The sequence below is a fragment of the Phycodurus eques genome, chromosome 9 (assembly GCF_024500275.1).
Source record: "Phycodurus eques isolate BA_2022a chromosome 9, UOR_Pequ_1.1, whole genome shotgun sequence".
In the NCBI taxonomy this organism is placed as follows: Eukaryota; Metazoa; Chordata; class Actinopteri; order Syngnathiformes; family Syngnathidae; genus Phycodurus; species Phycodurus eques.
The window spans coordinates 27,181,863-27,326,041 of record NC_084533.1 but is presented as its reverse complement, the minus strand read 5'-3'; the positions used below and the strand labels follow the sequence as shown (position 1 = coordinate 27,326,041).

Here is a 144,179-nt window from a genome sequence, read left to right as displayed (position 1 = left end):
CTTTGCTGATTTTTCTGCGTCTGACATAAAATAAACATGACATGAAATAAAACAATCCAGATGGAATACCGGCCCGTGCCCCTCTGTACCTGCCCCTTCGAACATTTGAACCGCAAACCTTTTTTTAAGATCCTCTCCGTCTTGTCCCTCCATCTTTAGGCGGTTACAAACATCTTTCGCATTCTATCCACTGTATCACTAATTAGGACGTTTGCCTCTCCAAATTCCGATTTGGCAATGTTTGAAATTCACGCAAATGCCACAACTTCACACATTTTTCGCGTGTGCTTTTATGATAAACATGTCCAAAAATGAACAAGCGGCATTAATCTTTCCTTTTGACTGCTAACGGCCGCTGGGAATCGAGGATTCTAGTTTTCCAAATAGAGCGTGCGCTCCTTCCTCCTCCCCCTCGTCTTCCTCTTCCTCGTCCTCCTTTTAAACAAGCTTCCCCTTATTTATCGGTGTCGTTTCATTTCCTCATTTCGGATGATGACAACATTACAGTGTATATGTAAAGGAGTAAAAATCCGCTTTGGTTCGATGGGAACTGAACTGTAAGCACAACACGTGCCCATATATGGAGTTGCCAAGGAAGTGGAACAACAAGGAAGCAAGTTCGATTATTTCAAAATAGTAAAAGTGGCTCACGGTGAGAGCTGTTCCTAATTTTTGGGCGACCTTATGTGGCCTGTGAGTGCAGTTTATGGTCACCTCTGATTTTTATATGGACTCAGACTCAAGTTTAGTCTGAAGGTGAATGCGGACAGCTGTCTAATATTCCAATTTTCATCGTATGATAATATCCTCGAGAGACCAGAAATCACCTTGAATGACCTCCGCCAGGGAGGACCTGTGTTGATCCAAATTCAGAATGTTTGGCCTAAAAGGAAAAAGCCATGACATTTGTATGCAGATCCAGGATTCTTTTATTTTTGTTTTGCTTGAATATGAATAACGACATTCAGACACGTACTGTACGTGTTGAAGTTTACAATCTGTTGTGAAATTTGTGCCTTGGCTCAAGGACGATTTTAACGCAGTAGGAAATCCTCATACTGGAATTTCATCTATGTTTGCAAATGTGGATCAAAACTGGATCGGAATCGGCTTCCTGCCATTGCGAGCGCAGTTTAAAAGGACAGACCGAATCCACCCTCGTAGCTGGCAAGCTTTTCACAATACACATTCTTAGTTCCATATTTCTATTACTAATTTATTAGTGTTCGCATGTTGTGTTGACACAGTCAAGCGGTATCGTCTGTATTTTGCCATTGCACCTTGTACGCGCGGCAGGCGGGGCTAGCCGTAATGTGAGCGAGCGAAGTCCAGTCGACGCGTTTGAGGTCCTCGAGACACCCGCGCCGCATCGGTCAGCATTTGTGCGCGTTTCAAAAGATGCGTTTGAAAATCCCTTGCCAAGTCAGTCTGGCACTGTCATTCAAAATAAAGAATAAAAAAAAACAACAACACAAAAATCGGCGTTCATTGTACAGGCAGAGATTGAAAATATTGCTAGCGGTTTGAAAACTTGTATAATGTACTTTTCATTTTGACCCATATTGAATAATAAAACCAATCGTCCTTTATGGCACATAACGTTTTTCAAATGAACTTTATATACAAGTGTAACAAGAAGTAAACCACTTTTTGTAAAACTCATATACAGTAAAAAAAAATGTTTGTTTTTTTGCCTGTCATGAGCCTCAAACGCATTCAACCAATTTTAATCGGAAACGGTCAAAACCACAAGTTTGTGGGAAACAAAACAGTTCAAATGTGAATGTAAAATAGATTTTAAAAAAATACAAATAATCATTCATTCATTCATCATTCATTCACTCTCATTGTTTAAAATTTCTCATTTGTAACTTATATACTGATCTTAATATAATGATCGCACCAATTATTTAATACAATCAATGTAAAAAATGGTCAAAGCGGATGTGAAAATAATGTATTTGACTTATTTCTATCAATTATTCAATACAATAAATGAAAAAATATTAAAAGTATATGTGAAAATAAAGCAATTCCTCAATTCTTTCATGAGATAAAGGGGAGGGGATCAATAAAAACATGAGTACAGTTTAATGAACCAATGTTTGGGAGGAAAGAGCCAAATGAAAGCAACCAATATTAACGTTTGATAAGTTAACACCCAACCCCGTTAAAAAATCAACAAATAGAAAAAGCAAATCTTTTGATGCCGACTGAACTGAGCTTGTATCGGGTGTCCACGCGTACCTAATGTTGTGTCCCAGCTAGCTGCAGAGTACGGAGTGGTCTAGAAGCTTTACAGCTGGGAAAGCCGCTGATGGTTAAAGTGCAGCACATGCGTGCGTGTGCTGCATGGGAGCGGCCGCGTCTCCCGCGGGCAATAAATCACAAAGCACTTTCTCCGGTTTTATGGACTTAAAAGCGTCTCGTGTATGCGCTCTGGACGAGTCCACGTTGTTTTGCCTTCTTCAAACTCTTGTCTCTCGCGTTCCTCGCTGCACTGCGCTTGTCCGCGTACGCCAGATTGCTTGCGTGCGTACGGGGTCTCCAGTCTTTGGGGTCTACCGGCCTTTGTCTCAGGGAGTTACCAGGTTTGAAGTGCACCGGAATGTCGTGTTGGTTGAAACCAAGGAATACGCCGATAGAGTACGTACATTGGGGAAAGCAAGTAACCACATGTCACAGCACAGACAGGCAAACTCCTCAGGTGAAGACTCAGCTGTCCACCTGCACCTCCAAGAGAAACATGGACTAACCTTGTCTACTGTGGACAGGGAAGACCGATGGTTTGAAAGAGGACTGAGAGAGCCCATCTACGTGAAGGTGGAACGTTCATCGCTTAAAGGAGTACCTCCCACGTACAATGCCATCCTTTCGTCCAGAAATCCTAACGACTGTCCTTTTTTCAATTCCAAAAGAATGATACCATACATGGTTTTGGGGGGGCGTGCCGCGAACTTGGGGCATAAATAGTTGATTTTTTTCCACGCCAGTTGAGGCTAGTGAGTCTAAATGAAAGCCTTGTTTTGCGAGAACTCGTGAAGCCTGCTCGGACGTAGAGGCCAAATGTCTTCCGAGACAACCAGAAACGGTCCAGTTGCAATCGGTCCAATGCCCTGAGAAGAATAAATGTAAATTATGATTCAGTGATTTTCAGCATCTTTCCCAATCAGCGTGGTACTTGCACTGACGAAAATCTGAAAATAACCACCCCATCCCCCGTAGAAGTTCAATAGGAAGAAAAATATTGTTTGCAGTGTGCTAGCGAATTTGAACTCAGCCACTCCAAGCATTCTGAGTGTTATGCTATTTAAAATCGCTGGGATTATTGCCTGAAAAACAAAACAATTTTAAAACTGTATCCTAGTTCTCATTGTAACATTTAAATCAATAGAACAAAGTGCGACTGGCTGATGATCAGCTCGGCAGTCCAAACTTTGATGGCGTTTTTTTTTTTTCTCTCTCTCTCTCTCTCTCTCTCTCTCTGGTATCTTTTTAATTGAGTCGAGCAACAGGGGAACATTTTTATGGCTTTATGGTTCCAAGTTTCCAGCTCTCAGCGCAATCCAACGACATCCATATATGACAATGCAAGATATCGAGATGTCTTGCAGATAACGCCGTGCTTTATCATGCTGTGAAGGGAGTGGACTCTCAGGTCAACGTGTTTTTTTGTTGTTGTTTTTATCTATTTGAGCTGCCGTTGCGACATGTAGTGACACGTGCATACACACACACACACACACACACACACACACACTCTAGACCCGACCATAGACATGATCATAGAATTGAATTGATTTGTGAAAGACATATAACAAAACGTAGCCCTGATGAAAGGTACACTCAGGGACGTGGCCAAAGATGGGATCATAGACGTGATCTAGTACATGATCAAATGTCCAGAAATATGTATAAAGACATCATCGTGGACGTGAGATAAATATGATTGAAGACGTGCTCGTAGACATGCCCAAAACACGAACGAAGAAAGTGGCTCGGCGGTGCCAAATTCAGCCGGCGTCACTTAGCAGCATGGCATTTGCTATGCACGTCGATCATGAGTCCACCCGCAAAAAGTCCCGAAAACACTCGAGAAGTCAGCCATTTAGCTTTGTCTTGTGGAGTCTTCCGTCTGAGGACCCGTGCCACGCCTCCCGCTGTTTTACTTGTTGCTTTTTGCTCTTCCCAGCTGGCAGCAACGAGCTCAGCCTATTTTGCTTCCAGGCCAGCAGGGGGGGTCAGCTCAGATGCGGACTTGGCGATTGGAAACGTTCTCGCTCCGATACACTCGGTACTCTTTTTCTCCCGCCAGGAGGTTCACGCTCCATCCCTTGTCACTTCATTCCACCCAATTAGCCACCTGCTCCCGTTTTTTTTCCCGTGGGCCGGCAGCTCCCACCGAAGCCATCTTTATTCCCGACTTTTGCGCTTTTCCGTCCCCTATTCTAAGGGCTGTTTAGCAGAGGTATTAGAAGTACTAAAACTTTGTACTCAAGTCCTTCACTTACGTAAAAGAGTGCAGACGCTGAAATGAAGAAACAAAGTAAAAAAAAATTTTTTTTACTGTCAATTATATAAAATACCCGTTTAACCTGCATTGTGCTCATCGTAGCAAATGAAAACTGGGAAAAAAAACATTTGACATGGATGCGATTTTCCAGATTTGACTGAGAATTTTTGAATGACAAGCTGGTGAGTTTTAGGCTGGTATAACCACAAATCATTCTTGCGGCTAAAATTCTCTTGGAGGCCCTTAAAAGGGAGAAGAAATCCATCTTCTTCGAGATTGAACACACTATAGATCAGCTTGTTAACGAAGCCTGGGGTCATCGCGAGGTTTTCCATGCCATGACGGGAGGCGCTAGCCACCAGCTAGCTCACGAGCGAACTCCAGTTTTTACATGGTGAGGGAGGGGCAACTCATACCGGACTGCAAAGTGCGTCACGTGGCGCCGTTTTAGCCACGGCCCAAAAATCAGGAAAACTAAAATGGCGGAAAACAGTTTCATCGCGACGTCTCCAAAATTCAGTACGACACAGTTCTGTCTTTGCACGTTTTCAGCAATGCTCTCGAAAGCTGTATAGTATAGAAACATCCCTGAATTCAGCTTAGAGGGTCTATAAGTCCAAGTCACCAAGTATTTGTACACTACAGCGGTTGAGTTCCGCCCCGTCGAGGGAAAGGACACAGATGAGTGTTTGCTTGGTTTGACAGCTGCAATCAAAAGTGCTTGCCATATGGCCACTTGGCCAGCGGGCGACGCAGCTGACAGATTTGCCAGCCAGCGGACGGAGGCCTCCTTGTTCTTGTTTGTCCAGTCCACAGAGGACACTAACACGGGAGCAAGAGCCCTCCTTGATGAAGTCTCCATTTTAATTTGCATGCTAATTGCTACTCGATGACCTCCTCGGGGGTTCTGCTCGAGACCACGGACGACGGCGTCTATTCGTGGGACTGGACTGGACTCATTTGGACTCAATCCTACCAGGACCACCTCTGCACTTTCCAATAATGCAGTTAACCAAAGTGCTCAGGGATCGGTTACCAATTGTAATTAGGACTCGAGTCGGTCATGTGACTCATTAGAACGAATCCAAGAGAGATGAAGTGTCTGGCCTGTCAGGTGGTGAGAGGGAGTCTGAAATGAGCTTGCAAGGCGGGTGCGTGATTCAACTTTCAGAACCAGAAGTGGGTGTTCGTACTGGAACGGGTTCGTTTCAGTCGTACGAATTAGCAGTGGTCATAATTGCGGTACTCCCCCTCCCTCTTTGCTTCTTCCTTCCTAACCCCCCCCCCCCCCCGCTCCCCCCCAATTACATGCCCACCTCCTACTAAATTAATTCAGAAAAATAGATTTTGAATACTTTCATGAAATTTATAAACAATTGGGTCCATCTTAGCTTCTTCTCTGGGTGGACATTCGATTTAAACAAGATAAAAGAATGTTAGGGCATGATCTAGATATTTTATAGTTTCTTTTACAGCTACTGTATCCCCCACCCCACCCCACCCTCTTTGCATACACAAAAAAAATATATATATATTTTTTTTTTACTTAAAAATTGTCCATATGTACAGAAGCTTAGATTTAAAAAAATAATAATTTTGCCTGAGTAATTTTTCTGAGGGCTTTGTTTTTTTTAATTATTTGTTTCTGTTTTTCTGAGTATTTTATTTTCTGTTTTTCGTACAAATTCTTTTTCTCAGTTTTTCTGTCAATTCCCCCCCCCCCCCTTTTATGACTATTCCCCCCCCCCCCCCCCTACTTTTCTGAGTAATTTTATTCCTATTTTTCCTGATCATTTCTTTTTTATTGTTATTACTCATTACAAGTGTGCCATTCTTGTTTATAGCGGGCACTCTTGGTTCAAACAGAGTTAAGATTTTGTCCTCCACTAGACGGATGGGAAGCACTAAATCGCTGACGTTTCATCATTGCTTCTGGGCATGACAACAAAGGTTGAAACGGAAACTTTAGAGGATGTCAGTGATGACTTTGCAGGGACTATCAATTGTCTTCCGAGTCAAACATGCAATTGTCTTTGAGAGAAACAAACAAGCATTTGTGCTCCGTCATTGTCATCATCATCCTCCTCCTCCTACAGCCCACTTGAGTGTCTGCCCCCTACAAAAAAGAAGTTTGACATTTGGACGCGCAGCGTGGTAACGTCTAAGGTTATGTCTATTTTCTTTCACCAACTTTCACAATTTTTTTCTCGCCGTTGGTGTGGAGTGGCTGTGAAGCACCGATTCACCCCTCATGATTGTTAGAGACTTTAACAAAGCTAAACTCAACTACAAACTCTCTAAATACATACTCCGATACTACGCAGAATTACGCATACCGTGCTATACCTCGTGCAGCTCTGGGCTCGTCGGATCACTGCTTAATTCACTTAATACCAACGTACAGGCAAAAACTGAAACGTGCGAAGCTGGTGGCGAAAACGGTGAAGATGTGGACCAATGAAGCAGAAATAGAACTTCAAGGCTGTTGAGACTGCATAGACTGGAGTGTCTTTGAAACTTCAACTGGCAGCCTGGATGAATATACAGACAGTGTCACATCCTATATCCGTTTCTGTGAAGAGGTGTGTGTACCAACAAAAACATTTTGCATGTTCAATAACAACAAGCCGTGGTTCACTGCCAAACATCTGCAGCGTCGTCAGGCTTAAGAGGACGCCTATCAAAGTGGGGACAGAGCCCTGTATAATCCCACTAGAAATCAGGTGACAAAAGAAATCGACATCTCAAAGAGAAATTATGCAGAAAAGATGGAAAAAACGTTTACGGCCAATGATTAAATCAGTCTGGTGAGGATTAAAATCGCTAACCAACCACAAGTGACAATCCCCCCCAAGCGCAGAACAAAAGAGGACGAGCTGATGACTTAAACAGCTTGCAGATTTGAAAAGGACACTTTCACACCCCACACCCACCCAACCGCACCACCGACAACCATCACACATCTGACTTCTGCGTTATCCATCCATAAACAGGATGTGAGACGCATCTTCAAACTACAAAAGATGAACAAAGCGGCAGGCCTTGAGACCTTGTGTCCCCATCCTCCCTGAAAGTCTGCGCGCACCAGCTCGCTCCAGTCTTCACACAGATCTTCAATAGATCCCTGGAATTGTGCAAAGTACCATCCTGTTTCAAACGCTCCACCATCATCCCAGTCCCCAAGAAAACTACAATCTCAGGTCTGAATGACTACAGGCCTGTCGCATTGACATCTGTGGTCATGAAGTCCATTGAACGTCTCGTGCTGGACCACCTCAAGAGCGTCACAGGTCCCCTGCTGGACCCTGCGGATGATGCAGTCAACATGGGACTGCACTTCATCCTTGAACACCTCGACGGCGCGGGGACCTACGCGAGGATCCTGTTCGTGGACTTCAGCTCAGCGTTCAACACCATCATACCTGAACTCCTTTCCTACAAGCTTCTCCTACTCAGCGTCTCGCCTGCCATCTGCCAGTGGATTTGCAGCTTCCTGACGGGCAGGACACAGCAGGTCAGGCTGGGGGAGGCCACCTCATCTACACGCACCACCAGCACTGGGGCTCCCCAAGGTTGTGTCTTCTCTCCGCTGCTCTTCTCTCTCGACACAAACGAATGCACCTCAACGCACCCGGCTATCAAAGTCCTGAAGTTTGCAGACGACACCACAGTCATCGGCCTCATCAAAGACGGTGACGAGTCTTCATATCGACAGGAAGCGGAGCAGCTGGAGCTGTGGTGCAGCCGACACGATCTGGAGCTGAACACGCTCAAGACTGTAGAGATGATGGTGGACTTCAGGAGGCATCCCTCACCACAGCTGCCCCTCACGCTGTACCACTGCCCCGTGTCGACCGTCGACCCCTTCGAGTTCCTGGGAATTACAGTCTCCCAAGACCTGACGTGGGAGACCAACGTCAACTCCATCCTCAAAAAGGCCCAACAGAGGATGTACTTCTTGCGGCTTCTGAGGAAGCAGGGCCTGCCACGGGAGTTGTTGAGGCAGTACGACACAGCGGTCATCGAATCAGTCCTGTGTTCTTCCATCACAGTCTGGTTTGGCGCTGCCACAAAAAAAGGACAAACGAATGCAACGGACAATCAGAACTGCCGGAAAAATCGTCGGGACCCCACTACCCACCCTTGAGGACTTGCACGCTGCCAGAACAAAAGACATTCCAACTGCTTCTTCCCTCTTGCCATTAAATTACTAGAGCCTAAGTCACTCTCTGTAGTGTGTTTTTATGTTTTCACGTCTCAAAAGTATTTTTTGTCAAAATGGCTGTCTATTGTTGTACTCGAGCGGCTCCAACTACTGGAGACAAATTCCTTATGTGTTCTTGGCAAATAAAGGGGATTCTGATTGATTCTGAAGATGAATAACACAGATAAAGAAATAAAGCAATTTCATATGCAAGCACTGACAAAAACTCAAATGTTTTGCAATTCAGCGTAATCTATCTGTCATGTACATTAGGTTCAAATCTGGGAGCAATTGGACAAATCTTTCAAATGGACATGCATGACCCAAAGCAAAATGGAAGACTTGCTGTGTGTTTTCAGGTCAAACTGGTTGAATTTTCAAAAAACTGTTGGACGTCTGACAAGAGTCATCAAACTTCATTGCCATGCTCAAGCCACACACACTAATGAGACCAATGGTATCATGTGAAAACTTAATGAACTTGACTGCTGGATATATTGAGGTGCAGTTGTTCGTTTAGAGCTGATGGGGCAGGTGGCTTCCCATAGCCTCACCTGCTGTGTCCTGCCTGTCAGGAGGCTGGCCACGCACATCAATGAGAACACAAATGTTGCACAACTTGGTGTTGCCCGTCCGCTAGTGTAGGATGTTCAAATTTGGCAGCGATGGGGAAAGAATTTGCCTTAGAAGGACCAATGGAAACCTGCCTCAAACCAAAATGGCAGACTTCTTGTGTCTTCTCAGGCATGGCTCTTGAGACTTTTTGTGCGACTACTCATGATAAACATGTCTACCAAGTTTCATGTTGCTAAGTGAAAGTGGCTGTGGGGGGCTAAATTGTTTACTGGAAGCTGTTGGGTCCCACTGAGCCAATCGAGCCTAAAATGGCCTTTTCAAACCAATATGGCAGACTTCCTGTGTCTTTTCAGGCATGGCTTCCTGAGACTTTTCTGTGCAACTACTCATGATGAACATGCCTACCAAATTTCATGTTGCTAAACAAAACTGGCTGTGGGGGCTGAATTCTTTTCTAAATCCTGTTGGGTGCCACTGAGCCAATCGAGCCTGAAATGGCTTTTTTAAACCAATATGGCAGACTTGTGTCTTTTCAGGCATGGCTTCTTGAGACTTTTTTGCACGACGACTCATGATAAACATGCCTACCAAATTCCGTGTTGCTAATTAAAACTGGTTTCGGTGGCTGAATGTTTGTATCATTCTGTTGGGTACCACTGAGCCAACTGAGTTTAAAATGGCCACTTCAAACCAAATGTCAGACTTCTTGTGTCTTATCAGGTCATTTTTAGACTTTTTGTGTGTGTCTACTCATGATAAACATCCCTATCAAATTTCACATTACCAAATGAAACATTCGTAAGCTTGTGGAGTTATTAGAGTTATTTTGTGACTCATTAAACTTCGCCACCATGCCCCCCCCCCCCCACACACACACACGCAATGCCGAACATTTAAATGTTTCACAATTTTGCATCACCCATCTGTCTAATATACATGGTTGGTAAATTGGTAGCAATCGACATTCTACTTCACTGAAGCAACAGTAGTCGCCGATCATATAAAGATGAATTACATGTGACGTGAGGAGACAGTGTGTCCAAACAGAGCTGAAGTCTGTTTATTCTCTCCGCCTGTCATTAAAGCGCATTTAAAGTCAAATGTCTGCCAGTGAGCAGAAAGAGTCTCATAAAGTAATCATTTCAACAGCATTTGGCCGCCAGCTGGCCTTGGCTTTTACTGTAGGACTCGTGCGCTTCTATTGCATTCTGGGAACACATTAAGAGCTAATTGGTTGCAAATGTGTGAAGTGGATCCCTGAACTGATGACCCAAACACAATGACCGTCTCATTGCCTTTTTTCGATGAACTAAACTATACTACTGTAAACAACCCCTCCCCGTGCCCCGCAAAAGTATATTCAAACGCACGTATTGCCATGTAGCTCTTATTTAATCAATCAATCAATCAATCAATCAACCAACCATAAGTTATCGCTGAGTTGCTTGACCTTGACGGAGCTCCTTTTTTTTTTTTTTTTGTTTGTTTCCAGTGCACAAAAACCAAGGTCCATAAATTTGATGTGGAATAATTTGACAAGAATTCCGGCAAAATTGTGTCGGTTCCGCCCCTAGGAATTCGACGAAAATTCTGCCAGTTTCCCTTAGCGACAAGTAATTTGATCGGCATGTCTGTCATGAGAAGACCCACGAATAGAACTCAAGAAGCCATGCCTGAAAAGTCACAGAAAATCTGCCATTTTGTTTTGCGTCGGCCATATTAGACATTTTTGGGAAAGTTCAAGCCCTGAAGCCAACTTCCCCTTAGCAACATGACATTCGGCAGGCATGTCTGTCACGGATAGGTCCACCAAAAAGTTTCAAGAAGCCGTGCCTGAAAAGAAACCAAAAGTCTGCCATTTTGGTTGGGAGCAGCCTTTTTTGAGGGCGTTGCCAGGGATCGTTGCCCCAAAGAATTCGTCGCGCGGGTCCTCGTCGCGCGGGTCCTGAACGTTGAAAAGGACAATTGAGCACTGTGTGAACTGTTTTGTGACGTCTGGACATGAAGAATTTCATTTGCCCCCAGGCCCCGACTCGTCTTTTTTCAGATATACTTTGTTGTGACTGGCTCCTTAAGTCTGAGTCCATTTGATCAAAATCGGTCCGTATTGCATCCTGACCTGGAAACAATGAATAAACGTGCGTCTCTGTGTGAGAAGACAAAATGTTCCACATTTGCTTTATAGAGAGCGTCACTTCATTAACCGTGCCAGTTACGGTAAGAAAATATATAAATAATAAATTTTAAAAGAAAACAACAGCAACAAAAAACCAGCAACAGCTAATTTGTGGTGACTTAATTACCCGTGTAATCCGGCACCATCAGCCGAGCGCCGCATCCATTGTTAAATGTCATATTTGTCTTTGTTGTTCTGTCATTGGGTGGGGGGGGGGGGTGGAATTGGGTGTAATTGAGCTAATGATGGCGATGATGACGAAGTGGTTCACGGGGTTGTCGTGTCTACAGGGCTTCTCTGCATTTATGGTCACATGAGCATCAGCCCCGCAGGCCGCGTGCCGCTGATGGAGGAGCTTGTCACTGACAGGTGAGTACACAAATATAATATGTCCATCCATCCATCCATTTTCTACCGCTTATCCGGGTCGGGTCGCGGGGGCAGTAGCTTTAGCAGGGACGCCCAGACTTCCCTCTCCCCAGCCACTTCATCCAGCTCTTCCGGAGGGATCCCGAGGCGTTCCCAGGCCAGCCGAAGGACGTAGTCTCTCCGGCGTGTCCTGGGTCGTCCCCGGGGTCTCCTCCCGGTGGGACGTGCCCGGAACACCTCACCGTGGACCAAAATTTCCTCGAAGCCGTCCGGAAGTCTTTCTCCATGGCCTCACCGAACTCCTCCCATACCCGAGTTTTTGCTTCAGCGACCACCAGAGCTGCATTCCGCTTGGCCACCCGGTACCCATCAGCTGCCTCAGGAGTCCCACAGGCCAAAAAGGCCCAATAGGACTCCTTCTTCAGCTTGACGGCATCCCTCACCGTTGGTGTCCACCAACGGGTTCGGGGATTGCCGCCACCACAGGCACCGACCACCTTACGGCCACAGCTCCGGTCGGCCGCCTCAGCAATGGAGGCGTGGAACGTGGTCCACTCGGACTCGATGTCCCCAGCCTCCCCCGGAACATGAGCAAAGTTCTGTCGGAGGTGGGAGTTGAAACTCCCAGCAGACCCTCACAATACGTTTGGGCCTGCCACGTCGGACCGGCATCTTCCCCCACCGTCGGAGCCAACTCACCACCAGGTGGTGATCAGTTGACAGCTCCGCCCCTCTCTTCACCCGAGTGTCCAAGACATGCGGCCGCAAGTCCGATGACACGACCACAAAGTCGATCATCGAACTGCGACCTAGGGTGTCCTGGTGCCAAGTGCACGTGTGGACACCCTTATGCTTGAATATGGTGTTCGTTACGGACAATCCGTGACGAGCACAGAAGTCCAATAACAGAACACCGCTCGGGTTCTGATCGGGGGGGGGGGGGCGTTCCTCCCAATCGCGCCCTTCCAGGTCTCACTGTCATTGCCCACGTGAGCATTGAAGTCCCCCAACAGAACAATGGAGTCCCCAGCGGGGGCGCTCTCCAGCACCCCCTCCAAGGACTCCAAAAAGGGTGGGTACTCTGAACTGCTGTTTGGTGCATAGGCACAAACAACAGTCAGGACCCGTCCGCCCCCACCCGAAGGCGGAGGGAGGCTACCCTCTCGTCCACCGGGGTGAACCCCAACGTACAGGTGCCGAGCCGGGGGGCAATAAGTATACCCACACCTGCTCGGCGCAGGTGTGGGTATGGTGTGGAGGCGAGTCCGACTATATCTAGTCGGAACTTCTCGACCTCACACACCAGCTCGGGCTCCTTCCCTGCCAGAGAGGTGACATTCCACGTCCCTAGAGCCAGCTTCTGTAGCCGGGGATCGGATCGCCAAGGTCCCCGCCTTCGGCCACCGCCCCCACTCGCACTGCACCCGACCCCTGTGGCCCCTCCCACAGGTGGTGAGCCCATGGGAAGGGGGACCCCCGTTACCCTTTCGGGCTGTGCCCGGCCACCGGGCGCTCGCCTTCGAGCCCCACCACCAGGCCTGGCTCCAGCGGAGGGCCCCGGTGACCCGCGTCCGGGCAAGGGAAAACGAAGTCCATTGGTTGTCGTCATCATTAGGGGCCTTTGAGCCGTGCTTTGTCTGGTCCCTCGCCTAGGACCTGTTTGTCATGGGTGACCCTGCCAGGGGCAGAAAGCCCCAGACAACTTAGCTCCTAGGATCACTGGGACACACAAACCCCTCCACCACGACAAGGTGACGGCTCAAGGAGGGGTATAATATGTACAGTATGTTATTTGAATGATGTCATAAGATTTAAATATGAATCTCACGTGGGTTAACGAAACTAATAGTCTTCCACTGTGTAGCGTCGATATAGCTGTGTTTAGGAATTCTTTCGGTCGGTAGTGACTTCAGCAGCTTCTATCATGACGTCGAGCCAGTGGGCCATCGACCCGATGTGGGCCGGGCCGGGCCACTGCCTTTTTCAACAAATCATTATTTTGACAAAATTGGTCCTTCCATCTAACTCAACTTTGGCTACAGATGGCTCACAGTACGAAGAAGCAGTAGACGTTCGACGACTTTTGAGATTTTCTTTTTTTTTTTTTAACGGACATTTTAGTTAAATTCCTAATTGTACAAGCTCGCTTATAGCTTTCGCCGTAAATGCAAAAATATTTTCAGTGGCCTACAGGACAGTTTTGACTTACCTATGTATCCTGCCTAGCAACAAGTGAGCAGAAAGCAGCCAGAGCAATTCTGTGCCCGGAGAGAACATGCAAACTCCACACAGGCGGGGCCGGGGATTGAACCCCGCATCCTAAAAACTGTGAGGCGACGCTCTAACCAGTCGTCCACCGTGCCGCGCAGATCATCCAATCTAAATGTTTTCCATTACAAAAAGAATCCCAGTGAATGAATTCTGTGCTTGCGATGGTTTCATGTTTGCGCTGCTGTCGTGGTGGCCTCAGGCTGTCCGCTCTAATGGAGAACAAGCACGTATTCTTTTCCTTCCTTTCTTTCTTTTCGTACACTTTGCAAAACCTCTTTCAGCCTGGAGCCTGTTTCGCTTAAAAGACTGCCGCAATCATGGCCCACTATTTATTTATTTCAGTTCAGCATGATGATAAGTGTGTGTGTGTGGGGGGGGGGGCGCGATAAAGACATGTCGGTCTTCAAAGAAATCAAAGCACGGATGGCACGTTTCACTGGGTCAATGTTTGATCTTTTTTGCTTTTCATTCTTTGTAATGGGTACAAATAATTGCGCACAACTTGAACTTGTTCGTTCGGATCAGGCGACAAAAGTAGTGAGACAAGAAAAGAGAAGAAATTCCAACCATGAAGTGAAAACCTCCAACAGAACCGCAACTGTAGTCTGAAACCGACTTGGCGACTTTAACTTGCGACCTTGACCCTGAATTGAAATCCAAATTTGCAACCCACAGCCTTGATTGAAACCCTAAACAGGGCTCGATATCCTAGTCCGAAACCTTAACCCTTGTTTGAAACTCCGACCGTGGCTTGAAAGCCAAATTGGAAAGCCTAGCCCTCGTTTGAAACCTTACCTGTGGTTTGAAAACCCTACTTTGGCCTCAGAGACGATGCGTCCAGTGGGATTTGGAAATATTCTAAACCAAAATCGCAATAAGAAAGATTGTCCTGAATTCATTCACCGACGTATCAGCACTTTCTCCTCCTCTACCGGCGTCGTCTTTCCACCTTTTTCGCCACGTTTCCCTTCTCCTTGCGCTCCTGCCGCGGGCGCCCTGTCTTTTCCGAACGATTGGTCCCGACGGGGAAGGTCGCGTGTTAACGCAGACAGAAGCTTCCTCGTTTATCATCCCGGCACCTGTGAGTTTTTTTCCCCCCCCGAAAAAAAATCAGCCCCCAAAGCAAAAGAAAAAGAAGAAAGAAGAAAGGAACCCAAACACAGTTTAGAAACCTCACCTTAAAACTTGAGCCCACGCTTAAAACTCTATTTTGAAACGCTAATTCTGTCTTGAAACCTAAACCTTCCACGAAACCTCCCTGAAAGCCCAATTTGGAACCTTAAACCCTTGTTTAAAACCGTAACCCTGTCCGCAAACCCCAGTTAAAACCCTACTTTAATGAAACCCTGATCCTGTTTCGAAATCTAACTTTAACAAAACCGTAAGACTGGGTTTAACCATAACCAGTGGTAATACCGTAAGTGACCCGAACAAGGAAAATGTTTGTACATTTACCAGCCTTTATAATATCATATCTAATACGCGTCGCTTAAATCAGTGGGTAAATAGTCATCATTGATTGTCGGTGTCGCAAGATTTCCTGCCTGTAAAGTTTTTGTGGCGTTTTCCGCACGAAAGTGCGGGAGTAAAGTTCGGCCGCCTCGTTCCGTTACGGCCGTGCCGTAGTCGCGTCTGATCTGCTTGATTGTGGGTGATTGTGTGGCGCGAGCACTTCCAGAGCGCCTTTCATTTCCGTTTTATGAAGTGGCTTTGGGTTGCCACGACAACGGAGCCACAACATTGTCACACCTTATTGAAAAAAAGAAAATCCAAAATTGCTCACTTGAGAGCAACTTTTAGCCCTTTTTAATTCTACTTTTGGAGTTTTGGGTCACAAATGAGGGCGCCCCAAGAATGATTTACAATGTTTTTTTTTAAAGTGCATACCCAAATAAAGAGTCAAGGAATCGTAGCCTTCTTGCTGCAAATACGTCGTCGGCAGGGGAACATTCATGTTTCCGTATAGCTGCAAATGGAAAATGTGTCCTGCGCTCTTCTGCTGTAGCAAACAGTTCACATGAGACAACGATGTCAAAAAAATCATTCGGCTAACGCTTGCTGACAAGCTGCTTCGGGCAAAACACCGCCTGGAGTTCCTCTCTCTTGGTGGAATTGAGATTCGGCGCCAGTGTGTTTATCATCTCATTGACACGGCTAGCGTTAGCCAACTTGCTCGCCGGTGAGCTTTTCATGAATGGGAAAGGGAGGAAGATGCTCGACGGCGTGGAACGCGACCGGAGGCGAACGTGAACGCTTCCTGACGCGCGAGGTTCGCTCGTCGCATCTCAGAGTGGAGTCGCGCTGTGCGTGCAAAACATTACGTTTCGGCGTTTGGAGCGGACATTTGCGAAATAAATGTACTGTGATTGCGTCTTGACGCCACAAAAAGATGACTTATGTTTGAACGAAGCTCCTCAACTCACTTCACAAACAAAGAAACACTCACACCCACGGGCAATTTCGACTTGTCAATTAACCTACCAAGCATGTTTTTTGGGATGTGGGAGGAAACCGGAGTGCCCGGAGAAAACCCACGCAGGCACGGGGAGGACATGCAAACTCCACACAGGCGGGACCGGGGATTGAACCCCGGACCTCAGAACTGTGAGGCACACGCTCTAACCGGTCGCCCACCGTGCCGCCTGGACTGGTCAAGGATGTTTATTTACACAGTAGATATACATTGATACCTTGTAAACATAAATATCATATAGTGGTCCTTTTGCATTGGCAGGAAGGTGGGGAGGGGGTTCCTACTGGAGTAGGGTTTTGTTTTCCTGGGTTTTTGACTATCTTTTCCTGACATCTCTCCCTATCCTTTTTTATTGTAAAAATGTGGGGCAATGTTATTGTAATGTAACAATAACATTGCCCCACATTTACAAATTTATTGTAATGTGGGGCAATGGTGTGAGGGGCCGTTAGGGACATTATTCAGGATTCGATCTCACCCTTACTATTCAAATGCTTTAAAAACCAAATCCCGGTTTCCACCTTGATTTGCAAGTCTAACCTTCCCTAAAAATCCTGTTTAAAGCCCTAATATTGGCTTGAAGCCCTCATTTAAAACCATAAACATTGCTCAAAACCCCTTCTACACTCCAATTATGATGCAATACAGGTCACTGTAATTATGATAGGATCCACTCCAGTTTTTGAAATGGAGCCATCACATGATAATTATGCGTATCTGATTTTTTTCTCCTGTATAACACGCACCCTCAGAGTTGACCCCAAAAGTCTGGAAAACCCTTCTACCTATGTATAATGCGCACCATTGATTTGCTGCTACCCATATGATCAAAACATTGCGTATTATCTGTATTTTATTTGTTTTTTCAAATAATTATTCCGCTTTGTGCATGTGCTAGCGTAATTCAATAATTTTATATATATATATTCATAAGCACACAAAACTCTTCTTTTTTTCTCTCTCGCTCTCTCATTTACTCATGAGGCGAAACGAAAAGGTGTGCACTGTGGAGCAGAAAGTAGTGCCTAAAATATAATGCCAACCGCTGAATGCAGCAGAAGTGAAGCGGCGTTGCTAGCGGTCAGTTGTGGAGATTTAAAAAAAAAAAAAAAAAAAAAAAAAAAAAGTGCGGAGACCTTTGCGGGCATGACGAAAGAGTCGGCGCCAAAAGTGCGTTCCACCAATTAGCAAGTACAGTACAAATTGTGAGTGGCTAGGTGTGAATATAATTTCCATACCACTGAACGTGTTTATTGAGGTTTCACCATTAAAATGTCATCTATTGTGTCGGCTCTGTGATAAAGCTCTCTTTTCAAAATTCAGAGCACAGCATATGAAACATAATCTTGAATTTAATGACAATTGTCTGTTGTCTAGAGTCAGTGCTTCTGAATAAATAAACAAACCCGACCGAGTGATTTAATTAAAGTAGAAGACACAGGAGGAATGCAGACTCGACTTGCTCCACTTTTGTAATTTATTTATTCCAGTGACTTGAGACTTGCTTGTAATTTGCACATATGTGAGTTACTCCCACCTCTGGTTAACGCTCATCTGTTCATCAAACAAAATAACGCAGCTATGCTTACCTTTCATCTTTGAAGTGACAGTTTTACACGCAGCGTAGCACTTTAAATGTCGTATTTTAGAGATGCGGCTCATGGCTTGAGGGGGGAAATAATCATCGTTGCGATGGTAGTAATAACTTGTTCCTATCGCGGTATGAAAACGATCCGATGTTAATCTCACACAAATTGTGCGAGATTAACATCGGATCGTGTGGAGGCACAGCCTATTTTCACAGCTGTCAATCACTCTTTTACTGTTTAGACTGAGGTTCGTTACAGATCCTGCAACAGATCCACATGGAGGCTTCAAGATTATTATAATTGTTTGAATAGTGTTCATTGGCCTGCGGCGGCGATGAGCTGCGCAATTATGACAAAGATGATAATAACAGCCATTTTCGTGTAGTTATTTCTGCCAGAGACGGGGGGGTGACGTCAACTCTGAAAGAGCCTCATATTATTCCAAGGAATTTAATTATTTCTAATCTTTTTAGTTGAAATTAAAGCAATGTCGCATATCAGACATAGACTGTCATCAGAAGTCATGTTATTTTAGGGTCTTATACATGATGATGGACTGCGTTTCAAACTGTAAAGGCCTTTTTCGCATTGGTTTTTTTTCGCACAGCGCCGTCAACCAACCCATTCATTGTCTAAGTGCTGCCGCGACGTTCTGCAGACAGAGGGCGGAAGAGTCGCCGAGAATTGCAGTGAGGAGCCAGAAGAAATTGTTTACACACATCAAACAGCACAATAGGCCGGGCAAAACAAGTAGTTGTTAATAATTATATCATTTGATTACGGGTGGATTTAGCCACGGTTGTCAGCAAATCTGAAAACCGTTTCATTAGTACTCAAATATAATTTGAGTTCTGCCAACTTACATCTTTATCTCCATTGCAGCGCTGTGCATATGTTGCGGATTGCTTTTCTCCTGGCGTCTTTTGAATGCGCGCAACCCTTTCTACAGCGAGGAGCAGAAAACGTAAACACCACTTTACATTTTGCAAACGCAGACCACGTGGCTTGAAACCCTTCTTTAAAACCCTAAACATTGTTTAATACTCTCATTTAAAACCCTAACACTTGTTCAGACCTTACTTTTAAATTCTCAGCATTGCTTCAAACCCTAAATTAGAAACCCTAACGCTTGTTAACCCTGACGTGAAACCCTAATATAAAACTGTGCCTAGAATCCCGACATAGAAATCCCCGAACCTTGTTTGAGACCGTAGACTGTCTTTCAAAATCCTAACTTTGACTTGAAACCCAACTGTAAAACCTTGAACCTAGTTGAAACCACTATTTTGAACCCTAAAACGTGGTCAAAACCTACTTTGAAACCTTCACCGTTCCTTGAAACAATGATTTCAAACCCTAACCCTTTTTAACCCTTACGTTAAAGCCTAAATAACTGTGAAATCCAAACAGAGCCTAAAAACTGTACTTTTGAACCCTGGAAATTGTTTGAGACTCCTAATTGAAACTGTAAAACTCGTTGACCCTACATTTAAACCCTAACCCTGGCTTGAAACCCAAATTTGAAACTCTAACCCTCTTTTAAAACCCAAACCCTGACATGAAACCCAACTTTGAAAGCCTAAAGCCTGAAGCTGGCTGCAAACCCTCATTTCAAACCCTACCTTGCAACCGTCACAGCGCATATCGATTCCTGTCGGCTCTCCGTGTCCTTTCTTTGCTGCGTGCCCCCGAGTTACCATGGAAATGACACATTTTCTAGTCCCAATTTGTTTACTGGGCTTTTGGAAATTCCCGCCTAGCAACAAGTGACACCTGTGTGACGTGACCAAATCAAACGAGTTATCTTTCATGCTAACACGGCCTAGCTCCGGGGCCGTCGTCCCTGCTTTTTTTTAATTCTCGCATCTGAAAGCGTCGCTCAACGCACCATTTGCGTTCATTGTGATTATTGGGCCACGACGGGCATCGTGACCCCGCCGCGCACCCTGACACATCGGCTCAGCGAAAGTCTCGCGGCGCTCTCACGAGGCGTGCGCTTTGATCAGCGGCAGAAAACCTACCAAACGCCATTACTTTGATCTTCACTTTGGTGCCTAGCGACACTTTCGCGTGCTCGTTAGCGCCGCATGTGAAGTGTCTTGCGAAGTCTGTTTTCAATCCACGTTTAACACCCTACTTTGAATTTCAAACCCCAGTTTTCAAACCTAATTTGGAACCCTAACCCAGACATGAAACCCTAACTTGAAACCCTAATCCCTGTTTAAAACCCCATTTCTGTCTCGAAACCTTAATCTGAAAAGCGAACCCTCGATGAAGTCCACATTTTGAAACCCTGCTTTAAAAACCGTCATTTCAAACCCTAACTTGATACCTTAACTTCTAATTGAAAACGACCCTACTTTTCAACTTCAACATCCCTAAAAACCCAACTTTGAATCCTTAACCGTCTTTGATGTGCTCGTTAACGCAGCCGCGTGCGAGAGCCTTAAGTCTATTTTCAAACCCAGTTTCGAAGCGGTTTCATCGGTTAGCGCAGTGATTGGCAGAAAAAGAAGGGGTGGGGAAGAGAGTTGTTGCTGACCTGTTTGTGTGGTTGTTTCCATAGCAACAGCATGCCAAAGCGGATGGCCCTCATCTGCTTCCTGTCTCTGGTCATGGCGATGAGCATCCTGGGAAACCTGCTGGTCATGGTGGCTGTCTGCAAGGACAGACAACTCAGGTAGCACGCCTTTTGACTCTACAAGCTTCTATTTGTTTGTTTTTTGTTTGTTTGTTTGTTTGTCTGTCTGTCTGTCTTACCCGCGCACCTACAGTGAAGCGTGGCGGTGGCAGCAACAAGCTCTGGAGAAGTTTGACTTCTGCTGGAACTGGGTCTTAGCCAAGGTGGAGGGAATTATGAACAGTTCCAAATGGCGGTCAATGTTAGCCCAAAAAACGTCTGCAAGAAAGCAAAAAAATGTAAGGAAAAGCCGACCAGAACATCTGAACTTTGCTTATATACGGTATAATTAGGACGCTATACAACTCAGGCTCCAATTAACCACCGACGGTCATTTGAGTATCTTTAAATTAACTGTGTGTGTGTGTGCGTGCGTGCGTGTGTGTAGATTTAACAAGATGAGTAGTCATTGTGAGGTCACATGGTCCTGTGGGAGAAAGCTGTCACATCAATTGTCACTTCGTTCTTCTCTTCACCTCCATTTTCTCTTGGCGTGTCATTTCCTGTTAAGATGGCGGTCACTTCGTGTCCTTGTGTGTGTGTGTGTGTGTGTGTGTGTGTGTTTGTGCCACCTTTGATTTTGGGTTGGAAACATGACGTTTAAAAGAGGCGTAGTGGGGCGAACATGGCGGCAGGTGCGTGTCACACGTGCGGATGAAAGTGGCGTGCGCGCTGTGTACGCACAGGGAAAGTGTGCTGCGGCGTCTGGCCTCCCCCAGGGGGAGAACAATGACACACCATCTTGGTGTTGTCTTGCCTCGTTGCCTCTCAGTCCACCAGAAAACATACACACACACACACACACACACACACTCATGCAATGCGTGTGTTTTATATGACAGTGTTTGTTTGTTTTTTCATAAAAAAATAATATTTTTTTTAAATATTAGTCAATTATGAAGAGGCATCAGGGGACATTTTATTTCATTTTATAAGTTTGATTCGTGTATTGATTTAAAATACAGAAGATCATTTTTTTAAAAATCGAATTGTTAACTGTTACTGTTTTTATTGAATTTAATGAGATGTGAGGTGAGGTGTAGTGTATTCACTTGGGATGAAAATGCATTAGAAAATGAAAATGTAGCAATGTATTAGAATTTTGTATTAGAAATTTGACTTACATGATTACATTCATAAAATAAAATAAAAATGCATTCTGGTTTTTTTTTTAATTCAAATTTTAATGTAGCTTGAGGTGAGTCACTGACGGCGAAGGGCTACACTCGCCTGACTTTGATGCGGGCAGCGCGGGTTCAGTTCCCACTCGGTGACGGTGTGAATGTGAGCGCGAATGGTTGTCCGTGTCTATATGTGTCCTCCGACTGACCGGCGACCAGTTCAGGGTGTCGTCCGCCTGTCGGCCGGGATGGGCTCCAGCGACCCTCACCAGGATAAGCGGTGTTGAAAATGGATGGATGGATGTAATTTGAGGCTATTTTTTTACAGATGGTTTGAATTCATTTAAAAAGATGTTCTCTTGTTTTTTTTTTTGTATATGTAGCAGCTCTTAGTTTGTCCATCCTGCAGTGAGGGGGAATTTTATTTTATGCTTTTTATTTTAAAAAACAAAACAAAAACGTCTAACATTCAAATATACTTTCATTCTGCTGCCTTCATAAAAAGCTGCAGCATTTGAGTAAGAAGCAAAAAGCTTGGCGTGGGCGTGCATTTTGTTAATAGCAGCCTCGCATTGCACGTGACTCAGCATTTCGGCCTACGTGAGTCAGGGTTGCGTCACTGGAGGGCTCGTTTGCGCCAAGACCCCCGCGAGCCGCTCTGTATTGTTAACACTGACCAAAGAGTGACAATAAACGCACACCGAAAAGCACGTGACATCATTTGCGCGCGTCCTCGGCAGGAAAATCAAGACCAACTACTTCATCGTGTCGCTGGCCTTCGCCGACCTGCTGGTGTCGCTGCTGGTGATGCCGTTCGGCGCCATCGACCTGGTGCACCAGCAGTGGATCTACGGCGAGACCTTCTGCCTGGTGCGCACCTCGCTGGATGTGCTGCTCACCACCGCCTCCATCATGCACCTGTGCTGCATCGCCCTCGACAGGTCAGCACTCGGCGGCTCAACGCTCGTCTCGTCTTCTCTCTCTGTTTTATGCCCAAATAAATCAAAAGCATTTTATGTCCAAAAAATGGTGGGAGGGGGGGGGGGGGGGCAGCAAATATAGGCAGGAATTTATCAGAAACAAAGAAATAAGAGTGCAATTATGCCTCAAGAAATCCAAAGTCAAAAGCAAGTGCTTTTGAAAAGAGAGAAAGAAAATACACATTTATGCTCGAGGAAATCTAAACTAAATTGATGCAATACCATTCAAGAACGGCAAAAGTAATAAATGAGCATTTATTCTGAATAACTGCTAAATCAAATTCCTGATGTCTTTTCATTTCCAAGGCTGTCCCCGTTGTGCTCCCGACTTACGTCTGCTCTTGGATTGTACAAACGATCTGTTAGCAATTATAGTCTCAGATCTCGAGAGGCGATGCCCTCTGTTCCGATTTCAAGAGTTGAACTTGAGGGGATTAAAAAAAAAAAAAAAAAAAGGCTTTCTCATGCTTTGCTTCACTTTCCTGGAAAAGCCTTTAAAAAAAGGCCCAAATTAAAGAACTTGTTTCCTCACCTGCTTTATAAAACCATCATTGAAGTTTTATTTGATATACTTGCTGATTAAAAATCAATTAAATTTGGCAGTGTCGTTGAAACTTTTTTCTCTTGGTGTGTCAGATTGATGAGACATTTTTATTGTGACTTTGCAGGGACTTTATTGTGATAGTCTGAAATTGCATGCCGCTATCTTGGCAAAAGAGATTGCTGATTTGAATGAGAACCCTGATTAAAGAAATAAATGCACATAAAGATCACGAGCAGTCATGTGCAGTGAAATAAAAACACTGATTTATAGTCAAACAAATCACAAGATGATTTTTCTCCTAAGAAATTAAAACGGGATTCATGTTAACAAAAAAAAAAAAAAAAAAAAAAAAAAAAAAAGAAATTGAAGAGCAGATTCATTCCCAAAGAAATCAACCGGATTCACCGATTTTCAAAGATCATTCACAGGTCAAGCCCTCCAAAATCGAGAGGATTCATCCTCAAAGAAATCAACGAGTATATGACAAACACAAAAGCCGATTTATGCCCCAAGAAATCAAGAGGAAATGTATGCCCAAAGAAATAAAAACTGATTCATTCTTAAAGAAATCAAAAGTGGATTTATGACCTAAGAAATTCAAAACAGGCTTCATGCAAAATAAATCAATAAATAAATGTATCAATCAAGAGCGGATGTACTGTAGTGCCAAAGAAATCAAGTTGATTTATGCTCGAAATCAAAAGAGGATTTATGTTGAGAGGGCTCGACGCTGGCCTGTACATCGCGCGGCCGCCTCCGCGTCCCCGGAACCTTCTGTCGGCAATTCATTGTGAGGTAATCGCTTTTGGTTGGCCCCCGCAGGACCCCCCGCGCTGGTCATCGTCACAACGTGTCTCCTCCCCTCTCTCGCCGGCTTTTTCTTCATTATACTTCCATGTGTTTCTCGCCGGTTAGTCACGCTAACCGCCACCTCGCGCGGCACATGTATGCGCGATGTCGACGTCGTGCGATTAATGCGATCTCTCCTCTCACCGGCTGGTCGCGCTAATAACTATCGCGTTGGAAGGAACGCGGAAGTGAAGACTCGGGCTGCGGTTAGGCCATTTTGCAGCGGTGGGATTTTTGCGGTGCACTCAAAATTTCCCGTTAGCTTCTCCTGCTAGCGTAGCTCACGTTTGTGTCCCTCATTTGAGAGTTGCGCCCGCTTTACATTGGCAAACTTCTCTGCTGCGGTGGGTTTTATTTAGGTGACCTTGATGTGCGTGCTAAAACATTAATGAAGCGTTGATGCTGCCCCCCAGGTCAAATCCGTTTACAGGACAGTAATTAGCGCTGCCTAGCGAATGGCCTCAGGTTGTATCGGGGCACCTTGGAGAGATGAACCAAAGTTGTGTCTCTCTCAGTGGGCGTCCATGTCGTTTTGATCCGCATTTGTCTCCTTGCGAGCGCCTTTGAAGGCAACATGCAGACGCCTTTGTGGATCGTTGATGTGGGACTTACGCATGCAGGGCTTGAAGTGTCCTTTTTTGGCTCACCAGCCACTGTGGCTCGTGGTTTCCCAGAGTTACTAGCCACTCAGCATTTCTACCCACCAGAATTGTGTTGTTGGATAGTCAGGGCTCTTTGCGACCAACTTTATAGTTCATGTGATACAGATGTCATCTTCAGAGTCCAGGTGTGCTCCAAATATGATACACATATAGTCCAATACTTGGTCCAGATTTGATCTTTATAGATTTGATCGACTTGATTTGATCGAAATGCAGTCTACACGTCGCCCTGTGTTCAACATCCGCGTTTGTTGAGCACTCGCTCTCGGTCACGGCTTTGTCCCGTCGTAGCGCACGGAGCGCTTTGTTGTATGAAGACGAGGAGACGCGCCAAGTCCGCTGTTTGCGTCGCAGCCTTCACAATCAAACAGAAAGAGCGCCGCGTGTCGCCCGCGGCGGCGAGAAGATAACAGGATGGGAAACACAGAAGAAACCAAAAAAAATGGGAGAAGTCAAGTGAGCAGCTGCGCCACAAAACGTCTCCTTCCTTCCAAAAAACAGCAACGGAGGAATGAGGGAATGAAGACGGACGTCGAGCTGCAAAAGAGCAGAACGAAGACACGCCGCGTGCTCCAATATCATAAAACATTTGGAGCTTTTTTTTTTTCTTCCTGTTTGTTTGTTTTTTTTAGTTGCGCTACTACTGCAATTTATGGAGTCTTGACATGCGTGCTGTCTCACAGAAGAAACTTACACGAGCGCGTACACTGTAGGAATTAGTATGATATCGTTCGTATGGCAACAACGACACAGATGAATAATGCTGTTAAATGACATGCAGTATATCCGCATATTCTAACATCTTCATGTAGTCCAGATGTGGTCGTCATATCATCTACGTATGTAGAGATCCAGATCGATCCACATACGGTATAGTCCATATGCGATCCGGATTTGATCCACATAGACTCTATACACGGTCCAGATTTGATCTACATCTCGTCTATATTTGGTCCAGATGTGATATCAATATAGTGTAGATGCGGCCCAGTTGTGATCTACATATAATCTACTTGCGGCCCGATCTTCATATTCTCGACAAAACCATCTAAATGTGATCCAGGTTTGATCCAGATATAGTCTATACATGGTCTATATTTGATCTACATCAGATCTGATCGTCATATAGTCCAGTTGTAAGCCACATACAATTTATATGTGATCTAGTTTTAATCATTCTCCATCTCGTCGACATGTGATCCAGATTGTATCCATGAGCTACATGTGGTCTACATGTGGTCCAGATTTAGAGTAGTCTATATATACTCTGAAATCTACATAGACATATTTGGTCCAGATGTGATCCTCATATAGTCCATATTTGGTCCAGATATGACATAGATGTGGAGCCAGTCCACATTGAATCCACATACAGTCCAAATGTGATCCAGATCTGATCTACAGCTAGTTTACCTGTGGACCAGATTTGATCTTCAAATAGCCTAGCTCTGGTCTAGAATGTAAATCCACATATAGTCCCCACGTGATCCAGGTTTGGTCTCCACCCAGTCAAATCGCGATCCAGATGCGTTCTTCGTGCGGTTTACAACTGGTCGACGTGTGACGTGAAGCTTCAAACTCAGCGGACGACAAAGTTGTGGGAGAGCAGACGCCGGGCTGTTGTCGGGGGTTTCCAATCAATACTCGTCAATAGTCACTCATAAACAGGAAGTGGGGTCAGCACACTGATGGATTAAAGATCACTAATTGCGTCAGGCAACGCAATCCTTAATGGAAGCAAATGTTCAGTTGGTGAGTCTGCATTTGGGGATCCAGCATTGTTTTTTCCAAGATCTAGTTTATATTTAATACAGAGCACTTGCACAATCAATGTGTCGTCGCCAAGCCTGAACTCTGCCTAGCAACAAGCACGTGCCATAACCGGGACTCGCGCAAGCCGAGCCTTTTATATCCTTGTTGCTAGCATCCAGAACATGTGTACGTCGTTCTATAATAAACGTTTACACTTGTTGGGATTGTGTTTTTTTTTTTTTTTTTTTTTTTTTACTTTTTTAATCCATTATCTTTATGCCGCGTCTGTGTCGCAGGTACTACGCCATCTGCTGCCAGCCTCTGGTGTACCGCAACAAGATGACGCCCACGCGCGTGGCGCTGATGATCGGCGGCTGCTGGGTGATCCCCGCCTTCATCTCCTTCCTGCCCATCATGCAAGGATGGAACGCCATCGGCATCGACCACGTGGTGAGCGGGCACGCGCCCGCCGCATCCTGTTGTGCTCGCTTACCGTGCCCTTCGTCATACTGACGAATACCGACATCTTGGGATTTGTTTTTCGTAAGATTGCCAAACTTTTTTTCGTGGAAAAAAAAAAGGTATTTTCTTGGAAAATTGGGCGGGGGGGGAATTCAGATTTTATTGATTTTTTTCATCATAAGAGTTTCTTCTGCGCTAGCTCAAGCATTAAAACTTCATTCTCAGGATAGTTTTTTTATGATTATTATTTTTGTAAAAATAAATATGACATTCTCATAAGATTATGGCTTTTTTCTTCCGCAAATGCAATATTATTTGTATTGCAATTTTAATGCTCTGAGTATTTTTCTTTTTCTTTTTTTTTCTTTTTTTATAAATATAACTTCATAATCATAATATTACAACTTTTTCGGACAACGTTAAAATGTCTTATTTTATTTTTATGATTGCAACATTATCCTTGTGAGACAGCAATTTTTTTATCTTGTAAGATTTAAAATCTAAAAGAAAATTGTGGTAAGATTATAATGAATGAACGCTTACAAATTCTATTAATTGACTTTATTCCTGTAAGATTCTCAAAAGAAAATTCTAGAAAAGTGGGAATTTATTTCTGTTAGACTGACAATTTGTATGACAAATATTCGTAAGATTCAACTTTTTTTTTTTTTCTCTCGGAAAAATACATTATTACCGTACGATTGCTTTTTTTATTATTTTTATTTTTTTCCCCATCACAAAAATGTGACATCACTTTTTCAAGATTGCAACTTTTTCACGTGTAAAAATAAAGCATTTTATGCCTCTGGGATGCCGACGGGTACCGGCTGGCCAAGCGAAAGGCGGCTTTGGTGGTCGCTGAAGCAAAAACTCGGGCAAGGGAGGAGTTCGGTGAGGCCACGGAGAAAGACTTCCGGGCGGCTTCGAGGAAATTCTGGTCCACCGTCCGGCGTCTCAGGAGGGGGAAGCAGTGCACCACCAACACCGTGTATAGTGGGGATGGGGCGCTGCTGACCTCGACTCGGGACGTCGTGAGTCGGTGGGGAGAATACTTCGAAGACCTCCTCGACTCCACCGGCACGCCTTCCCATGAGGAAGCAGAGTGTGGGTTCTCTGAGGCGGGCTCTCCTATCTCTGGGATTGAGGTCACCCAGGTGGTTAAAAAGCTCCTCGGTGGCAAGACCCCGGGGGTGGATGAGATTCGCCCGGAGTTCCTAAAGGCTCTGGATGTTGTGGGCCTGTCCCGGTTGACACGCCTCTGCAACATCGCGTGGACATCGGGGACAGTGCCTCTGGATTGGCAGACTGGGCTGGTGGTCCCCCACCGGAGGGTGTGTTCCAACTACAGGGGGATCACACCCCTCAGCCTCCCTGGTAAGATCCGTTCAGGGGTGCTGGACAGGGGAAGTCGAATCTCAGATTCAGGAGGAGCAGTGTGGTTTTCGTCCTGGCCGTGGAACAGTGGGCCAGCTCTACACCCTCGGCAGGGTCCTCGAGACTGCATGGGAGTTCGCCCAACCAGACTACATGTGTTTTGTGGACTTGGAGAAGGCGTTCGACCGTGTCCGTCGTGAAGTCCTGCGGTGGGTGCTTCGGGAGTATGGGGTACCGAACACCCTGATACGGGCTGTTCGGTCCCTGTACGACCGGAGTCAGAGTTTGGTCCGCATATCCGGCAGTAAGTCGGACTCGTTTCCGGTGAGGGTTGGACTCCGCCAAGGCTGCCCTTTGTCGGCGATTCTGTTCATAACTTTTATGGTCACGATTTCTAGGCGCAGCCGAGGCGTAGAGGGGGTCCGGTTCGGTGGCCTCAGTATTGCATCTCTGCTTTTTGCAGATGATGTGGTTCTGTCTGGCTTCATCAAGCCGCGATCTCCAAATCTCACTGGAGCAGTTCAGCAGCCGAGTGTGAAGCGGCTGGGATGAGAATCAGCACTTCCAAATCTGAGACCATGGTCCTCAGTCGGATAAGGGCGGCGTGCCCTCTCCGGGTCGGTGATGAGAAGGAGCTAAGCCAAAAAGCGAAGCTCTCGACTTTACCGGTCGATCTTCGTTCCCACGGTCACGAGCTGTGGGTTGTGACCAAAGGAACTGAGGTCCCGGACACAAGAGGCCGAAATGAGTTTCCTCCGCAGGGTGTCCGGGCTCTCCCTTAGAGATCGGGTGAGAAGCTCGGTCATCCGGGAGGATCTCAAAGTTGAGCCGCTGCTCCTCCGCATCGAGAGGAGCCAGATGAAGGTGGCTGGGGCATCTGATTCGGATGCCTCCCGCACGCCTCCCCGGTGAGGTGTTCCGGGAGGAGACCCCGGGGACGACCCAGGACACGCTGGAGATACTACGTCTTTCGGCTGGCCTGTGAACGCCTCGGGATCCCCTGGAAGAGCTGGACGAAGTGGCCGGGGAGAGGGAAGTCTGGGCGTCACTGCCGCCCCCGCGACCCAACCTCGGATAAGCGGTAGAAAATCAGAATCAGAATCAGAATCAGAATCATCTTTATTTGCCAAGTATGTCCAAAACACACAAGGAATTTGTCTCCGGTCGTTGGAGCCGCTCTAGTACAACAGACAGTCAATTGACAGAACACTTTGGGGACATAAAGACATTGACAAAAAACAATTGTGCAAAAAGATGCAGAGTCAGTTCGAACGACTAATATTGCAATAGTCCGGTGCAATGACCATTGTGCAAAGGGCGCTGAGACTGAGGAGTGTATGCGATCATCTGGGACAATGTCGGTTGTGCAAATGTTACAGATACTCCTCAATCGGTGTGCAAATGGAGCAGATGCTACTCTGGCATGAGTGGCCAGTATATGCAAATAGTGCAGCATGGCGAGACAACTGCAGTGAGTGCACGAGTAATACATAATTGGCCCCACAGAAATGTGACAACGAACTCAAGTCAAAAAATTGCCAGCTTGTTGTAGTGGAATTATAGGTTAGGTGTTTAAGAAGTTGACCGCAAGAGGGAAGAAGCTGTTGGAATGTCTACTAGTTCTAGTTTGCGTCGATCGGTAGCGCCGACCTGAGGGAAGGAGCCGGAAGAGCCGGTGACCGGGGTGCGGACGGTCCGAGAGGATTTTGCACGCCCTTGTCTTAGTTCTGGCAGCGTGCGAGTCCTCAATGGTGGGTAGAGGGGTACCGACAATCCTTTCAGCAGTTTTGATTGTCCGTTGCAGTCGGAGTTTGTCCTTTTTTGTAGCAGCACCGAACCAAACTGTGATGGAAGAACACAGGACCGATTCGATGACCGCTGTGTAGAACTGTCTCAGCAGCTCCGGTGGCAGGCCGTGCTTTCTCAGAAGCCGCAGGAAGTACATCCTCCGCTGGGCCTTTATGAGGACGGAGTCGATGATGGTCGCCCACTTCAGGTCCTGAGAGATTGTAATTCCCAGGAACTCGAAGGTCTCGACGGTTGACACAAGGCGGCTGGACAACGTGAGGGGCAGCTGTGGCGAAGGATGCCTCCTGAATTCCACGATCATCTCTACAGTCTTGAGCGTGTTCAGCTCCAAGTTGTGTCGGGCGCACCGCAGCTCCGGCCGCTCCGCTTCCTGTCGATATGCAGACTCGTCACCGTCCTCGATGAGGCCGATGACAGTGGTGTCATCTGCAAATGGATGGATGGATCTTAAAAGAAATTATTCTCTTGAAAAAAATACATTCTTCTCATGTAATGTGGTTCTGTCTTGGAAATATTTGACAATACCCTTCATGAGACGTCTTTTTACTGAAGAAGAAAAAAACTCAACTACGGAAGTGCAAATCTGAGGAAGAAAAGAAAACGTGGGCAAACATTTTGCCGGAGCTTCCTGACACCAATAACACAGATCAACTTGTTCAGTCGGTCCTTTCATGACAAAAGCGGAAAGCGTTTTAAAGAAGATTTTTTTTATTTTAATTTTTTGGTATTCGGTCGTATTTGTTGCTCTAAAGCAACGCAAAGCGGGCGTCGTCTCGTCAGGCCGGAGGAGCGGGCGACTCCCCTGCCTCCGTTAACCTCGCTCGCCCTCGCCTGCCCTCGCTCGGCGACCCGGCTCCCGGTCCAATTTGGCACGCACACGCAAAGAGAGGTTTAGCGCCTTTCGTAACTCGCGTTTGTCTCGGAGGGTCCAATTAAACGCGTGGCGAGTTCTGACGGCGACTCGGCTCAGGAAGGATTCCGCCGCCAGATGCTCCGAGTTGAGTTTGTTTTGTTGGGAAACAAATCGCCTTCATGCATGTTAGCTTGTACGTATGCGAACGAGAGTGCGCTAACTGCATTCTTTTTTTGTTTTCAAGTTTTACTGCAGCAATAAAATCCGACGGGTTTATATTCTGTCCATTTGCACGACGACGACGACGACGACGACTTCTTCTGGATACTCGCTTTTACAGAAATGGTGTTTTTCCTCAGATGGAGATGGAAGTGAAAATAAATGACTGAGATAATGGGGTTGCGCAAGTGTGCACACCCTCTTATAATTGAGGATAGCGGCTACAATTCACCAGTTCACATTCGAACTCGTTCAACGGGAGTCAGCACGCACCCGTCGCCGTTGAAAGCGCCTCTGATGCATAAAGTTCCGATGTTGCAGTTGGCATTTCCTGACTTGTTTATTTCTAACCGTTGGCAGATCGACGAGCGTCGCTACACGGAAGGCAGCAACTCGACGTCGTGCGTCTTCATGGTGAACAAGCCGTACGCGGTGACGTGCTCGGTGGTGGCCTTCTACATCCCGCTGGTGCTGATGGTGCTGGCCTACCAGCGGATCTACGTGACGGCGCGCGCGCACGCCCTCCAGATCGGCATGCTGCAGCGGGCGGGCGGCGCGGCGGCCTCGGACTCTGCCGACCAGCAGCGCAACCACCGCATGCGCACCGAGACCAAAGCGGCCAAGACGCTGTGCGTCATCATGGGCTGCTTCTGCCTGTGCTGGGCGCCCTTCTTCGTCACCAACGTGGTGGACCCCTTCATCGGCTACACGGTGCCCGACAAGCTGTGGGCGGCGTGCCTGTGGCTGGGCTACATCAATTCCATGCTCAACCCCATCCTCTACGCCTTCCTCAACAAGTCCTTCCGCCGTGCCTTCCTCATCATCCTGTGCTGCGGACGCAATCGCTACCGCCGGCCGTCCGTTCTGGACCCGCGCGCGCCGTGCGCCGCCACGCGCATCAACGGCTCCGCCCACGTGCTCAAGTAAGTTCCGCTCTGCGGCACGCGCGCTCCCAGTGTCGTGGTTATATTTTTTTTTTTTTCTCTTGAAAATAAGATTTATCTTGGGATTATTTTACTTTTTTTGTAAAATGTTGTTGGTTTTTTTTCTAGCAAAATAAACTAATCTTTTGGCAGGTAGGTTGACCGTATTTTTCTCAAAAAGATTTTTATTTCAACAATACAATATTTTTTTATTCAACTTTATCCGCTTACGATTTTTTCTTCTGGAACAAAAACAACTTTATTCTCATCAATGTCTGACTTTTTTTTCTCTCTCAGGATTACAATTGTTTTCCTTACATTATGACACTATTCTGGTTTGAGATTTTGCTTCTTTCAAAAAAAAAAAATCTTTCTAAAAACACGTCATTATTCTTGTCAATTCACATCTTTTTTTTTAGTCGTAGTATTTATGTTTTTCCAAGCATTTCTACTTGGTAGAGACACTAAATATAATTTCTCCTTTATACCTCCGCGGTAGCATTTTGTCGACTTTATTATTGAACCCAAAAGCAATATCTCTTATGCTGTATGTGATGTATAAAGAATGGGCCATACATTGAGAAAATAATACAAAGACAGTAGAAGCCTGCACACTCCTGGTTCGGCACCCACAGATTTCTTTTCAATTTCTTATTATTTTCTTTCTTTATTCTTTTTCTTCTCCTTTTCTCGGGGTGAGGGGCGCAACCCCTGAAAAGGCTTACTGTCAGTTTCTTCTTCTTTTCCTTTGGGCTTGTCCCTTTTAGCGCCTCATCCTTTTCCATGTCAGCCTACCTCCTGCATCAAAAATGAGTGGAGACGTGTTATGTGCATGCCAGGCCTCTAGTTGGCGATGTAAAGAAACGTGACGCATTTGCATTGCATGTTTCGGTTTTAAAGACTTGACTTTGCAATCTTGGATTTGAGGCTACAAATTTTCCTTCAACTGTTTTTGAGCATTTCGCTTTTAAGGATTTACTTCGAAAGAGTTTCACGATTTAAGGATTCGTTTTTAAAAGGACTTGAGTTTAAGAATTTAGAATTAAGGTCTCAGTTTTAAGGACTTGGATTCTGAGCGCTTGGATTTAGTGTTATGTTTACGTTAAGTTTTTTTAAGGACATGAATTTTAACCCTTGAGAACTTGGAAATCAGGTCTTATTTGTTAAAAAGGATTTAGGGTTCAGGTTAGGGGTCAGGGTTAGGGTTGTTCGGGTTAGGGTTATTTATTTATTTATGTATTTTTTAAAGACTCAGCTTTAAGGACTGATAGATAAGGTCTTAGTTTTAAGGACTGGTAGTTAAGGTCTTAGTTTTAAGGACCTGGGTTTTTTTTCCCATCAAGGCGTTTGTTTTTATATATAGACCCCTATTCAAGACCTTGGATTCAAGGTCCTGAATTCCAGGACTCGATTTGGTGTCTTCGTTTTAACGACGGCAATATCGCCTTCTGCTGCTCTTGCACTTGTGAATGTCATATGACCAAACCCGGAAAACAGGTAGCGGACTCCGCGCGCATGCCACTAACAACTAGCATAACTACGGCGTTGACGACGAGACCAAAAAAATTCAAGTCATCATCATCAACCTGTAGTTATGCTAGTTGTTAGCGGCAGACGTGGGGAGTCCGCTACCTTTGTTTTGTTTGATTCACGTGACGTTTGCGACGCGAGCGAGAGAGCAGTTGTGATGTTCATTTTGCTCGCCAGCAGAGGGCGATGTGATATGAGAGGGATGAAAATTGCTGAATTAAATAATAATGAGCCATGAATTCTAATCCCACAAACGAAACAAAATATTCATCAGAATACCGGGTTTCGACTAGAGATTCGTTCTCCTTTAAGGATTTGGATAAAAATGACTTGGACTTAATAGCTTAGATTTGTGGACTTGGGTTTTTGGTCTTTGGAGCGTTTGTCGTCAGGATGTCGTTGCTGTTGCTCTTCCAACTTTCCTGCAGATGTTTCTCACGTTGTTTTTTTTTTTTTTTTTGTCTTCTACTGTCGAAACCCGCACAGGAAATGATGTGGTGGTCTTAATTAAAAACATTTGACATTTGCTGAATCTTATTTGGATACGTTATTTTTTTTTGGTTGTTGTTTTTTTTTTTTTTTTTTTTGCAAAATGCACGCAAGGCCATTTTCTTTCCGGCAGTATTTAATGTGTCCGGATAACAATGTCTTGCAGACGTAAACAAAAGCAAAGAGACAAAAATCCTAACAGGAAACCTTGCTTTCGGCTGCCAACACGCCACACGCACACACACACACACACACACACACACACACACACACACACACACACCGTTGATGTTAATGTTACCCATATAAGTGTCCAAATTCAATATTGCACGTCTTTATCGAAATTCCCTGCTCACAACTTTTTATCTTAACTTTGTGCCCGAAAGGTTTTGCTGTCTTCATTGTTAAATGTTGTCCCTAAATGTGACACTTTAAGTTTTCCTTCTTTAAATTCCTACTGTTGTTATTTAAATGTCAGTGCACTCCAAAGTTTTTTGGGGGATTATTTCAATTCACCCTCAGTTTGTAAGTAAAGTGGCGCTTCAATATTGTTTTTAAAATCTGAATTCAATTTTTACAAATGATTATCCAATTATTCCTGCTCGTAGCTTATTGTTAACTAAATGTGTACTCATAACTTTGTCTTGTAAGTTTGTGTAAACAAGTCTGTTTAAATTCTTGCTTGCGACTTTTTGTGATCTAAATTCACGTTCGCGTTTTGCCGTCCGAATCTGTGCGTGCGACTTTTTGTCTTAATTCACGCTCACGGTTTTTTGTTGACTAATTTCATGCTGACAAGTTTGTATGTAACTTTGCGCTCATCGGTTGCTCATTGTCCAATTTCCATGGACACATTTTTTTGCTAAATTCGCCACTCCCAACTTTTTCTTATCAAAACGTGCGCGTGAATGGCTTTTGTTGTCAAAAGTCGTACTCGTGAGGTTTTAACTAAAGTTGCATTGAAAAGTTTTTTGTGGGCAATATCACGGGTTTTTGTCGACGGCTCTTTTGTTTTCTCAATTCGCACGTTTGTCATCGAAAGTCCCATTCGTGCGACGTTGATGCTCGTCGTAATCGGATGCTTTCAAAACACGCGTCTTGTACATTGACGTGTCGCGCGCAATCCCGCCAGCGAGAACACGCGTCTGCTCTCCGATGGGTCGATTGTGCGTGTGACCTTTAACCTTGTTTTTTCACCCTCCTTTGTCCTCCTCTCTTGACCTTTTTCTTTTCCATCCTTTCTTTCCATCCATCCTCACTCCTGAATCCTTCTTCTCTTTTGTGTCTCATGTCCCCCGTTTCCACCCCCTCCTCTCTCTTGACTGCTTCTTTCACCCTTCCCATCCCCCTCTCTTTCCCTTTATCTCTATACCTCTTTCCCTGTCCTTCCGTCCTTCTCCCCATCCCTCCGCTCCTTCCATTTTCTTCTTTTTCACTTCCCTTTTGGCATCCTTACTTCTTTGCCCTTCGTTCTTCATCCCCGTTCTCTCCATCCCTCGCACCCATCCTCCACTCGTTCTCCTTCTGTCTACACCTCCTTTCCTATCCCTCATTTGCCTTCCCCCTTTCCACTTTTGACTCAAAACCTATCTTGACTTTTTTTCCTTTTCTTTTCTCTTGCTCTTTTTGACCTTCCTATCCTCCTCCTGCCATCGGTCCATTTTCCATCCACTCCTCATCTCCTCTTCCTCCATCCTTTCATTTCTCCACCTCATTTTTTTCACGCGTCAACTTCCACTTGAAATCATCTCGCGTTCTTTTTTGGTCCCTCACCCCAAATGTCTTTGCGGTTCCTCGTCCTCCTGGTCTTCCTCGTGGTCCTCCCTGCTCTTGTCTCCAGCAGCTGCTCGTCTGCCTCCAAACTGCTGCTGTGGTTGTGCAACACCAGGCCAGTGCCTGTCTAGCCGCGCTAAGCCTCACCTGCAGGCTCTCTCTCGCTCGCTCGCTCAAGTGAGTCGGTCGCACACACACACACGCGCACACACAGACGCAAATTCTCTTTCCCATTGACATCAATTACAGCTGGAAGAAAACGGGAGGGAAACAAACCATCTTTTGTCAGCGCTATACTTCAAATCGAACCGGTGGCAGGAGATCCCAATCAAAGTCGTTTGTTGATGAAAAGTTGCTCGACTCGGGAGTTTCCCATCACGCTGACACGGGTGGGAGCTGCAACATCGGGAAGTCGCAAACTGACAAATGACATTTCAAAAGAGGAATTTAAAAAAAATTAAATAAATCCCGTTGGGAATCGAACGGACAGAGTCTATATCTTCACTTAATTTTGTTTTATTTCGATATTTTTCTCAAGGGTTTAACTTTCATTTGGATAAATATGTTGTTTTACGCTTATTGTATTAATTCTATTCTCTCAAAGGAATACTTCAATTTTGCTTTAAGAATGTATTTTTGTCCACATTTTATTTATTGTACTATTAAGTCCTTATATTTTAAAATATTTGTACATCATTCTATTAATTTAAATCCTTCCAGGGGAATACTTTGACTTTGATCATCTAAATGTTATTTACATTTATTTTATTCCCTGAAGGGCATTCATATACTTTTTAAGTGATTAGATAATTCTTTCATTTAATTTATTTTCAAAGGGTTTTTATTTATGGTACTAATTTTAACCCCTCCAAATTTTTATGTTTTAATTTATTGTACTCATTATAATCCAACAATTAATTATTTTATCATATCTGTTATTAATTGTAATTTTAACCACTTAAAGGAATATAGTAGTGTGATTTAAACGAATAATCATAATTATTATTGTAGTCATTTTAATCCCAAAGCAGAATACTGTTTTTTTTTCAATTTGATTTTCATAATTTTAATATACTTTAATTCGTTTATTTTATAATTCCTTGGACTCATTTTATTTCCTCAATGGAATACTTACAAAGGGATATTTTTCTATTTGAAAAAAAACTTGAAATGAAAGTATTATTTTAATGTTTTTTTTTTTCATTTATGCATTAATTTGAATCCCTCAAAAGGAATAAAAGAATAATTTAAATATTTTGTGAATAGTTTTGATTAATTGCATTCATTTTAATCCTACTGGGGGTGGGGGGGGGGGGGGGGGGGAATACTTTTGGCTTGGTTGTCACGGTCACAAAGTTCAAGTCTAAAAGAGCGAATCAACCGAACAATGCGTCATTTGAGTTGTGCCGCGTCGATTGTCGGCATGCGCTGTGAGGACTCGCGTATTGAGAAGAAGCAGTTTCCGATTGATAAATTAGACAATCAATAGTCTTTACGTCAATAAATGTTTTTAAGGATTGAATGCAAATGTTGTTGTTTTTTTGGACATACTTGGCAAATAAAGATGATTCTGATTCTGATTATGAAATGTATTGTACTGTGCTTAAAAGTTAAATACAACAGAACTGTACTTAAAAGATACACTGTTCGTGACTAGTTTTTTGTGTTTTTTTTTTTTTTAAAGTAATGTACTGCACTGGATTAAAGGAAGTTTAACTTCCAGGATGTATGCATATTTTACAAGCGTCCTTCTAATTTGTTTGATTGTAAATGCATGTTTTGAATGCTGTGAATTTGATTTGTTTTTAATTCCGTAATACCTTTGTGTACCACTAGAGAGAGCCAGCGTAACACGAGTGGTACTCATGCCACACTTGGGAATTAGTACTGGGTAAGCGTAATTGAAAGTATGCGGTTAGGGTAACATAAGAATTATAATCTGTAGCTGTCCCAGTGTTTTCGTCAATGTGCCCATTTCATTTTGAGCCCATGAAAAAATCAGCGACGCTAATCATAGATTACACTTACTGTAAGATTGTTTACATCTGTGTGCTGTGTACAATAACAATTTCTTCGGGGTGTCTTGCTACTCTGAAGCATAATAGTGCGCGTGCGCGTGTGCGCGGGCATCAAACCAGCCTCTGTTGCAGACCGCAGTGCCATTTTCGGAGCTATAAGTGAGCGCACGTGGTCATAGCTCTTTGAATGGCACTGCAGTATGCACGCAGCCGAGCGCCCACGTGACCCAACCCCACCCGGCCCGACTGCAACGCCATTGGACGACGGTGAGCTTCCGCAGACGACGAACGCTTCGCCGTGTGCACGTGTGTGCCTTATCGATTGTTTATTGCATATTCGTAATGTAAAGCATGTGTCAAGGCGGTATGCTAAAGCATATTAAGGTCTCCAAGGTCTGTACAGCGTTATTAGGATCGCCACTTGTGTTGTAGGCAGGACACGCCCCTCTATTGTATGATTGGCTGCTGCATAGTGAGCGCTAATGAGATGACCATACAAAATATGTATCACATTTATACAATGAGTTTTTTTTAATGGTTATAGGTTTAGGATGGGTTACATTCGTAAAAATGCCGTCACACTGAAGTCAGATACTTCTTTTCCTCAAAAGTTGGGGGAGAAAAATCGACACATTACAGCACAGAGCGACAGAAAGTGCTTTGTTGTATTCATTTGGTTAAAATACACTCATTTTAAAGCAATTTAACTCTGACCCCAAATAGCTTCAACCACAAATGTCAGCTACTCGCTTTTCTTTTTCTTCGAGGCTAACTTGTGATGTGAAGCTGTTTTTCGTTGCTGAAGGAGACGGCGAGGACGGCTAACAACTAGCTAGTGTGTTCCCTCCCTGAATCAGTAGGGCGTGTCCAACCTGAATGCAACAGCCAATCATATTGCAGCAGCCCCTGTCCTTCAGCCAACCATACTGCAGCAGCGTGTCCTTCAGCCAATCACATTCAGCACGGCGTGTCTTGTCTAGAAAACGAGCGCAAATCCTCGTAACGCCTCAGCCAAGAAGTAAAGTGGTCTTTAACAGACAGGAGACAATCAACTTTCTCTGCAATCTGCTTGCTATGTTAGCCTAGCATCTTGATTTGTTCAGACCAGCGAGTGTGTATCTTATTCTTAAATACTATTTCATAGAAATAAGTTGCGTTGTGTGTCATAGAATGTCTTTTGTCTATTTGTCGTCTAAAGTGAGTTCGCCCAAGCTTTGTTTTCTTAGCACACAGGTGTCAAACTCAAGCCCGCCAAGTCATTTCACGTGGCCCGCGAAAGCAAATCAGCTGTGTCAACTTCCATGATTATTGCTCAAATTCTCATAAAATAATAAATCAGAATCATCTTTATTTGAACAAACTATTATCCTTGACTTCTGATTTCCAAACTAGGTATCCATCAATTTGTATGTCATAATGAGGTGACTAAACATTTATATGGTTTCACAGTCAACGGCCCTCTGAGGGAAACCGTGACTCCAATGTGGCCCTCGACAAAAATGAGTTTGACACCCCTGAAGTCTGTACACTATGTACGACCTCGACCAGGAACTGCTATGGCAAAATATGTGGTTGACTTTTTCTTTGCGATCTGTACGTTATGTTAGCTGAAAACCTCAATTCGATTTTCGATTTTTCGAGTTTATATATATATATATATATATATATATATATATATATATATATATTAGACGCTATTTTGATTGGTTGCTGTGCGTGTGTTCCCACTGGCTGGTTTAGAAAGGCTAAAAGGCACCAAGCATCACATTTAATAACACAAATTGTTCTTTTCTTTTTTTTTTTTTTTTTTTTTTTTTGGAGGAGCGCTTGTTGCCGGGGGCAACGCTAAAGCTTGGCCGCAGTGTGATTGGAAGTCAAGCTTTCTGCTCCGTTTGCTTCGTGTCTGGTGCTGAAGATGAAAATGAAAGTCCGTGTTCATCAGCGCATCCCGCCAATGGGAAAATAGGAACATTTACTTCTAATCTGGCTGCCTGGCCTCGTCCTCCGCATGACATCGTTTGAAAAGTCAACCCTACAACCCAGTTTGACTTTCCTACAAAAACATTTTTAGACATGTCTTTCATAAATAGACATACACAAAAAGTGACAACGCCGTGCCCCCAAAAGACAGAAATGCTGCCATTTCGGCTTGAAGCGGCCATTTTAAGGCTCTATTAACTCATGTGCGCCCGACCGGATTTTTCGATATTTTTCTCGTCGGCCTGCGAGGCCAATTTTCCTCGGCGGCCTGAAATTTGTCTGCTCCGAGTTGACCCATAAAGAAGTCTCAAAGAGTCATGCCAGAAAAGGCACATCAAGTCTGCCGCTTGGAGTCTTAGTTCGCATTTGAGTGTCAATTTGTCCTTTTTCCAGGTGAACTGTCAAAAGACTGACTCCTCCTACCGATTTCGGTTCTGAGATTGTGTTCTGAAACGAGACAACAGTAAAAAGCTAAACTAGTGGAATAATAGCTGACAAACATCTTTTTGTCCTTAATTCTTTGTATTTTTATTCATTCATAATAATATTAGGATTCCAACTAGGATACCCCTGATAAAATCAAATCTATAATTTTTGGACATTTCAACATGTTTTTTTTTTTTGACATATTGAATAAACGTTTTTGAATAGCTGTGCGCTGCAGTGACAGATGCACAACTTAGACTTCAACAATCATACATATCAAAGCTTTTGAATCGTAATAGTGACTGATGTACAACTTTAGCTTTTGACTAGCGGTCCAGTGTTCATTTTTAGCACATATGGTGACAATTTTGCCTATAATTGTTGTTTAGTACTGCGGTGACAATAAACAAAAAAGGGACTGTTCCAGTAAACGCAAACTCGCTCGTTGCCGTGACGACACATCAAACAATGCAAGAAGTGCACGCTTTTAAATTTGTTTACTTCAACCTAACAAGTCAAGCTGTTGACCCGACGACGCCTCATTGGATATCGTCATGGCCGCCGAGCACGCGCTCACACACCTGAACACACACATATGCACTCAGACGCTCTCCTGAAAGTAATTAGTTGTGTAATGGTGCACCACGGCCGTCGCCCGTTCGGAAGTAACAAACTCAAATCTGCAAGGAGATGTTCAACACACACACACACACACACACACACACACACACACATTCAAGTATTACAAAGTCAAAGTTTTTCCTTTGTCAGTCCTCATTAAATCTAGCGCGTGATGCGTTCATGGTCTTTCCATGAGTGTGGGAACAGCGAGGCCCAGTGCCGCATTTAGCATCATTTCTCTGGCGCTCTTCTGCCCGACGACACACACAGATTGGCATTTTGGCTTTTCGGTGGCGCCGCTAATAAGCTTCGGACTCTCTGTAACAATTTGTGACATTTGCCCGGTGCCGGCGTGTCGGGAAAACCGACCAGCGACGTTTAATCCCGCCGTGACATTATCTGCCCACGCTTCAGTAGAGTTACACACATGCTGTTGAAAAAAAAGGAATAATAACAAATAAGTTGAGTGAACGAGCGGGCAAGCGTCTGTTTGTTGAAGATGTGTCGTGTTTGATGTTGTTGTTGACGCGTTGTCTTCTCTCAGGTATTCGGCGCTTCACAACGGGAACCACGCGGCGCCGGAGAAGAAAACGCTACACCAACACGCAGAGTCCTGCTTGTGACGCAGCGTCACACACCTCCGCCAAGCACATACGCGGGAAGGGAGCGCAGCGCCGACCCCGCCCGGCGGAGACGGACGGTGTCTACTGGCCGCCGGGTGGACCGAGGCCTAACCGGCTCGGCCGGTTCCGGTTCTGGCCCCGACGTGACTGCGGTCCCGAACCGAGTAGCCCCACTTGTGGAACTTCCAGGGAGTGACGTTTCTAAAGCTCGGTTCATTTTAATATGGTATTTAATTTAATTGGACATTTACATCAACTCCTCATGTTTGTGTGAGAGCGTGCATGTGTATCTATGAAAGCAGTTGTGCCTGTGTAGTTAGTGTATACAGTGTTTGTGTTTTTTGTGTGTGTGTCTGCGTTGTGAGCAAGTTTGTTTACATGTGTGTGTGTGTTTCTTACAACAGTGCGTGTGCATGTGTATGTGTGTAGTATGTTTCCACATGGGTGTGTGTTTCTTAAAACAGTGCGCGTGTGTATGTACCAGGTGTGTCTGAAAAGTTCCAGGACTGGCGTCACAAAAGATGTATTTTATATTTGTCCGGGTTTTACCCATAAATGTGGGCCAGAGGATTTGCTCACAACGTCTTGAGCATCTGACAGTTCCTGCAAGGAAGTACATCACCGCGCTGGAGCAAACACAAAATCCTGGAACTTTTCGGACGCACCTCGAGAACGTGGGCATTTCTTACAACAATGCGTGCGTATGTTTCCACGGCGATGCATGTTTTTTTTTTTTTTTTTTTTTTTTTTCTCTCCTGTCTGTCACACCTCATCCACACCGCATGTCACATGATCCATCTGCCTCAGGATGGGGAATGTACAAGAACGTCCACAAACATGTTTACATCTGCTCACTGAAGTGACTGACGTCTGTTGGGTTTTTGTGGTTTTTCTTGCGGACCCTCAAGAAAGTTGGTGAGCGTGTCTAACATGAGTATACCCACACAAAAAAAACTCTGCCCGAAAGCACATACGTAGGCAGCCATTTTGGTTGGAAGCCTACATTTTAGGTTCATTTTCGTCATTCACACTATTTCAACAATTCAGCCCCAGAAGCCAATTTGACTTAGCATCATGAAATTTGGTAGGCATGTCTATTAGGAGTAGACCCACAAAGGCACGCTTGGATGAGTGCGGTGCGGAAGAACAAGCCCAACAAAAATCTCCTCGGAAGTCCTCCCAGCACTCGCGGGAGTGAGTCCACATTGTCTCACGTGTCTTACTACTTTTGCCCATCTCGTGCATTTCAACTCAGATGGATTGTTTTGTTATTGCTATGAATCATATTTGGTTTTGTTTTTTTCGAGCTGTGAGCGCGACCATGAGTGAAGCACGAGCACTTTGACGCACACACACAAAATGAAAACAATGATCTCAAATGATTTCCATTGATTTCTTTGCTTTTTAGATGGGTTTTGTTGTGAGTGAGTGAGCGACAGCGACTTGTTAAAAAAAAAAAAAAAAAAAAAAATTGTAAATAAAAAGATTTTATTGGCACCGCCCTTGTGCATTCCTTATGTGGACAGTTGCAATACTAAAACCCTCATTTGAAATCAAAACCCAGGTTTGGAACCTTAATTTAAAACCCTAACTTGAAATCCTAATACCAAACCGTAACCCAGTTTTGAAACACACATTTAAAACCTTAACCCTATTGATTGAAGCCTTAAGTAGAAAGCCTAACTCAGGCTTGAGACCCAAATTGGAAGACGGAACCTAAAATTGGGGCTCAAATTTTAAACCCTTATCTTGAAACCTTAATTTAACTCTCTACCTGGGTTGAAAACCTGAATTTGGAACTGCAACTCAGGCTTGGCTTCCTGACACCCTCACCCTCACCCTCACTTGAAAACCTAAGCTTGGCTTCAAACCCTCATTATAAATGATAACCCCTTATTTGAAAAGCTAACGTTGGCTTGAAACTGTAACCCAAGCGTCAAACCCAAATGGGAAATCCCAACCTGAATTTGAAACCCACTGGAAGCCCTAAACTCATCTTGAGACCCTAACCCTTGGGGGAAAGGCTGATTTGAAACCCTAACCGTTATTCGGGAAAAACTGACATTGACTTGAAACCCTGACCCAGGCTTGGCAACTCTGGTCGAAACCTTGAGCCTCGCTCGAAGACCCAACCCAGGCTGAACAAACTCCACTTTAAACCTGAATTGTGGCTTGAAAAGGTGACGCTATTTCTCTCCGAGATTGCCCTCACCGCCAAAGACCAGACTCGTGCCCCTCCAAAGACAGAAGCCTCTCGGCAGCTGAAATTTGACGCCGTCTTCGTCTTTCACACGCTAAACGACGGGAGGGCGACGGATGTCGGTTATTATTCCCCCGTGCTTTTCGCCGTTAAATGGATCCGAAACAGGCGGCAAAGGGGAAGTCGAGCGTCCTCTCGCCCACCCGCTCTGCCGTTTGAGCCATAAAAAGGCCGCAATGTCGACGAGCCGTGAACGAAATGCAGCGCGTGACGCGCTGACATTTGGACCGAGGAGCGCGGCGAGGAGAGGTTTGCTGGGATTCAGATACGGAACAAGATTCCTCCTCTATTCTGCCGTTGGAGGACAAAGTGAAGGACGAACATTGGTGAGATTGACTTTTGTTGTTACGTCTCGTTTCCCCGTCTCATGTTCACCTCTTGTCGACTCATCAGGTCCTCAGCTCCACCTGTTCTCGTCAGCCGTGTTCCTCGTGTCCACCAGTCAGCTCCCTCCAGTCACTCGCGTCGAGTCCAGGTGTGCCTCGTCGTCTCCTCACTTTGTTTGTATTGAGTTTCCTGCTTTTCTCGCCGTTTCTGTCGGATCGTCGTTGATGTCACGTTCCTTAAGTCTTGTCACGTTGAGTCCATTTGGTGTTTCTTCGTTACTTTGAATCAGTGGCGGTCCAAGGTGTGGGGCAGTGCACCGCTAGACTCCATCTTGGTGGCCAAAATATCCTCATTCTTCTTATTTTTGGTAAAAATGTTTCCACTGGCTTGTCGTACTCACATGGCCGCATACGCTGAAGGCCACTTGGTAGTTCAGACTTCATGTTATTATCCAAATAAAAAGGTTTGAGTTAACGTTGTCTTGCTTCGGCTTATACGTGACCTGTCAAGTTTTTATTAGCATTTATTACAATAGTGTGGCGTCCTCCATGAAAACAAACGGTGTAATAATAATTAAAACAAAAAAAAGTTTATGCATGCTTTGAATGGGGGGGCAGTACATTCTTGTGGACAAATGTGAAAATCAAAAGCCAGTACAATGATACTCTTATTTTCAGACGCTAAACAGCATCCATGAATGCATTCATCCATGGAGCAAGTGTCCTACTTTTATCAAACCAAAATGAATCGAAGCTACATGTCCACACACATGCAACTGACGCAGTGGAAACATTCCGCTGAGGTCTTTGTTCGTTAAGAAAAACCCAACGCCCAGAAAAGGTGGGATGGTAGAAACGCACACAATATGTGAAATTTTATTAAGGCATTTGCCAATTATGATGCATAGACTCAAAGGCGCTTTTTTTTTTTTTTTTTTTTTTTTTTTTTTTTTTTTTAAAATATACATCCACTTTTACAACAACAACAACAACAAAAAAGATTGTCATGATGGAGCAGTCACCAGTGTCAGTTGGTGAACATCCAACAAGTGCTTGTAAAAACACACAAGGGACATTTGTTCAAGGCTGCGAAAATGAGTTGAAATGGTACGGCAGCCCACAAAATAATTGGAATCACTTGCGGCCTCCAGCACTGCAGATTGAACACCATTGAAAATGAATCGGGGTCCAGCGTAATTGTGGCCGCGTGTTCCGTTTCTGCCGATGCCGGCGGCTGCGTCAAGCATCCTGGGCTGTCTGTTCAAAACAATAATATTCTGGCGCCAACACAAGACGATAATCTCGACAGTCGGTAGTGGACGGTTTGTCACACTGCTACCAACTTGGCTCAGTTATTAAAAAATTAAAAGGATCGTTGACAACGACGCAAAGGGACTCGTCATCACTTTTTATCCCAGATCCAAAAGCAGTTTCTATTCAAAAATGTTCTCTTCACAAGACGGTCTTCGTTTTTGGCAGTTGTGGTCGGTTAAGGACGGTATGTAATGTTTTTGGACGCCACTAACTCGGCCGACCTGGGTCAGGTCGGTTTAAAAATATTATTAATTCACAGACCGCAGGACTGTGGAGGAAATACAAGCAGCTATTCCTGAGAATGAGTTTTCATTTTGATGGCATTTCACATTCAAGCTTTCAGTTCTCCATTGTGGACTTCACTTCTCTACTGGCTGTGAACTTTGCTCGGGTCTGTGTTTGTTCGGCGAGCGCGTCGCCCTCGGCAAACACAGACGAAGGAATCGAACCTGCGGTGCTTAACGGTTGAACAGACGCCCGCTCGTGGTTTTGTCACGTGGAAAATAAAAATGCGTCATGCCACTTTTGTATTTCAGTAAACGACATTTGGACGTCAGTAACTCATCTGCTGCGCTACGTTGGCTAAACGTAAAACTTTGGCATTGGAACAAACGTCATCATTTCAGTAACGACGACACGAACTTCCAGGTAACGTTTCCCTCTTGTGGACTGGAGGTTGCTAACAATTATATACAGTAGGTCACAAATAATAAAAAAAAAAAAAAAAGACTCATCCATACTAGACATGGCCCGGTGTCAGATTCTGACATTCGGATAACCCGGAGCAAAAATATTGCTATACAATTACAGCTCAAAAATGTCATTTTTAAAATGTTTGCATAAATAACATTCTCTCATTGAACACATTCTGTAAGTACTTAAGGAAACCAAAAAAAGCAGTGACCAATTGAATGTAGTACGTACTTGGAAAATGAGTAGCAACTTCTGCTCTTCTCCGCGCAAACGAACAGATGCTAGCCACGCTAGTTAGCTGCCGCGGTAGAGAGTCTATAGTATTTATTTCCCCAACTGTAGACACACCAACTCTCGCAATTTGTAGCAAACGTTCATTTCAAGAGCCACTTTTTCGAAGCACATTTTGCATATCCTTCCTCGACCCAAAATAAATTCCCAAAAGAGCAAACTTTCTCCGCACGGGGGGAAGGTCCGCTGGTTAATTGACTGCTCGCACCAACAACAGGAGGGGAGTCGTGTTGCTTTTGGATGATTCTATAAAATAAAAGCAAAAAAAAAAAAAAAAGTGCAGATGGAAAGGTTTTGCAGTTTTGAAACCGTGGCTTTTATCAAACTGCGGTAAACCGGTAGCCAGCCCATGCCTAGTCCGTAGAGTTGAGTACCCGGGGCGAACTTAAAGTAGTTTCTACGTTTAAACCCTGAAATCTCTGATAGAACTAAAAGTCAAAACAGTTCACCTTGGCTGGATTTACACCACACGGTAAACTCAGTTTGGGTATGCATCGTGAGAGTGTTTATATATAAAAAAAAAAAAAAAAAAAAAAAAAAACATGAAATCTGATAGAAATCCTGATAATCAGATTTGAATCGCGGCTCTTTTAAATGTGGCACAGATCTGCGCTATTGCAAATTGTGCATTCTTTTCGATCGTCGTTTATTGCAATTGTCCAAGGTCGCATTTATCGTGACGACCTAGCAGAAACGATTGCATTACAGTCACAACGCCGCAGTGCAAATCCAGCCCCGGGAAGGCACCGTCAGTAACTAACGTCAGCATAGCAAGGCACGACTTGTTTTCCGAGACATAAATCGGGTCACTTCGATCTCAACGCGTACCGTTATAATCGGCGTTTGGCGCAGACGCACGCTGCACGTGATGGACGGCGTCTGCGATGGTGAAGAAGGTCAAGCGGTGGTCCCCTCCCCGTTTTTCCGGAAGGTACCCCCCTCGTCGGAGGGCGTCCAGGACGGCCGGGCTGCACTGAGCCAGGACCACCGCCACCCCCAGCTCGCCGTAATCTTTGCGCACTTCCTTCAGTGCGTCGACACCGGCGCTGTCCACGAACAAGACGGCGCCGCAGTCCAGCACTAAGCCGCGTAAAGGTTTCTGCTCCAGCGCCAACGTGACGCCGGCTGCGCCCTCGCCGTCCTCTTTGCACACCGATTCCCGCTCGGCGTTCTGCCGTTTCAGCTTCTTCTCGAACTTGATGCGCCGCGTCTTCTCCTTCACCGGGTCGAGCCCCGCGCGCCGGTACAAAGACTTTTTAAACAAACTCCGGTTGGCGTAGTAGATTGGCGCCGGGTACCTGAAGACGGCCACGGCCGGGTGGGAGCGGAGGCCGCGGTACGCCGACAGAACCTCGTAGTGGTCCCCGTCCTGCGTCCGGCCCAGCTCCAGCGCCTGAGCCCGCTGCGTCCGGCCCAGGACGCAGAAGGCGGACACCAGGACGCCCGCTAGGAGGCCCAGCTCCGTGTTGACCAGCGCCGAGGTGGCCATGGTGATCAGCCATATGGCGGCGTCAACGCGGTTGGCGCGCCACATGCGGGGGACCTCGGCGAACTTGCGCAGGGCGCCGCGCAGGTTGACCACAATGATGACGGCCAGCACGCACCTAGACGGGAAGCCGCGGTTACTCGAGCGGGTTGCCCCGACCTGAAGAAATGGACATTTCAGCTGAGCCGTACTCACTTCTGAAGGGAATAGAAGAGCGGCGCAATGACCAGCAGCACCAGCAGCAGCACCACGGCACTGACGAGGCCCGACACCTGCGTCTGGCAACCCGTCGACTCCTTGACCAGCGTCTTGGTCAGGGCGGCGCTGGTGGCGAAGCAGCGGAAGAAGGACGGCAGGATGTTGCAGAACCCGATGGCGTACATCTCCTGGTTGGCGTCCACCCGGTAGCCGTGTTTCTTGGCGAACATCTCCGACAGCGAAACCGTGATGGCGAAGCCCACCAGCGCGATGGAGAAGGCGTCCACCGCCACGGCGGGGATGAGCGACCACGCCGGCAGCCGCGGCGGCAGGAAGCCCGTCGGGATCTCGCCCGCCACGTCCGAGCCGTAGTCTGCGTTGAAGCGACCGAAGTGAGACGCCAGCGTCGCGATGATGACCACAAAGAGCTCGAAGGGAATCGGAGCCTGGGTAACGAACCGACGCACGAGCGGATTATTTCAGGAAGATGTTCATTTGTAATGGAACACGCTTCGATAGGTGATGCTGTTTTGGTTAGCGACAGAGTACAAATGGGCTTAGCAAGCATTCGATGTCTGTTTTTGAACAATGGACTAAGATAATTACAGTTCCTGGTGGGGCGGGTGACGTTTATTTGCCTGAGGGAAGCGAATGACTGACCTGGCAACTAACGGGGGCATGGCGCCCCCGCTATTTGAGGAAGTCCATTTGTAATTTGTTCTTCCTTTTTCAAAATGGCACCTTTTGAGGCGCTCCGCTCACTTCCTTCTTTCATTTGCACTTTTCCACCCATTTTGTTTAGACTTTCCGCCGATTTTATCGGGCCGATGGGTATCGGCCGATATTTAGCCTTTTATGCTGATCGGCTTTTATGTCACAATTCGCCGATCTGATCAATGACGTCATTGATGGGCTCACGGCACACCAACAAACAAAAATGTCACAAAAAGTGAATACATGAATGACTATTTACTTCCTGCCATCTAATAGAAGACCATTCATTTGTTCTGTCTGTCACTATGCCTCACTGGCATAAACAGAGGAACAAAGAGACATTATTTGTTGTATTGTATTGGCAGCATCCCCCCCCCCCCCCCAACACACGCGGAGACAAGTTTATGATGCGGGGAGGAACGTGAACATTCAAAGAAGCTCGAGAGACGAGCGGATGGGACATGGGGGGGGGGAAAAAAAAAAAAAAAAAAAAAAAAAAAAAATTCTGTAAAGTGCCGAAGTGAAGAGAGCTTTGGTGTATTTCGATTGGCTGGGAAGATTTTGTCTGGTTATTCGTGATTGTTATTTTGTTTTTGTGTTTGTTGTGTACATAGTAGTTTGTTGTCTTTGCAGTTTTTGTACTTGTTTTTATGTTGCTGTCTGCAGTCAGGTCAGCAATGTAAAAACTGTTCTGTCGACTAAACGACTATTTGAGTAAATAACGCTAAATTTCTCAAACTGTGGCGTAATTTAACGAGCGCCGTCTGTACCGTACGAGGAGGCGTTGACGGATTGTCCAGAGCGAATGACTGACCTTCAACTTGTTTTTGAAGCGGTTGTTGAGCTCCTTGGTGGGCACCAGCAGCAGCAGGCACACCAGGCTGGTGATCAGGTCGCACAGGTTGGCGTGTGCCAGGTTGGCCAGCAGGCTGAACCAGGTCTTGAAGAGGGTGAACCAGCCCTGCGGCCTTTGGATCTTCAGCCCCAGCAGGTATTTGACTTGGGAGGTGAGGATGGTTAGCGACGCCCCGGTGGCAAAGCCGCTGAGCAGCGAGTCTGACAGGTAGACGGACACAAAGCCCACCTGGAAGATGCCCATCAGCACCTGGTAGACCCCCGCGGTGAAGGTGACCGTCGCCGCCACCGTTATCGCGTAGCAGCTCCTGTCGCACGACTCCAACGCGCTACCGTTGACGGCCGCCAGGCCGTCGCCGCCCTCCGTGAGGTACCCCGCCGACGCCACCTCCCGGTCCACGACCTGCCCCACCAGCAGGCAGAGAACCCCGAAAATGCCCACGGAGATGTGTCTGGAGGTGCCCAGCAGTGTGTAGATGATGGAGGAGAAGAAGGAGGTGTACAGCCCGTAGATTGGGTCCTGCCCGGCCAATAAGGAGTAGGCGATGGACTGCGGGACCAACAGGATTCCCACGATGAGTCCCGACATGACGTCCCCGAGGAGCCAGTCTCTCGGCTGGTAGCGCGGCAACCATTGCAGGATGGGCACGAAGCCCAGGACCTTGGACTTGATCTCCCGCGGCGAGCGCGAGCAGTGTTTCTCGAGGCGGCGGCACAACGCCGTCTGACAGCTTCGTCCCGCCTCTTCCGGCACGCTTTCCAGGACGAGAGGCTCGTGCCGCTCGCTCTCGGCACAGCCGGCATCTCCGTGGGGCATCGTCGAGCTCTCTGCGCCCAACAAAGGAGGTTTCATCTCTTAAAGCGCCGTCATTTCGAGTCTTTCTGTTCATTTCTTTTCTTTTGTTGCCGTTATAACAACTAACTGGCGAGACATCGCGTTCAATCGTACGACACCTGTATCGCATGACCGAGCATGCGGTCGACCTTTTAATAACCGGATTTAGGGCTGCAACGATTCATCGAGTAACTCAATAATTCAATTATATAAAAAAAATTTTTTTTAAAAAGGTTGAACCAAAATCTGAGCTTATTAATGCTAACACAGTCGCATACAGAAATAAATTGGCACGATAGGAGCAAGCCAGGAGGAAAAGACAAATGTCCAAAGTTTGGGATCATTCCACACTCAACAAGGACGATAAAGCGTAACATCTGCAATCACCAACACACGGTAACATATTGACGTTAGCTAATTTAACATAGACTGCCATCGCTAGTTCGAATGGGTTATAATGCCGCCCGCAAGTGGTCAAGGATAGACGGAGCCGCCGGCACATTTTCAATTGCTTTATTGAATAAAACACAAAACAACATTTGGTCACGAGTTGCCGAAGGGCACCGCACTCTCCTTTGCCGACGCCCACGCCGCTCACCAGGGCCGGGCCCTGCCTTTTAAAGCCAGGCACACGCAAAGTCACAGATACTACAGTAGGACGTGGCGACCCCGACGGGTCCAAAATAACACCTGTAGCTAACGTGTTCAATAATGCAAAATCAGTTGTTATCTCATTACTCGATTAATTGATGGGATCATGGCTACAATACTCAATTCTAAAACTATTCCATAGCTGCTGCGCTGAACTTGATTACTTGTTGTTGTTCTGTTTATATTTATTATGAAAGCCTGACGGTTATTATAATTAAATTGACGAGTACTTTGCATGTGCATTTTTTTCCCTCCACTCTGCAGATTATTTCGAGTTGTTCTGCCTATTTATAATCAAAAGTGCCTGGTTTTGGTTGCTTTTAGTGGAACTGTTGAGTAAAACACCTCTCACGTTATTTGACCCCGTTTCTTGTTAAACATTCATCTCTCAAGTCACGAAAAAGAAATGGTTTCGACCTCACGGCGCTTCAGTTTAGCAAGTAGGATGAACTCTGCTCGGTTTTCTTTCGACTTTTTTTTTTGCACATTTTCGTGGAACGCACATCATTGTCCAAAATGTCTTGCACTAAAGCCGCTGACATTGACAACACGTTTAACCACCATTTTGGTCAAGTGTGACTGCATCCTAAAGCAAATGTACATTTAGTATGGAACATTTCAACACATTTAGGTTGAGAACGAAGTGAGGGAGGTAAAGTTTGAGCAAGTGTAAAATGTGCGAAAGAAAGAAAGAACCCTTTCACTGGGCTTGATTCCCCTCTGAGAAGTCATCATATTGCATTCCAAGTCAGTGGTGGGGGGGGGGGGCTACTAATTTATTCAACTAGGTCAGGAAAAATAAGAATGATGAACTGTAGCTGAAGAAAAAAAAATTGCTCGGCCTTTTTGAGGAGCATTGTTACATTTTAATACTTGCTGTACATGTAGATTTTTTAAAAATTACAAAAATACACAAACTATGATGTCTGTTTTTTTTTTTTTTTTTTCCTACTCACTAATATAACAGTAAATATTAATTTCTCCTCTATATGCACGACTTCATGTAAAGCACATCAACTTTCCCCACGTTAGTTCCGCGTTGATGAGATTATTGCTCCAGGCTATTTTTAACAGCTAATCCCGAGAAAGAAAACAAATTAAAAAAAAATTAAAAGAGGACATTTGTACGTTATTTTTATTAGAAAGTTGTCCAGATAAACTTCCGGCTAGCGTGTTGACTCAAGATTATGAATGAGCGCCTTTGTCAACAAGTCGTCAACGTGTCAGACAAACTCTTGAAGAAGTGATTTAGTGTCACATTTTGTCCGAGCGGCTTGGGACAAATTGTGTTTTTTAAAAATGTGTACTTTAAATTCACTCACCTGAGCTGAGCTTTTGTTCTCCTCAAGCGCGTTAGGAGACGATCCGCGCTTGCTTCGTCGTTACTGTGCAGTTTTCCATTCCGCCTCAATTTCATGTCACGCGCAAACTGCGGCCCTGCGTGATGACGTCACGGCGCAACGGGAGAACTGGTCACGTGAGGTGCTCGCGCAGCAAAGATGGTTCGTGCAAGGTGAACTGTCACTCCGACAAGAATGCAAGTCCCGGCGTAACCGAGCAATAACCGCACTCATTGGCCACTCGATTAGGAATACCATCTAATACAAGAACTGAATCCCCAAAAAATGCAGTTAATAAAATGATGAATATAATAAATGAAGTCGCCTGAAAAACATTGTTTTAAAGTAAACCATCGCGCTCACTTTTGTTTCCTATTGTGATTAGGCGAGCACATATTTTATTCCAGTATTTTATTCATATTTTGGTGACCTTATTCAGCGACATGCTGCGGGGACCTTCGGGAAGCCCACCCTCGTCAGATGTGTTCATCTACGCTGAGGTTTTTGGTTAAGCCTGATCTAGCGATTTAACATCGTCCATCTGTCTGAATACGGGCGATATCAAATTATTATTACTGAAGAAATCCCCAGAGCACAGGTGTCAAACTCAAGGCCCGGGGGACACATCCGGCCTGCCACTTCCTTGTGTGGCCTACCCAAGCAAATTATTTACATTAACTTCCATGATTCTTCCTAAAATCTGTACCAAATTTTCAAATCGTCAAATGTACTAAATAATAACGTTGAGATGATGCAAGCATTTTTTTATTATTATTATTTTTTATACCAAACCCCTTTTTTACAGTAACTTGAGCAACAGTTGAACAAATTATTATCCTCGACTTGTGATTTCAAAATTGGCTATCCATCAATTTGATGTACGTGTATGTGTAAGACCGCGATAAGGCGACGAAACATTCACAATGCTGTATATGTTTTCACAGCCATAACGGCCCTCTGAGGGAGACCGTAACAACAATGCGGTCCGCGAAAAAAAAAAAAACGCCCCCAGTTCGACACCCCCGGAAGGAGTTTGCACGTGCGTGCCGGATTCCGTGTCAATATTCCAGCCGGAGGCTGCAGTTAATGAGAGAACACAGCACATGTTGCAATAAAGGAGAAAGAAGATTCCGAGGTGGTGGCCCCGCAGACCGGACGGTATCGTAATCTCGGGATTGGATTTGTGTGCGGGTTTACGCGCGCATGTGATCATTTAAAAGCAACCCTTGTACTAATCCCTTCTGCACGCTCATCCGCCTGCAGACTGCGTGATACGACAGACTGCAGACAGACACTTCCTCAGGTAGCATTTGCGTTTTTATGTTTGATATACTTCACCTGATGTCACGAGGGTTCTTATGATTTAGGGCTTTGGGTTTAGTCATAGAAATATCTGCTGGTAATATCTTGTCACATCAAATAATGCACATTATTATGGTAGTAAAGCGGCATGGAACACAGCACAGTTCTGGTTATAGTTGGATTTCCCTTGCCACGCTGTATATATATATAATTGTTTTTTTTTTTCAAATATATGTAATTAATTGTTACGGGTTTGTGGCGTCTGGTTGATATGACTCTAAAATGTGGATGTTTTTACACTGCAAACCAGATCCTCTTCATTTGGTTATTGTCGATGTCCACTTTGCTCCGCAGTCATGGTGGACGCCGCCACCGCCGAGCAGTTCCTGGACGCCAACCCGCAGTTCGCCAAGCAGTACTACGACATCAACTTCCGGCCCAAGGTGGTGCGCGACCTGCTGGACAACGGCCGCGCCACGGCGGTGGACGTGAGCCGCTACCACCGGCTCACCGCGGTGGAGGAGAGCGAGATCCTCTTCGACCTGGTGCGAGACATCCAGGACAACCTCCAAATGGAGAAGTCGCTCTTCAACCTCATGCGGCACCTCAGCTTCATGATGAGGGCCGACCGCATGAGCCTCTTCATGTACCGACAGAGGAACGGCGTCGCCGAACTGGCCACCAGGTCGACCCGCCGACGTTGTCGCTTTTGATCGAACCCCAAATTCTATCGCTTTGCATTCAAACGCACCAAAAACCTCTGCCAAGGCCAAAAAAAAAAAAAGAAAAAGTCCTGTCGGTGGTAGCACTGCGCATCGCAAAAACACACACAGCAAGCTTATATTTCCACCGCAGCTTCATCTGCTGCATCGGATCTAGTGACCCCGATGCAAGCGGACTGTAACGGACAAAAAGTGAAAGGAAAATTCCCCGAACCAGACTTTTGTCCAGATCTGTAACAAAATGTGACGGTCCCTTTTGGAACCATCCGTAACGTTAACTCCGGAACGCTCAATCTGCTGGATCAGGTGTGTCGCTGGCACGTTTGGCCCCAATGCTAGCGGACTGTAACATCTGAAAGTGACAGTGATGCCTCTTTGACTCACTAACTCCGCCAACTCGCTCATTCGCTAACTCAGTCGCTCCCAAACGGAAGTCGCAATTTACAAACTCGCTAACTAATCATTCTCGAAATAGTCTCACTCGCTAATTCACTCAGACCTAACTAACCCTCTCGCTCGATGAACAAGTCACAAAGTTTCTAAATCAGCCAATCACTCCCTCGTTGTCTGGCTAACTGAGTCACTCACAAACTAACTCACTCACTTCGATGTGACGCTTCAAAAAAAAACGGAAACGGACTCCTCGACCTTAGCCGGAAAACGGCACCCGCTCCGATGCCCGGATGATAAGAATACCAATTGCAATTATTCTGGCGGTATCGATACAGCGTCATCACTTGTGCCCCCCGCAGGTTGTTTAACGTGCATAAAGATTCCGCGTTCGACGACTGCCTGGTGCAGCCCGACAGCGAAATCGTGTACCCGCTGGATTTGGGCATCGTGGGCCACGTGGCCTCCGTCAAGAAGATGGTCAACGTGCCCGACGTCGCTCAGGTAATCACTTGACGCACCTTCAAACTTACCACCAAGAGCATCTCAAGTGCAAAGGCAGAATTTGGGGCTCGGCTGTCCGTTTGCATACAATTACCGAAAAACCAACTACGTGAGTCTGTTGGTGTTATTAGTATTCAAATTCAGGTCTCAATAATGGAATGTCGGATTGTTTTCCAAATGTTAGGTATTATGGTTTAGATATCGTGTTTAGTTTAATATTTGGACCTTGGGGCACCGCAACACAAACTTATATGATATGAAGTGATATTCAACGTTCTCGTCCAAAATGTTTGCTGTATTTCTTTTTTGTCAACTCTTCCTAATTGTGCACACGTTCAAGAATTTAGGGAAGACGGTAGCAATAAAATACATTTTTTATCTGAATTTTAAATAATATATGAGGCAAATAATTATTTGAGAAAAAAATGCTGTTTTATCAGGATTTTGAATCATTTAAGTAATCATTTAATTCAGTGATTTTCAAAGTGTGGATACTCGTACCACAAGTGCTATGCGGGCTCCCTCTAGTGGTATACGAAAGAATCACGGTACAAGTTCAGTTGTATTTAACTTTGTAGTACAATATGTTTGCAATTCATTTCAAGAACTGTTTGCTTTTAAAATTATTTAGCTGCAATTTGTATTGAACTTGAATGCGCACTACGTTTTAATTCAATCATTATTCAATTACTGCCACTGATTTCAATCATTTCAAATAATAACAGATATGTTTGAAAAAGACTGGATTTTTAAACGGTTTTATAAATAATAAATGATATTGAAATTCGTATCCCCTCATGAAATACATCGGAGCTTCTTTGAGTCCCTTGAAATGTTCTTTATAATTCTCATGAGTTATTATTATATATTACCTTCCCCGTTTTTCCCCCTGTTGTGATATGCATTACACGCACACAAAAACAACGCACGTTTGTGAGACACTTATCACACATTAATTGCACACTTCTTACACATTCATTGAAGTTATGAGAATGATTATTTAGCTTTTGAACTATTTTGATGACTCAAAGACAGCAGTGCTACCGAAGTTTCGTGCACCGCCTTAGCCAACCCTCATAATAATCTTCTTCTCCACTGTTAACAAACTCCCAGTTCGCCATTGCGGTTTCCCCCCCTTGCGGCGGTGCAGCAAAATAGCCACTGGAGGGCGACATAACAGCCCAATTTCCTTTTAAACAAGGCCTCCAAAAACGGCACTTGAATTCTTCTGTGCGCCGGGAAGTGTTTGGTCACTTCCATCCCCACGTGAAGCAATAAACCACACGATTGTCCCTCGGCTTGACTCATGGGCTCGCCATGAGTAAATGTGGGGCAATTCCAAAGCTTCTGGCGACAGCTCGCCTTTCAGGCACGATGCTGCGAGTGTCTGTTCCCCATTGAAGATGGAGATTATTTCACTGGGATTGTGTTCTTCCACTCCTGTGCTGTCCCTGCTCCTCCTCCTCCTCCTCCTCCTTCTTCTTCTTCTTCTTCTTCTTATCGTGTCTCTCGATGTCGCTAGTCCCGCCTCGGCTTTGTGATAGTCACGTGTGCATGTTTGTGTGCGGAGGGGCGGTTTCCCAGATGAAGCCGGTTAATCTGTGCCGAATTAGAGCGATCCCAGATTACAGCCAGAGGTCACACAGGCCAGCAGCAGCAGCAGCACTAAAAACACCTCGCAGCCATTTTAGGACATTTTTCTTGTTCCCGCGGTAACCAAAAAGCCGTCTACGATTTATTGGATTAGAATTGGATTTATAATGTATAACTACAAATGATGATAGTTTTGTTATGAACAACTTCATAACTAAGTTCATTATCTGAATGGGTTGTTTACAATTTACAAATATGAATTACGATACAATTGACAATGGCCTCAATTTTAAATATTTATATGGGACGCACGAGTGTAAATCATTTGGCGCGGTTCTACAGCACATGCGGGCGGGGCTGACGTCAGGACGACGGAGCACTGTTCAAGTTTAATCGTCTAAGAGCTGTTCCTCAGCCTGGTGGTCCTGCATCGGATGCTCTGTAGCCCCCTGCTCGACGGGAGCGAATGGAAGAGAGGGTGTTCGGGATGCCTTGAGTCTTTGATGATGACCGGGTCCTTTGGATTTTGGCTTGAAATCTTTCGATCTTCATTTTAGAATCCTCACTTCAGCAACTTTGCGGACGAGCTGACCGAGTACACCACCAGGAATGTGCTGGCCGTGCCCATTATGAACGGCAAGGACATGGTGGCCGTCATGATGGCCGTCAACAAGATGGACGACGCGCCGCACTTCACCGCCGAGGATGAAGAGGTAGACGTGTACATCGTGTAACGAAATATACAGCGGTACCTTGCTTGATACGAGCGAGGCGACATACAGTACGCGTCTTTTCGAGATACCATCCGGCGTAAGGCGGTCATCAATAAATGTGAATACTTTCCCTACGGACTATTTATTCGCGCCAAAACAACGGGAACATTTTGGAATGGTCGTTCTTTATAGCTTATTAAGCCACAAATCTGTTGCCGCCCACTTGCGATCAAATTGGGGTGAGTGACTCAAACAGGTTTAACACCGATTACAATCTATTACAAATCAACATTCAACTTCGAATGTATTACATCTGCACTTTAAGTAAGGGATATTTATGACACAAATGGTGCACTAACACATACGGACACACAATATGGCAATACTCACAGCCATGTGTTGTTCTTAATGAGTGTCAAGCTTCTGGGAAATTGTTCCATCGTAGGGCAAGCATCCGATTGATTTGGGATACAGTGTGGCATTTCGGGCCGGGGGGGGGGGGGGGGGGGGGGGTGAACAAAATATTGATTTTGAAGGGTATCTGACCCAAGATGGATGCTCCTAACATATCTTTTGAAATGGATTACGACAGGAAGAATCTTGTTGATTTTGAATACGCTCTTGCATCTACTGTAAGAAACCTGCCGTACTGGTTTTAAAAATGGGCTCCAAGGTGGCAGCACAGGTTGTATCAGATACTGGTCTTCCTTATTTCCTCCCTGGATTATTGTTCCATATTTAAGCAAGAATCCTCTTGATTTTGAATATTGGGTGGCACTTGGAACGGGGCGGCCTGTCCGGTGTCTAAGAAGTACATTGATTTTAAAGATCTGCTTCAAGGTGGAAGGGGAGGTCCCATCTCTTCCATAAAAGTCTTCCGGAGCTGTTTTTCAATATCTGTCCGGCATCGAAAAAGAAAATCTCGTGCCGAAGATGGGCCAATACTGGTGTCTGCTAACAGATTTTCGAAAACGGACATCTGTGCAAGAATCCTATTGACTTTGAACATGTGGCGGAGGGAAGGATGTCTGTCCGACATCTAAGAAGATTGATTTGATGATTTTGAAGGATACCTTGCCCATGATGGGCACAACTAATTATTAAAATAGAACAGAACCTCTGGTACTGCCCTAAACTGGTTCAAGTCCTACCTCAACCACAGGACATCCTTTGTTGAAATTGTTAACCGTGTCTCAGACCATATAGATGTGACTTGCGGGGTTCCCCAGGGGTCAATCCGGGGACCCCTGTTGTTTAATCTCTACATGCTCCCATTAAACAATCTAATACGCAGCTGCAAATTATCCTGCGACAACTCTGCAGGCGACACTCAGATCTCGGCGTCATTGACGGCAGGTAAACGTGGGGCTGTACGTTCACTCTTTCGCTGCACTAAATTACTGCATGGATGCAAATATCTCAACTCCAAATTACAATTACATTTAAAATGTTGGAGTGGTGGCGGCACGGTGGACGACTGGTTAGAGCGTCTGCCTCACAGTTCTGAGGACCCGGGTTCAATCCCCGGCCCCGCCTGTGTGGAGTTTGCATGTTCTCCCCGTGCCTGCGTGGGTTTTCTGCAGGCACTCCGGTTTCCTCCCACATCCCAAAAACATGCATGGTAGGTTAATTGAAGACTCTAAATTGCCCGCAGGTGCGAATGTGAGTGCGAATGGTTGTTTGCTTATGTGTGCCCTGCGATTGGCTCGCAACCGGTTCAGGGTGTAGCCCGCCTCCTGTCCGATGATAGCTAGGATAGGCTCCAGCTCCCCCGCGACCCTTGTGAGGATAAGCGGCTCAGAAAATGGATGGATGGAGCCGTTGTTATAAATGTGTAAATTACATAAATTCATACCAAATGGCCAGACCCTTTCCGGCATCACAGATCCGTTTTCCTGTTCTATAGTAATCGTCACAGACTCCAAACCTTGGAGCCATATATTTGTTGTTTGCTATTATGACTTACTGCAACACAAAGCTGCTTTGTCAATGAAAAAAAAAAGGAATATTGATATTCCCGCAGACCTTCAACAAGTACCTGAACTTCGCCAACCTGGTGCTGAGGGTTTTCCACCTGAGCTACCTGCACAACTGCGAAACCAGGAGAGGGCAGGTGAGTGTTTTTCACTGTCTTCTCACACTTTTAGTGATGGTTTTGCGGACTGCTGCAAGTCAGGGAGAGGCTTTGTGACTCCCAGCGGTCATTGCAGTCAAAGAAAAAAGCAATTACACAAAGTTACAGCACTGATTGATGCGACTCAAGAGTCCTAACAAAGTTGGAGGGAGGTGGGGGGGGGGGATTATTTTGGCTTTGAGGGATTATTATTGTTCTTTGTCACAGCAAGAGTGCTCTAGATTTTTTGATGTTGTCTGATTTAAGGTGATTGAAGGAGGTTGATGTCAAAAGTTTGGGATGTGAAGGAAGGAGCGTCTCCACTCTCACGCTGCATTGCCGCCATATTGCACATTTATTACTCCTATTACACACCTTACACATTAAGCAATTATTGCACACCTATTACAATCCATTGTACATTTATTGCACGCTTATTGCATATTTATTTCACAATTATTCCACGCATATTCAAACCTTTATTGCACACCTATTACAATCTATTACAAATTAACATTAAAATTCAAACGTATTACATCTATTACACTAACTCATCCATTTATCGCACACCTATTACACTATTACATATAATTACACACGTATTGCTAGTTACTACAACGTTATTAGACAATACAATTTGTGACACACGAATTATACATTTGTTTACTATACACTTATTGCACTTCAGTGAATGAGAGCGTAGAGTTGGCTAGCTGTTAAATGGCTAGCCCGTTCGCCAGTCTGCATGTTCAGTGACTTGCCGTGAGTCGCCATCTTCGGCAGCTCATGTATGAATGTGCTTATTCTGTATATGTTTAATGAGTCCCTGACCATGACATTTTGTTCTAGCTAGCAATATTACACTTCTCTTCCACATTTTACATACTGTACAAGAATGGAACTTTTGACGTGCGTTTTGCGTGCAGGTGCTGCTGTGGTCAGCCAGCAAGGTGTTTGAGGAGCTGACAGACATCGAGAGGCAGTTTCACAAGGCCTTGTACACAGTGCGAGCCTTCCTCAACTGCGACCGCTACTCTGTGGGCCTGCTGGACATGACCAAAACCAAAGTGACTAGCATCCACCACGCCGACGCTAGCGACAAACGCACTTGAACTCCATTTTGTTCTTTGGTTTGCAGGAGTTCTTTGACCTTTGGCCCGTCCTGATGGGAGAAGTTCCTCCGTACGACGGACCTAAAACGCCCGATGGCCGGGTGGGTGAAAACAATGATCGGTCCTTCGAAGCGCACTCAACCGTCATCCTTGTCTTGTCTTTTCCAGGAAGTAATCTTCTACAAAATTATCGACTATATACTACACGGCAAAGAGGACATCAAAGTCATCCCGTCAGTCACAAGTACAAATCGGTCCCGTTGCTGATTTATGATTATTACATGAAATGCTGTTGTTATTGACGTGCAGGAATCCTCCAGCAGACCACTGGGCTCTGGTCAGCGGCTTGCCAACGTATGTGGCAGAAAATGGACTGGTCAGAATCTATCAATCTTTTCCTCGAATATTTGACCTCTGATCACTTTTAATTATGAAATACATTTCAAGGCAAGATCGCGAAGATAACAACATCAAAAGGGCATCTCTGTTAAAAATGCACATTACGTAACACATTTGACACCCACATTATATCGGTATTACTCATTTATTACACCCTTCTTTTTGCTTACTACACACATATTACACATGTATGTCACATTTATAACACTGATTACATCTTCATCCACACAACTATACATGTATGACATGCTTACCACCTAGTTATTATACTGCACATTTAGTTAACCCCTTTTCTACATTTATTACACACTTGTTACATGTTTGTTACATATTAGGAAGTTAATACACATTTAACATATGTATTACACATGTATAACACACTTATGACAGTCCTATTACACACAACAGATTTATTCCATATTTACACAACCATGTATTTATTTCACCCTTATCACTGATTACCTAGTCAATACAGAGTAACTAAACATGTATGATGTACTTATTGCACATTTGTCACACACGTATTACCTTTCTAGTACATAATTGCTTATTACACAGTTATTACACGTTTACACACATAGATTTATCACACACTCGTTAGACATTACACCTTATTTGCACACTGCACATTTATTACAGAACACGTTTATTACACAGTCGTCATTGATTTAGGCAATCATAGGTCTACATTGCACATTAAATGTTACACACTATAAATTTATGACATATCACACAGTTTTTTTAATACTTATTTACACAATTACCTATGCTTTTACCCATTACACATTCATTACACAATAATAACGCACTGATTACACATTTATTACACACTTAATTACACATGGCATGGTAAGTTCTGAAAATTGAAATTGAAAAAAACCCCACATTTGATCTCCGCCTTTTCCTCCTCCCACTTGAGGATAAGCGGTAAAGAAAATGGATGGCCGGATGGATAACTTCTTCCGTGTTTCCGACAGATTTGCAACATAATGAACGCAGCTGAGGATGAATTCTTCAACTTCCAGGTGAGAGGCTTGCTTTCATTTGAACGTGCACGCCATTAGCGACACGCGCACGATGTAATGAGATCTAACACAGGGGCCACGTGAGTTTATGGCGCCACTTTTCCATCAGGGCTCCCTTAGAACAAAAAGTCGTTCCATTGTGGGCGGGTATACGTAATGTTGTGGCACTGACGCGATGTCGTGTGTGTGTGTGTGTGTGGCGAAGCCGCAGTCATAAAGGGAATAAATGATCTCCTTAAGTTCCCTCAGCGACTTTCCAGCAGGATGCGCAGCTCCTCTCATCTTTCCTCCCATTACAATCACTTTTGCCACGGGGTGGTGCGCCTCCCCTCACGAGCAAATTCAAGTTGGCTGACAGAGTGGAGCTTTTTCAGCCAAACTCCTCGATTGCACATGAAATTACATTAGTATCACTTCTTTTACAAAACGAAATTTGCCCCGGAGGAAATTCCGGAAATAACGCGCTCTCGAGTCACACTGCTGTCATCGTAAGATTCTAGATTCTAAATCTCAAATAAAAAATAATTTAAAAAAATAACGGATTCATTCATAACTGATTCATGTTTTTCTGTGGCATTCAAGGCGTATTTGTCACAAATGTAGATATTTACATTTATTACACACCTATGACACACGTATTACCCATTTACAACACATTATTACATACTATCGCATTAGTTTGTGTGTCGATTTATTACACATTTTTAAATGTTTGCACATTTATTGCACAGTTTATTACACACTTAATACACATTTACTATGCATGTATTACACTTCCACATTTAATACACGCTTATGACTTGTATTTTCTACACATGTATTAAATACTATAGACTTATTCCATATTTCCTACACACTTTCGTACAAGATATAAATCTATTATATACTTTTGACATGCTTATTACACACTTATTACGCATGTCTCGATTCGATTTGGTTCTTTTATGTCAGTGTGTGTGTGTGTGTGTGTGTGTGCGTGCGTGCGTGCGTGCGTCTCCCTCCCTTTGCACAGAAAGAACCTCTGGACAACTCGGGCTGGACAGTCCGCAATGTTTTGTCCATGCCCATCGTCAACAAGAAAGAGGAGATTGTGGGCGTGGCCACCTTCTATAACAGGAAGGACGGGAAACCCTTTGATGAAATGGATGAAACGCTGATGGAGGTGGAGTATTGTTTTGTGCGCGTGTGACTCGCAGGTTTCTAAATAGCGGGTCGTGCACGTCCGTTATTTATTAGCCTGGAGGCTTTTCTGGGTCCACTTCGCTCACACGCTCGAGTGCTCGCAGTTGAGCAACAATCCAGGCGTCCCGATTTTGAAGCAAACACACAAACCACAGTGACTTATTCATCATGGACTGTTCGTTTTATTTGGACAATCCCTCACAGGAAGGGATTTGGAAGTTTGTTTTCCGTGGTCTGTTGTGAAAGGAGCGGAAAGTCTTAAAGTTACGCAGTACGCTATTAGATAAATAGATTGATTGATGGATAGATTTTTTTTTTTTTGTCCGTGTTTTACCTGTTGCCATGTCTTTATTTATTTCTAGATTTAAAAAAAATAAAAAGAAGTTACATCATTTTTTGTTAGCACTCTACCAGGTTCAATATTTTAGTATCAATATAAATTTGGATAATTTTATATTTTTGGTAATAATTATTTCAAAATAAAATGAAGTTTAATTATCTTTACGGGTGCTCTCGTAGAAACTTTGCATTTCTTTTTTTACTTCTAGTGTTCTATTTATTTTAATTAGAACAAATAAATACTATTAAAATAGGTACATTTCATCTTTGCTCTACCAGTAGCCACTTTATTAAAAAAAAACATAAGTGCACTTGCTTCCAGTTATTACTTATCAATTCATTTATTTTACTTTTAATTTAGTGTTATTTTATTTTGAAGGACAAATAAAAATAAGTGCATTTTTTCTTTCCGTCAGTGCTCTACACCTTGCGACTTATTAGTTTGTTTTACATTCTATTTTTTAAATGTATTTAATAATAATAATAAAAATAAGCCTTTTTTTCTAGTATAAAAAAAAATACAGTAAAGTAAATATGAAACAAATATTCCGTTTCTTTTCGCAAGCGCTCTATTAGTTGCCGCAGGTGTCCGCAGGCAGGTGACGTCGTCCCTCCCCGTTGCAGTCGCTGACTCAGTTCCTGGGCTGGTCGGTGCTCAACCCGGACACGTATGACAAGATGAACAAGCTCGAGAACCGCAAGGACATCTTCCAGGACATGGTGCTGTACCACGTCAAATGTCGAAAGGACGAGATCCAGAACATCCTGGTCAGTCGTATCGCATACACTCGTATGGTATCGTCGTCAAAGTTCCGTTGCGGATTTGGAATCGAACTTGTGTAATAATTCAAGCGCAAGTAGGGCTAACAACAATAACGAATGTATGACTTTGCGCCTCTGCCGAGTGATGCCGTTCCCCTCCCGTCCCGGAGGTGGCGGAAGCGCGTGACACAAAATGGACGCCAACGCTCACACTTTTTCATGTTCCGTACATCTGCTTGAGCCAAAAATGAGCCATTTTAGGCTCACTTTTGCGATTAACAGGAGTCTTTCAAAGATGAACTTGAATGAGCCACTTTCACTTAGCAGTAGGAAATATTGACCCACAAAAAAAAGTGGAAGTTGAAGACGCCATGCCCAAAATGCAGGAAGTTTGCCATTTTGGTTGCTCGAGGGCATTCAAGCCATGAAAGCAGCTTCCAAAATTCAGCCGACCAAGCCAGTTTCACTTATCGACAGGAAATTCGGTATTCTGATCGATCATGATTAGACCCGCAAAAAAGGTCTCAATGGGCCGTGCCCAAAAAGACACAGGAAGTCAACCATTTCGACTGGAATTGGCCATTTTAGGCTCATCTGGAATATTTCCAGGGGTGCTTCCAAAACGAACGTGTCTCAGCAAATGTCACTGAGCAACATGAAACGCGGTAGTCACGGTGGGCGACTGGTTAGCACGTCTGCCTCACACTTGTGGGGACCGGGGTTCAAATCCCGGGCACTCCGCTTTCCTCCCGCATCCCCAAAACATGCACGCTAGGTCGATTGAAGACTCAATTGACCATAGGTGCGAATGCGAGTGCGACCGGTCGTTTGTCTCTACGTGCCCTGCGATCTGAAAAAGCCGTGCTTGAACAGACGGAAATTGAAGTGGCCGTTTTGTTCTTCAAACATGACCTCGTCAGATTGCGAATACATTTCAGATTCACATTGGAAAACTTCCTTCATCCTCACGAGGCAATTATTGGAAGATTCGATACCGATGTTGCGTGAGGGCGGAGCTACACGCGACAGCTACGATAGTTACGATGCTACCGTACGATTCCCGATGGGTGCTTTCTCTGCTTCGTCAGAACACGCGCGAGCGATGGGGGAAGGAACCGGACGAGTGCGAAGAGGAGGAGCTGGAGGAGATCCTGGTAAACGACAACAACGCAAACAACTGTCGCACATAAACACAACCCGCTACTATCGTTTTTCCGACACGATTTATTGAACGATAACGTTTTTTTTTTGTTTTTTTTGTTTTTTTGGTTTTGCCCGTCTCCAGTCAGAGGTTCTCCCCAACGCCAAGAAAGCGGAGATCCTGGAGTTTCACTTCTGCGACTTTGAGCACAGCGAGTTGGACCTGGTCAAGTGTGGCATCAGGATGTACTACGAACTCAAAGTGGTGGACAAGTTCCACATCCCCAGAGAGGTGACCGTCTCTTTTGTTGCCTTACGTTCACTTTGGCAAGCTACCGGTCGCCTTTCACTCCGGCACGCGTACAAAGCGACACGCAAACACGATTGTTTGTTTCAGTTCGAAGTTCACCAGTAACAACATTGAAAATCCGATTGCTGTAAACCACATCAAGTCACATATTGGATTCAAAGTCTGAGTGACAGCAACTGTTTTTGTTCATAAAATGTCACCAAACTCCCCCGTCAACTGAATTTGGTGCACTTTCTTTACTCGTCTCGCCGTAAAAAGCCGTAAAACCGATGCAGTTGCAGAGTTTTATTTAGAAAGACTTAGCGAGCTCTCATTGGCTGCAATGCAGGAAGTTAATTAATGATGAGGCATCGCCGGTCGCCTGCTGAGTGTCCTCCTGGAAATAAACTCACTGCAAAGCTATTTTTAACACTTATTTGGACAAACGGAGGACTCATGGGTGTGTGCGTGTGTATGTGTGTGTGTGTGTGTGTGTGCGTGTGCGTGCGTGCCTGCGTGCGCGTGCGTGAGTGTGTGTGCGCGCAGGTGTTGGTGAGATTCATGTACTCGCTCAGCAAAGGCTACAGGAAGATCACCTATCACAACTGGAGACACGGATTCAACGTTGGCCAGACCATGTTCACGCTGCTCATGGTCTCACACACACACACACACACATCTATCATGTGTAAACCCGCAAAAAAGGTCTCGAGAAGCCACGCCCGAAACGACACAGAAAGTCTGCCATTTTGCTTTTCTAGGCCATTTCTAGGGTGTGATAGATACAAAGGTGAACTTGGCCAGTCTGCCATGAAATTTGGCTTGACTATCTCCAAAAAAAGTCTCGAGAAACCATGTCTGGGAAAAAAACCTAAAGAAAAAAAAACCAAGAAGTCTGCCTTTTTGGTTTGAATCGGTCATTTTAGAGCCATTTGGCCATTCGAGAGTATTGGAAAATGCAGCCCCAGAAGCCGGCGCCCCTCAGAAACATGACATTTGGTAGGCTTGTCTATAATGAGTAGACCCACAAAAAAGTCTCAAGAAGCTATGTCTGAAAAGAAACAGGAGGTCTGCCATTTTAGTGCAAAGCGGCCATTTTATAGCCGTTCTGGCTATTCGGCCGAAATAAAAAAATTCAGCCCCCAAAGCTAGTTGTACTTAGTAATGTGAAATTTGGTAGGCATGTCTATAATGAGTAGACCTACGAAAAAGTCTCAAGAAGCCATGCCCGAGAACACACAGGAATCCTCCCATTTTGCTTTGAATCGACTGTTTTAGGGTCAATTTGGCCACTTTCAGTGAATCCCCCCCAAAACAATTCTGCTACGGATTTTGTCCGATTGCTTCCAAATCGGAACCTCGTCTACTATACTGATGGGCGGCGCTCGTGAAATCAGAAATGTATACCTGCCCTCGTGACGTGCACTTGTGCGGCCGGCCGGTGTGTTCAGACGGGCGACCTGAAGCGTTACTACACCGACCTGGAGCGCATGGCCATGGTGACCGCCGGATTCTGTCACGACATCGACCACCGGGGAACAAACAACCTCTATCAGATGAAGTGAGCGCAACATTTTCGTCGTTTGTTGACAAGCGCTGGCTGCTACGAGCGCAATTCATCATCTGTAGTAAAATAAGCCAAATGATAATTCAGGATTTAGCAGCATTGAACCTCCCAGCGTTGATGTGTGCGCGCGTGTGCGTGTGTGTGTATGTGTGTGTGTGCGCGCGCGTGTGTTTTCGTGTGTCCAGGTCTGGAAATCCTCTGGCGAAGCTTCACGGCTCGTCCATCTTGGAGAGACACCATCTTGAGTTTGGCAAGACTTTGCTGAGAGATGAGGTGTGTCGCGGCGCACGAACGCACACACACGACTTCAACTCTGAAGCATTTCGAATAATATTTTTTGTCATGGGGAGGGAAAAAAAACAAAAGATTGTCAAAGTATTGTTTAATGTTAAAAAAAAAAAAAACATTTCAAATACAAAAATGTCAAAAATAGAATGTTAAAAAAAAACTATAGTTGATTTATTTAAAACTTTATGTAAAAAATGCCATTCTTTATTCATTTTAAATGAATCACTTTATTAATTTATTCAGTTTTAAATGAAAAGACTTCATTATGATGCAAATGATTTGAAAAACAAACAAAAACGTTTTTGAACGATTTTTAAAAAATTATTGAATTGGAAATAATCAATTTTGACTTATTTCTAATTTGTAACAATGTATTTTCTCCATAAAAACAAATCCATTTTTAAAAACACACAAAATATTCTGTTTGTTTATAAATACAAAACATCAATTCAAATTTAAAACTTGATTGATTCAAAACTTATGTTAAATACAAAACTTGTTAAATACAAATATATTTTTAATTAAAAATTTATTGGATTTAAAATAAAACCGTTTTATTACATTCAAATTGGAAACAATATATTTAATTTCAAGCAAAACTTCATTTTGAACACAAATCAATTTTAAAAAAAACTAATTCAAACATTTAATGATTGTTCTAATGCATTTAATGATACAAACAAGTAATTCAGTTTTAAAACTTCATTTATTTCAAAACTTTTTAATTCATTCAATTTAAAAACGTATTTAATTTTGTATAAACATTTAACTTTTAATATAAATACATTTCAAATGTCTTGATTTTAAAAATATATTTACTTTGAATTAAAAACTCATTTTTAAATCATTCAAATTTGAAACTTAATTGATTGAATTTTAAAGAAAAAAATGGAATTTTAAAAACAAACAAAATATTTTTGAAATGTAAAACTAATGGTTTAAAACATTTAATCTCAAATTGCAAAGAAATGTAACTTAAAAATGCCCCAATTTTTGTTTTTTTGTTGGGGGGGGGGGGGGGGGAATCCTTAAATAACATCAATTATAATAGAAGGTAATAATAAGTGTGCAGCATAACTCCCTGCCTTCCATCCCGCCACTTTTTGTTTCAGTCTTTGAACATCTACCAGAATCTGAACCGCCGCCAGCACGACATCGTCATCCACCTGATGGACATCGCCATCATCGCCACCGACCTGGCGCTCTACTTCAAGTCAGTACCGCCCGTCCGGCCGGATTCTCGCCGATCCCGTGATGCATTGCGGCCGTCCTCCCGTGCAGGAAGAGGACCATGTTCCAGAAGATTGTGGACCAGTCCAAGACGTACGACAGCTGGAACGACTGGACCAAGTACATGATGCTGGAGACAACACGCAAGGAGATAGTCATGTAGGCGCGCACGCACGCACACGCACACACACACGCAAATTGTCAATCACGTCGTGTGTCAACCTCGCAGGGCCATGATGATGACGGCCTGCGACCTGTCGGCCATCGCGAAGCCCTGGGAGATCCAGAGCAAGGTCGGCGTTAAGTGTGTGTGTGTGTGTGTTTCATCCACACTCACGATGTGTATCGGATTCATTTGCTGTATAAGAGCGACGCTGGACATGATTTAAAAAAAAAAAAAAAAAATGTATACTATGAAAAAGAAGTTATACTTTTAAAGAAAAAAAAGTTGTTGTTTTTTTTTTTTTTAAGGAAAAAAAAAAAAGTGGGGTAGATTTTTAAGAAGAAAAATACCGTATTTTACAATTGACTGAGTCACTGACGGTGTAGTGGTCCACTCGCCTGACTTGCGGGCAGCGTGGGGATAAGCGCTGTTGAAAATGGATGGATGCGCAATTGACTGCTACATTTCTTTATTGGAAACGTAAAAAAAAAAAAAATCATAAAAAAAAAAAAAATGGTTTTTTTTTGGGGGGGGGACTGGAATGAATTAATTGCATTTCCAATTACTTTAATGGTGAAATATCTTTTGAGATGAGAAGTGTTTTGAGGTAAGAGCATGGTCACGGAGCCAATTAAACTCGTATCTCAAGGCAGATCAGATTACAGTTGTATTTTGTATTTTATTACATTAAACATATTTATGAGAGGAAAAAAATATTTTTCAACAAAAAAGACATTATTTTAGGAGATTAAAGTTACATTTCTTTGAGAAAAAGTTGTCATTTTACTTTATTTTAAAATTGTGTTTTGGGAGGAATTAAAAAAAAAAACATTTTTCGGGAAGGACGTCTTTCGAGAAAAACATTGGGAAATTATACAGATCAAAGTTGTACTTCTGTATTGTTCTTTAGATTCTGAAATAATGTCGTTTTTGGACTTTTTTTTTTTTTTTTTTGAGGGGAGAAGGACATTTTTTTCAAAAAGATTTCTTGAAAAAAAAAAAAAATTGCTTTGAAAAATGAGTCTAGGTGGCAAGAGTTTGCGTAAATAACATGTTGGACTTGACTTTTTTTGTGACTTGCGCATGCGGGAGAATCTACTCCTAAACGTTTATTTTCCTACCTTGCCGCAGGTGGCGCTGTCTGTAGCTGCTGAGTTTTGGGAGCAAGGAGATCTGGAGAGGACCGTCCTGGAGCAACAACCCATCGTAAGCGTTTGCGAGACGTGAAGTCTCCGACAAGCAATACGCAGCGGATCCTGTGTTTTTGATGAAGCGAGCGGTGAGTGATGGAAGAATATGAACGACAGCTCTGCATTGTTTGTTTCGTCTCCTTTTCAGCCCATGATGGACAGAAACAAAGCAGATGAGCTTCCGAAGCTTCAGTGCGGCTTCATCGACTTTGTCTGCTCCTTTGTTTACAAGGTCATATCGTGTCATTTAAACTAAAAAATACATAAATCACAAAAAGTATTTGGGTGAAAAGTCATATTTTGAACTTGGGTCAGGACATCCGATTGTATCGGTGACACTGACGCCAAACGTTGTCGTGCGCGAGCGCAGGAGTTCAGCCGCTTCCACGAGGAGATCACGCCCATGCTGGAGCGGCTCCTCAACAACCGCAAGGAGTGGAACGCCCTCAAGGAGGTGCACGACGCCAAGATGGCCGCCGGCGAGGCGGCCAAGAAGGCCAAGGAGGAGGCGGCCGGCGCGGCGGCCGCGGCCAGACAAGGTTCGTCGCCGACACCAAGCGAGCGAAAAGTCCATTTTTACAACGACTAATGCGCTGTTTTTTTTTTTTTTTTTCTTTCTTCCTGCAGCGAGTGCGGCCCAGTCCAAGACTTGCACGCTCAGCTAGAAAGCCGCTTCGCAAACGTTTTACACCAAGTACAATCTCCAAAAACACGTTAACAACGTTCAAATACGGTAGCGTAGGTTTTATTCCTCGCAAGTATATTGCTTATTTTCGTAAGATGCTATAACGGCTATGTACAGTTTGAACATTAACGCTGCACTTAAATAGAGGCAAATAAAAAATAAAAAAAATGGTACCGTATAATCATAATGATGAACTTGAAAGGTTTTACATACAAATAAAAATTGTAAATGACCGAAATACATATTGAAGGACAAACATTTCTGAAAGGTTAAATCCTTACTTAAAAGTTAAGTACAACTAAACTGTAACAAATGCACTGTACTGGGTTTAAAAAAAAAATGGATTTATACTCAATTTGACCATTGAATTCAGTGATTCTTTCACATACCACTAGAGGGAGCCCACGTGATTCACTGATGCGCTTGTGATTGTGAGTAACAGTATTGAAAGCATGTGCAAGTATGTAATTGCTTGAAAAAAATTGTCGATGTTGCTGTTTTCATACACAAACAAGTTTGTTTGTCTTTGCATTGAGTGCATTGTGTTGCTGATTAAAGTTAGAGGGACTATTCAAGTTTTAGGACGTTAAAGTTGTATTTTTTTCCAGGAGGAAAAGTGATCATGTGGGATTAAAGTTGTTTTTTGGCAGGCGAAAAACGTTTTTTAATTCTACGACACTAATCGTATTTTTTCAGATTCAAGATGAAAGTTGGAGTTGGGTGGAAGAAAACTAATTCTGAATTTTAAATTGCATTTATTGCAGAAAATGAAACATCATAATTCTACAGGATTACAGATGTATGTTTTGAGGGAAAACAGTTGGACTCTCACAATTTGTCATATTTTTCCAAAGACAAAAATGGAGAAAAAATTCACAATTTGACAACACAAAAAAGAATATTATGAGACTAAAATATTAATAAATCATACTAAAACAGTTGCAGTTTTTCTCACTTTAAAAAAAAAAAAAGACATGTTTGTCTTTTGCAATTACAAATACTATTACATGAATAGTCTTTATTTTCAAAGTTAAAGATGTTTTTTTTTTTTTTTTTTTACTTTTATTTTTCAAGAGTAGTCAAATTGCTACACAAACTTTCGAGCACCTCTCCAAAAGAATTGTTCAAAATATTTTCATCTTTGTGTATTTTGTGTCACTTTAGGCAAAGGCAACAAATTTCCGGGTCAAATCATGACATTTGGGGTCAAATCTGACATGAGAAGTATTTAAGGGTTTTATTGGAATTAAGATTATTAGGGGGGAGGGGTTTAATCAGCAATATATATATATATATATATATATATATATATATATATATATATATCTACAGCTTTACGGATGCTGCACGAAGAGACCACGTCAGATATGTGGGTGACGTCGGAGTGTTTCACAACAGAGAAGACGACAGCCGAGCGTGAATAAAACGCCGCCTGCAAAGGGGGTCAAACGTGTGCAAAATCCTTCCTCCCTCCCCCTCCCCGCTTCGGAGTAGCTCACACGTCAGCGCGCGTGGCGTCACCGCCTCGTGACGTCGGCGGCTCAAAGCATTGCCGTATACGGCCACGGTGCCGGCCGAGCCGTGACGCGGGAGCAACCCGTGACTGCTGCAGAGAGAGGCGGGGGGATTTGGGGGCAGCTGGAGCCGCGACGACTATTTTTAGGCGCCTGACGTTGTCTCTGAGCAGGACCCGAACGGACCGGCCGGCCGCCGTGTGAGGCGCTCACGGGGTTGCCCTAAATCATCGCAGGATGTTAGCATCACATGCTAACGTTTTTTTCAAGGAGAGATGCGCTTTAGCGTTAGCATCCCAACTCAAATCGTCCTCAAAGGTTTTTATTTGGACAACTCAACGGTCCACCAAGAGAAATCACGTAAACACAGAGGGTCTCGTTTGTTGAACTTCTTTTTACACTTGCGTGTGAAAGTTCATGTATATGTATGCTCATGTTTAGTACAGCATTTGAAAGTTGAAAACCTAAAACCTTAACCCAAGTTTAAATCCTTATGAAACAGTAACCCAGTCTTGAAACCCTAATTTGAAACCCTAACTCTTCTCTGAAAGCATACTTGAAAACAGCTTATTTGAAACCTTATTTTTTTTTAATGTAAGCTTATGTAAGGTTGATGTACATTTTTGTATGTGGTTCAGTAAGAACACTTCAGTTTGTAGGTTTTTATAAACTTTGGGGGGGGGGGGGGTTTGTAGGTCATCTATGTACGTAAATGATGTACGTATGTTCTGCGTAATGTTACTTACGTGCGTGCTGCAGCCACAGCAAAGGACAGGAAGTGTCTGACAGGATGAAGCCCAGCGCTCTCATCTTCCTCACTTGCACTCTCATTCACACACACACACACACACACGCGCACACACACACTTTCACTCGACCAAAGTCAACTCGAGGAGATGTCAGGAGTGCAGCACAGTTGCAACTTGTGTGTGTGTGTGAGTGTGTGTTTGGCAGCTTTAACCAACACCTCCAATCTGGTTACAATGAACGCATTCCAAGTTGGCTGACTATTAACTCATTCACTGCCATTGACGGCTGTTGAATTCAAATATCCGTGTTAACATGGAGCTGGCAGTGATTTACGCCTGTGAAGTCTTGAAGAAGTCGTAAGCAGGAGCTCAGAATCCTAACACCGATAAAACTTAACTATCGCGTAGCCATAAATGTTTTAGAGAAAAAAAGTTGTGAAGTGGTGAAAACTAATTCCAATTTTTTTTTTTTTTTCGAGAAAAGATGTCGTCATGAGAATAAAAGTTTACATTTTTTCAAGGTAAAAAAAGTTGCAGTCTTTATCAGAACAGAGATGTACTTAAACTGGATGGGAAAAAAATGGGTAATCCTATGAAAAGTCATACCTTTCCCCAAGATAAAATGGTAACATTGTGGTAAGTCAAAGCTTCAAAGGAAAGGAAATCAGATTTCTACAAGTACATAAAAAATACTCCTTTATTTATTTTTAGTTTTTTTTCTGAAAAAGACACTAGTTTTCTTTAAAAAAAGTTGTTCGCACAAGAAAAAAAACTTTAATAATACTGTAATCTATTTCTTGCAAATGTATTTGAATATTGTATTTGGGGATGAGATCCTTCCCCAAGTGGAGGAGTTCAAGTATCTCAGGGTCTTGTTCACGAGCGAGGGAAGAACGGAACGGGAGATCGACAGGCGGATCGGTGCGGCGTCTGCGGTGATGCGGACTTTGTATCGATCCGTTGCGGTGAAGAAGGAGCGAAGCCGAAAGGCGAAGCTCTCGATTTACCGGTCGATCTACGTTCCCGCCCTCACCTACGGTCACGAGCTGCGGGTCGTGACCCAAAGAACGAGATCCCGGATACAAGCGAGTTTCCTCCCCAGGAGAGAAGACTTTTCAGGACCTTTTTTTGCCTGTGTATTGGGTGAGACGCTAACATCCATGGTAGTGACTGATGCGCAACTCTGACATCAACTCTGACACAACTTCTGATGAGTTGTCAACTGTAGTGACTGATGTGACTTCTGAGGACTTTAAAAAAATAATAATACAAATAAATAAATAAATAAATTTACACGAACAACATTTGACCTGTGGGTGGCAGTGTATGGAGTGGCACACTAGCATCCACTGTAGTGACTGACTGTAGCTGTTTACTGTAGTGACTGAGAGGCTTGAAATGAAGACTGCGAGTGAGTGCTGTTCATTAGGATTTTATTTCTGGAGGAAAATCAATGAATATATGTCCTTTATACAGTATATGAGGAGCACGTCTCTACAGTTTCATAATGTAAACAATCTCTGAAGAGAAAAATGTATTCATTTTAAAAGAATGTCAGTGTTTCCTCTTTCAAACTATGTACACCAATCAAAATATAATTTATAACAATAACATCTATGAAACTAGATTTGAACAATTCAAAAATACTGAAATGCCTTTTTTCCCCTCCGCCTGTCTCTCCACATTCTTCACCTGACATGAAATCACACACAAAGAAAAAAAAAAAATAGAGAGAACACCTCAACAAAAAAAAAAAAAAAAAAACAACAAGAAACAGCCAAACTAAGTGTAGCATAAATAATAAAAAAAAGAACATATGTAAAAATATAAAATCTCACTAGAAGTATTCAGCATATTTTAGGTTAAAAAAAAAAGAGGTGAGCTTGATAGTCAGTACAAGAAGTCAAAATAAAACATATGCCCTTTATCTTATTTTGTTCCACCTGCTCACATTTATTGTTTTCTTTTATATTTATTATTATATCTATATTTATTGTTTCAATTAGATTAATTTGCCTACCAAGTGCTCATCTGTCATCCTTAAAAGTTTATTTTGTGCGTTAAATTATTATTGTTATTATTTTTCTAAACTGAGAAAATAGTAGAAAAATCAACATTATAGCACGTGGAAAGAAAAGATAGAAGCCGCCAACTTGTTTTTGTTGTTTTATTATTATTATTATTATGGGGGTGGGGGTGGGGGGCGGGGGGTGTCAAAGTTTGCAGTTTTTCTTGCCGGTTTCCCCCCACTTTTCCCAAACAAAGAGCAGGAAGTATTGCATTGTGGCGGGGTTATTTTCCCTTTGGAAGGTTTGATTATTGTTATTATTATTAATATTCATATTTGGATTGATTGGAAGTAGCCCGAGTGGACAGTGCTTATTATTATACTTGAAATGTGTCTTCTCAAAACACAAAAGTTTTCTATAAAAAAGTATATCGTCATCTAGCTATATCTACACAAACACACAAATATATATTGAGATATATTCATATATATGTATGTACCCTTTTTAGAATATGGCTATTGAAAAAGTTCTTTTGAATAAAACGTCCTCAGTGGCGTTCGGGATTGGGTGGGAGGGGCGCGGTGCGGAAGGGGAAGAGCCTCCTGCCGATTTGAAGGCTTCGCCGTGATCATGTGATGACAAGATCATGTGATGCCGTGATGACATGTTGACGAGATCTCAGCAACTTCTATTATTGTATTGTAATGCAAATCTAATATAACAGAGACATATGTCGGTTTATATCCAAGTGCTCATTTATGTAAATTGATGTAAGTTTATGGATGTAAGTGATGAAGGAAAGTTTTTGTCCTATCATAAGTTTATGTGTGCATTTATTTATGTGCCTTTATGTATGTGTGCTCGTGTAAATTTGTATGAATGCAAGCTGGTGTATGTCAGTTCACTCATTTAATTGATTCTACGCATGGAAGTTGGTGAAAGTTTATGTGCATGTGAGTTGACACGTGTACATGTTATGTACTTACATACTTGTATGTAAGTTAATATAAGTTGATATAGGTAATTTGACGTGTACTGTATGTTAGCGGTAGGTACGTTTGTGTAATCCTGTAAGTTTATCAGTAAATTTGTGTTTGTACATTGTACAATGTGGTTATTGATGGTATCGTGGTACACTCGCCTGACTTTGGTGGGGGCAGCGTGGGTTCAGTTCCCACTCAGTGACGGTGTGAATGTGAGTGCGGATGGCTTCCCGTGTCTTTATGTGCCCTGCGACTGACCGGCGACCAGTTCAGGGCGTAGTCTGCCGTTCGCCCAAAGTCAGCTGGGCTCCAGCGCTCCGCGACCCTAACCAGGATAAGCGGTGTTGAAAGTGGATGGATGGACATTGTACAATGTATGTACATGTATGTGGATGGATGTTAATATATGTAAATTTAATTAAGTTGATGCAAGTTTGTGTGTGCAAGTTCGTAGACTTACATTTGGATGTATATATGTATGATTCTGGATACAAATTGATGTACAGTATGTAAGTTTGTGTATGGAAGCTTACGTGTATGTAAGTTGATCCACGTTTGTGTGTATGGAAGTGTATGCATGTGAGTACATGTACGTTTCAGAATTCAAATCATTTCTGTGGTTTCCTGTGACTCAGATTGAAAGGTAAATTTGTGTTAGCACAAATTCCCAATTACCCCACCACCACCACCACCACCATCATCATCATCATCATCATCATCATCATCTGCCTCTCTCTCCCCTTGTCTCTTCACCCCCACCCCCCAATCCCAGTCGGGACGTTAAGTGTGCAAGATCACTATGGATTTTTGTACATGTGTCGATCACATTCCTCCGGGTGACCATTCTTACGTATTGCATCGAACAACGGGGAAAACAACAACAAATGTGATCGTCTAAAGGGATTTATGACTTACTTTTTTTTTTTTAACAGTGTCGGACTTTGTGTGTCAAGTTACATCAACGTTCCCTCCAAATCCCGCCGCCGCCAAAATAAAAGATACCGTGTTTAGTGCTATGTACACTATATATACGACTATACTGTAAATATGTCATCTTATATTAGAGCTTCTCTTTATGTAAACCATGATGTAAACATTCAACGTTCTTGTGTATGTGTGAGTGTGTTTGTGTGTGCGTGCAAGAGAGTTGAGTCGCTGTGGAAGGACCAGGAAAAACAAGGCCTCAAACCTGCGCGGAGCTGCGTCTTATTTTGGCGAGGAGAGGAAGTGCTCCAGACTGAAGCCTCTTCCACACGTTGCCGTTTTGGTGCAGAGACGTCAACCAGTGGCAAACATTTTGAGTAAAAGCTAACGCTAACTGTTTGTGTGAAACAGAGGTGCGCTGTGGTCACGCTAGATGACTAAAGCTTATACGAGGAAATAGAAATACACTGTGGTCAGGCTAAATGGCTAAAGCCAACACTAATAGTGTATGTCAAGTTGCACTCTGTTTGTGCTAGCTGGTGAAAGCTAAGTTTGTATGGCTAAAAGTGTATGTAAAATAAAGGTGTTGTGGTCGTGCTAGCTGGCTAAAGCTAATGCTAAGAGTGTATTGGCTAAGAATGTATGTAAAACAAGTGCTGTGTATCTAAAATAGAAGTGTATGCTAGATGGCTAAAGCTAATTGTATATGTAAAATAGAGGTGTACTATGTTCATGCTAGATGGCTAAAGCTAGTACATACAGGTGAGTTATGGTCATGCTTCCTGGAGAAAGCTTATGCTAAGTGTGTATGTAGAGGTGTGCCGTGGTTGCACTAGATGGCTATAGGTAACGCTAGAAAATAGAGCTGAGTTGTGGTCTTGTAAGCTGGGGTAAAGCTATTGGCATACGGAACATAATGGTACCCTGGGGTCAAGCCAATTAGCTAAAGCCAAACACCATGGTCATACTGGCATGTAAAATGGTGGCGAGATTTGATTTTTTTTAAGACTACAAACATGACGGCGTGCAGAAGAGGCTTCAGAGGATGAACCCTGACGGGATAGCACGATGGCGGCGGCGAGAGCATCGGCGCATGGACTTGAGGTAGAGATGCTCGGCTGACACCTCCCGCGTCATTTACGCGCTAAATTCAGACGTTCCCTTCACTTTTTGTTTTTTTACTTGGAGCCTCCTACTGGCCACGTCGGGCGCAACTAACCGCCGCTAAAGGAGATGTTTACATTCAGAATGACAAATACATTCCATCAGAGCAAACCAACACAAGTCAGTCAAGTCTTTCTCGTAGGGGCGCTGCCGCCGCCGCCGCCGCTGGGACCCGGTGATTGTGGGTTTTTCCCCCCCCCCCCCAAGGGATACCGCATGCTGCAATTCAAATGTAAACAAGATGGGTTGCATCAGCGCAGTGGACCGGTTCACAACCTCCAATGTGGGAATGTTCCATCTTTATTGATCGTTTCATTGAGACGGCTAGCCGGCTAAAGCTAATGCTAAAACAAGAAGTTTACTGTGGTTGTACTTGTGGCTAATGCTAAGCCTACAAAAAACAGTGTTATGTGGTTGTGTTAGATGGGTAAGGCTAATGTTAACAACGTATGTAAAACAGGTGCACTGTGGTCATGCTCGCTGGCTAAAGTTTATGCTGGAAAATAAAGTGGAAATGAGATCGTGTTAGCTGGTTAAAGATAACCCTAGAAAATAGAGGAACGATGCTGTTGTGTTACCTAGCTACACCGAAGTATGTGTGTAAAACAGGAGCACTCTGGTCATGTTAGCTGGCTAAAGCTAAAACTCGAAAATAGAGGCACGGCGCGGTTGTGCTAGTATGCCTAAGCTAAGTACAGTGGACCCCCGCTCTTTGCAGAGGCTTGTGACCGGGTTGGACTGCGAATAGCGAAGATCCACGGACAATTGATGGCCATTATTAATGCAGTGAAAATGAATTTTTTTTTTTTTTTTTTAAACCCCCAAAACAATTTGAATAAGCAAGGATAAACCACTAATAAGTGTTTTTGGGCTTGGTTCCCCACAGATACAGAAAAAAAACAAAAATGCAAAGAAAATTCAAAACATGGGGGGGATTCAGTGGAAAGGAGAATCCGCGGGTGTTGAACCGTGAGTATGCAGGGGTCCACTGTAAAAATGTATAAGAGGCGGGCGCATTGTGGTCATGCCAGCTATCTAAAGATAACACTAGAAAATAGGCGGGAGCATTGAGGTCATGCCAGCTATCTGAAGATAACACTAGAAAATAGAGGTGCATTGTGGTTGTGATAGCTTGCTAAAGCTATGTATGTAGGCCTATGTAAAACTGAAGCATTGTGGTCATGGCAGCTGGCTAAAGCTAACATTGGAAAACAGAGGGACAATTTTGTTGTGCAAGCTGGCTAAAGTTAATACTTGGAAATAGGAGCGTTCGCTGTGTCATCACCAAATGGTCACGTGGTGTCTTGGTTGGCTTCGTCATGATATCACATTGTCCATATTTAATAATGTTTGGCACAAAAGCAATGACGAAAGATGAATCCCACGTTAGCAAACTTGCATCTCACTCTTAAATACTTGATGCCTGCGTTACTTTTGCTGATATTTTACTTTTTTATAGTAGGCCTACAATCGTATAAAAAAATTACAAGTACATATGAGCTTTTTACTTTACCATATATGCAAATACATGTCACGTATAGAGATGTTTCGCCGTCTGAACCTTTTCCAATCAACAACGGAATGATTAACACTCACATGTATACGTCATGAGACTTTTAGACTTTCATTGAATCTCATTAAATCTTTTGTGTGGGCCAAAATTAAACGTTGTCGATCAAATACATCCCCTCAGTCAGGCCAGCTGAATGAATTTGGGACACATTTGTCCATACAACTTCATATTTAAGGGAAATCTTGGCTGTTGTACAGAAGCTTTGTTGCATCTGCTTGGCATCAGTTGGCCCAAACGAGTTGTGCTATGGTCATGTTTGACGGCTAAAGCTATCGTTGAGGGTGTACGTACAACAGAGGTGCATTGTGGGCTAACTGGCTAAAGCTAATGCTAGAAGCCCTCGAGAACCTGATATAACAACAAACAAATCATGGCTTATCGAAGTTAAAATTACCCTCCGACTCTTTAGGTGAAACATTCCCACATTGTGATCTCCATGTCGTTTAACAAACTCAAGCCAGTAGGGGGCGCCTCAGTAGAAAGCGGGATTTGGGAATTTAGCGTCAACGGTGACTGCGGGTAAAGCAGAAAATACCTCCCAACGGTGCATAGATCAAATCAAGGAAGCACTACAATTACAAAAAAAAAAAAGTTCTTAATTTTTGTAAACTTTTGTCAACCTTTTTACATTGAACGTTATACGCTTGCACACACACACCACATTTCTTTTCCATGTAGAACATCCAACAAAGCGGGTATCATTTTTTTTTTCTTCCTGTTTTTTTTTTTTTTTTCAACAACCACACATTTTTTGTTTTTTTTTGTTTTTAACAGCGATTAGACGCCGCCCGCCACCAGGAATTTTTTTTCACACAGAGACACAAACAAACGCACGCACACAACGAGTATTTGCTACGGAGGTCTCTCGGCAGGATGCATCATTGTGGCGAGTCTAGTAGCTAATACAAAGTAGCCGCCTTTGCAACCCCCCCCCCCCCCCCCCCCCCCCCAAAAAAAGAAATGAATGTTCTCGTTGTCGCGTTACTCCCAACGTTTTTTTAAAAATGTAAACATTTTGCATGGAGAGGTGTGTACCGCTTCTTTCTGCTGCTGCGGGGCGCGGTGTTTAATAAGGCGGGACAGTCGCGGCGTGGCGCGGGGCCGGTGCAGCGTGACAGTCAGCGGTGGTGCAGCGACTTCTGGGCCTCCTTCATCAGAGTGTCGAAGTCCAGCGCGTCATACTTGCTCTTGACCGGGCCTGGACCCGCCTCGTCTGGAATAAGATGGAGGGGAGTAAATGCTACCGGTTAGCATATCGCAGCGAATCCCAAGCGCTGTGCAGTGAGAGATCATCAGTTGTGCTGCTGGAAATGATTAAATTTCACCTAATTAGTGTGAAAACTATTTTTACTATCTATCTTTGTGCATCTATCTATGCCAGTGACATGTAGTGACAGGGAAAATGATTAAATCCTTTTCCACAAGACGGCAGAAGGTACAATAAACCTGTGTATCCCCATGTTGCCATTCATACAACAGAATACTCGCCTTTCAACTAAACAGGCCTAGAGTTTACGCTAACGTTAACCTAGCTTAGTGTAAAGGAAATCAGAGCTTCTTTTTTGTGTGTTGTAGTAGTTACCAAGGTCAATGTAGCGCTTCCTCGTCAGTCTCCTCCCGCCTGCAGGTGTGGTCTGGAAAACATTCTCACGCTCCCTCCGGTGCCGCTGGATTCCGGACTGGCGGATCTTTATGACGCCGCAGCGCTCCCTGCAGGTGCACAGTGGAATATACGCACTTCAGAGGAATTAGCACCTTGGTTTATGAGTCTCCTCATGATAAACATTGCTTTTGAATTTCATGTTGCTCAGTGAAACTAGTTAGGACAATACTTTTGAAGGACCCCAGAAAATGGTCAAATTGAGCCTAAAATGGCTGTTTTTTTTACCAAAATGGCAGACCTCCTGTGCGTTTTCTGGCTTCTTGAGACTTTTTAGTGAGTTGCTGTAGTGTAGTGTAAAACTGACTTGGAAAGTACTCGGTCTGGTTGACAGCGGGTTACATACTCGTTACAGATGATGACTTTGCAGTCCTCGGCCGTGCCAAAGACCTGAAAGCGCTTCCTCAACGTGTTCTGGGTCATGCTGCTGGGTAGGTTGTGGATGTAGAACACCTGACAGTTCTCCTGGCAACGGGGAAACCATGGCAACAGTCAGCAACGGTCGGGAGAAAACACACAGATGGACGTAGGAGGTTTTTAGCATTGCAGATGTTGTCTCTACACACACACACAGACACACACACACACACACACACACACACACAACAGTGTAGTGATTCACTACAGAGCTGAGCGGGAACACTGTGTACCTCGGATTTGGCTTTGCTCCTCTGCTCGTCGTCTGGGCGCATCTCTGAATGTTCACTGAGGATGGGATAAAAGACGGTAGGGAGGGGAAAAATCAGTGGAGGAAAGAGGATAAACAAGGTGAAACAGCAACAGGGAGAGACAACAAGAACAACATCGGTCGATTGCTCTCCATCTTGACATGATGGACTGCACACCACGATGGAGTGCAACCACCGAAAATAATTCATGGAGTCAAAACAAAAACGTCCACATAATCAATGCGATCTCTCCTCTGGCCAGTTGTTCGTGATAACCGCCACCTTACAAAATGGAAGTAAATGTGACGACTAGAAATAATCCACAAAGTAGAATCCTTTGGGGATGTTTACCTAGAGTCGGCCTTGCTGGCGGGGGAGTCGGGACACACGTGAATGGTCGGCGAGGGCGAGCGGGATGCCGCAGAGCGCTCCGCCTCTTCCTCCGAGACAGGGGGCGTGGCGGCGGCCGATTGGCGATCGGGCTGCGGCGAAGATGTCAGAGGCTGGTCGATGTTGAATAGGACGCTATTTTCTGACACGGCGTCGCCAGCGTTGAGTTCTCCGGCCCTCTGCAGCATTGCGCCTAGCATGGCGATGCTGCGCTTGCGGGTCTCTCCGAGGCTCAGCGCGCAGTAGTCGTGGTCGCCGAAGCCGCGGCAGGCGTCGGCATCTCCGGCCTGACCCATGCGCCGCAGCTGGGCGTACAGCTCCGTCTGCTCCGGAAGCTTACGCTGGTGCGTGCGGCTTAGCCAGGAGCCTCGGAGGCCACCAACGCCGCCAGAAGAGGAGTGGACGGACGTGTGGACGGACGAGTGGACGGACTCCTCACCGTCACCATAGCTTTCGCCACCCTTTCGGGCCTCGCTTGGCTTGAAGAGGTCATCCTCCACTGGCTTGTGAGGCGGTGTGGTGGGCGGCGTCAGACCTGCAGAGGACAGGAAATAAAACTCTTAGGATCGAAATGGGACCTTCCTCAAGGACTTGTACAGAAACTCAGCCAGGGAATTCTTTCAAGAACACGTGCACGGACGTCCTAGACTTGTATAAGAACCTCCTTCAAGGACTCGTACAAAGACCTCGTTCAAGGACTCGCAACTCATACATGGACTTCCTTCGAGTTCTGACATTCAAGGGCTTGCAAGGTGACTCATCCAGAGACCTCTATTAAGGACTCAAATAGATACTTCCTTCAAGGAGTTGAAGTTTACCTGCAGTTCCGCACAGATCCACGCAGAGTGTCTGCTCGAAGGTCTTGCTGCTGAACTCTCTTCAGTCATGGAAAACACAAAAGGAGAGAACCATGTAAGATGTCATCATGACGCCTCCTCTCTTATCACAGCCACCACATGCAGGGCTGTCCTCGCCGTCATTCTTCTCCCATGTATTTATTTATTTTTTTTCGCGCTCCATAAGCACAGTGGGCGCTGGGATAAAAAGTGACCAGCGCTTGAAAAAGGCAGTTTAATGTGAAGGATGGACCCACGGCAGGGAAAGCGCCCAGCGTGGTGCCGAAGCAAGCTGGAGAGGCTCCAGGAATGCCGGCGGCAGGTCAATGTGGAAAAGCGAAGGCAGAAAGGACGCACCCGTCTGGTCTCAGATTACAGTCAGAATCATGAAGCATCTTGGAATACAATCTGTTTTGGATTAGAATGCCTCAATATTAGTCTGCTGGGATGAGCAATGACAAGCGGGCAAAGCCATATGTATTAAAATGGATGCAGAATTGTCATTATGTACATTATCACGGACTCAAAGAGACCTCCTACAGGGACTCATCCAGACAACTAACTCGAGGAGTTGTAAAGAGACCTCCAACAATGACTCATAAACAGAGCTCTTTCAAGGACTCCTTATAGGGGTCTTCTTCAAGGACTTGTATGTACAGATATCGCCTTCAGTGACTCCTATAGGGATCGCCATGAAGGACTATACATGACCTCTTTCAGGCACCTCCTTCAAAAACTCGAACTCCTATAGAGACTTCCTTCAAGGCCTCCCACAGGCACCTCCTTCAAAGATTGCTACCGAGACCAAGGACTCCTACAGGGACATCCTTCACGGACTCCTACTAAGGCTCAGGGTTCAACAGAGACGTCTTTCGAGACCTCTTACAGAGAACAAGGACTAGTACTGGGACTTCGTTTAAGGCTTCCTCCTGGAACCTCCCTCAACGCCTCCTACAGGGAACTCCTTCAGGGGCCAAAGACTCCCGCGGGGACATCTTTCAAGGCCTCCTTTGGGGACCAAAGCCTTCTATAGTGACCTCCTTTAAGGACTCTTACAAGGAGCTCCTTCAAGGCCTCCTACAGGGAGCTCCTTCAAGGTCTCCTCCAGAGACCAATGACTCCTACAGAGACCTCCTTCAAGGCCTCCTACAGAGACCCTTCAAGCACTCGAATACAGACTGATGCGCATATGCTGCTAAGTAAACTGCTCATGCATCTGCTTCCACTTCTTATGACAAGCTGCCTGCTTATGGCTACAAACAAAGAATCTTAAATATGTTGGCTCCTCCACGGCATGAACAATGTTGCACTCGGCCGGCACGAGTGTGACAAAACAGCGAGAAATTCTCACCTTGTGGATTTGCCGGCGTCGAGAGGCAGACACAGGCAGGCTCGCTTCTCTGTCCACACACAAAAAATTGAAGCGTTAAAGGACGCGAGCGCATGGGCGACAATGACAAGCACTGTCCTCCTCATACGACAAACTCACATCATCACAACATTCATCAGTCAAGTTCCATTTGTCAAACCTGTCCACATAACATGTCCAAGTTATATTAAAGTCCACTATGCTGTTTATCCTGTTGTGATTGTGCCGTTTCCCAAAATGATCTTTTTCTTTCGGCTTCTGATTGGCTAATTTGGTGTGGCATGGCCAAAAATCTTTGTCATCACCCCCCCACCCCCACTTCAATACAAAACAGAATTGGCGCACCACTTTTCCTTTTTAAAACGGCATTTTCCAAATTTCTTATGCCACGCACCCTCAGGTGCACAACTTAAAAAAAAAAAAAAAAAAAAAACGGAATATAACCTGTTTAGATTATAGCTACAGTATGTAGATTTTACTTCGTAGAACAACCTTTCCCAAACTATTTCAGTCACGACCCCATTACAACAGACTGGTACCAGAATTGGCACACCCCTATCTTTGACGCCACAAACCCCACCACCCACCTTGAAAAATCAAACTAAAGCCTGCGGGCATGATCTCACCGTTGTGGCAGCAGGTTTCGGTCGCCTCCGTTTCATTCCCTTCTGTCGTGGTCCGCCCCCCCGCTTGAGTTGGCGAGAGCTTGCCCGCATCTTGCCCGTCGTCCCTCTCCTCCTTCCTGTCACCCTCCCCGGCCCGCCCGGGCCGCAGTCTCTTGGCAAAGCGGCTGGGGAAGGAGGCCAGACGTCTGGAGCGGCGCACCAAGAAGGAGCTGCAGTCCTCATCGGGGCTTTGCGGCGCCTCGCAGGAGGAGTGTCTCCTCTCGGGTGAGGAATGGTCCTTACAAAGCTCCAGTTTAGGAGTGGCGGTGCCGGGTGGGCGGTTGGAAGGCAGGGGTCCCGTTCCCGCTTGGGTGTATGGCGGACTATGCAGTCCGTAAGGCTTGCTCACGTCGAAGGAGCTACTTTGTTGCAGGAGCTCACGGAGAAGCGAGTCGGTCTTCATCTCCCGTCGCCTCGCGAAGGGAAGCCTCCGGGGGGCACCCCCAGGCCTGCCGCTCGCTGGGGGAGCCACCAGGACCACCCGACTGTGAGAGTTTGTAACGGGCGGGCGGGCAGCGTCAGGTCGAGCCCGAGGCCTGGGCGGGTCCTTGCGGTCCAGACTCTGTTGCTTGCGCACGGGCATGCAGTATGTGTGCATGTAGGTGATAAGGTCCACTACCGAGCGGAGTTCTTTCTCCGAGGTGAACTGAGGCTTGGCCGGCTCGGCGGGGGCCTCGCCTTGCCTTGCCTCCACCTCGCTACCGGAAGATTCTTCTTCCTCATCATCGTCCTCCTCTGACTCGCTGTCCTCGTCGTCTTCCTCCTCCTCCTCGTCCTCCGTGTCGGGTGTCGTGGGCTCTATGGCGTCCCGCAGGGCAGCGGTGAGGTGGCGGTGGAGCTCAGTGCACAGGCGGCCTGCGGGACGCACAGCGCGGGGCTTCCGCACCTGAGAGGGGTCCATCTGAGAGGGCGGAGACATGCTGGTTGATTAATTGCACAAATATCAAGACCTATTCAGACAGTTCATTCACAAGTTTGCCGCATCTCGTGTTTCTTTCACACAGATCGCAGCGAACCGATACACTGTTCCTCGCAAATAGATAAGTAGAGTGGCGATTGCAAAGCCAGCACGTACAACCCCAATTTCAATGAAGTTGGGACGTTGTGTTAAACATAAATAAAAACAGAATACAATGATTTGCAAATAATGTTCTACCTATATTTAATTGAATACACTACAAAGACAAGATATTTAATGTTCAAACTTTAATAGTTTTTAGCAAATAATCATTAACTTGGAATTTTATGGCTGCTCTAAGTCCTAGAGGACTGCATCTTTTGCACAATTGTCAAAAAAAATAACAAAATAAATAAATGTACCGGCATTACCAGATAACTATTAACCCTTTATTGCTCAGTGACTGTTTTTTGTCAATGTCTTTATGTCTCAAAGTGTTCTCTGTCAATTGACTGTCTGTTGTCGTACTAGAGCGGCTCCAACTACCGGAGACAAATTCCTTGTGTGTTTTTTGGACATACTTGGCAAATAAAGATGATTCTGATTTTATTTATGTTTAACACAACGTCCCAACTTCATTGGAATTGGGGTTACAGTTCTAGTCTGGCTTTCATTTGATACTAGTCTGATTCTAGTCTGGTACTGGTCTGGGTCTAGTCAGGTTGATGGTCATAGTTTGATAGTAGTCTGGTGTTAGTCTAGTAATAGTCTGGTTGTATTCTGGTACTAGTCTGGCTCTTGTCTGGTAGTTGGCTGGTTTTATCGTGGTTGAAGTTTGGTTCTCGTCTTTTTCTAGCCTTGTTTTACACTGGTACTAGTCTGGCATTCATCTGGTACATGTCTTGATACTAGTCTGGTGTTATTCTGGTTTTAGTGTGATACCAGTCTAGTTCTAGTCTGGTTTTAGTCTGGCTCTCATCAGATAGTAGTACGAGTCTCATTTGGTACTAGTCTAGTCTAGTCTAGATGGTAGTCTGGTTCTAGTGTTCTGATAGCATTGTTTTAAACGGGTACTAGTCTGTCGCTTATCTGATACTCATCGAGTTCAAGTAAGGTATTAGTTTAGTTCTAGCATGGTCTAGGGCTAGTCTGGTTTTAGCCTTGTTAGACTCTTGTTGCAGTCTGGTGCGAGTCTGGTTTTAGTCTGGTAGTAGTGTGGTAATAGTCTGTTACTAGTCTGATACTAGCCTGATTCTTATCGGGTACTAGTCTGGTTCACTAATGGTACCTGCCCTCCTCTAACAAAGTTAATTAGTGGTCACCGCTATGCGCTGTTCCCTTTCACACAGCCGCCCGTGGAGGGCTTTAGCTTTGATGCTCCAAGTTGGACAAGCAGTGCCACAATTATTGAGTCCAGAGCAGTCGTAGGTTCCCCCATTGCCACATTTGTTGATGAGCGAAGGCCTCTCTTTCTGCACCACACTCACGTCTAAAATGAGACGTCAGGGCTGTTGTTCGATGTTCCTGGTGACTGAAGAGCGGAATTGAAAAGTGAATAAAGGCATCCGTCATGTTCAGCTTGACTGTGTTCGGAATTTAAAGGGACTCTTTCAGTATATTCTCCATCGTTTCATGTCGGTAAGCGCGGGAAAAAGACATTGGACAGCAAAGCAATGATGCTAAAAGTCTGCCCAGACAGATAATTTAATAGAATTGCTAGTCAGATACTCAACAACAACAACAAATAGCAAGTGTGACTTCAAAAGAAAATCAGTGATTAAACATCTCTGAACACAACCTGTATCGCTAACTCTACCAGTAAATATTCTTTAGTTGTCTTTTTCGTTTAGAATAAAAGAATTGTAAAGAAGTATAATTTATGTTATAGGTCAATTGGCATCAACAATACCATTTAGTTATATTTTGGTATTAGTTTGGCCCCTTATGCTTCAGTCTGGTCTTAGTCTGGTCGTAGTCAGGTACTACTCAGGTACTAGCCTGGTCTTAGTGTGGTAATAGTCTAATTCTAATTTAATACTAATCTACTCTTAATCGGCTTCTAGTCTAATATGAATCTGCTCCTAATCGGGCTCTCGTCTGGTACTACTCTGGTCCTGGACTGGTTATGGTTTGGTTTTAATCTTGTACTCTGTTTTTTGTCTGGTACTACACAGGCCCTAGGATTATCTAGCCTCAGTTCTGAAGTGCTAGTCTTAAACTAGTGTAATTCTAGTCTGGTTCTAGTCTGCTAACAGTCTGGGACGATTGTGGGTCTAGTCTGGTAATGGTCTGGTTTTAGTATGACTAAGTATGCTACTATTCTGCTTCAAATCTGGTCCTAGGTCAGTCTTGTCTAGTTTTGAACTAGTCTGTTACTAATCTAATACTACGTTGGTGCTAGTCTGGTTTGAATCAGATACTACTCTAGTACTCTTATGGTACTGGTCTGGGTCTAGTCTGCTTCTTCTCTAGAACTAGCCTGGTCCTAATATGGTACTAGACTGATACTATTCGGGTACTACTCTGGTGCAAATTTGGTTCTACCCTGGTCCTTGTCTGGTTCTAGTTTTGCACTAGTCTGGCTGTACTCTGGTCCTTGATTATTTATAATATGGTCCTAGTTTGGTACTAGTCTGGTTGTACTCTGGTCCTAGCGTATTTTTAAAATGTTCTTGAGTTTCTACGAGTGTACGTGGTTGTAATCTGATGCTTGTCTGGAATAGATTATTTTCTTCACCTTAACCGGAGGTCGGACCGTTCGCTGGTGCAATCCTCTGTTGCTATACCGATGCCCGTGGACGCTATCTTTACCCGCAGGCACATTGGGCGGAGTCAGCAGCAGGGTCTTCAGCTGGTAACACAAGAAGAGGACACTATCAGACTATTTCATAGGTTGGACACAATATCGTGGAGCAACAATGTGACTCGTAGAACTAGGCCTTCACATATCATCGTCGTCATCCTCATCATATTCAGCATCCTCATCATCGGCGGCGGGCTGGCTGTCTTCATGACAGACCTCTCAAATGATACCAGATTAGGGAGAAAATCCCGGGATTAAATCTGAAACTCTGTTTGCTCCCTGGGGGTTGGTGCCTGCTACAGTTTGGTACTTGTCAGGTAAAACCCTGGTATAAATTTGGTACAAGTCTAGTACTGGTCTGTTACTAGTCTAGTTTTAGTCTGGTACTAGTGTGCTTCTAGCCTGGGTCTACTTGGGTAGTGGACTGGTACTATTCTTGTACTGTACTCTAGGCTGTTGCTAATTTAGTTCCCATCTGGTGCTAATCTACATCCATCTTGGTTCGAATATGGTACCAGTCTGGCTGGTTTGGCTATCTTTTCTAGTATTAGTCTGGTACTAATCTAGTGGTAGAGTGGTTCAAGCCTGGTTTTAGTCTGTTAGTAGTCTGGTTCTAGTCTAGTACTACTCTGTCTAAAGTCTGGTACTAGTCAGGTATGAGTCTGGTGATATTCTGGTATTAATCTGGGACTTGTCTGGTCCAGTTTTGTACTTGTTTGGCTCTCCTGTAGTTGCAGTCAGGTTTTAGTCTGGTTGTGGTCTGGCACTTGACTGTTACTAGCCTGGCACCAGTATGATTATAGGATGGTTTTAATCTGGCGCAGGTCTGATTGTTAGTTTAGTTCCAGTCTGGTACGAGTTGGTTCTAATCTGGTACTAGTCTGGTTCTATTGTTGTTGCAGTCAGCTTCTAGTCTGGTACCCGTCTGGCTTCAGTCTGGTTCTGGTCTGTTAAGAGTCTGGGTATGAGTTTGGTCCACTGTCCTGTAGGCCTATAATGAGTGTCCATGCCTTAATTAGTACAACATGAGCGACCGACAAGAGTTTGGCCAAACCACAGAAGAAGAGCTTTGTGGGTCAAGGGAGAGAGCCCCGCCACCCCCCAACGCTTTGTGGGCCAGCCAACTTGGCTGAGAGGGCAACAACGAGGAGGAGGAAGAGGAGGAGGAAGAAGAGGAAGCTTCCATTGAGAATCCTGAAGAGGAGCCCGAAGGTCCGTGCATGTGTGGGCCACGTGCAAAACCCCCCAGAAGCATCCGGAAGCGTAAGGAAGTGACCTGGCCTCTCAAACACAGTCTGCTCCACTCTGGATGACTTCCTTGGACACATCAATGAAGGCCTTGTCCTCCGAGTCTTAGATTCAAGCCCGTGTGAAAGCACACAATATAAAAAGCGTAGCGCAATAAAACACTTCAAAATACATGAAATAAAACCATATTGCAAAATAAAAACATTACCAAATAAAAACTTTAAAAAATTCAAAATGTCAATGGCAGTTTTGCACAAGGCCACTTGAATATGGACGACGGAAGAAATAGAGGGAGGCCTGTTAACTGTTTCCCCATTATTTTGTGAAAAAGAATCTTCAACTTGCATATGCTATGCTACATCACACAATGTGGTGTTGACCCAAACTTATTTTGATAAACCTTTTTTCAAGATGAGCATTCTTGTGGACGACCATATTCCAATGTCCCTGTTAGACCATCAGTCAAGCACATAACCCATGTCACGTCAGTGCACCACTAATCTGGCAGAAATGGCCGCATTTACAAAAGAACGGTAGCTCGTTGTAGGCCGTTGAGTTGTTCATTTTGAACCACAGAGCCGTTGGGCTGTCCTCTAGGCATGGCAGCAGGAGGAAGAAAACCCTGGGTTTTCTCATGTTAATTACCTTCTGACCTAACTAACTACCTGGTGTATCTACCTACCTTCCTTTCTTCCTAACTACCTACTTACCTACCTAGTACCTAGGGATGGGTATATAGAGTTTAAAGAAACTACTACTCTTAACGATACTGCTTACTGATCCAGTACTTTAATGGTATTCTTGTCGGTATTTATTTTTTTTTTTTTTTTTTATTTTATTTTTTTTAGAAAAACAGTCAAACAAATATCTGAATTAACACTGCTTTATTTCTTTTTTTAAATAAATTGTCTTAAAACTGAAACAACATTCATGTAAAATAAATAAAAACGACGATTTAAAGAAAAATATGTTTTGAACAAATCCTTATGATAATATTAAACCATTATTTAGTGCAAAAGAAAACATTGGTGTAGAACTGCTGGAAGACGAGGCAGCGATATCGCAGGCAGTTGAAAATGGCGCAATTCTCCACTTGAATTTGATGCACTTTTGCAAAATGTTTGATAAGGTTGCTTGTGTCCCACCCCTTTTACATTTAAATGACTGCTTGCACATGTGCCAACGTGCATTGTCGCCATCAACCTTTGAGTAATGCAACCGCACTTCTGACCATTTCACACGAGGTTCTAATTGGTCCCATCCATCCATCCATCCATCCATCCATTTTCTACTGCTTATCCGAGGTCGGGTCGCGGGGGCAGTAGCTTTAGCAGGGACGCCCAGACTTCCCTCTCCCCAGCCACTTCATCCAGCTCTTCCGGGGGGATCCCGAGGCGTTCCCAGGCCAGGCGAAAGACGTAGTCTCTCCAGCGTGTCCTGGGTCGTCCCCGGGGTCTCCTCCCGGTGGGACGTGCCCGGAACGCCTCACCGGGGAGGGGTCCGGGAGGCATCCGAATCAGATGGCCCAGCCTCTTCATCTGGCTCCTCTCGATGTGGAGGAGCAGTGACTCTACTCTGAGATCCTCCCGGATGACCGAGCTTCTCACCCGTTCTCTAAGGGAGAGCCCGGACACGCTGCGGAGGAAAATCATTTCGGCCGCTTGTACTAATTGGTCCCACATTGGTAAATGCTCATTGGTTTTCCAGTGACGAGGAGCGGCTTAAGCCTTCTTTATACTCGCGCGGACGGTGACCGCGCTAACATCGTTGTGGCTGCCCCACGCGTAGTTTGCTTTTATACTCGAGCGCAACCCACGCGCGCTGTTTCGAAAGTGTGCTGCAGTTCTCCTCCAAGTCGGGGTTGTCGCTACGGCTAATATTGGATCAGACACCACAGGGTGGAGTTTCCTCTGCATTTTTTTTTTTTGCCATTTCTGGTAGCCGTTTTTACTTTCCTTACAGTAACAAGGAACAAAGCAACAACAATAGCGACCATGGCAGAACAAATGACCAGATGATATGTTTAGTTAATGCTTCAAAATCGATCGAGAAGGCGGCGACGTAGTTGGTATGTAGAACCAATGGGCACACTGGTACGTCATCACAGCATGTGACTAAAACTGGACCAATCACGAGAGATGATTCTCCGCGGCGTTTGACGTGCAGCAACTATTTTTGTCGGGTGCGCGGCAAGCTACGCAGAGGTGCTGCGCGGGGCAATCCGTCGGCCACGTGATGCAATGCGGGCGTTGTCGGCCGCGGGAGTATAAAGAGGCCTTAAGTGTGGCTAAAGGTTTAGCATACATATATAAACACACGTGATGTTGTGGCTAACTACAAACAATTGTGCCTAGGTGACTTTTGTACTGTTTAGCCACATTGGCTAAGATGTTTCATGACCCAGTGCCAACCCTGCTCTACTTACTTACCTACCTCCATACCGCTGTATTTACCTTCACTCATACATTCCTCCTGAGCAATCTGCCAACAATGAACAACGAGTAAATTGTGTGCCTGCCTGTAAAGAGGGCTGAATTCAATAAATCAAATCCACCAATAAAACAGTCCATAAACGTCAATTGCGTTCAACTGATTAAATACTTAGTTTATCAGCACATTTCATTATTACAATTTGTCTTGGGAAATAACTGCAGTCATCGCTAATCGTTCGAGCTCATTTAGATCAGACTGACTGGCTCGTGGGTGGCAACTGTAGTTCACATTCACGCCAATAGAGGGAACTAGCACCCTCGAGGCTGAAGGACTACTTCATTTTGTTATCTCGCTATAATAGTCTTGAAAACTATGAGGGGAAAAAAATGTTTTAATTTTTTTTTTTTTTTTTTTTTTTTTTTAAACAAGAAAATCCCCCCAAAATAAATATTTTAAAATAGATTATTCCCCCCTGCAACTTCTTTCTCTTCTTGTCATCGGTTGAAGTTCGCTCAATGAAGGACATTTTTTTTTTTTTTTTTTGGTAACTTTCCAACATTGCATGATTTCAAGCACCAGTGACTTTGGCTTTTAATCATTTTCTCTCTCGCTTCCTATTTTTCCTCGGAGATAACTGATTAACTAGCTGACTACACTTGTCTTTCGGACTGCTGACTTCTGAATATCACGCAAGGGCAAGGACAGGGGTGCACTTGTTTTTTGTCAAAACACAAAGACAACCGTCAGCATGAGACTCATTGTTTTAGGAGTAAATAATGCCACCGTGGTATTTAGCACCCCTATCCTCAGCTCCTAAACCCCCCCCCCCCCCCAAAAAAAAAGGAGTTAGCATATTATCTGCTTTGATATAAAATCGTACAATGCAATGATTTTGTGTTGTACAGCAGCCTTTCTAAAACTTTTAAGCCCCTTCGACACCCCAATAGAGTTGCCACAGCCACTACCACACCTTGATCTATTCTGAAAATCTTTGAAAATCAGCACGTCTTAATCAAAATTCAGGACTTTGATAAAACACCTCCTTGCAAACGGCGAAGCGGAGTGAATATTAACGCTCCAGCCATCTGGAACAAAAGCATCTTTGTAGTCCAGCTCCAGCACACACACACACACACACACAGACATAAGCGCACACACAAAAGGGTCCTTCAAGCTTTAGTAAATGATGAGTTAGAGTCCATCTTCAAGGATGTGTGAACATGGAATATGGAGCCTATCAAGGTGCAGGATATTTAGCACCCGCAGGGTTGCTCAGGTGCAGGACGAGACAAACAAAGTTAGATTTCTTGAAGTTTCTCTGAAGTTCGGAGAATAACAGAGGGGGGCGACCGGGAGAGGCGGCGGTGGTTCGCCAAGGCATCCCACAATCACGTGTGAAAAGTAGAAGAGGGGGAAAACACACTAGTAGCGAGTGCTGGGACACCACACACACTGATGTGGATTTATCTAGGGTAATAATGACAACAAAAAGTTGGGGCCTAATTTATTTTCATTGTTTATGATTAATCCCAACAAACTACAGAGTAACTAGCAGTCTCCCAAATGTGACATAACAGATTAAATGTAATAGAATACTTTAGACTAGTACAGGAAGTAGATAAGGTAGTACAGAAAATATTGAAAACAAAACAGCAAAAAACAGATGAGTATATGAAGTAGAAAGGAACACAAGAGGTAGATGAAGTAATAGGAAATAGTAAAGGGAGCAGAGAATGTAGTACAGGAAGTTGTAGAGGGAAGAGCATAAAAGTAGTAATTATTTTTGGAAAACATGGACGTCGTGTCCTGCGGGCCCAAGAGGAAAAGGACTATCAGCGCAAAGTTCAAAAAACAGTATCTGTGATGGTATGGGGGTGGGGGGGGTGGTGTGTTAGTGCCTATGGCACGGGTAACTTGTACATCTGTGGAGGCACCATTAATGCTGAAAGGTATATACAGATTTTGGAGCAACATATGTTGCCATCCAAGCAACGTCTTTTTCAGGGACGCCCATGCTTATTTCAGCAAGACAATGCCAAGCCACATTCTTGCACGTGTTACAACAGCGTGGCTTTCGAGTAAAAGCGTGCAAGTACAAGACTCAAACGGACACCCATCCATATCGTTGAGATAGTGAGAACATTAGAGTAAGCATGTCATGAACAGTATTTATTAAAATAATTTAATTGGAATAAAGTAATTACAATAAGTTAGCACCCATTATTTCTGTCATGTATTGTTGATTTGGCCTAAGCTTATGTCAGTGGCCAATCCTTGAATGCCCCCCTAGAGGTCATTGGTGTTTTAACTTTTGTCTAAAATGCTAGAGAATAATTTGAGCTGGGACGGCTCCAGCACGCCCGCAACCCTTGTGAGGATAAGCTGTACAGAAAATGGATTGATGGATGGATACAGTATACAGTACACAAGTATATAAAATAAAGGAACAAGTCCTGTAAATAGACACATTGCTCCATCCAAAAACTCCGATCACCGAGATGATCGGAGTTTTTTAAACTCCTGATCGTGTAAGGCCTAATTTACACATGAAGTAAAAGTTACACAGCAAGTTAGGAAAGTCACACAGAGAGTACAGTGATTAACTATTAGTTGAGGAAGTAAAGAATGTACTGTGTAGTATAGGAAGTTCAGAGATATAAAAAGGTATATATTGTCTATATCACATATAAGCTGCTGCTCCTCATTTACAAAGCTCAACGCAGCCTCGCCCACAATACCTGTCAGATTTAATCCATCATCTCACAGAACCTGCGTTCGGCTGCTTTAAGTCTCCTCACCGTCCCTCGCTGCATCCGATAAACCTTCGGGGCAGCGTCGCGGCACCTACCCTTGCGGAACTGTTTTCCCAATGAGATTCGGCAGGCACTAACATTAGACAGTTTCAAATCTGCACTGAAACGACACGGCCTTTGGCACCTAGTTTTGTTGTTCTATTGTTGTTGTTTGTTTATTGATTGTGTCTTTTCGTCTTCTTGTTGTGATTGTCTTTATGTAAAGCGTCCTTTGGTTTCATGAAAGGCGCTATATAAAGATAAATGTATTATTATTTACGTGAGAGAGTAGTACAGGAAGTTGTCGAGGCTAGAGCAGGAAGTACAGAATGAAGACTTCTACTACTTCCTGTATTACAGTACAAGAAGTAGAGAATGTAGTACAAGAAGTTAAGTGAGTAGTTCAGAAAGTTGTCATACATACAGTAAAACAGGAAGTAGTACAGGAAGTTGAGAAAATGACAGGAAGCGCAAGTGGTCTTACCAGAGAGGGGTCCTCTGTGTCCTGTGAGCGTTTGAAGTGGTTTGCGCCGAAAGAAAGACGGTGAAGGTGGTCCTGGTCTTCCTTGTCCCGCTCTGGCTCGTCTTCCTCCAGGGCGGGGAAGACGGACAGGCCGCCCACCTCGGCGTCCACTATGCCGTCCAGGCTGTCCGTCAGAGCGGCCAGCAGTGCCGCGTTCTCCTCTTCGATCTGGAACGCGCCAGAAAACACTCTTCCATTTCCTGTTAACCTTATCGTGCGAGCACATCAACAATCAATGACATTGGATCAAAATCTGGCACATATGTTCATCGTGACTGGATGCACCAAAATAAGAAACAAAAACAAATCAAAGAAGAACATATCCTGTCGGCCGAGTCGGCCATTTTGGTTTGCGGTTACCACACATTTCACGCAATCCGGCACTCCGTTTGAGAAGCCTGAGGACAAAATGTCTGCCACTCACCTCAAAGAGCTCATCGGGTGTGCATCGGATGGAGGCCGGCGAGGCGTCGGCCGCCTGGTCGCTGCACCACTGCAGTTCGCCGAGACAGTTGACGCTGTCGAAGTCGCTGGTGTCCAGCTGCAAGAGGTCGATGTCGGGAAAATCGCTGTCCAGGCGATCCGAGCACACCTCCTCCTCCCCATACTAAAACCGCAAAATAAACAAGAGGGGGTCAGGTCAGGGTAGTCTAATGTGAACATTTTCACGCAGAGATGCGGAATCACGCAATCAGATGACATCAGCACCAGCATCTGGTCGCCAGACAGATGTCTGAAAATTCACAGGCCAACTTCAACCCCCCCAATTCCGAGTCTTTTACCTTTCACACAGAACAGCGATGCGCAAAATAAATGTAAAAAAGACCAGGTCCAGGTTGGTACCATTCACACGTACCAGCAAAATGGGAAAAATATCTTAATCATCCACCCCAACGCCAAGGGTCTCTGTACCCCGAAAATTGGCGTGTTGATTCTAACCCCCTCATTTCATGCAAGTAAGTACCTTTCCCACAGAACAATAACACGATAGAAAAAGCTGCAAAAACCTGTGACACAGCCGGGTTTGAAGCCCAGACATTTACGGGGGTGAGTTCGACTCCAAACCCACCATTCCAGGTCACAAGAAATGTGAAAATGCTCACTTTGATGGCAGCCAGCGTGAAAGGTGCTATACTGTACACTCTTGGTGGAGGTGCTAAAATACGACCTACTAATGGTAGGTCCCTTTCGCCCCCAGACATCGTGAAAATCCCACAAAATTGACGACCCTTCATTATCCGCCTTTGCCTTGCACAGAGCCATGATGGGATTTAGACATTGTGACAAGAATATATGATATCGTGTGTTGTAGCAGGAGTGATTTTCCAGACGGGAAGCTAACAGCCTCGTGGTCTACAGTCAGAGACAGACACGACACACGCACACGCACGCGCACACACTGAGCCTCGTCATTGTGAAGCTGTGGAGAAAAAAAAAAAGGAAGCAAAGTGTGTGACACAGTGGGAGGAAGTGAGCGTGCACCACTGGAGACATTGAATAACACTATGAAAATGGAAGTAGTGACGTAACAACAGTTGAATTATAATAGAGTCTTCATGTGAAACACTGTCTACATTGTAGTGATTCTATAGACAACAAAAAGATGAGCGTATTATTGTATGCCAGATGAGGACATGTCTACTGGTACAATGAAGCATGTGACTGAACCTGTTCCTTTAAAAGACACACAACACAAAACGCAGCATAGTGCGCTTAGATGTGGCTAACTACAATGGCGAATGATCTAAACATTGCTAGTTACCGATGTCGCTAACCTCATTAAACAACAATGATGCCTCATTAAACAACAATGATGCAGATAAATAAAATGTATCGGTGTCGCTAAGCTGGGAGCTAAGCATGCTAAGATGTCTAACGGAAATGGTGTCGCTATGGCTACAAACATTCCTGATGTTGCTAACCTCATTGATAAAGCTAATTATAATGACATACCTAATCTTATCTTACCAGAGTAGCTAAAGTTATTACAGCTATCGTAACAGATACAACTAACTACAATGACATAGGCTAAGGTAAACTTACCATAGTTGCGAAAGCTATTGATGTACAATCCTTACTCGTGGAGCTAAGTGCGCTACGATGTGGCTAACTACAATGTCTACAAACTTTGCTTAATGGCATTGCTAACCTCACTGATGAAGAATGACATTTTTTTGCACAAGTAAGTGACGTGCTAACTGATATGGCTAACTAAATGACATCTGTTGATGTAAACAAACAAATGTACTAAGCTTGTTCACAGAGCTAAATTTGCTAATATTGTATTATTATAAATTTGCTAACCCTACAGTGGCGTAGCCAAGGCCACAAATAGTTTCCTAATGTCACTAACCTCATTGATGAAGCTAACAATAATGATGTAGCTAAATTTTCCTTGTGTTGCTACGTTTACTGATGTGGTAATTGTGCTAACGGAGCAGAGTATGCTAATATGTGGCTAACTACAATGGCGTGGCGAATGCTTAAAACTGCTCATATCGCTGATCTAACTGATGTAGCTAACAACAGCGACGTAGCTAACCTTCACCAGTGTTGCTACTTTTACTGACATGCTAATTGTGCCAATGTACAGTATGTGTGCTATGATGTGGAAAACTACAATGCAAAGTTTTTAATTATGCTAGTGTTACTAATTCGGCTAACGTTTTTAATTTGCCTGAATACATGACATACGCTGTGGACTGAGTAGCGACTTTATGTAAATGTAGCAATGTTGCAAAAGAAGGTAATTGTAACTAACTGCAATGACATCGCTAACCTTGACAAATACCGCTAACATCACTGCTATGGCTACTACACCACAACTTGACAAAGGAAGTCAGCCATTTTAGGGTCAAGTGGGTCAGCCGCGCCCAACCAGATTTAAAATAGCCGAAGGCAATTTCACCTATCAACATTAAATCCGGTAGACATGTCTATCATAAGTAAAACCCGCAAGAAAGGCTCAAGAAGCCATGCCTGAAAAGTCACATGAAGTCAGCCATTTTGGTTTGAAATGACTAATTTCCATTGGTCTTTCAAAGACGAAAAAAATTAAAAATAAATATCCAGGTATATTAAAAATATACCTGTGCTGGAGCGTAACCATACGCATTATCGTGGCAAAAGAACGAACGGGCGGTCATGACTTGCCAGAAAAGAGGAAGAAAGGAAAGGGGGGCGGACACCCTCCATTAGACACTCCCACTGCTTCATCTCACTCCAGCTGCTCGTGCAGGTGTATGCTTGTGCGTGCGTGCGTGCGTGCCTGACACTCTCTTAGCATGCCGATCACATCCCAGCTCGCTCACATGCGCCCTCAGCTCGCTGGCGAGCCGCAGCCTCACTCCTTCTACTCCTTCATCTCACGAAGTGCGCGTCCGAGCCCTAAATTGGAGCGCAGAACTCCGCAATCCTATTAGGACTGGCACACAAATGTGATTGGTCCATCCTCCACGCCACTCACACACATTCTTATGGGAATTATTCAGCAGGCTGTTGTTTTTTGCTGCACACCAGTCACTGCTGTGGGCACCTGCATATACTTGTGTACTTAACTGCTCAAAAAATTATATTTACAATAAATAATGTATCTTTGTTCCTCTATTTATGTCAGTGAGGCATAGTGACAGACAGAACAAATTAGTGGTCTTCTATTAGATGGCAGGAAGTAAATAGTCATTCATGTATCCACTTTTTGTGACATTTTTGTTTGTTGGTGTGCCGTGAGATTTTTCAATTGTAAAATATGTTCCTTGGCTCCATAAAGGTTCTAAATCACTGCTCTAGTCAGATCAGAATCAGAATCAGAATCATCTTTATTTGCCAAGTATGTCCAAAACACACAAGGAATTTGTCTCCGATAGTTGGAGCCGCTCTAGTACGATTTTATTCTAATCGGTCAGGTCAAACCAACATTACAACATGACAGAAATAAGGGGTGCTAACTTACTGTAATTACATTATTTTTAATTAAATGACTTCACCCACACAGAATAGGATTGGACAGAACGGCGGCATGCTTACGTCCAACCGTTCGTGCTAGAAGTAGCCATTTTATTGCCTGCTTGTGAGCCGTATCGTACTTAAAATACGTGAACATACCTCAAGCAAACCTTAAACGAACGTCCTCTCCTCTCCTGAGCGCCGGTGACCACCAACACACGTATTTCCCCTATTTTTGTTTTTATAATACAGTCGGCGTGCTCCACTCTTGTTGTCGTCGCCACGGTAACGAGTGTATCCGGTCGCATTTGAGTCGATAAGATAAAGCCCAATGATCGTAAAAAACGGGGTGCGGCGGTATCGGAATACAAGATTTTATTGACAGTGCATTCGTGAAAGAGCAAATTTGTCTTGTGTTGCATTACGTGTTGCCTGTCTCAGACGTGTTGTCTGTTCCACACCGCCGACATGTTTTAAAAAAATTTTTAATAACTTCATTGGCTGTCAGATAAAATCGGTGTAAAGTCTAATATGCATATGAGTTGAAGTCAAAGCTGCGCATCAGTCACTACAGTAGCATGTAACGATCCAAAAGCAGCCTCGATTCGAGTGGATGTCTTTTCTCGGGAAGAGCGCTCCCACCCGCCGCCGGGGAGGTCAGTCAAAGTTCACGCCGTGATTATTCCGGAGGTGCCTCGAGGAGCACGCCGAGGTGCCCACGGCGAGCGTTTGAACACGGCCGAAAAAGAGATGCAAACAAAAATGCCGGCTTATTATTCCTGGCCTTAATGTCTTCCTCCAAGATAATGGCAGGCATCGAATGTACAAATTCGTCAGTGTGTCGTTAGTTCCTGATATGAGAGTTGAACTGGGTCATTAGGAGGAAGGGGAGGCAGATTATGCAAACGGACATGAAATAATATGGAACACTACTGATACCGTTGATGTTATTGAAACGGTTCCAGGGAAAATTTTAATTCAGGTTTCTAAATGCACCAATATTACAATTGAATACACGGGCATACACACAATAAGCTAACTGTGCCATGCTTGGGCCCACTTGAAACGTAGTTGGGATGCGTTGAGGCGTACTCAAGTTCGGTACACTTACCCTACTTCAAGTAGAAAGAAACATACTGTACACAAAATAAAGAATCTAATCTTTTTTTGTTTGTTTTTTTAACAACTACTACTGTAAGTGGCTCAGTAAGATGCTGTAACAGTCATCTTCCGTAAGGGATGAAGCTTAATCTCTCCTTTTACACTCTTAAACACCTTTTAAACTCTTAAACATATAGTAATGCAGAGTAGTACAATACACTATCTACATTTTATTCATTGTAAAATCGGTTTTAATAATCCCCCACATCCCTTTTTTGTTTTTACAGTTTTAGGCTAAGAAGTGTTTATTTTCATTATGTGCAATATGAATATGAAAAGAATATATTATTATTATTATATGTGATTATTAAGCTAGCGAGTCATTCTCAAGACAATGTTAGATTGTTTTATATACACAACGTGTAATTTGAGAGTAAACTTCAACTGGGAGTGGCAATTAATAGCTTGATGCCTCTTTTTTTGGGGGGAAAAAATTGTTCACTATCTGCCAAACTCCTCAAATCTAAAACAAAACAAAAACACCTCTTAAAAGTCACGTCACTCGTATATCAACGCACCTCTACTATCATAACATAAATGCAATTATTGCTCTCGCCAGTTATAAAGTCCACCGGACGCTTGGTCGGAATTGTATTTGCTCTTGCCCGTGATTCAAGATAAAAGCACCTTGCACAACAGAAATAAACCGAGCAACTACAAATAATCCACACAGTAAAAAGCTAGTCCACAGTTCATAGACCTATTACCTATGACGTCCGAAGCTGCTGTTTATAATTAGCAGAAAGTGTCTTGACTTCCATGTGTGGTTAAGCTCCGCTCTTAGTAACAGTGGGGGAAAAAAAGGAAAGAAAGAGGAAAAAAAGAGTGAGGCTGCCGGGACGATGGTGCATGAAAGCCGAGCTATTTATAGCATGCCTGCCTGCATGCAGGAGCGCTAACGGCGCTAAAAGAAGAGCGTCGGCGTGAAATGGCCGACCGGCCCTCTGCAACGTCCCACGCCGCTAAATTTAAACGCCTTCTTCTCCAGGGGTCGCTTACCGATGACGACCACCATTCACGGACGTTGAATTCAGATGCTAAGCTAACGTGCTAATGTGACGCCATTGTACGTACTGTATATGCTAAATCCGTGAAGTGTACTAGTGTTTAGAAGTCTGTTCTGTGATAGTAACTGCTCAGTACAATATGGCTTAAATTGACATGTTTAGGTTTATGAGCTACTCAAAAGCTGTTTTCTCCTATATGCAGATGTGTCCGCGTGTCAAACGTTGCGCATCAGTCACTCCAATGGGTTCCTATTCAAAAGTCTTGATATCAAAGTGACACCTCAGTAACTACAGTGGATGCCGGTGCGTCATCCCAGACACTGATAGCCACTAGTACGACATATGTGGGAAAAAATGTCTTCACGGCTAAACATGGCCACTGTAACTATAATAATAATATTTACACTTCAAATAGGGAATGGAATGGACATGTCATGTGACCTTAAAGCCAATGTGCTCTGTCCATTAATGAGAGTCTTTATTGACCCACGCGCGGAGGAAATCCAATACATGCGGTGGTGCAGTGTTACGTGAGGTCAGACGCTACACAAACGCGCGCACACACTTGAAAGACAGCAAAGCGCCACGCAAGGTCAGCCGGGCAAAGGAGAAAAAGCCTTGCGCGCATTATTCCTCGCTCTTTTTTCATGTAGGCGAAGCAAGGCAACATCGGCAAAATATTGTGCGGCTCAGAAGAACTTAATTCAGGTCAAAATTTGACAACGTGGATAAATGACTTTTGCTTTTGCAAAAGTATAAAGGTGCAATTGACTCTGTGATTGTCTTCCACGGGGATTTTTTGTCTCAGCATTTTTTTTGGGGGGGGGGATTAATGTGATTTAATTTGAGTAAGTTCCTTTCTATTAAATAGTTGATGAACACGGTCGCCATTGTTGTTGCTTTGTTCCTTGTTACTGGAAGGAAAGTAAAAACGGCTAGGAGGAGAACTGCAGCACATTTTCAAAACAGGGCGCGTGGGTTGCGTTCGAGTGTAACGGCAAACTGTGCGCGGGAAAGCCGCAGTGACGTCAGCGTGGTCGCCGCCCGCACGAGTCTAAAGAAGCCTTTACAGGAGAGGAGCCGCACTGCGGAGTGTTAGCGTTTAGCCGTGCTAGCTAGCAAGTTAGCTTAGCGCCTAAAATAAAAATTCGCCCGGTCGTTCCCGAGGAGCCGGGAGGATGGGTGAAGGTTGGCCGTGGACAAACCGTTCTTTTACGCTCCGCGGTCACACAAGCTTGAAGCCAATTTCACACTGAGGCAGGCATGATGACATCATCAATAAGTTTTATCGCAATTGGTCAGAAGAGTCCAAATTGCTACCATAGGCAATTTTTTTTTTTTTTTTTTTTTTTTACTGTCTACCACATATAGCGCACACCCCCTACCCCTACCCCTAGGCTGGAACTAATCAAAGGCGTTTCCATTCATTCCAATGGAGGAAATGTCTTTTAGTTTAAGGCCATATTTCCCAACCCTAGTTTTACAGTATAATTGCGTTACTATGCTTCCTGGTCTGATGGTTAATTAAGTTAAATTGGCACATACTGTAGGAGTGCTTCCATTACAGGAGGAATAAAGGAAGTGTTCAATAGAGTAGTTTCTCCACGTACACTTATACAGTATTATAGTGATAGTGTGTCAGGCCGCGTGAAGGTGAAACGTTGACGAATGGCGATGAGAGAGCAACTCGGCTGTAATTACTGCACAGCCTCGCCGCACGTGAAGATGACCGAATACCCCCACCGTGCCGCCCAGGCTTACTTTCTTGGAGGTCACTTTGACAGGAAGTGCTTTAGCGTGACGTCCAAGCGCTATCGATTCTCAGGGCCGCGCGCGCACAGCGCAACACACTGAAAATCAAGCACACACACATATATACTGGTATTTTTCATGAGTTTTCATGAGTAGTGCTATCACTATCAAATCTTTTTAGAATCGATTCTCCTGTTGATTATTGATCGATTAATAGAATAATAATCAACTCCCCACCCACTATCACTAAAAAAAAAAAAAAAAGGGAAATAGTTTTTCTTTTTTTTACGACATTTTATTCTCATTTATGAGGGATGGACTTCAATCCCTAAACTGCATATGTTGGTACTGAGTGTATGGTATACATTAGGCATACAGAATTTTTAGACAGCAAAATACTGAAAGCTAAACGGTTAGTAATCGCGATTAGCATTAGACTGCTAGCGATTACCATTTTAGGTCCAATGATATTCTTATTTTATATGTACATTACACATCTAACAGTATCGTAAAAAAAACACTTGCAGACGCTCCTTTGTCGTTTTTGGCAAAGTTCATCATTGGCCAAAATACTGCATCCATTGCATTCATTGATATATTTCTTTTTTTTGGTGGGGGGGGGGGGGGGGTCAGCAGAGTTTCAAAGCAGAAATTTCATGTCTACCTATTCCCCCCCCCCCCCCCCCAGCCCTACTTATGAACTACTCTCACGTTTGAGTTTGTTGGTGACTTAAACACCATATTTCCCCCCGTAAAATAAATCAACCTCACCGTTTGTGTCTCATCTCACTGCGTTATGTCAAGACTTAAATCATACGTTTCCCTAAAACTTATTAAAGGGCATCAAAGTCCAAGATAGAATCTATGATTTTTTTTATGCAGGTTCAGTTCTTGTTTTTTCTTTTTTAACCTTGCGTTTTCCACGATGCAGGTGTGTGATTGACAGGTTGCCGGACAGCTTGATCATCAAGGATCATCCTTCCTCGCGGGCGGGCGTCACCCGAGCCGCCGAGCCCCAACGCTCTCGTTCCTGAGCCTCGAATCGGCTTTTCCTCCCCGTCAACCCATCGTCCCCGCAGATCTGTCACTCAGGCTTGTTCTGGCGCTCGTTTCCCATCTTCTCGAGCTGTCACGGTGCCGGACAAAAGTCATCCCCTTCCAAATTGCAACGTCAAAGACGATAAATAAACTTCTTATAAATCTCTGAGTCATACTTCTTGTCTTCCATCTCTGCTTTTTCTTCTGTATGTGTGAGAGGCACCGCACGGAATGGAGGGACAAAGTCAAGCTAGCAATTTCCCGGCTTGTAGGTAATGCCGGGACAGGGGTGTGAAGATTAACACCTGACACTCACGTCTGCTGCCCTGTTGTGTCGAAAGCAGTTGTCGCTGTCCAACAACTCAACTTTTCGAGGTCATCTGCTTATTGGAGCACCCTTTTCACGCTTTCAAAGCTGTCTTTTCCTGATCTGCGTGAAATGCACCATTACTTTCGCTGGGTTTTATATAAAAGGCACAGGTGGATACATTTCCAATGGACTGAAACAGCTCCGATACAGCAAATTTGGGGAAGCTGTGTATGAAAAAGGCTAAAGTGAAGCGAATGTGCTAATTATAGCCCCTTTCACACTGCCTTTCAAAGCAGAGTTATTCCTGTACCACAATTCCTTTTGAGTGGCACTGACACAGAATGGAGGGGCGAAGACAACCTGACAATTTCCCAGCTTCGGCTGCAGTGTCTGACGCGGAACTGTTCCGGTGTGAAAGGTAATGCCGGCGGCACATAGATGTAAAGTTTTCACACCTGACACTCACTTGTGATGAGTTGAAACCAATAACTATTTTATGCGTCATCTAATGATCTGATTGCGGTATGCCGTGCCCCTTTCACGCCGTCTTTTGTCAACACGGAATGGGAGCAATGGGTCAACAAAGTAACTTCACGGGTCCGGAAGTAGAATGAACCAACCGCCGGAATGCGACAGTGCGAAAGCGAATGCCGAAATTCCGAAACAGGAGGTACGAAGTTTAACACGCGACACTAACGAACACGACAACCAGCGAATTGAGTTGAAATTACAATTCGGAGCGAAGAAGCCTCAATGGAAATGGGAATTGGCCCACTCGCGAGTTTGCACGTGGCCGCCAGCGCTCCACCAATAAGAAACAATTTGCACACACGTACATACAAGAGCACTGGTGTTTGATTGGATGTGATTGAGTCCAGCATAATCCTCATTGGCTTGCATCAAGTGTCTGCGTGAGTGCTGTTCTATATTTAGCTCATGCAGGGGTCTCATGACTTGTTCTTGGCAGGCTGCCTCTGACTTGAGGAGCGTCTGCCACACACAGATGACCTCTCTCTCACACACACACACACGCACACACACACACGCACGCACGCACGCACGCACACACACTGATTTCATTATGTGTTTGTACGTGTGTGTGCATGTGAGTGATTGGGAATCATCACATTTCAAATTTCAAATGAAAACGCTGAGGGTTGCATTTACATGAAACTGATCTAATAAAGACTGGAACATTTTTTTTTTTTACTTTCTCGTCCTCCAGTACATAGTTCTTGAAGTAGTATACCGTATGTGTAGGACTCCCCGCTAGTCGATTCTGCCGTGTAGTCTACAGTGCGTGTAAAGAGTCACGTATTAAAGTCATGTAGTTGCAAAAGTCCAAGTATGGCCGGTATTGCTCCCGTCCATACAGTGCCATGAAAAAGACCCCCCAGGAGATGCATGAATGTAGCGCACGAGCACAAAATTGGACAAAAAGCTAACACGGCCTAAGAATATGCTTTTAAACATTTTGGGACAGATTTTAAAACAATACAACACTGGATAAATATTCAAAGCCACCGTTAGATTTGTAGTGTTATGTCAGTCGTAATATCATACACAAACACAGGAAGTACGTTTACAGCATTTAACCACCCAAAAAGAAAGAAAAAAAAATATGTACACATTGTTAGAGTGTTTGCAAAACTATGAAAAAAAGGTCACTCTGTTGTCACAAAGTTGGCCAAGCTCATCATTTCCAATTAAGTAATTAATATTACAGAGAATGAATTCCCTTCGAGGAGTTAACAATGTAATCGAAATCTAATTAACAGCGGCAATAAAAAAAAAAAAAAGCTTATTGGTGGTTTACACCCACGTATTAACAAATTATTTGAGTTAAGAAATATATATATATATATATATATATATATATATTTATACAACCCAATATTGGCACGTGTTGCAGCCATAAAATTCTAAGTTAATGATTATTTGCTAAAAACAATAAAGATTATCAGTTTGAACATGAAATATCTTGTCTTTGTAGTGTATTCAATTAAATATAGGTTGGACATGATTTGCAAATCATTGTATTCTGTTTTTATTTCTGTTTAACACAACGTCCCAACTTCATTGGAATTGGGGTTGTATTATTATTTTTTTTAAACCACCAAATCGTTTAGGGGGCTAAAGAACATTTTAGGGGGCCTGAAGCCCCTGTAAAATAGGCCTAACGACGCCACTGGCATTAACTAAGGATGAGACCTTTACATATATATTACTACATGTAATTAGCATGTACTAGAGGTGAGGTCTTAACATATATACAACTACAAGATATTAGCATTTACAGGAGGTGAGACCTTTCGATCACTACTGGCGCATTCATGCACACAAAGCGTCCTTGCTAGCGGAGGAGGTCAAACGCTGCCAATCAGTCTCGGCTCATTAGGAGGCGGCCGACGGCAACGAGCGCCATCGTCCGCGCGCGCGTTACGCTCCTCATTTTCCCGCCACGTCTTCCTGTCACATGCTGCGGGTGTCGCGCGACATTCATTATTCCGCCGCACGCGAACATCAAATGACACAATTAACGGTGGCCTTATGCAAATGGCCTACAAAAATGTATTCCTTTTGTAGTCCAAATGTCGATTGTTCTTTTGCTGCGTACAACACTGCTGACTATTCTTGCTGCTGTTTACATTCATGGCTGCATACAACAGTATAGTATCTACGTATTACATACTACTTGCATACAGACTATTTGTTAATATATGCATCATGGATTTTGCGACATACAATGCTGGTGACTATTATTGCTGCTGTTCACAATGACTTTTGGATGCAGAGTATCTCATTATTCATTAAATGCTGCTTATAAATAGACGATTGATCAATGTAGATACAAAGCTGCTGCACAATTTCTCCATTGTGGGACCAATAAAGGCTATTTCTATTACTCCACGTCCTTATTGATCAATCAGAGATGTGTCCCAATACTTTCGTCAATGCAAACAAATCTTAAATCAGGTTTGTAGACAAGATTAGGGCTGCGACTAACGATTATTTTAATAATCGATTAATATGCAGATTATTTTTTTCCCGATTATTTTATGAGTCTGCTTTGTTATTATAATAAACAAAATATTTAATATTTTCGGCTTTATTATTATAATAAACATAATTGTCAATATGTACGGTTGAGAGGCTTAATATTCGAGGATTTGGACAATTTTAAGTTAAACAAGGTCTCTAAACGATTAATCGATGGTCAAACATTGTTATCGATTAATTTGGTAATCGATTAGTTGTTTATAAATGGAATTATTGCACCTTTAGTCAAGATGGCCGAGACCTCCGTCCAGGCTGCACCGTCTTAATAACTATGTGTAATATCCCATACATTATTCACTGAAGTTAAAGCAAATGTCAGGAAGATCAAAACTGGATAATTCCATCATCCGTAATGTAGAAATATTTAGGTTGCATCTAAATATGTATACAGCTATAATAATGTTAAACAGACATCACAAGTGCCACTCACGAGCAGTTTGTCAAGGTCATCGGGTAGGGTTTCTAGGAAACATGCAGATAAGCAACATGAGACGTGGAGGACGTAGACGAGAAGGTGGAGTGGGGAGAAAGGGGTGGAAAGACCCATGTGACAAGAGGACTGCATTTCCCATCAGCCCCTTCTCTCCAGTCCCAATCATGTCCTTCACGAGTGATACAGTAAAACACTTCACTGCGTGATTGTGTTGGACTTATGTAATTTGCATCCAAAAGCAAATAAAAAAATGTTTTATCATGTTTATTTTAATGAGGAAAACTTGCGCTCTATGTTATTTTACTTCATGAAATGCAATGTAATGACATAATTTTTGCGTCAATTCAATGGTCATTATGCTGCTCCTTCCGGTGTTGCACGCCTTGGCCACTTGGGGGCAGTATAATACAGATATATGCATAAACATGGAGACAGCGGAACCGTCCCAAGCGCTCAGCAGTATTATTAGTCGTTCTTCATAGATGATAAAGAATATATGCCTTTAAGTATGGTTCTATTATCTGTTATAAAACCGCCTCATAGATGCTATTTCATTTCATTTCATAATCATTAGATTCATTTCCTACGTGCTGGCATTAGCAATTGAGTCACCTGCCTCATCTTTGTATATCAAAAGCTGTATATTATCAAAGCACCACTGTACAAAGCGTGCTGCGAAGACGACCTCCAATGCCATAGACGTTTTTATAGACGAAACCTCTGATCATAGAATCGCCTCGTCCAAGGCCCAACAAGCCCAACGTTAAACTTTACAGCTTCATAAATCAACAACACCGTCCTCTACAGTATACAGCACATATGAATTTTGTCATTAACACCCAGGCATTATTCACAACAAAATAAAAAACAAAATAACCTGACTGTGTGTAAGGGTACGTTGCAATGCCGGAACACGGGGTGCGATGTTTAATGTGCCATTTTACCGTGTTGCTATTATGTATTAATGACATGGAATGGAGGGATGAAGTCAACATGGGAAGTAGGCTCAAAGGCGTAACAGTGGCGGGATGGCGAGCGAATTGGGTGAAAATGTATTTTGCATCACCGGGACAGAGAATATGACAATTTACCTTTTTTTTCTGGACATGGGATGGACTGTATCCGGGCAGGTTAAGCACATATCACAGTGACTAATCTAAATGGCCTGGAGACACGCGTGCACGCACACATGCACGCACGCACACACACACACACACACACCATTTCTTCTCTTCTTTCCTCCTTCCTCCTCCATCCTTCCTCCTCTCCTCCACAGGCTGTCTGGGAGGTGAGGCTCCACCCTTCTTCCCCATCGTAATTTCATCCGTGTGCGTGCGTGCGTGCATCTCGCTGTGGCGGTCACGACTCTTAAACCCAGCAGGGAGGAGGGAGAAAAAGGAATGATGGCGTCTATAATGTTGCAATTTTATCAACAAACACACACACACACACACACAAAAGTACAATATAATCAAAGCTGAGATTTTAACTCACAAATACAAAGTGAAAAAAATATTCACTGATGAATAAAACAGCCTGTAACACTACAAGTATCCAAAATAATAATAATAATAACAACAACAACAACAATAATCACAGTATAGTACAATTAGTAGTACAAGTAGTAAGGCTATGTTCACACTGCAGGGCACGATGCCCAATTTAGACTTGTTTTTGTTAAATCTGATCTTGCAGTCATTCACGTTACAAAACCAACAAAAACAATGGGACTTCTAATGTGGACGGAACGAGTCCGTGACGTCACACGCACGTGCACGAAACAGGCACCGTGTGTACGCAAGTAAATGCGGCACAATATAATATTTTGTAAAAAAGTGAAAACAAAATAATGAAAAAGTATTTGGAAAGACCCAAGTGTATTAATGAATTCATTCAAAAAAAATAACAAGAGAACACTGAGAGACCAAAACTACAAAAGGCACATACAAAAATGTAAAAAGACTAATTCATTAATGATTGATAAATAATCCCCACAATATGATGAATATAATAAGTACATTTTGGTTGCCATTTGCAGGAAGCTGCCCGCCAAGTTGGGAACTTAAAACAGCCAAGTACTCGCACTGCGCACGCTGAAGCCAGTCACAAACTGACCAAAAATCCAATTATCCGAATGCGAGAAACCGCAACGGCTGCGTCAAGATGCTCTCGGGACATGCCAACGTCCCGCTTCGGCGAATTCGGTCTCAAAGGCGCAAGCGGATAAACGCCGACTCTACCGTTACGGTTCGAAACTCCGACTCCAGATCAAAGCACCAGACCAAAAGATTGATTTTTCTTTCCCTTCAGTTTGCATCTAATTCTGGAAGTTCCTTTTGGAAGCCGTCATTGTGGTCCTCCAGAGGGTTGCCCCCCCCGCACCCCACCCTCCGACATCTCATGAGACCTCCCCCGACTTCTAAACATCAAAGACCCCCCCCCCCAAAAACAACTTCTCCACACACACACACACAAAAATGATGACGAAGTGTGGGAATTTTTTTTATTGGATCCTACCACAGCAGTGTGTGTGTGTGTGTGTGTGTGTGTGTGTGCGTGCGTGTGCCTGTGATATTTGGGGGTATCACTGTAAATAAACATCCCCCCACCCCCTCCGTGGTGGGAAACGTTGGTGCCAGAAAAGTTTGGAGGGGTTAGGTTTGTTTTGAAACTCTATCGCAGCCAGGACGGGTGGAGCTCTTCTGGAGACGACCGGGGTGGCAAAACATGTGTTGCTATGTGTGTGTGTGTTGTGTGTTGTGTGTGTGTGTGTGTGTGTGTGTTGGGGTGACATGTTGGAGGTTGAAAGGACATGGCGTGAAACAGCTGTCTCACACACACACACACACACACACGCACACACACAACTATAGTCTTTTCCCAAACATATCACGTGTGAATTGAGGCCTCGGGGGGTGTGCCGTCTGTAAAAGTAAACACAACGCTCACACGCTGGATCAAAACACGGCCGCAAGCGTCATACATCGACAGCCCAAAATGAAATCGTCCACGTGTGAAAAACGCAGGCGAAAACATCTTAGTGAGTTCAAACAATGATTATAAATCAGTGTGCAGTGTGCATGCCAGGCCGCTAGGTGGCAGTGTACCACATCCAGGTGGCCTTTTGTTTTGTGTTGTTTTTTGTTTAGCCATATGCAAGAATATTATAATTTCCCGAAAAACTGGAACTTAGATCACTGGACTAAAACATCAAAATAGAACCAAACATTTAAAGTTAACAGGAGATTTGTAGGACAAGACAAATACTGAATGGAATATTAATGAATATTAATTAATCCTATTGTTGATGGACACTGGCTTCTCTCCATTGCACGAACGAGAAAGCAATCAATCAATAACTTGATGAGACGCTGCTACTTTACAGCACGACACGTCACCACACGCGGTTCCTGCATAACCGCGTCGACACTTGGCTCAGCGAAGACTCACTACAGCAAAAACAAGCACAGCTGTCGCACGCGCACACACACATCCACACACTGCGGTGATTACAGCTGCAGTCGCACAGATCCTGCATACTTAAAGACATCGCGCAACACACGGTGCGCCTCGTTATGCCAACGGAATTACAATCTACATAATACATACACTCCTCCAGTGTTAGCCTCCATTAGCGACTTGAGTGCAGCGCTTCGGGTCCAATTAAGATCATTCGCAGCCGTCACGGTGGAGTCGAAAATATGAACGATTTAAAATGTTTTTTTTATCCTGAATAAGGAATGACACACTATCGTTTTTGTGCACGTTACGGCAAACAAATATCAAAGAAAACAACATTAGCAGAGGTGCCTGAGTAAGCATCAATACCTGCTCTCCACAACAATTTGGATCGGCACCGAAATCTAATGGCTTCTTCCTTGGACTATGCCCCAAACCTCCATAAAGTTGTGAGAAAATCGATTGCATGAGCAGGCTCGAACATTTGCAGGGTTCTTTTCCTCAATGGCAGATTTCAGTTCCCCCCCCCGCCCCCAAAATATTTAATTGGATTGAGATCGGGACTCATTCCTGCTTTGGATCTTTGTCTTGCAGGAGGACACATGATCTTGGCCTCAAACCAAGTTTTGTTACACTGGATGAGACCTTTCGCTCTCAAATCTCTTGATAATTTTCTGTGATACAGTCAAGGCCTCCAGTACCACATGTAGAAAAGCAGCCCCAAAGCATTACGGATCCTCCCCCATACTTCTTTTGGCAGGGTTCTTCTTTCATTGTGCCGTCTGTAAACATACTGTTTGTGTGCATTGCTAAAAAGCTCTATTTTGGTTCATCTCTCCATAAAATCCATCCATCCATTTTCTGAGCCGCTTATCCTCCCAAGGGTCGCGAGAGTGCTGGAGCCTATCCCAGCTATCATCGGGCCGGAGGCGGGGTACAGCCTGAACTGGTTTCCAGCCAATCGCAGTGCACACATAAACAACCAACCATTCACACTCACATTCACACCTAGGGGCAATTTAGAGTCGTCAATTAACCTACCATGCATGTTTTTGGGATGTGGAGGAAACCAGAGTGCCCGGAGAAAACCCACGCAGGCACGGGGAGAACATGGAAACACCACACAGGCGGGGCCGGTGATTGAACCGACAATTGAGTCTCTCAAATATTATTTGTTAGCTTTGACTTAAAAACACAGGTCGTCTTTTTCTGACGTTGTATTTGGATGGTAACACTAATGCTAATGTATGATGGTTCTAAGTAAAACGTAAAGCCTAATTCTTTGATCCCCCCCCCCCCCCCCCTTTAAATATACTACATAACTTCACTGAAGACAGGTTTGTCTTTTATAGGGCAAAGTATGTCTTTTTTATATTTTTTTAATAAAAACTTTTAATTAAGGACTTAGAGACCCTGTTTTCACAGACGCTTTGTCATAACTGTGAGGCAGACGCTCTAACCAGTCGTCCACCGTGCCATCACGTTGGCCCCCATGTTTGACGTCTACAAACCGCCACACATTAGCATGTTGAATGTGTGGCTGTGTACCACTAATCCTGGCAAGGTTTATTTGAGAGCGCTATGCAGCTAATCTGTGTTTGTCAGTACAATTAAGTCATTTTATAAAGCTTCCCAGTTAAAACAGACAAGGCTATGCGCTAGCTTGGATTGCTAACCGTGCTAATAATTGACTGACATGTAGCTAAATGATGCTTATATTAGCCTAAGTTTATCAGAAAGTCTGTCCGTCAAACAAATGCTGATTTACAAGCCACTGGAACAATTAGCGGGTAGATATGTGCGACCCTTAGCCCTCGTGTGGTGTTAAAAAATGTTAGCGACATAGTAAAAAGAGAACTTTCCAGTAAAGAATCATGGACTAGCCTTTTAGCTACACGGCTAACTAGTGAGCCACCTATTTGGCTGGATGGTTGTAGCTAACCATTTACCTTCATTTGCTAAAGTCAAACTACGAGCCTAGCGAAACAGCCGCCAGGTTGTCTTGTTAAGTTTGCCAGTTTGTTATTTGTTAGCTTTGACTTGTAAACACAGGTCGTCTTTTTCTGGTGTTGTATTTGGATGCTAACACTAATGCTAATTTATGATGGTTCTAAGTAAAACAAAGTCAAATCCTTTGATTCCCCCCCCCCCCCCCCTTTAAATATACTACATAACTCCACTGAAGACAGATGTGTCTTTTATAGGGAAAATTATGTCTTTTTTAAACATTTTTTAATAATGTTTTAAATAAGGACTTAGAGACCCCGTTAGCAAGCGATGTAATGATTTTCACAGGCGCTTTGTCATAACTGTTGAAAATGTGAGATGACACCAACGAGGACAAGGACATGTCACAAACAATTCACCGCTAAGCGTTCCCCATCTGCTCTTCTCGCTAAAATCCAGACAAATGGCCAAATCGGTCCATTATGGATTCATTATTCAACTTTCAACACCTTAAGTGAGTTGTTTGATTAGCCTTAGCCGTTTGGCTACAGTGACACTTGTTAAGGCTTTATGTACAAAACATATATATAATTCATGCTGTGAAATCCACCTTAAGGCAACATTTGTTCAAAAATCTACCAACAACAACAGCACTTCGTCGACCAGTATTCAACACAACAGGAAATAAAGTGGGACGTACAATATTTTGTTAGTTATAAACTCAGTCTAAAGAAGCTAATCTATACTAGGATTTGTCCTGATGGCCTACTAAAGCTAGTTTACAAGCCACAAATATTTCTCTCCATATCAACAATTAGCATATTGCTAAGTGCATTCATCCTTTGCACAAGTTTTTCTTAAAAGCTGAGTAAAGCCAGGTTTTATTACTGTAGGTGTCAGCTACACGTCTAATCATTACTTAGCTGTGTTTCTTTCTGTGTGTGAGTTTTGGCTCAAATTAGGTATATGGCAACTGTGCAGTCGCCTGTAGCTCCGCGTTAGCAGTTTGAGCTACTATACACACAGGGATATTTGTTAGCGTCCGTTGCTAACAGAGCTAATCTTTATTTTGGTTTGTCCAAATAGCTAAGTAATGCAAAAGCCTTTGTACTCATTGACAATTAATATGTACTGTAGCTACAGTATGTGCCAAATTAGCAGATTATAGCGAATATATTATATCTATTTTTTCCCCATACATTTTTCCAGATGAGCATTTTTGCCTGAAAATAATGTAGGCTATTTTCATTCGGCTGACTGTATTTTGAAGGTTTTTTTTTTTTTTTTTTTTTCATCCACATTCTTGATGTTTGCATGTCACAAACGCCGAAGCACACACAAAGACGTGCTAAATTTAGACCTCCATTGTTGAACCCTACACAAGCAGCACACATTGCAGGTTCTCCTTCCTATAAATGTCCAGACAAATTTAGTGCTTTGGAAATCATGTGTACACTCATCCACCGTGTATTCTTATTAGTATTATAATTATTTGTCATATTACAATGATTTTTCTAAATATTTAGGTGAAGAGCATCCAAACAAACAACACTTACCATGTTTGTGCAAAACCTCTTATGATGATCAATAACAATATTAATAATACATTTGATACTACGACAGTAGTCTGGAAGTAATTATGTCATAAAGCATTATGGTAACTTAAAGGTTTGCTGTTTGCCCAGGAGCGCACTCCAGAACTATATGAAAATTCAGCCCCCAAAGCCATGTTCACTTTGCAACATGAAATTCGGTAGGCCTCTATCATGAAAAAGTCTCAAGAAGCCATGCTCGAAAAGACACAGGAAGTCGGGCATTTTGGTTGAAGCGGCTAAATTGACCTGTAACTTGAATGAATGCGCACTCGGAATGTGGCGTCCATAAGAAGACAAAAGACGACTTCCACTTTTAATCGTTTAGTCCTTCATTCGCTTCTCGCTCAATAGCCAAATTAAATTCAACTATTTTATTATGCGGTGCTTTTATAATTCACTCCGGCAGTAGATGACTTAAAACAACACGATGTGTCGGTTTTCACATCCAAAGAGCAAGTATCTCTCCTAAACATGATTGATGAGCAAAGTGCTTCCCAAACGTAGAAAGACTTGAATGTGGTGTCTCGTTGGGACCGGGAGGAAGCACGCATGACGTATGCTGTATTTATAGCCGCACTGTTTCCATGACAGTCACGCCAGCCCGCAGACGCTGCATCCTCACCTCCCGAGGCCAGCGACCACTGTTTCCCACATAATAATTGTATTTTTTTTTTTGTGGCGGGCGTCCGTGACTGAATTTTGGCCACCACGAATAGATTTTGGCTTTTGCTGCACGGCGATTGTGTCACTGTGCTCCGTCTGCGCGACTGCTAATCGATACTGCCGCTTTCCTTTACGGATGGAAATACAGTAACACGAGTGATTGAAGTATCACAAGTATCGGAACGCCAGACACAGGAATGAAACGTGTACCGATGTTTCGGAAACTCCCAGGAAGTCTGAAACGTCAGAAATGGATGCAGAAAACCATGACTAGTAATACTTTAAACCGTAAATATACCACAAACTAACAACTAACACTTTAATATGATTTCAAACTCATTGCCCTTCAACGTATGATGTATTGTACAGATTATTTGATCTCGAAGAAAAATGCTCCGGAAGTGCACTGATACTGTACATGCACACTTCCGTAAAAAGATGTTCGTCTCTCAGTCGAGATGTATCACGTCAGCATACTTCCTTGACACCAATTACGTCTCTCCTGTGAGCCAGGGATTTGGTGCCATCTTGTGGCATTTTAGGGGATCATAAGAAAGAGCACCAAAAAATAAATAAAAACATCTGAATTTGTGAATATGGAGGGGTTGACTGTACAAACAGCTCTGAAAGCAACCAAGCGAAGTGGATCCGGAATATATTGGCAACGCTTCACTTGTTCCACATTTTCTACGATACAGCCTTATTACAAAATGGATTAAATGTGTTTCCCCCCCCCCCCCCCCCCCCCCATAAAATTCTACATACGACATCCCATAATGACAGCGCCGAATTGTATTTATTTAGAAAATATATTTCAAATATCTACCGTGTCTGAGCTGGGTGCGCCCAGAGCATTTGAATGCGATGCTGGCGACGCTTGTTGCCCCGAGAAACAGCCCCGACCCTCACTCTCTCGCTATCTCTCTCGCTCGTCACCCCAGCGCACGGGTGAGGAGGACGCTTCGGGCATGATGCGCATGTGGCGGGTTGTTTGAGGACGCGGTTTTGTTTTTTGTTTTTTTCCCTCCCTGCCGCCATGAAGACGATTCACAGATTTAAATGAGAGATTGATAGTGTCACTGTGTGTGTATGTGTGTGTGTGCGTGCATGAAATCCTCAGTCTCCACGGAGATGCAGCAAGCTGGGGAAGCAGCCAACATGGTGGCGTAAACGCAACAAATGCCTGTGTGTGTGTGGTGAAATTAGCTTCCACAAGCGGTAGCCGCGCAAAAAAGCTACTTTGCGTTTACGTCGTACCTTCCCACTTTTGCCCCGTTGTGTCGAGCAGTGGTCGCAGAAGTGCAGTTCGCTCGCTGTGCGTGGAGATGAACTCACTTGCGGTCCCCAAATTGCTGGGCAGAGGACCGCCCCCTTCCGCGTTACAATAGAACAGACTTCGAAAGATTTTTCACGTTTTAAGGCGAGTCATCAAATGTTGTCCTCATGCTCCCTCCCACAGGTAATGTGGTACACTAAAATGTTTCGCAATTTTCACGTTGCCCATTTGTCTCGTAGATCAGGTTCAAATTCGGTAGCCATCAGAAAACAATTCTCGGAATGAGCGTAGTGTTAAAAAGCTTCCAAAATATCATATTGTTCACCTTCATTTTCCCGTTGTGTTGAGTACTGGTTGCAGAAGTGGAGCTAAACACACCGCTGTCCTTTGATTGGTCAACAGCGAACTCTCACCTCTGCGTCACAGTAGCCAACATGTAGGAGCCAACCAATCATGGCCGAAGCCCTCTATTCCATTGACACATACGCATTTGTTGCTCAATATGGACTCTGCAAGCCTTCAAGTGAAACAACTTTTGCGTCCTTTTGTGTTGTTCCAGCACCTTCGATCCAGTTTCGCCACACCGGCACTTTGTCCTCTGAGACAACACAAACGCATGCATGGACACACGCACACAAAACATTTTACTGTCATGTTAGCCAACAACTACAGCAGGCTAACTGACTTAGCGGTGAGAAGCTAGCATTGTTTAAAACCAGGTTACAAAACCACATACAGACATGCTTCGCGGCTAAAGTTAGCGCGACTTGGAGCTATGAGCATCAGGAACTTAGGTCTAACTGCGAGTTGCTGAACTGTCATTTGAGTTTGCATAGTAACAGGCGAAATCCTCACATCTCCAAAATCATAATTTTTTTGGGGGGGGGGGGAACAAACAAACAAACAAAAAAATCGGTACGCTTCTTAAGCCATTATCCTCAAAGGAGGACTGACCAATAATATTGATTAGTGGGAAAAATATGAACTTGACCAAATTTGGACATGCTGCACAGAGTAAATGAATCAACATTTTTGTTTTGATTGAGTTATTTTGATAAATATTAAAATCTCGAGAAATAAACATGATTATTCATTGACATAAAGATAAATCTGCTTGTTTTCGTCATAGCTAATCAATAGCGTTAGCGCCGTTGAGACGTGTTAGCTGATTTCAAGGCGTTACCGCGGTACGGTAGCTTTGCAAGTTTAAATTCGTACAGCGCGACTCAAAGTAAACTTAAAAATACTTGTACTCGGGCTTAAGAGGTATAAAGTCATAACTTAAAGCTAGGCGACGAGCCAAAAATTACGAAGCGCTAGAGGACATGTTAGTCGCGTCTCACAAGGTCAGATTAAAGATAAAATTGTGGCCGCCGCAGAGACCGCATGCCAGCTATGTCGCCTATTTTTGCCGGCGGGCTAAAATAGAATGGATTTTAGCAATTAGCACGCACACTTAACACATGTACACACACACACACACAAAGATATTAATATGTACACAAATGTCAGCACATGCAGCTTTGTGCATCCATCACTGCCACGCTCATGCAGAAGATAGTAACACGGCGGCACACAGGAAAAGGTTACGCATGTCACTGAGCCTCAATAATGCCATGTGACCCTCAAACCGGAGTCCCAACAAAAGGACCCGCAAAAATCGGAACTTAGCGGCATGAAATTCAGTATGTCATGAGTAGACCCACAAAAAAAAGTCTGAGAAGCCGTGTCTGAAAATGCACAGGTCAAGACAGCCGTCATAGCTACTTTGACTTAGTAACATGACACTCGGTAGACGTGTCTATCTGGAGTAGACCAACCAAAATGTCTCAAGAACCCACATCTGAAAATATGTAACTCAGCCATTTTGGTTCGAAGTAGCCATTGTCGTCATTATCTGGGGGCGGAGCATGGCTGCGAAGTTTGATGACGCGCCATCGAAGCCGCCACTTTCATAACTCAGCTCCACAAGGTCAGGTTGTCATTGAAAATGCGCACACGTTTGTGTGTCTGCGTGTGTGTGTGTGTGTGTGTATCTAGGTCACATCCATGCCGGCTAATATTAAATGTGATCTGTGCTTAACATTTTAACCCGCAGGTCACATTGGTCGCATGTTCCCGTTTCATCGCTCCCAACGCAAAAAGTAACAACCAAACACAATCGATATCAAACGTCAACCCAACCGATTGATTATTAGCACACGCCATTTTTCACACACACACGCAAATATATACATAGAGACCCACAGGAAGCGACCAATCAAGCCGCCGCTAGGCTAACACCTCCTGCGAGTCCCCCACTGAGCCACATTTCAGCAACCTGTCACATGCAAGGACAACACGCACACACACACACGCACACGCGCACACACTCACTCTCTCTCACACACACACACACACACACATACACACACACACACACACACACAAGAAAAAGGCCAGAGTAATCAGCATCTCTGTCCTTGAGGCATGAGGGATGCCATGCTGACACACATACACGTACACCTATGCGTGCACACACACACACACGCACGCACACACACACAATGGCGGTGACATTATTAGAGAATTGTGCGTGCGCGTTCCCCATTAAAATTCTCCTCAACTTCCTGACATTTCACACAGATATGAGCAACGACGCTAAACATTTGCGCCCTTTTCAACCCAAGCCCGCTTCTCAGAACGCTTCATCATCCCGCCCGTTGCCGCAGTACAGTCAGACTCTTATGGCAGCGCAACGGCCAAAAAGTAGAACAGTTCCCTGAAAATATCAAATCGAGGGAACTACGCTTCCCCCGCAAAGGTGGTCCAAAGTGGTCACATTTTGGAAAATATGGCCCCAAAGTGGTCAAACTCTGGTAAATACACCCCAACGTGCTAACATTTAGGGAATTACACGCCCAACGCGGTACAATTTTGAAAAATATGTTCCAAAAGTGGTCCATTTTTGGATAATAGGCCACAATGATGCCGGTTTTCAATGCAGTGCCGCCTGAGGGTTCAAAGGTCATGGGCATTCAATGTTTATTTCGGCGTTGCCCCTTATGTGCAGGGATTTCTCCAGATTCCCTGAATCTGTGCGAACATTCAATGTCGTCTTTGTAGTGTGTTCAATTGAATATAGGTTGAAAGGGATTTGCAAATCATTGTATTCCTTTTTATTTACATTTTACAAATCGCAACTTCATTGGAATTGGGGTTTGTACAATGGCTCACGTATTTTGAAACTTAAAAATAGGATTTTCAACAGCGACAACAATAAAGCAACAGATGATTTATGTATGAGGACAATTACAACTTCATTAGCCTTTGCTTTTGAGCAAGTAGCAATAAAAACATCGTTGAAAGCATGTTTAAAAGCTTGCTAAACAGCATCTGACATCATTGGAAGTGAGAGGGACTGAGCCAATCACTAAAAAAAAAAAAAAAAAAAAAAAAAAGTTAGAGTCAGACCTTCAGTTAGCTGACGAGGCCGCTTCGCCCGACGCCAGGCGATAACGACGGGTAACCGGCTTAAGGCCCAACGCCCGGAATTAGCACACTGCGACCAGTTCAGGCTTGTTCTCGTGCCAGTCGGAGTTTTCAGGGGACACCCGACAACGCACTTGAGAAAATCTACTGGCAAATGGGAAATCGTTTACCCTTGTCACCACTTCAAATTGGCATCAACTCATTGGGGTATTGGCGTGGCAATCATTCAGCGTTTCCCCCCCCCCCGTCAATTCCTTGACAAAAAAAGGTGCGGCAGACGATAGTCACTACAATAGAACGCACAACGCAGGTATGCCGGGGTGTGCTGATATGAAGCGTTCAGAAAAGCCGAACAACATGGCCGGAGAGCAAACAAGAGAAGGTGGCGAGGACACCGAAACATCAACAGAAAAAGTGATGAGTCAGCACAAAATCCAGAAAAAAGGGGGAAGATTATTTCCGATTACCACAGTCACACACACACAGCAGTGGTTGTCAGTGGACTGCACTGCACGTGACGCACACACTCATGTAGCTGCCACTAGCAGCTCCATATTAGGCATCAACACACACACACACGCACACGCAAGGGCAAAGAGACATTGAACTACAACCTTCGACCTCCACCAGATTTATCTGCACATATTGCAGGATCTCTGCGGCGTCTACAAAAACACGCGTGCGCACGTGTGTGTGCGTTGAGTCTAGCTTTCTTTGAACTTCCTCACCGTTCTGAAAAACATCTGCTTCACACGCATACACGCGTCTTGCGTTCAGGCAGCCATTTTGTCACATTCGCAGATATACGCTACAAATTTCACAGTGTTAAAAAAAACAATAATAAATGTGTCCCAATACTTTACTCCATAGTGTTTGTTTCCCAATTTTCCACTTCTGCCACATCCAATAGAGGAAATAATGGAAATTAAGAGTAGAGTTCAACGAAGTGATAAAGGACAGAAATGTTTTATTATTTTTTTTTGTTAGCTTTTGTTTGTTTCAAGGATGGATTCATTTTGAGCGTCCAGTCAAACAGGAGGTCAACTATTTCAAGCCGTGAGTAGAATGTCATTAATCTTTGGGTATTTGGGTGCTACAGGAATTCTATTATATTCATAAATACCATTTTCTATCACCTAATAAAGATATTTCTTTACATAGAACCGTTGTACAGAATCCCGAGAAGAAGAAAAAACAAAAAACGTGGGGGTTTTTTTTGTTAGTTTTTTTCAGTCAACCTGACTGGAGATGGCCACAAACGTGCAGAGTGCGAACATCCGGCGTGCGTGTGTGTGGTATACGCTCACACAGCGACAATCGACAACTCTTATTTGAGTGAGGGATTAAAACACAGCCACGCTCTCTACCTTGATTGACAGCTCTTTTAGCACCCAAGCATGGCTAATAATATCACATTAATGTGACCACAAAAAAAAAAAGTACATTTCGAGTTACAAATGCATTCACAAACACCTCCAGGTTGGAATATACACTATGTCTATATTTTTTTATTACATTCTTATTTGCATTTTTGTATTCATTTTTTAATGAAAAAAAAGTATTGAATGAGATTGATTCAATTGCATATCATTTTGTTATGTTAACAAGGAAATTCAAATGAAATGTAATTTGGTTCAATTGGATTATAAAAGGGTCCCAAACAATAATGCACTTATGAACCTTAAGTTACACAAACTACATTACGACATGAACACATTAGTCATGAAAGAAGTTGTTTTCAAAAATAAATAACATTTTGCAGCGTTTTAGCTTCCATAACCGACTCACTCGCGGGGCGTCGAATGCGTTGCTGTTCAAGTGTTAATCGGGCGAGTTGGATTCACGACAGCGGCGATCCCGCTAACGTGTTTAAAAGGACCACTGGCGGCTTCACGAACCGGAGCGCTCTCCATCCCGCACTGCAGTGGAGGAAGAGGAGGATGTGTCGGGCTCTTCTTCGCCCTAAAAGGTCCATCAAGAGCACTCCCACCTTTTACTAATTAGCCTCGTTTCAGTCGCAGGAGACGGCGAGGCCATAAATGGAACATTTCTCAAGCCCGAACGTCTCCCGCTATGCTTTTTTTCCCCCCACGGCTTAGCTTAGCTTAGCACGACAGCGCCGAGAGTCCCTTGAATGAAAATTCAAGACTTTTACCTTGAAAGGCAGTCAGAGCTCCACACAGGCTAACGGAGGAACAAAATATCGACAAAGTCACGTATATTGTCGTATATATATTTTTTTTACTTCGGCTTCGGCTACATTCCAGGCCCAGCAGCAATAGGTGAAAAGCCAAAATATAGTTGGTACTGTTCGTAAAATAGGATGAAATCGTATTGCGATTCGCAGCCTTAATTGTGAAAAAAGATTGGCAATATATCGGCAAATTGCATTGTTACCCTGCGATTCCTACCCAAATTGTGATTGTGTTGATACAACTGGCAAAATATTACCATAGTATCGTGAGTTACTGGGCGGTTACCACAATAATATTGTGAGTTAGTGTATGACTCCCACCCCTAATCATGCTACATTATCGGTATCATCAAAATATTGTGATATCGTGGGTTACTGTGCAATTCCTACCCCTAATCGCAATATTATTGGTGCGACTGGCAAAATATTATGCGCGTTATTTGGCTTTTACAAACCCCAATTGTGCTATTAACGATCAGAAAATAATAATAATAATAATCAAAATACCGCCCCAAAAAACCCCAAAAATCTCCTGCAGGGGAATCGAGAGGTAAGGATGGTGGGCACGACACGTACTGCCCCGCTTCAGTATCAACTAAACGTCCGTCCAAAAACTGTCTTTGTGTGTGTGTGTGTGTGTGTGTGCGTTTGAAAGACTGACGCCCTGCTAAAGTCAAAGGGAAATACAGAAAAAGGGAGTGACTCGAGGACGAGTGGAAAGATACAAACAAGGAAAGCGAAAGGGGATGAGGGCAGGTCAGGACAAGCAGGAAAGTGTTGAATAACTAAATCAGGGCGTGCGTGCGTGTAGCTTAAGCACACCCTACGAACATAACACACACGGCGAATGACAAGCGTGTGTAAGCGTGAGCCAGACACGCATTAGCTCGACGCTAACAATTAAACGGCAAGTGCGGTAACTTAGTAACTAGAGTGCGTTAATGATTGCACACGTACAGTAGAACCTTAGCCCCTCGAGAACGGCCTTATCGGAGGTTTTGAATGGAGTCAAGTTTAGAGGAACGTCAGAAGAACAACAACAACAAAATCGCAATTCAGTCATCATCGCCGGGAAATATACACTGCTTACAAGGTACGATGTGCAAGTTTTCAAACTAGACTATTGCCTCCAGTTAATATAATACAGGCCGCACTGACTAACATAGCAAAGAGCAGCCCACTCAACGCAATCTTTGCGACGTTCTCGTTCTCATTTTGGAACGCAGTGGGCAAATGCGTGCTGAATACCGAAGGAGCATATATCGCTCTCAGCCTCAACAGGCAAGGGTTGCGTTGCGAACCGGAAGACGGCGGATCAGCTACGACATTACGACATTCACTTCGGTTAGAAGCTGCGGGGATACGGCGGTCAAACGAACTGCACCGAGTCCGTCGATCGTCAATCGTGACGTCAGTGTCTGCTCCCTGTTGTGTTCCAGCGACTTTGCTTTTTCTTTGGCTTTTCTTGGTGACCCTTCCGCGAAAAGTCGAGTTCAGACAAACCTCCAAATTCCCCAAATTTGGAATTCTACCAAAATGATCTCAAGGTTTGGTGTTCAAACCACAGTGATTCGTGATGTCAGTGTGTCATTCCAACAGCTTTTTCCATCTTGACATGAAATTGCTACAGGCTAAGTGACACTCCGTAGTGTGTTTTTATGTTTTTATGTCTCAAAATGATTGTTTGTCAAATTGGCTGTCTATTGTCGTACGAGAGCGGCTCCTACTACCGGAGGCAAATTTCCTGTGTGCTTTTGACATACTTGGCAAATCAGGACGATTCTGATTGTCATCAATAACTTCATTATATACTGTTTAACCTGCTCATCCAAATCCTGTAGTAATACAGTGGACCCCACATATTCACGGTTCGGTATTCACGGATTCATCTGTTCGATTGCTTTGGGGGAACCTATCCCCCGCTTACCCGCATATTTTGACCCAATCACTATTCGCAGTCGGGCCCGGTCCCTATCCCCCGCTAATATCAGGAATCCACTGCACAATACATATTTTGTTTCGAAATGTCAACATTTGTATTCACTTTTTTTTTGTCTTCAAGTAGAGTAACGTGGTGACCGCAGTCAGTGGGAATCGACCAGCCGCCACTGACCAAAGGTCAAAGTTCAGAGGAACCTCAAAAGAGTCCAGTAATTCCATTTTACCAAAACAGACGCGAAACCAATAGGTCCTAACGAACTAGATGTTTTACTAACAGGAGGTCACACACTCACACACACACACACAGACACACGCACACACACGGGCAATCGTTTGACAAGAATTTGGCTCGTCACCCACAATGTATTGCATCAGTGCGGCCAGGGGCATTCCTGCCGTCTGACGCGCCACCGCCTTGGCGGAGCAAAAAGAGCGCACAAGGTGGGTGTGTCGCTACCGCTACAAGACTACTACTAATATTACTCCCATTAATTCACTACCTGGACAAAAGTAATGTGACACCTCCAAGGCAGTGAAAAGCGAAGCTGCGCTTAGACTTGTCCGTATCGTCATCGTCGGCGGTCGATTCCAAACAAATGCTGACTGAGGACATCGAATTTGTTGTTGCTTTGTTCAACTCGACATCTCTAAAACACAATTAGCGTGACAAAACGGCATGGAAAGGCATGCATCTCGCTAACCTGCAGACTAGTCGGCGACCTGATGGCGACTCGAGTCTCCGCCAATTCTTCCGGAGACTCGGGAGTCGCAGGTGAATTTGAACATGTTCGACGTTTGGAGATTTTTTTGGAGACGTCGCAGAAACTTATTTTCTCTACGTCCGGGGACACATCTCCGCAAGGTCTCTGCGAGGTCTCCGAGACCCGCTGGAGACCGAGGAGATTGAGGTGACGTCACGGAGCCGTCGCGGCAATTTGCGGGCGAATCGACGTGTCCGCCAGTGAGCGAGGCCCGTAATTAAGACGCAGACGTGGTAGGAAGTCGCATATGTGCAAGTCATAATTAAGTCCTGAACTTCAAGTTTCGAAAAAGACCTAAACTCGTATGTCAAAAATCAAGCAAGTCAAGTTGAGTCCCTGGTAAGTTTTAAAGTTTAAAGTTTTAGTCAAGCAAGTCCCAAAATTGTCAACTGAATTCTGACTCGAGTCAAGTCACGTGACTCGAGTCCCCCACCTCTGCTAAGTCAGTTAGCGGCATCAAGCAAATAATTCGACACACCGGCATCAGGTATGCACTCATCAAGCAGCACAGTATGTGCGTGTGTACGGCAGTAGATGTGCACGTGTAAGCGTCGCAAAGCAGCGAGCAGAAAGGTGGGCGATGCTGCTGCGGCACTGTGGTCACGCAAGCCCGAGCGGGCCTTTGGGAAGTAGGTCAGCCAGCCAGCGAGGCAGAGAAAAACTCAGAAAGAGAGAGAGGGAGATGAAAGAAGAGGAAGAGAACCGCAAGTGACCCTTTGGATGGGTGCCGGGCCAAGAAAGCAGTTCACAATCATTGCAATAATTAACACTTTTGAACAAGTGCATTATTCAGAGATGCCAACCGCTAACGTCACCTCACGGGAACATTCGGAATATCTTGTCTGGAGCATTTTGATTTTGTCAGCAAAATAAACACACACCACCGGAAAGATTCAAAATAATACAAATGTTTTATGTAGTATTATTAACTTAAATTATATATTTCTGTGGACCTAAATTCCAATACAATATTAAGAATGAACCAAATAGTGCTGTATAATCCATCCATCCATTTCGTGAGCCGCTTCTCCTCACGCGGGTCGCGGGCGTGCCGCAGCCTATCCCAGCTGTCATCGGGCAGGAGGCGGGGTACGCCCTGAACCGGTTGCCAGCCAATCGCAGGGCACGTCGAAACAAACAACCATTCGCACTCACAGTCATGCCTACGGGCAATTTAGAGTCTCTAATTAATGCATGTTTTTGGGATGTGGGAGGAAACCGGAGTGTCTGGAGAAAACCCACGCAGGCACGGGGAGAACATGCAAACTCCACACAGGCGGGGCCGGGATTGAACCCGGGTCCTCAGAACTGTGAGGCTGACGCTCTAACCAGTCGTCCACCGTGCCGCCTCAAATAACTATTCAGTTAATAGTTGACTCTGGTGGGACTTGAACCTACAACCTTTGAATTGCCTCATATTGACAAGTTTAGGAGTCCAATGCGCTGTCCATTGCGCCACAGAGTCTTTAGTGCTGTACAATATGGAAAACAAATATATATATATCCTGACACAGGACACTCTATATGTCATATTTTACCTTAAAATTACATTTCGATAATGGCAATTTTTCCAATGTATTTATTACATAGATTAAAGTTAACAATAAATAATAAAACAACTATATGGAGGAAAAACACCATTTAAAATACCTGGTAGTAAAACTAGGTTTCAAGGAATGTACACAGCTGTTGTGTATGTTGTAATGCAGCGTAATGTACAATGTTATTCACATCTGCGGTATGCTCGCCTAGCAGGAGACGCCTACGCGTGCAGTGTGGAGTCACCGCCACGCCTCTCTGCTCATGTGGCAAGATTTTACTTGTTATCATAATATGGACTAATCACGTGTATCTGTAAATGCAGACGTTAGTTAATGTTAGCTAGCCGCGTTAGCTGAATAAATAACAACATGGAGTCATGGGTAAGCGTTTTAGCTAATGTTAGCTAGCCGCGTTAGCTGAATAAATAACAACATGGAGTCATGGGTGAGCGTTTTAGCTAATGTTAGCTAGCCGCGTTAGCTGAATAAATAACAACATGGAGTCATGGGTAAGCGTTTTAGCTAATGTTAGCTAGCCGCGTTAGCTGAATAAATAACAACATGGAGTCACAGCTAAGTGTTTTTATGTGTGAACAAAGAGGTTTGGAGCTGACTCCAAACTCACGGACCCACTAAATACGTGAATGCGTATTTACAGCTCATGTAAAGATGCTCCCCTAAAGCAATCGCGTTGATGCATTACATTACATTACATTACATTAACCCTCATTTCTTCTTCATACAATGTAAGTGTAGCATCTATCGTCACTCTTGTCACACAAAACCTCAACAAATAATATTCTCTTGGAGTTAAGTCTGTGCAGTCAACAAAAGTTTCAAGAAGCCATGCCCGAAGGGACAAAGAAAGGGTGCCATATTGTTTTGAATCCGACATTTCATGGTCATTTTGACCATTTCAAAGGGTCTTGCAAAGTCAGAATACTACTAGCGATTTTATCTGATTGCTATAAAATTTTAACCATGTAAATTAGACATCTGGCCAATGTTGGACTGTAAAGAATTTGAGTTTTTTTTAAAAATTATTTTATTGCATGTGATGGTGGCAGAGTTTGATGACTTGCCATAAAACGGGAAACTCTTAATAGCGTACATCATCAATCAATCACTGTATATATTGCTTGGTATAAAATATTTCGCTAATATAATTCCAGCAGCTCCCTTCTGCTGCTGAGTTTGGTCGACAGCATCTCCCACAGAGAGGCAGCCCCATGACCTTTGGCCCGCTTTCGGAAAGCGGGCCGGCCGAGGCTTAGCCGCACCGCTGCTGCCATTTATTAGCCGCCGTAGCTAATGTCGACGTCGGCCGCGTTGAACTGATGTGTGAAGTAGCGATGGGTTTATTAAGGTCAACACTAATCTAGGCAGATCAGTGGAGGAGGGAGTTGGTGGGGAGGTCAGAGTTCACAGTGTGACAAAAAAGTCTTGGAAGTGTTACTGGAGCTCTGCAGTGCAGTGTCGCACGCACTTCAAGATCTTCCAAACACTGCTTTTTGCGCTTTTATTTCATTTTCTAATTTGTTTTTCTCTTCTTTATTTATTTTTCTTATGTGTGGTTGTGTTTTGTTTTTTATTGTTTTCAATGTTATCATTTATTATATATATATATATATATATATATATATATATATATAAAAGCATCAGGCAGGCCCGCTGTGAGTATCCATGCTGGCCATTTCTTTGGAAGCTAATTTATTACCGCGACCTCCACCAGGGAAATGTCTTTTTTGTTTTTTCCCCACATACCCGTAGAGCACCTGCTATGTGAGTCACTGACTTCCAGAGGGGGCGAGAGGCTGATTGCATTTGGAGCACAGTTACTGTAAGATTACATTGAACACAACTTAATGTTGTGTTCAATGTAATTGCCAACTTTCATTGGCAATTTCAAAATATTAATTCATTCATTAATTCATTCATTCATTATTATTGATTATTTTGGATGTATTATTTATGATATCTTATTTTTATTATTATTATTATTTTTTTAAAGTTACAAATTATTCTTCTTTGACATTTTTAGTTTTTACAATGGAAAAAAAATGATTTTAAAATATTTGAGTGTATAGTTTATATTGATCAAAATTAAAATGAAAAACAATATGAACTAACTTTTTGGTTCCAGTGATCCCTCATAATTGTAACACTATTTAAATATTTCTTTTCAAGGAAAAAAATAGCCGAACCACGAGAATCATTGCTGAAATAATATACATAACAGCAAGTTGCTGTTTTCCCCTTTCTTTTATTGCTAAGCAATACACATACATCAGGAAAATCTTTGTTTAATGACCATAATTAGTTTTGCCATGAAACAACAGGAATCTAGGAATTTTTCACTTGCCCTGTCCAGTATTTATTTCAAGTCACACGAAATCGATTGCAAGCCACTGAATCTTTTCGGATCGTTCAAAATAAACCAAAATCGTCCTTGAATGAAATTGGCAACCATGAATCCTGATATGAACCAAATCGTTGCTAAAACGAATCGTGACACCCGTTAAAATTATGTTCATATGGTCAAAATAAAACACAAAATAAATTAACTATTCTACAAATGACGCTTGTATTGAATGTTTTTTTAAATCATTTTAAAACATTTTAAACAAAAAATTACTCAATTATATAAGTACATTTACATTGACATTTTGTCATTTTCACATTTTATCTAAACTATGCCATCAGTGATTTTTAGCAAAAATAATTTAGATTATATGAAATCAAAAATATTTAAAAATTAAAAATATATTGTAAAAATTAAAAATATATATTTATATTATAATTGTAATTAAATTTGTGTGTGTTTATACTGCATCAAATAATGGATGCTCACATAAAATTCAGTCATCAACTACAAATACATCTTTTTAAAAACAAATATAGAGATCATATAAGGCAAAATTTAAAAAAATACAATGCTCCATCAAAGGACAGTCACATTAAATGTAACTTCTATTTTAAGCAAAAATCTATCATCTATTGGGTGAAATTTCAACATAAAAAAGTCATTTCAAATGACAGGATTTCTTTTTCCTAATGCCTACGCAGGGTCAGAAGCGGGTACATCAAACCAAATCTTATCCAGATTTGGCAACGGTGTAAAACGAACATGGAAAACAGCATTTAACAGTTAATTACAACCATCATCATCAACATCCGTTTCTATGAAGAGTATTTGATTGCCGATGATGTTCCTCCCCGTCTGCTGTGCTTAAAGTGGCCCTTATTGCTACTGCTGCTAATAATTGGATTCTCTCCGCAGATGTATTACGGCTTAAACCCTCCCTGGTGTCTCCCACTTAAGGCAGAACACTCACTACTGTTGCTCCTGTTCATTTTCGCTGCAATAACAATAAAAGAAAAGAAGAAGAAAAAAAAATGTCAACGCTGCTGCTCTCGCTATTTTTCTTTCTCTCTTGACATGATGCCAGTGTTTTGACTGGAGCTCACCTCGACGCGGCCAACAAGCAAATCACGTCTGGACAGACACACGCGCACACGCACACACACACACACACACACACACACACACACACACACACATATATATATATATACACACAAACACGTACAAATACACACATGCTAACAAACACACACCTGCACAGATGCGATCGCACACACACAAACACACTATCACACAAGCGCACTAACATACAGCACGCTAATACAGAAACAAGTAGATGCTAATGCTAACTTGCACACAAACACGCACTCACTGTAACACAGACACACGACAACACACAAACACTAACGCACTCTCACACGCTAAAACAAACACCTTTATGCTAACATAAACACCCTTGCACACACAAACACGTTAACAAACATACACGCGCACACTCATTAACATACACACACGCTAATACAAGCTCACACGCCAACACACTAACACCCACATTCACATTAACACAGAAACACACAATAGCACGCAAACACACTAACATGTTAACGCACACACAAGTTCAATGTATGCACCAGTGAGTTGTTTCCACCGAAGGTAATCCACAAGCGGGATTATTGTGTGTGTGATTAAGATTTCGGGATCTACGAGGTTAGAGGGATTAACGGGGGGCATGTGCTGGCTATGTCACTCTGTCAAGTTAGCAACCTGCTGCTTAAGTGCACGCAGTAACCGAGGTCCACAAAAGTGTCACTTAGCAATTAGAGCAGTGCCGTCTGTCGTCATGGTAATGGCGTAAGCGGAGTTAGACAGCTAGCTCACTGGCCTGGAGACTAGTTGGCGACCTGATGGCGACTCGAGTCCTCGTGACGTCTCCTGGACCTAGCCACCTAGGTCACCAAGGAGTCGTGGTGAAATCAAAAATGTTCGATTTCATTGGAGACCTTATGGCGTCTCCTCTATATGCTCACTATAGAGAGAAATCTTAACATAGCTTAATGTCACTAAACTGTGAGCAATTGTCATCAAAATTGAGTTGGACATCTGGAATGACGGCCAATTCGACCTCTGAAAATATCAGACTAATCGCGCCAATTTTTGGGGATTTTATGGCTGTTGAGTTATATATTTTAAAAATAATAATACTAATAATTAACGTTGCATAATGTCACAAAACTGTGAGCGATTGTCATCAAAATGTACATGGACATCTCCACTATCCCCACTTCAACCTCTGAAAATATCAGAGGTTCAATAACGATTGCCCCAATATTTTGGATTTTATACACGTAAAAACGTTTTCCTCATGAGAGGACTGAATCGAACAGATGCCCATGGTGAAAATATGCTAACCAAGGGCTAAAACAACGAACACATTTGTCGGCTATCTGAAAGTGAACATGTCAGTCTGATCTCTTAACACATTAAGCTAACAATGATAACCACTGCATTGTCAGGTAACTAAACGCAAAGGCATAAACCTGAGATACTAACAAGCTAAGCTAGCAGTTAAAACGATAAACAAATTGCTGTTGCCTCACTGAAAAGAAATCATGTGAACTATCAAATGTGTTAAGCTAACAGCTAACGCAATGAAGTCTGCTGAACACCGCTGCAGGACGCTGGGTCACATGCTAGCAGGCCGATCACGTTCTCGAAACACTACCAAAAACGATAGCCGAGTTTTGGTCGCTTATTTCGGTTAGCCACTTCCTGGTTGATTGATGATGTCACAACGGCAACGTGACCGCTAAGCAGCGTTTGGCGGATTTTATCGGACGTTTATAGGCACAACAAAACAATGACGGTTTCTGTGTGTGTGTATGCGTGCATATGGGCTCTCAAGGGCACAGTTGTAAAATAGAGAAAAGGTTAAAGGAAATTTCCATTGCCCAATGGACACACACACACACAAACACACACACATGTACACACACAGGTGCCAGCATGCTTCATCTCCGTGGCAACCAGGTGCCATGGGCAGGTCCAGGCTGGTGTGAGCAGTGTCAGCATGTACAACCCCAATTCCAATGAAGTTGGGACGTTGTGTTAAACATAAATGATGATAAATGATTTGCAAATCATGTTCAACCTATATTGAATTGAATGCACTACAAAGACAAGATATTTACTGTTCAAACTGATACACTTGATTGTTTTTTTGCAAATAATCATGAACTTAGAATTGTATGGCTGCAACACGTTCCAAAAAAGCTGGGACAGGGTCATGTTTACCGCTGTGTTACATCACGTTTTCTTTTAACAACATTCAATAAACGTTTGGGAACTGAGGACATTAATTGTTGAAGGTTTGCAGGTGGAATTCTTTCCCATTCTAGCTCGATGTACAGCTTCAGCTGTTCAACAGTCCGGGGTCTCCGTTGTCGTATTTGACGCTTCATAATACGCCACACGTTTTCAATGGGAGACAGGTGTGGACTGCAGGCAGGCCAGTCTAGTACCCGCATTCTTTTACTACGAAGCCACGCTGTTGTAACACGTGCAGAATATGGTTTGGCATTGTCTTGCTGAAATAAGCAGGGGCGTCCATGGAAAAGCCGTTGCTTGGATGGCAGCATATGTTTCTCCAAAACCTATATGTGCCTTTCAGCATTAATGGTGCCTTCGCAGACGTGTAAGTTACCCATGCCATTGGCACTAACACAGCCCCATACCATCACAGATGCTTGGCTTTGGAACTTTGCGTCCATAACAGTCCGGAGGGTTCTTTTCCTCTTTGGCCCGGATGATACCTTCTTCCTTCTTAGATGAGCTCGGGCCCAGAGAAGCCAGCGGCGTTTCTGGGTGTTGTTGATAAATGGCTTTTGGTTTGCATAGTCGAGTTTCAAGTTGCACTTACGGATGTCGCGCCGAACTGTATTTACTGACATTGGTTTTCTGAAGTTTTCCTAAGACCACGCGGTGATATCCTTGACACACCGATGTCGGTTTTTGATGCAGTGCCGCCCGAGGGATCGAAGGTCACTGGCATTTAATGTTGGTTTTCGGCCTCGCCGCTTACATGCGGTGATTTCTCCAGATTCTCTGAACCGTTTGATGATATTATGGGCCGTGGATGATGAAATCCCTCAATTCCTTGCAATTGTACGTTGAGGGACATTGTCCTTGAACTGTTGGACTATTTTGTCACGCATTTGTTCACAAAGAGGTGACCCTCGCCCCATCTTTGCTCGTGAGTGACTGAGCAATTCATACCCAATCATGGCACCCACCTGTTCCCAATTAGCCTGGTCACCTGTGGGAGCATTGCTCAACTTCGCAGTCTTTTTTGCCACCTGTCCCAGCTTTTTGGGAACGTGTTGCAGCCATAAAATTCTAAGCTAATGATTATTTGCTAAAAACAATCAAGTTGATCAGTTTGAACATTAAATATCTTGTCTTTGTAGTGTATTCAATTCAAAATAGGTTGAACATGATTTGCAAATCATTGTATTCTGTTTTTATTTGAGTTTAACACAACGTCCCAACTTCAACTAAATTTCACATTCAAGAAGAATTTCATTCAAGGACACAGTGGAAATAGCCAAAATCGCCTTAAAATGGCCGCTTCAAACCAAAATGGCTGACTTCCTGTGTCTTTTTCGACATTGCTTCTTGAAGCTTCTTTTTTGTGTGTGTGGGTTTACTCATACTAGACATGCCTACCAAATTTCATATTGCCAAGTGTAACAGGCTTTGGAGACTGAAATGACCAAAGCCAACCCTTCGCACCACGAAGGAACATGTCCCTTCAATAAAACAATAGCAACTTTATTACCACCAAACGTGAAACAGAAGCCGAGTCAGCACCTTGATGAATTATTGACGCTCTCCTTCGGGTGGGGCGTTCGTCCGTGCCGGATGCCGGGGTCAACCTGCGAGGGATTTGGCAGGAAGTGAGCGTACTCCCAGCACACGGGCGCTCCCACGCCACACTTTAGCTCTCCGAAGGGCGCGCTAGCATCTTTTACACCCGAGATGCAGCAAAATTGACGTATCGGGATTTATCTGCCTGTGCCTTTCACATGGAATACAGCAAATTGGGACATGGCTGTATCAAACAGTGACAATTGCTTTCAACACATCAGGACAGGAGAAGTGAGTGTCAGGTGTTCAATTTCCCACCCCTTTCCCCGTTTAAAGCTATTCCCTTACACACGGCTCTAACTCTAACCCCCTAAGCCTAACCCTCCAACTGTAACCCTAACTCTCTAATTCTAATCCTCGAAAAACCCTCGAACCCATAATCATAAACCTCTAAAACGAACCCTCTAAACGTAGTCCTCGCCATCAAACCCTAACCCTTAACCTAACCGTCTGCCTCCAACCCCAACGAACCAGCCCATCCATCCATTTTCTAGATCGCATCTCCTCACTCGGGTCACGGACGAGCCGAAGCCTATCCCAGATGACTTTGTGCGAGAGGCGGAGTACAGCCTGGACTGATCACCAGCCAGTTGTAGGGCACATCGAGATAAGCAACCATTCATACTCATAATCACACCTATGGACAATTTAGAGTCTTCAGTGAACCTAAGAACCGTGGGGTTTTTTTGGGGGGGAATGTTGTACAAGGAGAAAACCCTACCAGCAGACCAAAAACCTTTGATTCTAACCCACTAAGCAAAACCAAAGACAAAATCTAACCGCCTAACCCTGTTACCTGAACCATCCAAACCCAAATCGCTAACCCCCTAACACCAACCTCCAACCCAAATGAGGAACATTAGAAAAAAGGTTAAACATGAACCCGTTAACGCCAACCCTAATCACACCCGAACTGAAGGGTGCCAACAATTGGTACACTTCAATGTATTTTGGTACCTTAACTCATAAAACACGGAGTAAACCTAAAACATAACGTACCGAGAACTGAACCGAACTGTGCCGCCTGGTGGAAACAGTTCGTTAAACACCATAAGAGATTATTTCTCAAGCAAACTCATGCAGATTGTAATAACCAGAGACAAATTCCTTGTGTGTTTTTGACATACTTGGCAAATCAAGATGACGCGGATTCGGATTCGGAACTATATTCAAGACAGTACTGTGACTTTGGACAGCAAGGACATTTAAACGGTGACTGCTTGCACCTGCAGCATCAGGATAAATGTCAGCGAGGAACTGACATCTGAGATGGTCACATGATACGCGCGCACACACACACACACACAGTACACACACACAGGTTATGTTGCCGAGTCACAGTGTGTGGGAGCGCAGGGGGGCTCCAGTGAAAGGACTTGAAGGTGTATTAGCGTTTCCATTTGCAACTCGAGGTTTGAGAGTTGGCAAATGAAGGTTGTGCAGCGCTCGACTGGTCGACAATTTTGCGGGGGGTCAACTCTATACAGTACACATATATTGTGCTTTCGACAAATATTTCATATCTGTGGATGAAATAGTGAAGCGTGCGCTCTCTGTCAACAAAATGCACGTGAGCAAGTACACAGCGTACCGCGAATCGTCTGTGAAACTCTCCTTTATTCTCGCTCACTTCCCCTCTTTACGGGAACCCCCTTCTTCCTGGACCATCACAATATGTTTTTTTTTTTTTATGGCTTAATAAAAGTGATACGCTACAATATACGGCATGTGGGGCCTCAAAACCCAATACAAGGTCGCAGTTTTCCGTTGCAGTAGATGCGTAGCGCTCAAACGCTCAATGTGCGGGTGAGAGTCGCCAACTGTCTTTTTTTGTTTTTGCGATGGTCCGTTCCAGTCGTGTTTGGCCATTAGGTTAGATCGACAACCGGCGGGCTGGATAGTTCGGCCGTCCCCTCGTTTGCATTACTCGGGGACCATGTTTTGGGGTCAAAGTTCGGGGTATATTTAAGGATTACATTATTAATATAGGCACTTATAAACATTTACAGGGGGGCACACTTAACAGGTGGACACTGACAAAAATATCTGTTGCCAAAACAAAGCTCATCAGCTGCGACAAACGGCGGTCGAGATGCCCCCCACCCCTCCCCAAAAAACTGTCTGAATGGACAAACAGGGGGAATGAGGAGAGAGAAGAGAGAAGAGGAAGAGGAAGTGTCACATGATGGAGGGAAACAGAGGAGGAGGAGGAGGAGGAGGCGCCACTGTCGACGTCACGTTAACGCCTCCCTTCCTGCCTCCGTCCTCCACTACGACTCACATGACTGCAGCAGCGCGGTTCTGTAACACATCACGAGGAGTAGTATTACAAGGGGTTGGGCGAGCAACATAGGCACACAGGGCCAGAGCAGGGGAGAGAGAGTGCTGTTTAATAACCCGGAGTAAATATTAACACGAAAAGATAAGCGTCAAAGTAGACACCTGTTATTCGTGTCAATCAGGCATTCCACCACATACATGCAAGTATTCACTTTTTTCTTTTTTTTTTGCTTTGAGGCCTGATGCGACCTTCCAGCACACATCGACCCTCACTTGGAAGTTGACAAATGGGACTCACGGTCGGGCTTGTAATTCATCACGGGGACCGCTAACGTCACGGGAGCGTGGCAATTTATTAAGAGCAAGGTCACGCCGTGGAAAGTAATATGTGTATGAGTTGGGTGTGTGCGTGTGTGGGTGGGGGAGGGGGGGGGGGGGTTTAAATGCTGAATGCTGCAATGTCACAATGCAGTGCAATGTAAAAGTTAATGCAGTGTGTGATAAATAGACCACTGCAGGCACACGCGCGTACACACATAACCTGTTTCTAGTGCCAATCTCCCTGAACACACGATGCAGTCACCACTGGCAAACAGCAGTGATGCTGCGGATGAGTGAGGGCAGGTGGGTGGGTTGGATGTGGGTTTGGGTTTGGGGTGCATCCTGAAGAGGGATGAGATGGAGGTCGTGAGGAGGTGCTTGCTGGTGCAGCAGTAAGCATCACGGGTCGTGCGTGCTTGGGAAGAACGCAAAATGAGGGATTACAGCGTTGATCCCCTCGCCGCTCTGTCCTGTCATGAACGCCGCCGTCGCCGGAGCCCGGTCCGAAAAAGGCCCCATTTAAGATTCACTCCGGCTTTTCTCCACAGCAGCGCTCGTTTGTGCGCAAGACGCTGCGCGCGAACCGCAGAGGACGGCCTCCCGGACACATCGGCGCCCGGCGTTCTCCCATAAGCGGCTGGATTCGGGTGCCACGTCTCAGCTTGGAAAAGTTGCAAGGTGCAACGAGCGCATCAACGAGTCCGCTGATCTTGACAATCCGCTTAGAAGGCGATTTTGATCGCGGCGGGGGAAGCTGCACAAATACATACCACCGACATATAACGAGAATCGCAACGGGCGCCATTCACGTGTTTTGTAACGCAACTGTCATTACGTAGCCCCTCCAAAAAAGTGCGCCAGCTTCCACTATAAACGCCAAATATTGTTGTCTCGCCGCAACCGGGAGCCTCCGCGAGAGCTGACCCGATTCGGTGGCACCGGGGGCGGTCTGCAGACAAGACAGCGAGCCCCCTCCTCGGAACCTGAACGCCACACGGCTTCCCACAAGCACGCGCCGTCTTCATTCGACGAGCGACACACAAAATCACAGCGTGACAACGAGCGCCTTGTCGTGACTCAACGTGGAGCTAAAAAGTCCTTCCGACGGGGGGTCCGCCGTCGGCGTGGTCGCTGCACACAGCGAACTTCCCCAGTGGAGAATGCGGCAAAAAGTTTCCAAAGTGCGGCTCCGCAGTCCCCCAGCTGCAGCATGGAGGGGGGTCGAGGCGTCCACACGCACACCCCCGCCGCGTAAAAGCCGCACGTTTATCCGTCTCCGATCGTCCGAACCGACGATAGTGACATATCCTCCTGCACGTGAACGCCGCAAGTCGAGGCGCCGGGGAGATGCCGCTGACAAGCCGGGAAAGTGCTACCGCAAGCCGGCCTCTCGCTGCTCGGAGCACCGCTGATGATGGTGGAGGAGGTGGAGACGAGCCGAGACGAAGAAGGGAGCCGAGACAAGTCCCCCCCCCCCCCCCCCCCCCACACACACACCACCGCCCGGGGGCTCTTACCTGGCTGTCGGGGTTCTCTGTCAGGTAACTGAAGACGAAGGACGAGAGTTCCTCATCTAATAGTGGTGCGCAGTCCGCCATCTTCTCGTGAATGAGGCGCCGCGAAGCCTCGCGGCCGGCTAATAGGAGCAGCAGGTGCAGTGACGCCGACGGCCTGCGGGGGGCGCTTCTGTTTACACGGGGATCACGCTCCTGGCACACGCACACTCACACACACAGGGAACAGTAACAGTAACGTCCCATATAAAAACAAACCCTTATGACACCAACTAGAGTGAAAGGTCACCCCCACCAAGGCAGAACACGTTGCTACTATTTATTGGAATATCTGTGTTGATTTTTTATTATTCTACTAACACATTGATTTGGGGGGAGGGCCTCAACATGCCTGAAACAGTTTGCATATATTCCGGGGAGCGGTGATGTATTTTAAGGGTGCCAAACCGTTTATATTTGAAAAATAATACATCTTAGAGCTGTAATCCCAGTGGAGCAAGTCAACCGTTCCACAGGAAAATGGGGGCACGTGTCCATCATGACAGGATGGACGAAGTTCAAGGCTCAAGGACCCATACTTGAAATTGCACAAGAAGTCGTCCATTTTGGTTGGAAGCAGCCACTTTGGGCGTATTCCAGGACTTGGAAGTTAGAAATTGCTTTGCCGATGAATACGAAATTGCGTGGGTTTAAACTTTGGGGTGAGCTGTTTGTTTCTTAGTTTGTTTGTTTTTTGGGAGTCGCCAAAGTGCGGTCGTGCACTTGCAAGCGCGTACATGCTATCGCCACGTGGTATTCGGAATCCCAATTGAGTTGTAAACTGCAAAATGATCGGCCGCTTGCAGGATTCCCATTGCAGTATTGCAGCGATAGCGTCATATGGTACCATACGCAGCAGTTGTAAAATCAATTAGATCACGTGTCCTACTGTGTTTAAATTTAATCCAATGCACAATTCTGTTGTACATATTCAGGGTAAATTTAAACGTCTGTCTTTTTTTTTTTTTTTTTTCATGACAGTTAATAGTACTGGAGCATCGTCAAAAGTGAGCATGTCTCCAAAAACCCTTTTACCGACGGACACGACATTGGGTGGACATGCCTGTCATGACAGGAGACGCGAATAAACATTTTTGGCGCAAACTCCGAGTAGAGAATTCAAAGGGAGTTATGATTATGGTTTGGGAGTTTTTGTTCCCCCCCCCCCCCCACATGGGATTTACTTCATGACACATGGCGCACACATGTGGATGTCGAAATGAGTAAATGGCACACGTGGATTCTTGACTGGGTTTTGTTCCCGATACAAGACATTAAAAACCTTCCCAAAGACTCTCTCTTTTTTGTTTCCTTTTCCTTTTGTGATGAAGAGTTATATAAATAAAGTTGACTTTTCACATGGTTTGGATCCAGCCAGCGCCTCTCCTTGGTCGTTCCTCTCCATGTGACTCACCAATTTGTTGATCCCGTCTTTCCATTCGACGTGCCTCAACCAACACTTGGGAATGTTTGGGAGCAGTGTACTTATTACCAGCATGCGCTTCTTCACCGGCTGACTTGTAACTGTTATCTTTTTATCTTCTTTAAATTGAAGTTACTGGATCAAAGAGGAATATTATCCACCACAAACTTGGGACTGTTTTAATGAGTTGTGTTCTCGCTCACTTTCGCTGGGCCTTGGCCAAAGTCTACTGACTGAGTTGTGTGTGCGCGCGCGCGTGTGCGTGGAAACACAAAAGGTTAACCGTTTGAGACAGGTGACGGCCGCAGTGGAACGTGTGGTTCAAGGCCCGGCCGGCATGACTGACCTTAGCACGCATGCTAAGCGTGTGTGAGAGTGTGTGCGTGTGATTGTGTTTCAGTTTGTGAAACACAAGCGGCCACACACACACACACACACACACACACACACAAAGGTTTCAAACAACGCTGCCGTGTCCGGTGACAGGTGAACAGTAAAAGTCCTGCTAAAATAGCCATCGCCCGGCTAGCTGATTGTTTTGTAGCACAATTATTATGACACGTATAAAGCAGCATTTACAATACAGTGCTATAAAATGACTAACTACGTGCTGTTGAGCGACTGAAATTGCACAACGTTATACATCGAGCATCCTACAAAGCTCCAACAATTAGTGTCCAAACGCTTTTCGGGTGTTGCGAAAAGGAAAGGGGGCGTGACACAGCGGTTAACCTGCGCCAGTTCCAGCTTTGTTGCAGGCATCAAATTCAAAAGGAGCGAAGATTTGCAACCGTAAATAAATATATAAATAAAGTTTATCAGTTGGAAAATTAAATATCTTTGTCATTGTAGCGTACCCAGTTGAGAACTGTTGGCAAGTCGTCGTATTGTGTTTTTATTGACATTTTACACAAGCATCCCAACGTCATTGGAATTGGGCTTCGTATTTACAGGGTAACCGGTGCGCCGTGTGGTGCGGAGGCTGCGGAGCATCCGACTGGAAGAATGTGAGGAGAGCGGTGAGGAACGGGCACACGATCATTGGGATTTGAAAGCGCTCGTATTCTGGCTATTCAGACCTCCATAAAGTGACTCTCTAACATGGACTTCGTACAAAAGTGTCAATTTCATTTCCAGGAACACCTTGGTTTTGTCATCCGAGTGTCCCGAAACGGCCCCTCCGACAGCTACAGTACTTCTGTTTGACCCAGTTTCGTATCCGCTTTGCCCATATTTGGCTAGGACCGCCCCCTTTCCTCTGTGGAGAAGACCCGCACGCCACGTGTTCGGGAGCGGAGAGGTAGGCGGAGATCTTCGCTAGTGACGTAGATAAGCTCGGGAAATTCCAACGACCCGATTTCAGGCCTCTCGGCGGAAAAACATCTGGGATTCAGGAATGCGTGGACGATTTTAATTCCTATTTCACATGTTTACTGAGGGACTATAGAGACACTATTACATCACAAATACTACAAAACGTTGGTTTGGCAAAATATGTCCCCTTAAAGTAAAGTTCTTTGACAGTTTTTTGAAAGTGTGTAAATGGGCTTGGGCCTTCCAGTCTTTCAGAATTTCTTTTACCCTATGACCCCTGGCAAGCGCCGAGGTCCGCCGGCCTTTGAGTCATCCCAAAAGTCAGAACACTTACAGCCTGTCGGAGAACCTCAGGACTGCAAGGAATGTTCTTGTTTTTAAGAGGAGGCTCAAGACCCGCCTTTTAATTTAATGTATTTTATTTGATCATCTTAGGTTTTTATTTATTTACATTCGTATCCATTTTTTTTAGGGAATTGGGGGGCTGACAAAACGTTTTGACATGGCACAACTAAATCCATTCATAGGGGGCCAAGCTCATACTTAGGGGGGCACTGCCCCCCCAGATTTGCCTCTGCGTATGAAAGCACTGTATACATATTTTTTTTGGATTGAGTGATTGGTTGTTCGGTTGACTTCTCTCCCCTGCATCCAGGACACGGCACAGAAGCGTCGCATATCCCGAGCCGAGAATATCCGGTGACTCCTCACACCCCCAATATGGTCCGTTCACCCTGCTGGCCTCCGGAAAGAGGTTTCGCAACATTCGGTGCAGGACTACCGGGTTCCGAAATAGCTTTGTCCCAGAGGACTGATATCAGACTGCTAAATTGCAAATTTGGACATGACAATTTTGGACTCTGACTAAATTGCACTACTGTTGTATTTTGCACATTATGCCGTACATGTCAGCAGTTGTCAAAATTGTTCATGAATCTTTTTTTTTATTACTGCTGCAAACGTATATAGACTACATACGTGCATTTAAACATTTTTTTTTTCAATTTCTTTATTAAATGTTTCACTTATTGTATAGTTATTGCAAAACTCGCGCTGAGCCAAATGCAACAACTGTCGTTCTTTTAACACTTGTGCATACTTGAATGACAATAAAGTTTAAGTCTAAATATGAACTGTGTCCCATTTTTATATCGCATTTGCCATTAAAACATTATATTTGCTCAATAAAAAAAAAAAAGGAACAGCAAGCATGACCATGTTACGTTTTGCCTCAAAAACATTTGTTCAGGAAACGGTTACATTGGGCATTTTGTTTTGCGCCGAAAAACAATTGATTGTCAGAAACATTTTACATTTGGCCAGGAGTGTAACTGTTTAGCATTTAGGTTCGCTCACAAAAATGAAAATGCCAGTTTTGCGCATCCTGGTTTTGGAGTGGCCTAGTCACAGCAATGTAACTAAGTTACTTTTAAAATCAAGACATCAGTCAAGTAAACAACCTTTTCATGGTAACTTAGGCAACAGTGGCTACGGAGCTAGCGTAGCCGCTTCTGGCAAAATTCCTTCTGGATTAAAGCCGCGAGCTATCTCAGTCAGCACCTGTAAAGTGTACACGCGTTGTATTCTCTCTCACGTGGATGAGACCGGAGAATTCTATTTGAATACGTTAGCAATTGAACGATACAAATAAACATGGGCATCTTGAACGCATCATTCCAGGGAGAAAACACATCTTCACTGCTCAAACTGCCGCG

At 44.1% G+C, this 144,179-nt stretch overlaps 4 protein-coding genes and 1 non-coding gene across 15 annotated transcripts in view; 2 read left to right on the top strand and 3 right to left on the bottom strand.

Annotated features, from left to right (window-relative positions):
- Positions 1-43,293, top strand: part of htr4 (5-hydroxytryptamine receptor 4) — a 53,463-nt gene extending 10,170 nt beyond the window's left edge. For 2 of the 6 annotated variants that reach the window (XM_061685675.1, XM_061685676.1), the window contains exons 2-8: positions 11,760-11,838; positions 20,738-20,851; positions 22,713-22,913; positions 27,056-27,209; positions 31,837-32,399; positions 36,259-36,368; positions 41,781-41,870. In XM_061685675.1, the coding sequence (XP_061541659.1) occupies positions 11,783-11,838; positions 20,738-20,851; positions 22,713-22,913; positions 27,056-27,209; positions 31,837-32,399; positions 36,259-36,322 (1,152 nt within the window). In that variant the 5' untranslated portion in view covers positions 11,760-11,782 and the 3' untranslated portion in view covers positions 36,323-36,368; positions 41,781-41,870. The other 4 variants (XM_061685677.1, XM_061685681.1, XM_061685679.1 and 1 more) reach the window with 4 other exon arrangements.
- Positions 43,294-47,311: 4,018 nt separating this feature from the next.
- On the bottom strand, positions 47,312-52,893 carry slc26a2 (solute carrier family 26 member 2). Its single transcript, XM_061686505.1, has 4 exons — positions 52,805-52,893; positions 49,956-50,824; positions 48,425-48,873; positions 47,312-48,347 (listed from the first exon to the last, which is right to left on the bottom strand). The coding sequence occupies exons 2-4, from the start codon at positions 50,811-50,813 to the stop codon at positions 47,561-47,563; spliced, it is 2,094 nt and encodes a 697-aa protein (XP_061542489.1). The 5' UTR covers positions 50,814-50,824; positions 52,805-52,893; the 3' UTR covers positions 47,312-47,560.
- A 1,152-nt stretch (positions 52,894-54,045) lies between these two features.
- pde6a (phosphodiesterase 6A, cGMP-specific, rod, alpha) lies at positions 54,046-72,105 on the top strand. Of its 4 annotated transcripts, XM_061686146.1 has the most exons (24): positions 54,046-54,125; positions 54,479-54,809; positions 55,599-55,740; positions 57,891-58,046; positions 60,070-60,159; positions 61,086-61,226; positions 61,298-61,372; positions 61,440-61,504; positions 61,581-61,647; positions 62,648-62,695; positions 63,708-63,857; positions 64,841-64,984; positions 66,067-66,132; positions 66,264-66,410; positions 66,954-67,061; positions 67,859-67,968; positions 68,160-68,247; positions 69,375-69,475; positions 69,544-69,651; positions 69,722-69,785; positions 70,787-70,861; positions 70,994-71,077; positions 71,216-71,384; positions 71,473-72,105. In XM_061686146.1, exons 2-24 carry the CDS (start codon positions 54,481-54,483, stop codon positions 71,508-71,510), a joined length of 2,565 nt encoding a protein of 854 aa, XP_061542130.1. In that variant the 5' UTR covers positions 54,046-54,125; positions 54,479-54,480; the 3' UTR covers positions 71,511-72,105. The 4 variants fall into 4 exon arrangements, 2 of the variants coding, with proteins under 2 accessions (XP_061542130.1, XP_061542132.1); XR_009769220.1 differs by lacking the exons at positions 70,994-71,077; positions 71,473-72,105 and having other exon boundaries at positions 70,787-70,934; positions 71,216-71,303; XM_061686148.1 differs by lacking the exons at positions 54,046-54,125; positions 55,599-55,740 and having other exon boundaries at positions 54,729-54,809.
- A 3,104-nt stretch (positions 72,106-75,209) lies between these two features.
- Positions 75,210-139,847, bottom strand: ppargc1b (peroxisome proliferator-activated receptor gamma, coactivator 1 beta). 3 transcript variants are annotated; one of them, XM_061685191.1, is made up of 12 exons: positions 139,692-139,847; positions 97,156-97,338; positions 96,693-96,899; positions 89,670-89,783; positions 85,996-86,935; positions 85,352-85,400; positions 83,983-84,041; positions 83,126-83,699; positions 82,757-82,811; positions 82,414-82,571; positions 82,029-82,156; positions 75,210-81,659 (listed from the first exon to the last, which is right to left on the bottom strand). In XM_061685191.1, the coding sequence occupies exons 1-12, from the start codon at positions 139,770-139,772 to the stop codon at positions 81,565-81,567; spliced, it is 2,643 nt and encodes an 880-aa protein (XP_061541175.1). In that variant the 5' UTR covers positions 139,773-139,847; the 3' UTR covers positions 75,210-81,564. The 3 variants fall into 3 exon arrangements, with proteins under 3 accessions (XP_061541175.1, XP_061541176.1, XP_061541177.1); XM_061685192.1 differs by having other exon boundaries at positions 82,453-82,571; XM_061685193.1 differs by lacking the exon at positions 89,670-89,783.
- On the bottom strand, positions 128,118-128,209 carry trnar-ccu (transfer RNA arginine (anticodon CCU)). The gene is given in 2 exon segments: positions 128,118-128,153; positions 128,173-128,209. It is a non-coding gene; the product is annotated as a tRNA-Arg (tRNA).
- Positions 139,848-144,179: the final 4,332 nt, after the last annotated feature.

Excerpts from the sequence above, each read along its gene's own strand:
- slc26a2 (XM_061686505.1), bottom strand. The coding sequence starts at position 50,813 with ATGCCCCACGGAGATGCCGGCTGTGCCGAGAGCGAGCGGCACGAGCCT. Across the intron at positions 48,874-49,955 it reads GCTTCAAAAACAAGTTGAAG|GCTCCGATTCCCTTCGAGCT; the intron begins GTCAGTCATTCG and ends TTCGTTACCCAG. Across the intron at positions 48,348-48,424 it reads CTCTTCTATTCCCTTCAGAA|GTGCGTGCTGGCCGTCATCA; the intron begins GTGAGTACGGCT and ends CTTCCCGTCTAG.
- ppargc1b (XM_061685191.1), bottom strand. The coding sequence starts at position 139,772 with ATGGCGGACTGCGCACCACTATTAGATGAGGAACTCTCGTCCTTCGTC. Across the intron at positions 82,157-82,413 it reads CCAGACCGAGTACTTTCCAA|GGAGCGCTGCGGCGTCATAA; the intron begins GTCAGTTTTACA and ends GTGCACCTGCAG. Across the intron at positions 81,660-82,028 it reads GAAGCGCTACATTGACCTTG|ACGAGGCGGGTCCAGGCCCG; the intron begins GTAACTACTACA and ends ATCTTATTCCAG.
- pde6a (XM_061686146.1), top strand. The coding sequence starts at position 54,481 with ATGGTGGACGCCGCCACCGCCGAGCAGTTCCTGGACGCCAACCCGCAG. Across the intron at positions 61,373-61,439 it reads CTAAAACGCCCGATGGCCGG|GAAGTAATCTTCTACAAAAT; the intron begins GTGGGTGAAAAC and ends TGTCTTTTCCAG. Across the intron at positions 69,652-69,721 it reads ACACGCAAGGAGATAGTCAT|GGCCATGATGATGACGGCCT; the intron begins GTAGGCGCGCAC and ends TCAACCTCGCAG.